The sequence below is a fragment of the Hyperolius riggenbachi genome, chromosome 1 (assembly GCF_040937935.1).
Source record: "Hyperolius riggenbachi isolate aHypRig1 chromosome 1, aHypRig1.pri, whole genome shotgun sequence".
Classification (NCBI taxonomy): domain Eukaryota; kingdom Metazoa; phylum Chordata; class Amphibia; order Anura; family Hyperoliidae; genus Hyperolius; species Hyperolius riggenbachi.
The window spans coordinates 274,946,421-275,090,599 of record NC_090646.1 but is presented as its reverse complement, the minus strand read 5'-3'; positions in this window follow the sequence as shown (position 1 = coordinate 275,090,599).

Genomic DNA, 144,179 nt, shown 5'->3' with positions numbered 1-144,179 from the left:
ATGGCTGAACACGTTCACTGGTGAGCGGTTTCCAGTAAATGTGTGCTCGCAAGTAGTGCAAATGATGCAGCCCATTCGTGCCGACACTATGCTTTCCTATAGTGACGTTTTTTGAATTTTGAATCTGAAGTCAGACGTCCAATCAAACATTACCAACCAGGTCACTCCTCACCCCCATAAAAGGCACAATCCCGGTGGCCATTTTTATTCTGAATTAGTTAGTGTAGGGAGAGGTGCTGCTGCTGCAGATAGACAGTGAGAGATAGGTTGGTTTGGGATATTGTACTGTGTAGCTGCTTCCTAGGTGCTCTGCTGCTACTTGCAGTTAAAAAAGCAAAGGTCCCCCCAAAATGTCCTTTTGAGGACTCTGCCTGGCCACAAAAGTCCTTTTGAGGACTGAAAGTGACATTGAGCCTGCTGTACTTATTATTATTTTTTGTTGTTGTTGCTTTTTTTATGGTGTGGTGTGTTTTGTGTTGTAGCAACACAGCATCCCCATGTACAGTGTAGTGTGTGGCTACATCATCGTTATAGCCCACAGTCACTGCGCAACAGTTATTTAGTGTCTTACATTTGTGACATGATGCGTGCTGTATTACCCACACACAGCATCACAGCAACACTCGTGTGACCGACCATGCTCCTCCTCTGACTCCTCTAAAGACTCCTCCCTCTGCCCATGTGCAGCTGATGACATTGCCCTTTCTCCAAATTGCATATACACTTCCTCCTCTTCACACTGCCCAAGGACATTGCATGACACAAGAACATTGCATCAAAGAAAGGATTACTGGATCTCCACCTGGATTTTGTGCAAATAGCTTGTGTTTTATTCACATCATAGCACAGAAACACAACGTTTCAGCCTTACGGCCTTTATCTTTGATGTTACTGTTGCTGACACCACGCTGGATCCTGGTGTATACTGGTAGACTCCCTGGTGATAAAGTCTGTGGTTGAGCTAGAGGCCTGCTGCTACTGTCCCTACAAGGACATTGCATGGCACACTCCCAAAAAATTATGGCATTATGTCACTGATGCAACTGACCAGATTAGTGGTCTCCCCAAAAGGATGCATCAGTCTGCAGGTGTCGCATATGAGCTCCCATTTCCTCGGGTAAAAGTAACCCATCACCCAGTCTTACTAGCAAGTGCACAGAGGTACTCTTCTTGCTATAATTGAATAATCAATGTGCTCTTATTCCCCAGACTTGGTAATTTCTGAGGTGCATAAATCCTCTGACTGGGTCATTAGGTGTAAAAAAGATGCTGAAAGTCCATGCTTGTGGCCAGTCAGAGCACTTCACCTCCACTTCACCTCCATGGGTTTTTCCCCTTAACCTTTTCCCCACCCCGCGAGTAACTAAGTCCCTGCAAATTGCCATAACTCAGGGTAGTAGCTGCTTCATCCCTCCCTGCCAGGCATGGTCGGAAGAGCCCATTTCCGTTTCCGGGACAATTCCGCATACCGTCATACCGAAATTCCGCATACCGGCACATTCCGGCGGTATTCCGAGGTATTCCGCGGTATTCCGTGGTATTCCGCGGTATTCCGCATGTACTTTCCGTAATTTTTATCCGGACTTCTGTAATTTTCGAATGATTGTGTCTATGTTGTCTATTGTCAATAAAGTTGTTGTATATTACGGAAACATGATTGAAAAGTGTACTTTCGTAAATTACAGCCTTTGTTTACGGAAATGCTATTTTTTTATGTGCACACTGTTTGGGGGGTGGCGCCCAGGCGGAATATCGCATCCATGAGCTTGTTGTCATGATTGGTCAACTCATTCCGCATCTCCTGATTAGTCAATTCATTCTGATTCCGATTTTGCCGTAATTCCGCATTATTCCGCATTCCGGTTTGACGTTTCCGGATTCCGCGGAGCCATGCGGAAACCCCAATTCCGGCGGAATTTCGGTATTTTAGCTTCCGCCGCCGATGCGACCTCCCCCCCCCCCCCCCCCCCCCCCCCGCACGGTCATTACCACCGCCGATCGTTAGCCGCTAGATCAATGAATGGGAACTCAGCCCCATTCGATGATCTAAGTCCCTGCGTGAATGAATGCAGCTGTCCATGAGACGGCACCGCAATAGACTTCAACAGGGAGGCGAACTAGACTAGAAAGAATTATGCTGGCCAGAAAAGTGATGGAAAAGATGTTTCAAGGGGTCTAACACCTGTGGGGGGGCATGGCGGAGTGGGATACATGGCAAAAGTCCCGGGGAAAAATCTGGATTTAATGCAAAGCAGCATTTTATGGGCAGAAATCACATTGAATGCTAAATAGCAGGCCTAAAGTACTTTAAAACATCTTGCATGTCGTGTTTGCAACTTTTCCAATAAACGCAAGTTTATAATCGCCAGTGGAGTGCCGACCTCGATTTCTTGTTACTGTGAACAGAATTGGTGGCGTGGTGAACCACGGAGTGTCTGAGCACCGGCGGACCAGGTGTGTGAAGCCTGGGTGGGTGAGGACCCCGGCATCCTGTCTGTTTATCTTGCATGTGTATACATCAATCAGGTAGTGTAATTAGTGTACTGCTTCACACTGACACACCAAACTCACTGTGTAACGCACTGCAAACAGCTGTTTGTGTAGTGACGGCCGTGCTGGACTACTGCGCACCACGGCAAGAGTGCAGTTGATGGCGGCTTTCCAGCCCATCTGGTCGCCGGGCTGAAGTAGCTGAATGACAGCGACAGTGACTGTCCAGCTGATCAAATTTGGTCTTACCACAATGAAGCAACAACCTTATTATCTTTGGTGTGCCAACCCCTCAGACACTCATATAGCCGGCGGTCATTGCTTCATTGTGATATGCAAGCCCCTTCACCGCGGCAAGGTAATGATCACGAAGGGGAATTTGGCACATGTACATGCCTTTTGTTTTGTTGTTGCAGCTGCAGTGCAGCCAGAAAAATTAGGCAGGCATGTACACGCACCAGAAAAATTAGTCTAGCGGCCGCTGCTAGCAGCGACCTTAAAAATTCAGGAATCCACCTGGAGTCATGGACCCTGTTGGTGGTGGCGGAGAAGGCAGTGATGTGGCCTGCAGGCAGAGATGCTGTGTGGGGATCGACTTAGTCTTGGGGCAGGCAGTCAGTCACACGGCGTGCAGGCAGAGATGCTGTGTGAGGGGACTGACTTAGTCTTGGGGTGGGCAGTAGCCATCTGGGATCCATGCCTCATTCATTTTGATAAAGGTGAGGTACTGAACACTTTTGTGACTTAGGTGACTTTTCTTCTCAGTGACAATGCCTCCAGCTGCGCTGAAATTCCTTTTTGACAGGACGCTTGTGGCAGGGCAAGACAGAAGTTGAATGGCAAATTGGGACAGCTCTGGTTACAGGTCAAGCCTGCGCACCCAGTAGTCCAAGGGTTCATCATCGGTGCTCACAGTGTCTACATCCACACTTAAGGCCAGGTAGTCGGCTACCTGCCGGTCCAGGCATTGGTGGAGGGTGGATCCGGAATGGCTAGGGCGAGGCGTTGTACTAAAGAATGTCCGCATGTCCGACATCACCATGAGATCGCTGGAGCTACTGGTAGTGGTACCTTTGCGTTGTGGTGTGACATCACCCTTAAACGCATTGTAAAGCATAGTTGCCAGCTTGTTTTGCATGTGCTGCATCCTTTCTGCCTTCTGGTGAGTTGGTAACATGTCCGCCACTTTGTGCCTATACCGAGGGTCTAGTAGCGTGGCCACCCAGTACAGCTCATTCCCCTTGAGTTTTTTTATACAGGCTGGACAGCATGAAAGACGCCATCTGCACAAAGTTGGATCCAGACGTATTATCCATCTCCTCTTGCTCTTCCTCAGTGACGTCATGTGAGTCCTCTTCCTCCCATCAGCCACGAACAATACCACAGGATTTAATAGCACAAGGCCCCTACGACGCCTGCTGCGGTTGGTCTTCTGCCGCCGCCTCTTCCTCCTCCACAGAAACACCTTCCTCATCATCCGAGTCTGACTCCTCTTCTTCCTCCTCCTCCTCCCTCTGTGCTGCCACAGGTGTTGAGGAAACATCTGGTTCTGTTGTGAATTGATCCCACAACACTTCCTGCCGTAACTGTTCCTCTTCACGCTCCTCCACAGCTTGATCCACTACTCTACGCACGGCGCGCTCCAGGAAGTAAGCATAGGGGATCAAGTCGCTGATGGTGCCTTCACTGCGACTCACCAGGTTGGTCACCTCCTCAAATGGCTGCATGAGCCTGCATGCATTTCACATCAGTGTGCAGTTCGGTGGCCAGAACATCCCCATCTCCCCAGATTGTGTCCTTCTACTGTAATTGTACAGGTACTGGGTGACGGCTTGCTCCTGTTCTAGCAGGCAAGAGAACATGAGCAGGATCAAATTCCAGCAAGTCGGGCTATAACATATCAAGCGCCTCACCGGCAAGTTGTTTCTCCACTGAATATCTGCAAACCGTGCCATGGTCGTGTATGACCGCCTGAAATGCCCACACAATGTCCGCTAAGCCAGGGTACTTTGACACAAATATTTGAACGACTAGATTCAGCACATGTTACCTCCTACGCTACCCGTTTTGTCTATTTTGTCCATATCGGGGGGGGGGGGGGGGGGGGGGGGATGAAGTGAAAGGTATGCACTGTTTTGACTAATACAAAGTGCAGTCACACAGGTGCAGCGGTTAACAGGTTTGCACGGAGTGGTATATCACACTGTGTGCACTCACATAGGTAGGTGGGTTCACTGAACACAGCAGCTAGGTATATGCAGTGATGAGGTGGGTTCACTCAGCACAACAGCTAGGTATATGCAGTGATGAGGTAGGTTCACTCAACACAACAGCTAGGTATATGCAGTGATGAGGTGGGTTCACTCAACACAAAAGGTAGGTAAGTATATGCAGTGATGAGGTGGGTTCACTCAACACAACAGCTAGTTAAAGTTAACCTTAAGCCAGAAAAAAAAATGAGTTTTACTCACCTGGTGCTTCTACCAGTCCCCTGCAGCAGTCCTGTGCCCTCGCAGCCACTCACTAATCTTCTGGTCTCCTGCTGCCAGCTAGTTTCGTTTTTGCCGACAGGCCCATCAGGACTGGTCACGCGTAGTTTTTTCCGCATTCCCGACTGTAATTAGCGCTATTGCGCGTACAAAAGTATGCGTTGCCGCATTACGCACGCATAGATATGTGGCAACGCGTACTTTTGTACGCGTTGCGGCCCGCAATAGCACTAATTACAGTCGCGAATGCGGAAAAAGCTACGCGTGGCCAGTCCAGACGGGCCTGTCGGCAAAAACAAAACTAGCTGGCATCGGGGGACCAGAGGATTAGTGAGTGGCTGCGAGGGCACAGGACTGCTGCAGGGGGCTGGTAGAAGCCCCAGGTGAGTAAAACTCCTTTTTTTTCTGGCTTAAGTGTCTCTTTAAGTATATGCAGTGATGAGGTGGGTTCACTGAACACAACAGCTAGGTATATGCAGTAATGAGGTGGGTTCACTGAACCAAACAGCTAGGTATATGCAGTGATGAGGTAGGTTTACTCAACACAAAAGGTAGGTAAGTATATGCAGTGATGAGGTGGGTTCACTGAACACAACAGCTAGTTAAGTATATGCAGTGATGAGGTGGGTTCACTGAACACAACAGCTAGGTATATGCAGTGATGAGGTGGGTTCACTCAACACAAAAGTTAGGTATATGCAGTGATGAGGTGGGTCCACTCAGCACAACAGCTAGGTATATGCAGTGATGAGGAGGGTTCACTCAACACAAAAGGTAGGTAAGTATATGCAGTGATGAGGTGGGTTCACTGAACACAACAGCCAGATATATGCAGTGATGAGGTGGGTTCACTCAACAAAACAGCTAGGTATATGCAGTGATGAGGTGGGTTCACTCAACACAACAGGTAGGTAAGTATATGCAGTGATGAGAAGGGTTCACTCGACACAACAGCTAGGTATATGCAGTGATGAGGTGGGTTCACTGAACAAAACAGCTAGGTATATGCAGTGATGAGGTGTGTACACTTAACACAAAAGGTAGGTAAGTATATGCAGTTATGAGGTGGGTTCACTGAACACAACAGCTAGGTATATGCAGTGATGAGGTGGGTTCACTAAACACAAAATGTAGGTATATGCAGTGATGAGGTGGGTTCACTCAGCACAACAGCTAGGTATATGCAGTGATGAGGTGGGTTCACTCAACACAAAAGGTAGGAAAGTATATGCAGTGATGAGGTGGGTTCACTCAACACAACAGCTAGATATATGCATTAATGAGGTGGGTTCACTGAACAAAACAGCTAGGTATATGCAGTGATGAGGTGGGTTCACTCAACACAAAAGATAGGTAAGTATATGCAGTGATGAGGTGGGTTCACTCGACACAACAGCTAGGTATATGCAGTGATGAGGTGGGTTCACTGAACAAAACAGCTAGGTATATGCAGTGATGAGGTGGGTTCACTCAACACAAAAGGTAGGTAAGTATATGCAGTGATGAGGTGGGTTCACTTGACACAACACCTAGGTATATGCAGTGATGAGGTTTGTTCACTCAACACAACAGGTAGATATATGCAGTGATGAGGTAGGTTCACTCAAAAAAACAGCTAGGTATATGCAGTGATGAGGTGGGTTCACTCAACACAAAAGGTAGGCATATGCAGTTATGAGGTGGGTTCACTGAACACAACAGTTAGGTATATGCTGTGATGAGGTGGGTTCACTTAACACAAAAGCTAGGTATATGTAGTGATGAGGTGGGTTCACTCAACAAAACAGCTAGGTATATGTAGTGATGAGGTGGGTTCACTTAACACAAAAGGTAGGTATATGCAGTTATGAGGTGGGTTCACTGAACACAACAGTTAGGTATATGCTGTGATGAGGTGGGTTCACTTAACACAAAAGCTAGGTATATGTAGTGATGAGGTGGGTTCACTCAACAAAACAGCTAGGTATATGCAGTGATAAGGTGGGTTCACTGAACACAAAAGGTAGGTAAGTATATGCAGTAATGAGGTGGGTTCAATGAACACAACAGCTAGGTAAGTATATGCAGTGATGAGGTGGGTTCACTGAACACAACAGCTAGGTATATGCAGTGATGAGGTGTGTTCACTCAACAAAACAGCTAGGTATATGCAGTGATGAGGTGGGTTCACTTAACACACCAGGTAGATATATGCAGTGATGAGGTTGGTTCACTCAGCACAACAGCTAGGTATATGCAGTGATGAGGTGGGTTCACTCAACACAGCAGCTAGGTATATGCAGTGATGAGGTGGGTTCACTCAACACAACAGCTAGGTATATGCAGTGATGAGGTGGGTTCACTCAACACAACAGCTAGGTATATGCAGTGATGAGGTGGGTTCACTCAACACAACAGGTAGATATATGCAGTGATGAGGTGGGTTCACTCAACACAAAAGGTAGGTAAGTATATGCAGTGATGAGGTGGGTTCACTGAACACAACAGCTAGGTATATGCAGTGATGAGGTGGGTTCACCCAACACAAAAGTTAGGTATGTGCAGTGATGAGGTGGGTTCACTCAGCACAACAGCTAGGTATATGCAGTGATGAGGTGGGTTTACTCAACACAAAAAGTAGGCATATGCAGTGATGAGGTGGGTTCACTCAACACAACAGCTTGGTATATGCAGTAATGGGTATTACAATGTGCAGCTGCCTATCACACACACAGGTAGTCACTGAATGTGCTGGGCCTGGCAGTGGCACTCACACGATATTATCACAAAAGCTGTCCATGCAACACAAGTGTCAGTTAGATCAGTAGGACACACAGAAAAAAAATTAGATCATAAGAACAAGATTAGCTCTCAAAAGAGCTGTTGTGGGGTGCTATTATAGCAATAAGAATCGGTCTGCAGCAGCTTGCCCTTCTCTCACTATAGCAGGCACCCGAGTGAGTGTAATGGCCGGTTCTCCCTGCCTTTTATAAGTGGGGGAGTGGCTCCAGGAGTGAGTGTAGCCTGATTGGCTACAATGTGCCTGCTGTCTGTAATATAGAAGGTCAAAGTTAACCCTAATGGAGCATTATGGGGGCGAACTGAACTTCCGAGAAAGTTTGCGATCGCATGCGAACGCGAACCACCCAATTCGCCTGGAACCGTTCGCCGGCGAATCGTTCGAGCCATCTCTACCATTTACAAAGTCCGCCCACGCATTGCTTCCAGTTTACGTAGTAATACTACACATAAGGAAGTCAGCCACGTGGACATGTTATGTCCAAATAGTAAAATTAGAAAAATTACATCTACATTTTTTTTTCAATAAAACCTTTACTTTGACCTTATTTTACATTTTATTTACAAATAAAAAAATACTTAAATAGTTGCCTTAGGGATTGAAGTTTTTTAATATGTATGTCAAGAGGGTATATTACTATTACTTTATAAACTATGGGCTTGTAATTAGGGATGGATGTAAAACTGTGAAATTACACCTTTATTTTCAAATAAAATAGTGGCGCCATACATTTTTCTAGGGAAAATTTTTAAATGTTGGAATAACCGGGACAAATGGGCAAATAAAATGTGAATTTTAATTACGGTAACATGTATTATTTTTAAACTATACTGGCGCGAAAACTGAGAAATAATACATTTTTTCAATTTTTTTTCCCTGTTAAAACCCGTTTAGAATAAAATAATTCTTAGCAAAGAGTACCCCCCCCCAAAAAAAAACAACAAGCTATTGATTGTTTTGCTGTGATAAGTAGTAATGAAGTTATAGGCGCATGATGGAAGGAAGAGCTGACAGGTGAAAATTGCTCTGGTTCTTTAAAGAGAGACTGTAACATAAAAAAATACCTCTTCTTCAGCAATAAGACCATAGCTGAAAGGCTGCATTCCCGCAGCAGAACGATATCTTTATACCCCCAAAATACCGGGACAAAATTCCACAACTTTCCAGGCCGTGGATTTTGCTGCCCGGGGGAGGCAGAACGCTCAATTAATACCCTCAAAATCCCCAGGGCAAAATTCGGGGCTCCTTCCGGGTAGAGGCAGAGCTTTGTGCAGTAGCTCTGCCTCTGCTCGCATCAATCTCCACCGATCTCTGCTTCCCCCTGCCCCTCTCAATGAAAGAAGACTGAGAGGGGCAGGAGGGGATGTAGATCGGCGGAGATTGTTGCAAACTGAAGCAGAGCTACTGCACATACCTCTGCCTCTACCCGGAAGGAGCCCCGAATTTTGCCCCGGGGATTTGGGGGTATTAATTGATCGTTCTGCCGAGGGAATACAGTGTTTCAGCTATGGTCTTATTGCTGAAGAGGACTGCCCAAAAAAGTGGTATTTTTTTAGGCTTCAGACTCTCTTTAAGGGGAAAAACCCTTCAAGGTAAAGTGGTTAGGTTAAACGCCAGAGCAATAGCGCTCCTTCCATTCATTCGCCTATAACTTTATTACTACTTATCACAACGAAACAATCTATATCTTTTTTTTTCGCACCCATTATGCTTTCTGTGGGTTGTATAATTATTTTATTCTAACTGCATTTTAATGGGAATAATAAGAAAAAAACTTGAAAAAATTAATTATTTCTCAGTTTTCAGCCGTAGTTTTAAAATAATACATGCTACCGTAATTAAAACCCACACATTTTATTTGCCCATTTGTCCCGTTTTTTTGCATCCATCACTATTCACGAGCCCATTATTTAAAAAATAACAGTAATATACCCTCTTGACATACATATTTAAAAAGTTTGGTCCCTAAGGTAACTATTTGTTTTTCTTTTGTGTTAATTTTTATTTTATAAAAAACCCTGGGTACTATGGGAGAGTGTGGAAGGGAAATAGTTAATTGTAAATGTAAATGTATGACATTTTATTTAAAAAAATAAAAAAATTGTACGTTTAATTTTACTATTTGACCACAAGATGTCCATTACTTTCTGTTGCGCACTATTAGTACATTAAACAGGAAGCAATGTGTGGATGTGTAAGTATCGGCTTTTGTGAATGATGCGGCATCTCATTAATCGCCAGCGCTCATTCACACTGGGACTTGGATTAATGAAAGGGAACTGCGTTCACATTCATTCATTGCCCCTCTACCGATCGGCTGCGTGGGAACGAGCGGGAGTGCACAGCAGCAAGGGAAGAATATCTATGTCCCTACAAGGTAAAGCAGGGATGTAGATATTTGTCCCAGGGAGGGTAAGTGGTTAAATCAAAATTCCAGGAATTGTAAAATTAACCCTCATCTATTCTGAAGGAGCTTAAATACTGTCTATATAATAACTGCCTTCTGTACTTCTGATCCTGACAGTCTAGTTAGGTGTGGTATACGGCTCTTTATATATACTGTATATATATATATATATATATATATATATATATATATATATATATATATGTATATATACATATATATATATATATATATATATATATATATATATATATGTATATATACATATATACTCACCTAAAGGATTATTAGGAACAGCCGTTTGCCTTCAGAACTGCCTTAATTCTATGTGGTGGCATTGATTCAACAAGGTGCTGAAAGCATTCTTTAGAAATGTTGGCCCATATTGATAGCATAGCATCTTGCAGTTGATGGAGATTTGTGGGATGCACATCCAGGGCACAAAGCTCCCGTTCCATCACATCCCAAAGATGCTCTATTGGGTTGAGATCTGGTCACTGTGGGGGCCATTTTAGTACAGTGAACTCATTGTCATGTTCAAGAAACCAATTTGAAATGATTCGAGCTTTGTGACATGGTGCATTATCCTGCTGGAAGTAGCCATCAGAGGATGGGTGAATGGTGGTCATGAATGGATGGACATGGTCATGCTCAGGTAGCCCGTGGCATTTAAACAATGCCCAATTGGCACTCAGGGGCCTAAAGTGTACCAAGAAAACATCCCCCACACCATTATACTACCACCACCAGCCTGCACAGTGGTAGCAAGGCATGATGGATCCATGTTCTCATTCTGTTTATGACAAATTCTGACTCTATCGAGACTCATCAAACCAGGCAACATTTTTCCAGTCTTTAACTGTCCAATATCGTTGAGCTTGTGCAAATTGTAGCCTCTTTTTCCTATTTGTAGTGGAGATGAGTGGTACCCGGTGGGGTCTTCTGCTGTTGTAGCCCACGCACCTCATGGTTGTGCGCGTTGTGGCTTCACAAATGCTTTGCTGCATACCTCGGTTGTAACGAGTAGTTATTTCAGTCAACGTTGCTCTTCTATCTGCTTGAATCAGTCGGCCCATTCTCCTCTGACCTCTAGCGTCAACAAAGCATTTCTGCCCACAGGACTGCCGCATACTGGATGTTTTTATCTTTTCACACCATTCTTTGCAAACCCTAGAAATAGTTGTGCATGAAATCCCAGTAACTGAGCAGACTGTGAAATACTCAGACCGGCCCATCTGGCTCCAACAACCATGCCACGCTCAATATTGCTTAAATCACCTTTCTTTCCCATTCTGACATTCAGTTTGGAGTTCAGGAGATTGTCTTCACCAGGACCACACCCCTAAATGCATTGAAGCAACTGCCATGTGATTGGTTGATTAGATAATTGCATTAATGAGAAATTGAACAAGTGTTCCTAATAATCCTTTTGGTGAGTGTATACACACACACACGCGCGCGCGCGGTTTATTTTGGTAACTATGGGAGAGTGGGGAAGGTGAGGGGTTAATTTAAATGGGAAATATATGTATTAGTGTGTAATGTAATGTGTTGGGGTCTAACCAGTTTTGTCAGAAAGACATACATGTTGGTCTGTAGTGCAAATGAGCACAGCACTAATTACATTTTCTATGAACTTTTTAATCCACGTTTTAAATGTTTGTGTTATTTCAGTACTATAAAAAAAGACAATACAAAAAATATACCTTTATTTTAAAAATGTAATATATAACATGCAACATATATTTTAGCAACAACAGTTTTATGATAAACAGGATCAATAGCCAAATATAAATTGTAGTATTTTTTATTTTCAATCTTTTTTTATTAACTTTTTCAAGGCAAAAAATAAACATATCAGTACAGACTGTATAGGCATTAACGTAGAAGCAGATTACAATATATTATACCATCTTGTACAGAACTTAATTCAAACGACAGTAGTAAAAGCTAGAGGATGTAATAGTGGACAAGGTCTAGATATGTCTTTAGATAAATCCACATAAGATAGGCAAAAGATAATGATCGTTTAACACGTTATAAGTGTTGCTGCCTAAAAGGGGGGGGGCTACTGAAATATTGATTATGGCGAAATATCTCCTGCTCACTCACGGAACCAAAATATGGCTGAGCAAGAGCTTATTTCACTCTAGTGTAGTTTATAGCTAGCGTTACTCGCCTCCCAGCGGAGGCAGAGGTGGATGTCAGATGAGTTTATCTGTCGACAGACTAGGAAAGGAGAAGAAAGAGGTGAATATTAGGTAGGAAGAGGTGGTGTTGGGACGAGGAGGTCAGGTGGTCTCAAACCAGCAAAGACAGTGGGGATTAAAGTTGCTCCGGGAGCTTAGAGATTTCTAATCATGGCGCTACTGTCAGAACCCAATAGGTACTCTATGTAGGAGGACCAGATTTTATTGAATCTAGTCATATTGTCTTCCAACCGGGCCCTTAGTTTTTCAAAGAAGAGGATACGGCTCAACCTGTTCTTTACTAGGTCGAAAGATAGGAGACTGGAGTGCCATGCTGCAGCTATCGTTAGTTTGGTTGCTGTAAAAATATAGTTTACTAGGGCATTTTGTGATTTGGAGAGGTTTGGATATGGAAGGCCCAATAGGACGTGGATAGGGTCTCTGGGAATTGGTTGGTTGATCAAAGAGGAGGCCCAGGTACACGCTCTTAGCCAGAGCCGACGGACTTTAGTGCATTTCCACCAGGTGTGGACTTGAGTGCCCACGGCGCCACAGCCCCTGAAGCAATTCGGGGATGTAGCGCTGTTAAATTTAGCTACTCGGGCGGGAACCATATACCATCGGAAGAGTAGCTTGTAGTTAACCTCCACTAAATCTGCATTAATTGAGGTTTTGGGAATATTGGTCCAGATCTCTGAGAGGTCTTCGGGATCTAATGAGATATCTAAGTCTTTCTCCCAGTCAACTACATATTTGGGTTTATGTTTAGATTGTGCATGAGACAGCGCCTGATATATAGAGGATATGGCACCTGAGGAGAGCGGGTCAGTAGCACACATATGTTCAAAGGGAGTTCTAGTTAATGGGGAGACTGTGTATCTGAGGTGAGATTTAACGAAATGAGAGATTTGTAAATAACGAAATCTTTCAGTGTGTGGGAGCTGTTTGTGCTCTCGTAGGGAAGCTAAGGTTTTCATACCTGCATCTGAGGAGAGGGCGTAAACTGTAGTGAGGCGGGAGTTAACCCACCAATGAAAGCTAGCTGGGGAGTTTAAGGCTGCCGGGAAAGAAGGGTTCCCTAAGAAGGAGGCTAAAGGCCTATGGGGGGACAATAAGTTCCCCGAATATTTGCAACTGTCCCAGACCGATAGAGAGTGCTTAATTATAGGATTAGTGATGGTGTGTCTATCAGCAGGCGTAATCCAGAGGAGATTAGAAGGTTTTATTGGGCTTACTAGGGTTTCTTCAATGTCTACCCATGATGGTCTATCGGTATCTAGTTGCCAGAGGATTAGTGGAGAGATTTGTGCTGATTTATAGTAATATTTTAAATTAGGGACTCCAAGTCCTCCATCGTTTCTCAGGCGGTACAAGTGTGCATTACGGAATCTTGGCTTTTTAGAGCCCCAGATAAAATTGTTAACCTTGCTCTGTATATTGTTTAGGAAGGGGGTTGGTAATGGGATTGGGAGCATACGAAAGGCATAGAGTAGTTTTGGAAGAAATGACATTTTTATTGCCGTGATGCGGCCCATCCAAGAGATGGAATATCGTTTCCAGCATTCTAAGAGTTGAAGTAACTCTTTGACCAACGTGGGGTAGTTGTGGCTGAAGAGGGTGTCATAAGTACTTGTAAGGAAAATGCCCAGGTAGGGAAGTTTGTGCTGGTCCCATTGAAATTCAAAGGCATCTTGTAGAGCCTGCATAAGTCTATGTGGTAACGAAATATTTAACGCCTTCGATTTGTCTGGGTTAACTTGTAAACCTGAGACGGTTCCAAAGGCTGCTAAGAGTTTATTAAGTGCGAGGAGGGTTTTTGTTGGGCGGGTAATGCAGAGGACTAGGTCATCTGCGAAGAGGTTGACCTTAAATTCTCTCTTCCCTAGTGGTATTCCGGAAATCTCTGAAGAATTCCTAATTTGGATTGCTAACGGCTCTATTGCGAGGGCGAAAAGAAGAGGGGATAGGGGGCAGCCTTGGCGGGTACCTCTAGTGATTTTAAAGGAGGGGGAACGAAATCCATTGTAGCGCACAAAAGCTAGAGGGGTGGAATATAGTGCTTGTATCCATGTGGTGAAATGGTCACCGAAGCCCCATTTTTTAAGTATTGTGAATAGATAGTTCCAAGACATTGTGTCGAAAGCTTTTGTAATATCTAGGGAAAGGAGCATAGAGGGTGTGTGGGTTGTGTGGGCATGATGGATGATGTGAATGAGGCGTCTCACGTTGTCTCCTGCCTGCCTGTGTGGCATAAAGCCTACTTGGTCATTATGTATAAATGACGAGATTCCAGTGTTGAGGCGGGTGGCGAGGATTTTAGCCAGTAGCTTGACGTCAATGTTCAGGAGTGAGATTGGTCTATAGTTGGACCAGAGAAGGCTATTTGTCTTAGGTTTTGGGATCATACTTATAGAGGCAGTGATTGATTCTGAGTGGGGTTTGGCGCCTTTTAAGATGCTGTTGAAAGCGCAAACTAGTTTTGGTGCTAGAATGGTATTTAGTTTTTTATAGTAGAGGGCTTTAAAGCCATCAGGTCCTGGCTGTTTATTCAGTTTGAGTTGTTTAATTGCTAATTGGACTTCAGCTAGAGAGATTTCCCGATCCATTAGTTCTTTAAAGCCAGCGGGCATTTCGGGGAAGGGTATTTCAGATAAAAAGTTTAGTAGCTGACTAGGAGTAGTGAGCTCTGGGGAGTTGTATAATTTTCCCAATTGTTGACGGAATATATCAACTATGATGTTTGGGTTGGAGGTGGTTTCGCTTTGATTTTTTTGCAGTGTAATGGGTTTGTGCGATGGGTCAGTTTGTCGGAGACGTCTGGCCAAGAGCGTATCGGGCTTGTTGCTTTTTAGGTAGAATCTAAATTTAGTATTAGAGAGTTGTTTCTCAGCGGAGTCAGTTAAACTTAAGTTGAGAGCCGATTCAGCTCTTAAAAGGTCGTTTTTGTTGTCGGGGGTAGGGTTGTTCTGGAAATTGGTATATTTTTCTTGATATGCTAATTCTAGTTTCCGAAGCGATTGTTGTTTTTCTTTTTTGTGCCTAGATGCCAACTGTATGAGGATTCCCCTAATTACCACTTTGTGGGCTTCCCAAATAGTGAGATCTGTGATCCCTTCTGTAGGGGTGTTTAGTTCGAAATAAAATTGTAGTATTTTTTCTCTTCTTTTTCCTTGTAAAATGCATCCTGGGAAAAATAAGGTGTTGATTGGTGGTGCTGATTAAATAGGGGCATAGCTAAAACATCAAAACTGCTCTAGTCCATAAGTAGAAAGCAAGGTCTAGGTGAAGTCGTTAAAGACAGTTGTCCCACAATGGCAGCTTTGAAAAACTTCCAGTACAATTACATATACAAAATGGGAAAGATATCTTCAAAAACCCACTGACTGCAGCCATTTTATATAACAATCATTATTAAAGAGAATCTGTATTGTTAAAATCGCACAAAAGTAAACATTCCAGTGCGTTAGGGGACATCTCCTATTACCCTCTGTCACAATTTCACCGCTCCCCACCGCATTAAAAGTAGTCAAAAACTGTTTTAAAAAGTTTGTTTATAAACAAACAAAATGGCCACCAAAACAGGAAGTAGGTTGATGTACAGCATGTCCACACATAGAAAATACATCCATACACAAGCAGGCTGTATACAGCCTTACTTCTGAATCTCAAGAGATCACTTGTGTGTTTACCTTCTGTCCCCAGCTTCTCTCATGCACTGAACATTACAGGCTTCCTGCAGACAGCTCTGCCTATGTCGTTAATTCCTTAGTATGTGACAGACCAGCTCCTTTCACAGCCTCCAGAGGAGGATTTTTATCCAGCTCTCTTCTATCACTGATAAGATAGCAGAGAAGCTGCTGGCTTATGTAAATAAAACACACACTGGAGTGTGCATAGAGGAACAGTTCAACACTGAAGAACTTGGCAGCCTTCCAGACACAGGCCGACAAGTCTGACAGGGAAAAGATACATTGATTTATTACAGAGATGGTTATAGTAGAAAGAGCTGCAGCAAGCCAGATCACATTAGAATAGGTTTAGGAACTTGTAGGATGGTAGAAAAAACGTTGTAATTTTTGTTACAGAGTCACTTTAAACATAAAATAGTATTGTAATCAGGCAGCTGTAAGGTTAAGAAATAGAATCCTATAAATACCATATAAAATCAATTAAAAAAAAATAATGGCTTGTTGATTTTATTTAGCATGTGTGTAGTTTTAAGGTGTGGCTGAAATGTTTTTACAGTTGAAGCGATGTTCTTGTGCACTTTCCATGACAGAGATCACTTTCTGGCAACTCCTTTCAAGGTTAAATATTATCAATTATGATATGATTTAGACTGACATAACCAGAAAACAAGTACTCCCTTCTAACTGCTTCCTTTTGCTTTATGTGTGGTGGGACATTAGTGACAGGATTAATTTAGTAAATCTGTTCTTAGGCATCCCTGTAAATCAACACTTTTTTTTCATGGCCAACATTTGTACTTAAAATCTAAATCTGTGATTTTACAGTTTTTAAAAAAAAGTATCTCTATTATTCTCAGCTAGGCTCAACGATAGCGTCAACGATTTGACTGTTATAATTCTGAAAGGTGTTTAGAATTGAGCAGGACTATAAAACCTTTGAAATGAGGATGGCAATTTTATTTAATATAATGCAAACAGGACTCAATATTTACCATAGCATGACTACCAGCAATGTTTATGATTTGGCCTCCATTGTGCATTTTCTCTCTTCTTCCTTCTTTAGAAGGGTCACATAAATCTGGGCAGTGGGCACCAGATCTGTTGTGTACATTTGGTCAATGCCATAGACACCCATATAAAAAGACGCTAATAGTGGTTGCAAAAGTAAATTTGGGGGCCTGCGGTGATTGATAAAAATTGCAGGAACCCGGGCCAGGACTGCCTGCTACACAAAATGTGGCTATAGATAGCAGGAACCACTGGCGCGCCCTATCTATAGGGGCAGTTTGTAAAGCAGGCATTCCAGCACCATCTATTTTTATTGCTACCACAGGTGCCCATATATACGTCTTTTCACATACCAGAGATATAGATCTATTTTAGATAGGGGAGGGGGGTTAGTGTTAGGAGCAGGTCGGGGCTTGTTAGTTTTAGGCATAGGTAGGCGAATAACCTTGCCATACAAACAGTTTGTATAGCAGGTGGTCACTCACCTATCTATGCCTAAATCTAACCAGCTCCTACCTACTCCTAACACTAACTCTCCCTTATCTACAGTAATAGTATACCTAACCTAAATCTAAATCTCTAGTATGTAAAAAGCCACTAATAGCAGCTACAGCGGTATAGTGTAGGTTGGGAGGGTTATGGTTTAGAGTAGGTAGGGGCTGATTAGTTGTAGGCATGGATAGGTGAGTGACCGCCCACTATACAAACTTTATGGTGGGCAATCCCAGCACCCTCTATTTTTGATTATATAAATTTGCTGTAGCCACTATTAGTGGAGTTTTAGATTTAGTTACATAAAGGTGAGGGTTATGGTGGGAGTGGTAAGGCATTGATAGTGGACAGTACTTGTTATAGATAGGGGAGGGCTCATGTTTAGGGCTGAGCTCTCAGAATTCGAGTTTGGCATCAAAATTTGGCAGTTCCGAGTACGAACTCGAAACTTGAAAATTTGGCAGTTCTGAGTACAGAATTCGGTTTTCCATTGAAGTCAATAGGGCCGACTTCCGCTGTTAATTGTAAAGTCCCCGTACATGCTATCATCACCAAATTTGCCACGGATGCTAAGCAGATGAGTAGAAACATGGTAAAAAACATGGTAAAAAAAATTTCATAGAAAAAAATGTTTTTTGAACTGTGTAAAATGAAACTTTGTTGCAGTACAGGATACTGCTTTTTGAGTTCTGAGTTCTGTATACATATTGTATACATTTCATGAAAACAGACAGTGTGGGGTCCCCCTCCCAAGCCTCCTTAACCCCTTGTCCCCCATGCAGGTTGGGATACTGTGGAAGTCACTTACTTACCAATACACCAAGATTTCAAAAATACGTCAGGAGATGAAAAGAAAAACAAGATATGGCTTTATTCAAAAATGTCACATGTATACATGCGGGAAACCAAGTAAGCCTAGTAAAAGGATCAAGGCAGTTTAAGGTTTCTGGCTTTACTTCCGCTGTGCAATAGTTCTTATACCCCCAAGTACGTATGCATGATGTAATTTTACTTGTCCAATAATAATGTATGTCTCTGAGAGTTTTTTCTTCTTCAAACAGAAGGGTGGAGATTTCCCACAGCATTGCACCTGGTATGATCTCCAGCACGTAGACTATTCTCACAAGGATACTTCCAAGGTCTTAGCTTGCGGGACTTGAAACATCCTACGATGGGAGGTTTGCAGTGCCAGGCGCAGCATATCTGTTAGACATTCCTGAAAGATAAGAAACTCACACAGTACCAGTTCTTGGCTAAAGCATGTCAGCAATAAAAGAATCTGAGTCTAACGTTAAAGGGTAACTCTATTCATCTGTGTTACATTGGACTTATTAAACATTAGTGTCACCTTATATCTATTAAGTGCATATATATGAAACTTGGATTAACATACAGCTCTGACATTAACATACCCCCCTGTTGCACATATATATGTATAAGGTGGCAAGGGGTTTAACTACATAGACGTGAAACACTTCTTAAATAATGGAAGCTAGCAGTTGCTTTCTTTGTAGCCTTGTAGCATTGCAATATATATATATGTATTTATTTGGCGCCTAATGCTTCTAGTGCACTATCTTATCTGATATCAAACCATCTACACAACTGAGAAGTCAATTTTTGGGAATTTGTACTTTCCCGTAAAGCTGTCCTCCTCCTCAGTGTCATTGTATTCCTCATGTTGGAATGAAAACATGGCTGCATCAGTTTTCTGCTTTATGAAACTGCTCAAGTATTTCCTGGCCAGGGGTATGACACAACAAGCAAAAAAAAACTGAACATGAGTATCACAATAAGTATCATGGTACCAACATTTTTTAGGAAACCCTTCCAGTCTCCAAACCAGTCATTGAACCATTTTGTAAAGGAATCTGATACACCAGTGTTTCTTTTTAACTCGTCTGATAGGTCAGTCAGTTTCCTCAAAGCTTCTGTCACCCATCTATCAGGGCCAGTTTCACTGGGAATGTAAGTACAGCAGGCCCCGCCCAGTCCCAGAAATTTGCAAACTCCTCCTTTTTCAGCAAGCATCATGTCCAGACTCATTCTGTTCTGAAATGTCATTTTGGAGTTTGGGCCTAACTCATTAACTATGCCCTGCAGAGCATCACGCGTGAAATTCACAAATCTTTGCTGATTGTAATATATGTAGTTTATCCACTCCACGTTTTTATTAATGGTGATCTGTGGAATCATAGACTCAAACCCTGCCCATACCAGGTTTCTGGCCTTAAATTCATCTGGAACCCCTCTGGGGACACCTATTGCATCCAAATAGACATGTGGGTCCAGGTTACCTTTAAGTTCCCTCATAAAGATCTTGTGGGCTTCTTTTTCAAAATCTTGGTCACTTTCTCTAAACATATGTATGGGCATAATGAGTTTGGCCAGTGCACAGTGACCTTTCCACACTGGTGGCAATCTAGGACGTAATTTAAGATCACCGCACAACCAGTAGATATCACCAAGGGAGTGTGTCTGATGAAATAGTAGGAAAGGGTCTGCTTGTTTCATTACAGCACAGTAACCAGGGGGAAATTCACCCACATCTACTCCACCTGAATTCGTACTGTTATAACAGGTATAGTTTCCCTTGTACACAGTTGCTGAGTGGTCAATTTGATCAGGGGTACCTTCCTTCAATGGGTATCGGTCAATCCACATTTTACAGAGTGGATCTGTTGTGGCCGGGGTTTGACCCTTACTCCTATAGAGTGACAGAAAACATTTCTCACCCCCTTCTGGAAGGGGAAGTGGCACAGTGCCAAGGTGTGGCCTTGCTCCTGCACATACATAACAATCTGACATATTGTGTTGTTTGGCTGTGTACCTCATCCATTCAAGCCACATGTTAGTATCTGAATATCCTGTCTCCATGGCAATGGTCTCCTCAAACGTAGGGTTAGCCAGGGCCTGTACCCAAGGTTCCTGATCCTCATGCTCCATGACTCTAAACTCAGGGTTTTTGTACATGTCCCTGAGTGAAAACTTCCCCAGAGGCCCCCCTGTATACCCTGGGACATGCATGCCTATCACATACGTTCCTGCATCTCCAGGGCTCAGGTTTTCTATATTCAGGGTCAGGCGCTGGGAACTATCTATTTGTTTTCCAGGCATACAGGCTCCCCCAGCTGTTGTTAAAGTCATCCTTGAGCGAAGGGGTACCCCATTTCTGTCCACCCGAGTCATGGCAGGGTCAGGTCTGTATCCCCAGTCAGTACCTGTGTTCCAGGCAGCTGCTTCCCACGAACTACATTTATACCCCCAATGGTCATCAGTCACGCAAATGAAAAATTGCCCTTTTTCATAAAGGCTGCAGTGCCAATTACAACGTTGCACAACCTGGCAGTAGTCAAAGGTGTAAGTCGCCACTTGTATTTGTGAAGAATTATACCAGAACACTAAGCTGTGGTGTTCTTTTGTTACAGCAACCTGTCCTCTTCGCATCAGTCCTATATTTATGGCATCCCGTTTAACCCTTGGTCGGTTGTGAGTTACATTATCAGTTTGTGGAAAGGCTGAAGGAGGTGTTTGGAAATGCTCTAGGGCTTCTAACACTATCCACAATGTTCCAATAAAAAGCATAGAAATAATGACTCCCTTTCCACTTGGAGTCTTAAAGTATCCTGTATTCAAGATTCCCATTTCTTTTTTTTTTTTTTTTTTTTTTTAAAGAAAAACAAGAACTCTGAGAATTAAACGGGCCCCCAACTCTCCCTAATCTAGCTCCTCAATCATCCTGTTCATGGCTTGTGCCCGCTTTGAATGGAGGAAAATCTCTAATATTCCCTCCATCCGCTGTGACGTTGTCTTGACTGGAGCTCAGGCAAATGTTCCTCACACTCCAGGGCCCAGGAGCCAACACCTCCCGTCACAGAATGCTGTCTATTCTGTCCCTGAACCGGGAATGGGTGCCCTTTTGCAGTGAGTTAAATGTATCCACGAACTTTTTTCGGCTATTCTGACCGCTGTGGGTGTGGCCAGCAATACTTGGTAAGGACCCTCCCACCGTGGGGTGTTCCAATGTTTTCTTTTAATTGTACCATTTGTTCTTTCCACATCTCCTGCTGACTGTGGGTGATAACTACAATGGTGTCTAACGTTTATGCACAAAGTAACTGTCCACTGTTTAATGATATCATTCACAAAATGGCTACCATTGTCACTGATGATTTTTTCTGGTATTCCCCATCTCGGAATAATATCTTTTGTCAGCGCTTTTGCAACTGTGAGTGCATCAGCTTTTGCAGTGGGAAAGACTTCCACCCACCCCGAGAATATATCTAGCACCACTAGAGCATATTTCTTTCCCTCTGCAGGGGTAAGTTCAATGTAATCCAGTGCAATGGTATGAAAGGGGTAATGTGGTGTAGGTGTTTTACCAATAGGTGGCTTTAATCCCTTTCCTGTGTTGTGCTGAGCACATACAGTGCATTGTGAGACAAACTTCTTAAAAAAGGTGCTTATGCCCGGACAGTAAAAATATTTGGTGGCTGTAGCCATCCTACCACCCGTTGAGACATGGGTGACCCCATGTAACACAAGAGCCAATAATCTGTACAAAAGTCTGGGAAGGCATAAGGCATCATTGATACAGAGGAGGCCGCTATCATTAACTGTTGCATTTGCTCTTCCCCACTGAGACTTTTCAGCTGCTGGTGCATTGCTCTGGAATTCCACTAAGAGATCAGTGGTGATCGCTGCAGAGGATGGAATGATGAGAGGGGAGGGGGCTGATGGCAGAGGGGAATCAGTGTCAGGGAGTGAAGGGGAGGCGGCAGCTGTGGTGGGCAGAAGGGATGGGATGTGATGGGATGGCTCAGAAGTTGGGAGAGGGCGCAGCGCCGCCAATTTCGCCTCAGCATCTGCAAGATTGTTGCCACGGGTAACGTCAGAGTCATCACGCATGTGTGCCATGTATTTTACCACAGCTACCTGCGAGGGCAGCAGTACACTATCAAGGAGCTGTTGCAATAAGTCTTTATGGCGGACTGGTTTCCCAGCCGCAGTTAACATGCCACGGTTCCTCCACTGTGCAGCGTAGGTATGACAAGCAGAGAACGCATACTGGCTGTCAGTGTAAACAGTGAGAACTTCACCCTCGTGCAACGCACAGGCTCGCGTGAGTGCATGAATCTCTGCAGCTTGTGCGGAGTAGGAGATTGGTAAGGGACCAGACTCCAAAACAGCATCCAGGGTAACAACAGCATATCCCACTCTATTCACTCCTATGGCATTTTGGAGGCAGAGCCATCGACAAAGACGAGTGTACTTCCGGGTATTGGTTCGGACTTCAGGTCTTCTCTGGGTAGAAAGACCTTTTGTGACTCTGTGACACAATCATGCTGAGGCTCAACACCCTCTGCAGCGGGGGTCAGGAGTAAAGTTGCTGGGTTGAGTGTGGTACAGCGTTTCACTGTAAGGTGAGGCTGACCCAGCAAAGTGGCAGTGCAATACAAGTGACGGGCAGGAGTTAGTAACGTCATTTTATCCTGCAACAACAGAGCATGCACTGCGTGGGGAACAAGAACCTCTAGTGGATGATAGAGGACCAGGGTGGCCGTTATGTCAACAGCCATCGCAGCAGAAATAACAGCTTTTACACAAGACGGCAAGGCACATGCAACCTGATCCAAAGGCTTAGAATAAAAACCTAGCGGCCTCTGTTTGTCTCCCCATGTTTGTGTCATCACAGCTGTCATGCATTTATCTTTGCAATCAACATACAGTTTAAAAACCTTCGTATAATCAGGGAAGGCTAAAACCAGGGGATCTTGCAGTGCAGACTTACACCTCTCAAATGCCATAGTCAAGTCATCTGTCCAGGTGACTTTGTCAGTCATTGCCATTGGGTCAGTGTGGATGGCATTGAACAAAGGCTTAACCAGTGCTGAGCAATGGATAATCCAGGCCCTGCAGTAGTTAAGGGTCCCAAGGAACGTCATCATGTCTTTCTTTGTCACAGGTTTTGGTATATCTTGGATAGCTCGTACCCGCGTATCCTCAATAGTACGTCCTGCACCTGAAATGAGTTGTCCTAAATATTTAACTGTGGGCTGACAAAACTGTAGTTTTTTACGTGAGGCCTTGTGGCCCTGTTCTGCTAAGAAACAGAGCAGTTGCACTGTGAGTTGCAGACACCTCTTCTCATCTGGAGCACCTATACACAAATCATCGACATAAATGAGGAGTCTGCAATCATCAGGGACAGGAAAAGATTCTAGAGACCTATTTATCTCTTGTGAAAAGATCGCCGGACTTTCACAGTATCCCTGCGGGAGTCTCGAGTACGTGTACCTTTTCCCTTTAAATGTAAAAGCGAACCAAAATCTGCTGTCAGGATGTAGTTTTATAGAATAAAAAGCATTTTTTAAATCGACTATGCTGAAAACTTGACAGCTTGGGGTGATCTCATTCAGAATGGTGTTGGGATCTGGAACCACTGGAGCTCGCGGCACAATTGCTTCATTTACCGCTTTAAGATCATGAACTAGGCGGTATTCTGTTGAGTTAGGCTTGGCCAGGGGAAAAATGGGCGTGTTACAGGGGGAGGAGTCACCCTTCTCTAGGAAACCAAGTATGATGGGCTCAATGACGGCAACCATGTCAGGTTTAAGTGGATACTGTTTTTTATAAGGCCGGTACGCACCTTTAGCAACTACAATGACCTCCTCTGAGTTTTTTATCAGACCCACGTCAGTGTCAGATTGTGCCCACAGCTTGTCTGGGACACCGGACAACTCATGTCAGGACGCATCTGCAAAGTCAACATTGTCAGCTTCTTCAGGTCGTTTAGTCAGGTGTATTAGCATTCCCGTGGTCTGAAGGTGGCGTGGGCAGTAAATGCCCTCACCACTTCCTTCTTTCCACTTGTTCAACAGAATCCCGGCCGTGTCCCAACGTCCCCACTTCGGTTTGTACAGTGAAGCATGAGGGGCGGAGTTCAGGACAGCAAACAGCTCATCCTGCAGGATGCCGTCTGTCTCAACACTGTCCCAGCCTGGGATTGAAACCTCATACAGAACATAACCTTCTGCATTCTCCCATAGTCCGGTAATCTCTACACAGACTTTTCTCCTCATCGGGTACTTTTGCTCATAGTCCAAATCCCTGCGTCCATTTGCTATGTAATGTGTGGTGACGTGTGCCACACATACTACCTCCTGAAATGTATCAGCCGGACCTGCATCCTGCTGCATCCATTTCAGGAGTGAATTTGGCAGAATAATACCGTACCAATGCACGTCAGGTGCTTCTGCCATAGGAGCACGATGGATCTGCAGTGACTCTGGACCGGGAGCAATAGTCAACTTTAAATCACCAATCAAGTCTCTGCCACACAGATTAATTGGGCACCTTGCAGAAATTATGAAACTGCAAAACACAGCTCTGCCTGACTTTTCATCTAAAACCTGCAAAGGTTTAGTGGTTGGGGACACTTCAAACCCACCACCGGCATTTCGTGTTACAACTGTACCCAACCTTTCCCACGGGATATTTAAACCAGTCCCAAGGACAGACCTACATGCACCAGTGTCAACCAAAAACTTGATTCTAACACTCGATACAGACAAGAGGATTTCAGGCTTTTTTGTGTCAGCATAATCAATCTCAATCACAACAGTGTCACGGCTCAACTCTTCCCTGCCTAGTCATGCAGACTGGGTTTGTTGCTTGGTTTGATTGGCCGTATTCTCTGGGCAGTCTCATGCAATGTGATCCCGCTTTCCACAAATGAAACATTCCCCTCTTTCTCGTTTTCCTGCATAGTCACGCACAAATCTACGTGGACGGGGACGCGAGACATCTCCGCTGTATGCACCCTCCTCTCCCATGCCCTGGTTATAGGTGGACAAGGAATAGGAGGCTGCCGTAGCAGGATGTCTCTTCTGTCCCTGCTTCTTTTTTTCTATCAGAATTTTCTCTGCATGCCTGGCATACTCCAAAAACTCTGTCACACTGCACGTATGCCATGTAATCAAATGTTTATGGATTGTCCACTGTAATTCTTCCTTTAAAGCCCTATCAATCTGTGCTTTGAGCTGTTGTTACCATGGTGTAGTGCCATCAAGCACTGCAGGTTTCTGCAACCCACTGTATTTTTCAAAAGCATCCATGACCCGTGCAACCAGATCATCCACACTTTCGTTTGCTTTCTGGGAAATCGTAGAAAGCTTGGTAAAATCTGGGGTGATCTTATAAAATGTTATCATTCGTTGGATCAATTCATCCCACCTGGTGGTTAAGGTTGTGCTCTCCCAATCCAACTCCACTGGCGGGTCAGTCACAAGTCGTCCAGGCCCCCATGCACTCCAATTACCCTCGATGTTAACCCATCCAGTACCACAGACTCTTCTCACAACTCTCTCACATTCAGTGGCAGTCAGCTTAAAACTCCGCCTCAACTCAGTCAGTTGTTTAACACATTCAACCACATCCTCTCTCGGGCTAGGTATAGTCTTAATTGCATTCAACATGTCGTCCTCTGTCCAGGGTCTGTAAACATGTATGGTTTGCCCTGCTCCGTTTGGGAGCTCTATCATAGGCATTTGCATTGCGGGTTCAGGGTTGCACTTTTCAGTAGGCACTGAAATGGTCACTGCTGGCTGTCGCAATGTGGTGGAAGATGGGTAAGGTAATAGGGCGGAACCCGGGAGCTGTGACATGGCTGCCATCGGGTGCATAAAGATGGCGCCTGGATTATAGGAAGGAAGTTGAGGGTGTGGAAGCGGTGGGTAAATGTTAGTATAATTCGGCGGGGTCTGAGATGGCTGTTCTTCACTATTTGCACTTACTCTCAGACCTCCCGTTGTCACAGCCAACTGATCAACCTCCTGTTTGATGCCCGAGGCTGAGGATGCTCTGCCTCGGGTTCCTGAGGTTCTTCGTTTCCGCAACTGTCTATCAGACGTTGTCACCTCAGTTTGTCTATTAACAGATTTGGACTTAGTGGGCTCACTGATGTTTCCTGTACTTGAGGAGCGAGCTGGATGTCCTGACTTATGATCTGAACCCTGCTGAGGGGATTGGGATCTCTGCTTCAGCCTTTGTGCTGCTCCAGCCTCAGCTCCAAGCACATCTCCACTTTCACTTTCACTCTCGCTCTCGCTCTCAACATTCTGCACAGTCACACTGTGACCATATTAACCACCCTGGCGTTCTGATTAAATCGCCAGGGTGGCTGCGGGAGGGTTTTTTTTAAATAAAAAAAAAACTATTTCATGCAGCCAACTGAAAGTTGGCTGCATGAAAGCCCACTAGAGGGCGCTCCGGAGGCGATCTTCCGATCGCCTCCGGCGGCAAGAGATAACACGGAAGGCCGCAATGAGCGGCCCTCCGTGTTTCGCTTCCCTCGTCGCCATGGCGACGAGCGGAGTGACATCATGGACGTCAGCCGACGTCCTGACGTCAGCCGCCTCCGATCCAGCCCTTAGCGCAGGCCGGAACTGTTTGTTCCGGCTACGCTGGGCTCGGGCGGCTGGGGGGACCCTCTTTCGCCGCTGCACGCGGCGGATCGCCGCGCTGCAGCGGCGATCAGGCAGCACACGCGGCTGGCAAAGTGCCGGCTGCGTGTGCTGCTTTTTATTTGGTTGAAATCGGCCCAGCAGGGCCTGAGCGGCAGCCTCTGGCGGTGTTGGACGAGCTGAGCTCGTCCAGACCGCTCAGCAGGTTAACCCTCCAAATCACTCGCTTTCTTTCCAAAATAAAAGGAACACAGTTCCCTCTTACGCTTGTCAGCTTCATCTCGCCATTCTCTCGCCAATTGCAAACCGTATTTATTCTGCAAAGTAAATTTCCCTTTACTTCTCTCCTCTATAGCCTTTATCAATGCCCTGCATTGTTTTGGGTGCAAATGGCCCGGGAATTTGAACATCTCATGCCAGACCTCGCATTTCTCTGTCAAGCGGGGGTCTTTACGGTGCATGAGAAGTTCATCATCTGTTGCACGGAGAAGTTGAGCTTTAGTTGCATTTTGCCCCATCCTGCCTGACAATTCTATTCCGGGGTACCTGTGATATGTTTCCTATGATATAACTGCTCAGCCGCCGCTGCCCCCCAGTGTACCGATACTGTGCTGGGGCCGACTTGCTGAATAGTACGCTTCACTGAATGCCGCTGTAACTTGGGCGCGCTTTGCGAGAATTACTACCCAGCCTAGCAAATCAGTGATGATAACCACGGCTATTATCCGGCTTGCACTTAAGCCCTGAATCCAACCCGGCTATGGTAGCCCTGGATTAAATTCGGCTTGCACTTAAGCCCTGAATCCAACCCGGCTATGGTAGCCCTGGATTAAATTCGGCTTGCACTATGAGCCCTGGATTACTTTTGCCCTGTGGCTATTGCGTGGTATCCGCTGTTTCTCCTCATCCGGTCACTGAGGATCTATTCCACCTCGCAGATACCACGACTAACAATTGGTAAAATTGTCAGCTTTTTTACAGATCACAGGTATCCCCAGCTAACCCAATTGTCATGCAGTACTTGAATAAAATCAAATATCTACTTACTTTTTTGATGCACCTTGATAGCTCTCAGCGTTGACAATCAATGTAATCCGCTCAATCCGTGGCCGGCCACACATTCACACACAAACACACCAAAAAAAAAAAGGTGAAGCCCTCTGTTCTTCAAAGCATCTCCTGAAATCCTGGTTCTTGGATTCGAGTTCCGTCCCGTCTGGGTATACCACTCTGAGAATTTGCCCCTTTTTACAGGGAATTTTTCACCCTGGAGGACTTATTTTGTTGGGATGACTGGGATCATCACCCCCAGTTTTCAGAGATGTACCCCAGGCAAAACAGAATCGATTCCGGCTTTTCGAAGGAACATATGTGGAAGTCACTTACTTACCAATACACCAAGATTTCAAAAATACGTCAGGAGATGAAAAGAAAAACAAGATATGGCTTTATTCAAAAATGTCACATGTATACATGCGGGAAACCAAGTAAGCCTAGTAAAAGGATCAAGGCAGTTTAAGGTTTCTGGCTTTACTTCCGTTGTGCAATAGTTCTTATACCCCCAAGTACGTATGCATGATGTAATTTTACTTGTCCAATAATAATGCATGTCTCTGAGAGTTTTTTCTTCTTCAAACAGAAGGGTGGAGATTTCCCACAGCATTGCACCTGGTATGATCTCCAGCAGGTAGACTATTCTCACAAGGATACTTCCAAGGTCTTAGCTTGCGGGACTTGAAACATCCTACGATGGGAGGTTTGCAGTGCCAGGCGCAGCATATCTGTTAGACATTCCTGAAAGATAAGAAACTCACACAGTACCAGTTCTTGGCTAAAGCATGTCAGCAATAAAAGAATCTGAGTCTAACGTTAAAGGGTAACTCTATTCATCTGTATTACATTGGACTTATTAAACATTAGTGTCACCTTATATCTATTAAGTGCATATCTATGAAACTTGGATTAACATACAGCTCTGACATTAACAATACCCAGAATGCGGAGTCCCGGCCACAGGGGGCTTTGCACCCTAGGCTATACCAGCCAGCGTTATGCATGGTATGAGGGGGCTCAGGCCAAGCATCCCCCTCTCCCACAGAGCCCTTGTCCAATCCATGGACAAGGGGCTCTTCCCCACCTCCGGTGCCCTAGGGGCTCATGGTGCCATCCGAGGGTCCACTTTAACAAGCGGATCCCCAGGAGAAATTAGGCCTGCCTCCTCCTCCATTTCCACAAAGAGTTAAAAAAAATAAAAACACAACAACGAAAAAAGTCCTTTATTGTTCTAAATTTAGCAGGGATTCTTACCTTGCAATAATCTCATGCCAGTATCTTCGTAAGTGGTCCCACGCCAGTATCCTCTAAGACATCCCACCACCCTCCCACACCAACGAACTCCCACCGCTGAATGGTCACAGTCAGCCTCTGCATCTGTATAACAGAGGCTGGGAACACGAAAATGTTGCCTTTGAAACAAGAAATTTCGGCAAACATTGATGCAAATAATATGGCCACTGGGAAATCCCCGATCACTGGAGGCCACACTAGAGTGGTGAAACAAACCATTTTTCACATAGATGGTGGGTCCAGGTGACCAGAGTAGGAGGTGCCCTGGTCCCCTGGACCCACCCATTCATGTAAAATAACACTCATTCTGACACTCTAAGGTAGCCTCCAGGTAATGGGGATTAGAGATGGCCCGAACCTCCAATTTTCGGTTAGCGAACTTCTGCAAAAGTTCGGTTCGTGCGAACTTTCGTGAGCCCCAATAGACTTCAATGGGGAGGCGAACTTTGAAAACTAGAAACACTTCTGCTGGCCACAAAAGTGATGGAAAAGATGTTTCAAGGGGTCTAACACCTGTAGGGGGGCATGGCGGAGTGGGATAGATACCAAAAGTCCCGGGGAAAAATCTGGATTTGACGCAAAGCAGCATTTTAAGGGCAGAAATCATATTGCATGCTAAATTGGAGGCCTAAAGTGCTTTAAAACATCTTGCATACATCAATCTGGGAGTGTAAGTAGAGTACTGCTTCACACTGACACACCAAACTCACTATGTAACGCACCGCAAAAAGCTGTTTGTGTAGTGACGGCCGTGCTGGACTGGTGCACACCATGGCGAGAGAGCAGGTGATGGCGGCTTTCCAGCCCATATGGTCGCCAGACTGAGGTAGCTGAATGACAGAACAGTGACTGTCCAGCTGATCAAATTTGTTCTGTCCACAATGAAGCAACAAAGCAACAGCCTTATTATCGTGGGTGTGCCCCCCTTCCCGAGACAGTCATATAGCCGGCGCTCATTGCTTCATTGTGATACGCAAGCCCCTTCACCACAGCAAGGTAATGATCATGAAGGGGAATTGGCACATGGACATGCCTTTTGTTTTGTTGTTGCAGCTAGCAGCAGCCTTAAAAATGCAGGAATCCACCCTGTTGGTGGGGGTGGAGAAGGCAGTCAACCGGCCTGCGGGCAGAGATGCTGTGTGGGGAGCAACTTAGTCTTGGGGCAGGCAGTCATACAGTGTGCAGGCAGAGATGCTGTGTGTGGGGACTGACTTAGTCTTCGGGCAGGCCTGAGCGTTCTTTGCAGACCAGGCATCCATGGTCAGATGGACCCTTGACCCAACGCTGTGTGCCAGAGATGTCACCACTTGCCTTCCAACATCACGGTACAGTTTAGGTATCGCCTTAATTGAGAAAAAATTGCGGCCTGGTATCTTCCACTGCAGTGTGTGGCTTTGCTTTTGTGTGCTGCTTTTCCTCAGGTGGCCATCTCGTTGCAGTTTGTGCTTTGTAATCATGTGCCTTCGTAAGGTAGTTGTCCCTACGCGGGTCTTGGTCTTTCCACGGCTCAATTTTCGGTGGCAGAGAGTACAGATGGCATTGCTGTCATCAGAGGCAGACACACAAAAAAATGTCCATGCCGCTGAGCTCTGGGGTGATGGCACTTTGGTGGTGGCGGCCGACCACCACCAAAGTGGTGTTAAGTGGGGTGCCAGAATCAGAGAAGGAGGAAGAAGATATGTCACGTTTCCGTGCGGAAAATGAGGAAGATGAGGTGTTCTGTGTTAAATAGTCAACTACGTCCTGACAATATTGGGGGTTGATGGCACGTGCCTTCTTCTGAACACTGTACTTTGATCGAGGGCCGCACTAAATCATGACAGCGCGACCTCGAACAGACCGGCCAGGTGGCCTGCCTCTGCCTTTTGTTTTGTCCATATTGGGGGGATGAAGTGAAAGGTATGCACCGACTTGACTAATACAATGTGCAGTGACAGTCACACAGGTGCATTTAATAGGTATGCACGGAGTGGTATATCACACTGCCTGTACTCACGTAGGTAGGTGGGTGCACTGTGAACAACAGGTAGGTATATGCAGCGATGGTTATAACAATGTGCATCTGTCACACACAGACAGGTACCGGACAGGCACAGTGACACTGCGTGCACTCACATAGGTAGGTGGGTGCCCTGTGAACAACAGGTAGGTATATGCAGTGATGGGTATTACAATGTGCACCTGTCCCACACAGACAGGTACCGGACAGGCACAGTGACACTGCTTGCGCTCACGTAGGTAGGTGGGTGCACTGTGAACAACAGGTAGGTATATGCAGTGATGGGTATGCTTTGTGCACCTGTCCCACACAGACAGGTACCGGACAGGCACAGTGACACTGTGTGCACTCACGTAGGTAGGTGGGTGCACTGAAGTGAACAACAGGTAGTAGGTATATACAGTGATGGGTATTACAATGTGCACCTGTCACACACAGACAGGTACCGGACAGGCACAGTGACACTGCGTGTGCTCACGTAGGTAGGTGGGTGCACTGAAGTGAACAACAGGTAGTAGGTATATGCAGTGATGGGTATTACAATGTGCACCTATCACACACAGACAGGTACCGGACAAGCACAGTGACACTGCGTGCGCTCACATAGGTAGGTGGGTGCACTGAAGTGAACAACAGGTAGTAGGTATATGCAGTGATAGGTATTACAATATGCACCTGGCACAGTAGTAATAATTATACCATGAAGGGGAAAAAGGCCAGCTGCAACTGACTTACAGGGCTGTATATAATGCAAGTGGGCCACACAAAAAAAAAGATAGATCCCAAGAACAAGATTAGCTCTCAAAAGAGCTGTTGATGGGTGCTTTTTTAGCAATAAGAATCAGCAAGGAGCAAGCTAAGAAGCCTACAAGAGCCTAACTACGCTTTCCCTGTAGGTCTCTGCACAGCAGCTATCCTTTCTCTAATTACTGCAGGCACACGAGTGAGTGAAAAGTCTGACGCTGCCTGCTGCCTTGTATGAGGGGGGGGGGGGGGCTTCAGGAGGGAGTGTAGCCTGATTGGCTACAATGTGCCTGCTGACTGTGATGTAGAGGGTCAAAGTTGACTCTAATGATGTAGTATAGGAGGCAAATCGAACCGCCATAAAGTTCACGTTCGCGGGCAAACGCGAACCACCGAAGTTCGCCGGCGAACCGTTCGGGCCATCTCTAATCGGGATTCCCCAGCAGCCATTTTGTTTGTGGCACTGTTTACCAAAAATTCTTGTTTCAGAAAACAATGTTTGTGTTCCAGCTTATGCAATACAAATTGCAGAGGCTGTCTACAGCCATTCAGCCCCGGGAGTTCAGCAGGATCAGTGGGTGCGTGGGGCCTCCCAAGAGGATACTGGCGTTGGACCACTTCTGAGGATACTGGCGTGGGATTATCGTAAGGTAAGTACAGGGTGTCCCTGGTTTACGAACGCCCAACTTATGAACGACCCGCCGATACAAACGCCCGCCGACCCGCTGCGATGACGTCACGCAACCGGGGACTACCTCGTCTGCTGCCATTTTTAAAGCAGAGTAGGCGCAGCGGAAGGCAGATAGGGGACATCTCACCTGTTCCACGGTGGTGTAAGGTCCCAGTGTGCTGCCATGAAGCTGTGCGGCCGTCCTCTCTCTCCGTTCACTGCCCCCCCCCCCCCGGCGACTTCACATGCGTTGCATAATGACGCAATCAGAAAAAGCCCCCTAGTGGCGGCTCCTCCTGATGCGTCATTATGCGACGCGTGAGAAGCCGCCGGGGGGGACGGTGAATGAAGAGAGAGTACGGGCCGCGCAGCTTCCGGGCAGCACGCCGGGACCTTACACCACCATGGAACAGGTGAGATGTCCCCTATCTGCCTTCCGCTGCGCCTACTCTGCTTAAAGAATGGGGGCAAAGGTGGCTGGCACAGCGTCCCGACTTAAGAACGGATTCAGGTTAAGAACGAACCTACAGTCCCTATCTCGTTCGTTAACCGAGGACTACCTGTATCCCTGGTTAATCTAGAACAATAAAGGACTTCTTCGTTGTTGTGTTTTTATTTCTCTTTTTAACTTTTTGCAGAAATGGGTAAGGAGTACTGTGTACCCCAATAGTCATTTCTCCTGCTGAGGGGGCAGGCCTCCAGGGATCTGCTTGTTAAATGGGACCCCTGGATGCCACCTTGAACCTCCCCAGGACATCAGCGACCCCCCACCTCCTCCTGGGGCACCACAGGTAGGGAAGAGCTCCTTGTCCATGGATTGGACAAGGGCTCTGGGGGAGAGGGGGAGGCTTGGCCACCCCTCTCCTTTAGAGCCTCCCCCCATACCATGGACTACGCGGGCTTGTATAGCTCAGGGTGTGAAGCCCCCTGTGGCCGGTGTCAGGAACCGGCCCGCGGCATGCCTGCGTATACGGTTCCCGACTGCAGGTTTGACCAGATCAAGCGGGGAGCAGCCTTATTCAAGCTACAAACAAGGCTGTGACCCCTCAAAACACTTCTCACTGCCACCACTAGCTGTCGCTAGACACTTCCACTCTACTGTTGAGTCCTCAGCATGCAATCCGCGTTTTCATATTCGGGTCAGCTTTGCGCTTTAGGCCGAATACGGGAATGCCCCGCACCCACACACACAGTACAGTTGTACAGTAACACAGCACAATCAGGCACTGACTTGTGATGCAAGTTACACTGTCGTGCACCAAAACCACTAACAGTCGTTCCGAACGATACTGTTAGCCACTCCCACTCTGCTGTCGAGCGCAGAAGTGCCCCATACACACAATGCAATTACAATTTCATATGGTAGTGTTGTTCAAGCATACAATTAGGCATGAACTTATACACAGTTACACTGCAGTCTCTTCTAGGCTATGAGTGTTAGTTTAGTACAGCAGAAGTCAAGCTTATTAAATAACAATTTAACATTCCAGGAAAAAAGTGGAACAATGCAGAAAGTAATATATACAACAGATGTACAAAAAACAAAGTAAAAAAGTTACAAAGTAAAAGTTACAAGATAAAAGTTACCAAAAATACACACAAGGATATTTGCGTAAAAATAAAATGGGGATTAAAACGTTACCAACTTGAAGGTCTAAACGTTGTTGGTGGGAGCACGCCGTTTTTTCGACCAGGAGTCGAGATCATCCCTAGCTATGCGCTATCTCCAGGAGAAGATGCCCTGTGACTGTCCTGGACCAACTTAAATAGTCCGAAGTGTCCCCTGGGGCATTTAATGTCTAGCCCCCAGGAACTAATGCAATCTCCTAGATTGTGACATAACCGAACGCTTATCATAGTCTTCCTGTGATATGCGAACTAGAGATGTCGCGAACCTCCGATTTTCGGTTCGCGAACCGGGTTCGCGAACTTCCGCAGAAGGTTTCGCAAACCGCAATAGACTTCAATGGGGAGGCGAACTTTGAAAAATAGAAAAAATTATGCTGGCCACAAAAGTGATGGAAAAGATGTTTCAAGGGGTCTAACACCTGGAGGGGGGCATGGCGGAGTGGGATACATGCCAAAAGTCCCGGTGAAAAATCTGGATGTGACGCAAAGCAGCGTTTTAAGGGCAGAAATCACATTGAATGCTAAATTGCAGGCCTAACGGGCTTTCAAACATCTTGCATGTGTATACATCAAACAGGGAGTGTAATTAGAGTACTGCTTCACACTGACACACCAAACTCACTGTGTAATGCACCGCAAACAGCTGTTTGTGTAGTGACGGCCATGCTGGACTACTGCGCAACATGGCGTGATTGCTCTTCCTCACTCAGTGATGTCAGGTAATGTGTGACTTCCTTCTCAACTTTCCATGGCATTGTTAAAAAGCTTACGTTTTGTTTTTAATTTACATTTTCTACTTGCTGTGTACTTGTTCAGTACCACTACAATGAGAATCCTGTGGAGGCGGGCAAGTCTGCCATTGTGACCCCGGGTAATGGCCGGGGAATGAGAGGTTTGAATCCGGTGTGGAGCCTGAGCAACGGCTACCACTACACATCCAAGGAGGGCAGCGGGCAGGCATGCACGCCCGCCCGCCCCGAGGTAGTGACCAAAATAACAATACAGGAGGAGGACTTTCGAGGCCCTGCTGTGTATTTGAAATGAATGTACTTTAAATCCTTTAACGAGAACCAGTTATGGCGGGCAAAGATGACACCACATTCCTTTCACGAGAATCATATGAAGGCGGGCAAGTCTGTCATTTGTGACCCCGGGTAATGGCCGGGGAATGAGGGATGGAATCCGGTGTGGAGCCTGAGAAACGGCTACCACTACACATCCAAGGAGGGCAGCAGGTAGGCATGCACGCCCGCCCGCCCCGAGGTAGTGACCAAAAATAACAATACAGGAGGCGGACTTTCGAGGCCCTGCTGTGTATTTGAAATGAATTAACTTTAAATCCTTTAACGGGAATCTGTTATGGAGGGCAAGTCTGCCATTGTCACCGCGGGGAATGAAGGTTGGATTGCGGCCCGAAGTGGGAGCCTGCTGAGACCCATGCTGTAGCTGCCCTGACCGTGCTTTGCAGACCAGGCATCTGTGGTCAGATGGACCCTTGAGCCAGCGGAAGACAAACCAAGTCGAAAGCATTTGCCAAGAATGTTTTACGGAGGGCAAGTTTTTTTGCCCTTTTTTTAAATTTTTTGAAAATGATAGATGGTTGTATTTTTAAATTGTTTGAAAGTTTAGATGGTTGTATTTTTAAATTGTTTGAAAGTTTAGATGGTTGTATTTTTAAATTGTTTGAAAGTTTAGATGGTTGTATTTTTAAATTGTTTAAAAGTATATCCATTCTTCCTCCCCCCAGCCACGAACAATACCATGGGAACGTGGAGCAGCAGAAGCCCCCTGTGACGGCTGCCACGGTTGTTCTCCGCTGCTTGTCTTTTGAGGGGTGCTTCTTTTCCTCAGGTGTTCTTGCCATAGCTGTTTGTGCCTTCTCTCCAGGTGCCTTCGTAAAGCGCTTGTCCCTACGTGACAGTTGGCCTTTCCACGGCTCAATTTTTGCTGGCAGAGACAACAGATGGCTTTGCTCCGATCTGAGACACACACGTGAAAAAATTTGAAAAAACCGCTGAGCCCCCCTGGGCTGATGGCGCTACGGTGGCATCAGCAGCTGACGTTGAAGGGCATGTTGGCTGTCTGGCCATAGCTGGCGATACATGGCGCCGGACACTGCCCCCAGCTGATTCTGAGGACGAGCTCCCTCTTGTATTGCGTTCCGGAGTTGGAGCCTGATCAACGTCTACCACCACACATCCAGGCAAGGAGGGAAGCAGGCAGGCATGCACGCCCGCCCCGAGGTAGTGACCAAAAATAACAATACAGGACTCAGGAGGACCTTTTGCGGCCCTAATTGAAATGAATTAACTTTAAATCCTTTAACGGGAATCCGTTATGGAGGGCAAGTCTGCCATTGTCACCGCTGGGAATGAAGGTTGGATTCCGGCCCGAAGTGGGAGCCTGCTGAGACCCATGCTGTAGCTGCCCTGACCGTGCTTTGCCGACCAGGCATCTGTGGTCAGATGGACCCTTGAGCCAGCGGAAGACAAACCAAGTCGAAAGCATTTGCCAAGAATGTTTTATGGAGGGCAAGTTTTTTTGCCCTTTTTTTACATTTTTTGAAAATGATAGATTGTTGTATTTTTAAATTGTTTGAAAGTTTAGATGGTTGTATTTTTAAATTGTTTGAAAGTTTAGATGGTTGTATTTTAAAATTGTTTGAAAGTGTATCCATTCAAGTGCAAGTTATGCACTGACTGCCAGGTATAATGTGCAGTCACAGATGCAGTGAAAGCTATGCAGTGACTGCAAACAGCCGTTTGTGTAGTGACGGCCGTGCTGGACTGGTGCGCACCGTGACGAGAGTGCAGGTGATGGTGGCTTTTCAGCCCATATGCTTGCCCGGCTGATGTAGCTGAATGACAGAACAGTGACTTTCCAGCTGATCAAATTTGGTCTGACCACAATGAAGCAACGACCTTAACCAGCTGAGCGGTCTGGACGAGCTCAGCTCGTCCAACACCGCCAGCGGCTGCCGCTCAGGCCCTGCTGGGCCGATTTTAATGAAATAAAAAGCAGCACACGCAGCCGGCACTTTGCCAGCCGCGTGTGCTGCCTGATCGCCGCCGCTCTGCGGCGATTCGCCGCGAGCAGCGGCGAAAGAGGGTCCCCCCAGCCGCCTGAGCCCAGCGTAGCCGGAACAAAAAGTTCCGGCCAGCGCTAAGGGCTGGATCGGAGGCGGCTGACGTCAGGACGTCGGCTGACGTCGATGACGTCACTCCGCTCGTCGCTATGGCGACGATATAAGCAAAACAAGGAAGGCCGCTCATTGCGGCCTTCCTTGTTTATTCTGGGCGCCGGAGGCGATCGGAAGATCGCCTCCGGAGCGCCCTCTAGTGGGCTTTCATGCAGCCAACTTTCAGTTGGCTGCATGAAATAGTTTTTTTTTTATTTAAAAAAAACCCTCCCGCAGCCACCCTGGCGATTTAATCAGAACGCCAGGGTGGTTAATATCTTTTGTGTGCCACCCCCACCCGAGACACTCAAATAGCCGGCGGTCATTGCTTCATTGTGATGCGCAAGCCCCTTCACCGCGGCAAGTTAATGATCACGAAGGGGGATGGGCACATGTACACGCACCAGCAAAATCAGTGTAGCGGCCGCTGCTAGCAGCGGCCTTAAAAATTCAGGAATCCGCCTAGAGTCCTGGACCCTGTTGGTAGTGGCGGAGAAGGCAGTCAAGCGGCCTGCAGGCAGAGATGCTGTGTGTGGGGAGTAGACTGACTTAGTCTTCGGTCGTGCAGTAGCCCTCCGTGATCCATTCCTCATTCATTTTGATAAAGGTCAGGTACTGAACACTGTCGTGACTTAGGCGACTTCTCTTCTCAGTAACTATGCCTCCAGCTGCACTGAAGGTCCTTTCTGACAGGACGCTTGCGGCAGGGCAAGAGAGAAGTTGTATGGCAAATTGGGACAGCTCTGGCCACAGGTCAAGCCTGCGCAACCAGTAGTCCAAGGGTTCATCGTCGCTTTTCGCAGAGTCTACATCCACACTCAAGGCCAGGTAGTCGGCTACCTGCCGGTCCAGGCGTTGGTGGAGGGTGGATCCGGAAGGACTATGGCGAGGAGTTGGACTAAAGAACGTCCGCATGTCCGACATCACCCTGAGATCGCTGGAGCGTCCTGTTCTTGCCTGCGTGGACTTGGGAGGAGGAGGGTTACTGCCAGTGGTACCTTGATTGCGTTGTGCAGCCACATCACCCTTAAACGCATTGTAAAGCATCATCGACAGCTTGTTCTGCAAGTGCTGCATCCTTTCCGCCTTTTGTTGAGTTGGTAAGAGGTCCGCCACTTTGTGCCTGTACCGAGGGTCTAGTAGCGTGGCCACCCAGTACAGGTCATTCGTCTTGAGTTTTTTGATACGGGGGTCCCTCAACAGGCTGGACAACATGAAAGAGGACATCTGCACAAAGCTGGATGCAGAAGTACTCTCCATCTCCTCTTGCTCTTCCTCAGTGACGGGACGCAACTCCTCTTCCTCCCCCCAGCCACGAACAATACCACGGGAACGTGGAGCAGCAGAAACCCCCTGTGATGGCTGCCGCGGTTGTTCTCCTTCCGCCGCCTCTTCCTCCTCCACAGAAACACCTTCCTCATCATCACCATCATCAGAGTCTGACTCCTCTCCTTCCCCACATGACTCCTCTTCTTCCTCCTCCTCCCCCCTCTGTGCTGCCGCCGGTGTTGTGGAAACATCGGGTTCGTGTGTAAATGGCTCCAATGAATCCTGCTGCCCTAACTCTTCTTGTTCACGCTCCTCCACAGCTGTATCCACCACTCTACGCACGGCACGCTCCAGGAAGTAGGCGTAGGGGATCAAGTCGCTGATGGTGCCCTCATCGCGACTCACCAGTTTGGTCACCTCCTCAAAGGGCTCCATGACCCTGCATGCATTTTGCATCAGTGTCCAGTTGTTGGGCCACAACATCCCCATCCTCCCAGATTGTGTCCTTGTACTGTAATGATACAGGTACTGGGTGACGGCTTTCTCCTGGTCTAGCAGGCGAGAGAACATCAGCAGGGTGGAATTCCAGCGAGTCGGGCTATCGCAAATCAGGCGTCTCACCGGCAAGTTGTTTCTTAATTTTTTAAATTTTTTGAAAATGATAGATGGTTGTATTTTTAAATTGTTTGAAAGTTTAGATGGTTGTATTTTTAAATTGTTTGAAAGTTTAGATGGTTGTATTTTTAAATTGTTTGAAAGTTTAGATGGTTGTATTTTTAAATTGTTTAAAAGTATATCCATTCTTCCTCCCCCCAGCCACGAACAATACCATGGGAACGTGGAGCAGCAGAAGCCCCCTGTGACGGCTGCCACGGTTGTTCTCCGCTGCTTGTCTTTTGAGGGGTGCTTCTTTTCCTCAGGTGTTCTTGCCATAGCTGTTTGTGCCTTCTCTCCAGGTGCCTTCGTAAAGCGCTTGTCCCTACGTGACAGTTGGCCTTTCCACGGCTCAATTTTTGCTGGCAGAGACAACAGATGGCTTTGCTCCGATCTGAGACACACACGTGAAAAAATTTGAAAAAACCGCTGAGCCCCCCTGGGCTGATGGCGCTACGGTGGCATCAGCAGCTGACGTTGAAGGGCATGTTGGCTGTCTGGCCATAGCTGGCGATACATGGCGCCGGACACTGCCCCCAGCTGATTCTGAGGACGAGCTCCCTCTTGTATTGCGTTCCGGAGTTGGAGCCTGATCAACGTCTACCACCACACATCCAGGCAAGGAGGGAAGCAGGCAGGCATGCACGCCCGCCCCGAGGTAGTGACCAAAAATAACAATACAGGACTCAGGAGGACCTTTTGCGGCCCTAATTGAAATGAATTAACTTTAAATCCTTTAACGGGAATCCGTTATGGAGGGCAAGTCTGCCATTGTCACCGCTGGGAATGAAGGTTGGATTCCGGCCCGAAGTGGGAGCCTGCTGAGACCCATGCTGTAGCTGCCCTGACCGTGCTTTGCCGACCAGGCATCTGTGGTCAGATGGACCCTTGAGCCAGCGGAAGACAAACCAAGTCGAAAGCATTTGCCAAGAATGTTTTATGGAGGGCAAGTTTTTTTGCCCTTTTTTTACATTTTTTGAAAATGATAGATGGTTGTATTTTTAAATTGTTTGAAAGTTTAGATGGTTGTATTTTTAAATTGTTTGAAAGTTTAGATGGTTGTATTTTAAAATTGTTTGAAAGTGTATCCATTCAAGTGCAAGTTATGCACTGACTGCCAGGTATAATGTGCAGTCACAGATGCAGTGAAAGCTATGCAGTGACTGCAAACAGCCGTTTGTGTAGTGACGGCCGTGCTGGACTGGTGCGCACCGTGACGAGAGTGCAGGTGATGGTGGCTTTTCAGCCCATATGCTTGCCCGGCTGATGTAGCTGAATGACAGAACAGTGACTTTCCAGCTGATCAAATTTGGTCTGACCACAATGAAGCAACGACCTTAATATCTTTTGTGTGCCACCCCCACCCGAGACACTCAAATAGCCGGCGGTCATTGCTTCATTGTGATGCGCAAGCCCCTTCACCGCGGCAAGTTAATGATCACGAAGGGGGATGGGCACATGTACACGCACCAGCAAAATCAGTGTAGCGGCCGCTGCTAGCAGCGGCCTTAAAAATTCAGGAATCCGCCTAGAGTCCTGGACCCTGTTGGTAGTGGCGGAGAAGGCAGTCAAGCGGCCTGCAGGCAGAGATGCTGTGTGTGGGGAGTAGACTGACTTAGTCTTCGGTCGTGCAGTAGCCCTCCGTGATCCATTCCTCATTCATTTTGATAAAGGTCAGGTACTGAACACTGTCGTGACTTAGGCGACTTCTCTTCTCAGTAACTATGCCTCCAGCTGCACTGAAGGTCCTTTCTGACAGGACGCTTGCGGCAGGGCAAGAGAGAAGTTGTATGGCAAATTGGGACAGCTCTGGCCACAGGTCAAGCCTGCGCAACCAGTAGTCCAAGGGTTCATCGTCGCTTTTCGCAGAGTCTACATCCACACTCAAGGCCAGGTAGTCGGCTACCTGCCGGTCCAGGCGTTGGTGGAGGGTGGATCCGGAAGGACTATGGCGAGGAGTTGGACTAAAGAACGTCCGCATGTCCGACATCACCCTGAGATCGCTGGAGCGTCCTGTTCTTGCCTGCGTGGACTTGGGAGGAGGAGGGTTACTGCCAGTGGTACCTTGATTGCGTTGTGCAGCCACATCACCCTTAAACGCATTGTAAAGCATCATCGACAGCTTGTTCTGCAAGTGCTGCATCCTTTCCGCCTTTTGTTGAGTTGGTAAGAGGTCCGCCACTTTGTGCCTGTACCGAGGGTCTAGTAGCGTGGCCACCCAGTACAGGTCATTCGTCTTGAGTTTTTTGATACGGGGGTCCCTCAACAGGCTGGACAACATGAAAGAGGACATCTGCACAAAGCTGGATGCAGAGGTACTCTCCATCTCCTCTTGCTCTTCCTCAGTGACGGGACACAACTCCTCTTCCTCCCCCCAGCCACGAACAATACCACGGGAACGTGGAGCAGCAGAAACCCCCTGTGATGGCTGCCGCGGTTGTTCTCCTTCCGCCGCCTCTTCCTCCTCCACAGAAACACCTTCCTCATCATCACCATCATCAGAGTCTGACTCCTCTCCTTCCCCACATGACTCCTCTTCTTCCTCCTCCTCCCCCCTCTGTGCTGCCGCCGGTGTTGTGGAAACATCGGGTTCGTGTGTAAATGGCTCCAATGAATCCTGCTGCCCTAACTCTTCTTGTTCACGCTCCTCCACAGCTGTATCCACCACTCTACGCACGGCACGCTCCAGGAAGTAGGCGTAGGGGATCAAGTTGCTGATGGTGCCCTCATCGCGACTCACCAGTTTGGTCACCTCCTCAAAGGGCTCCATGACCCTGCATGCATTTTGCATCAGTGTCCAGTTGTTGGGCCACAACATCCCCATCCTCCCAGATTGTGTCCTTGTACTGTAATGATACAGGTACTGGGTGACGGCTTTCTCCTGGTCTAGCAGGCGAGAGAACATCAGCAGGGTGGAATTCCAGCGAGTCGGGCTATCGCAAATCAGGCGTCTCACCGGCAAGTTGTTTCTACGCTGAATCTCTGCAAAGCGTGCCATGGCCTTGTAAGAGCGCCTGAAATGCCCACACAACTTCCTGGCCTGCTTCAGGACGTCCTCTAAGCCTGGGTACTTTGACACAAATCTTTGCACGACCAGATTAAGCACATGTGCCATGCAGGGTGTGTGTGTCAGCTTTCCCAAATTCAACGCAGCAATGAGATTGCTGCCGTTGTCACACACCACGTTGCCGATTTCAAGCTTGTGCGGGGTCAGCCATTGCTCCACCTGTTTGTTAAGAGCAGCCAGGAGAGCTGCTCCAGTGTGACTCTCCGCTTTCAGGCAAGACATGTCTAACACTGCATGACACCGTCGCACCTGGCATGCAGCATAGGCCCTGGGGTGCTGGGGCTGTGTAGCTGGGGAGGAGATGGCGGCACCAGCCAAGGAGGAGGAGGAGGAGGATGACGACAGCGAAGCGGTGATAGCAGGTGGAGAGGAGGTGGCTGGAGGCCTGCCTGCAAGCCGTGGAGGTGTGACAAGTCGGTCCTCTGCGCAGCCACGTACTCCCTGCTTGCTGCCATCGGTCACCAGGTTGACCCAATGGGCTGTGTATGTAATGTAGTGGCCCTGCCCGTGCTTGGCAGACCAGGCATCCGTGGTCAGGTGGACCCTTGACCCAACGCTGTGTGCCAGAGATGACACCACTTGCCTCTCAACTGCACGGTACAGTTTGGGTATGGCCTTTTGAGAAAAATATTTGCGGCCTGGTATCTTCCACTGCGGTGTACCAATGGCCACAAACTTACGGAAAGCCTCCGACTCCACCAGCTTGTATGGTAATAGCTGGCGAGCTAATAGTTCCGCCACGCCAGCTGTCAGACGCCGGGCAAGAGGGTGACTGGCAGACATTTGCTTCTTCCGCTCAAATACTTCCTTCACGAACAGCTGGGTACTGCTGTGGGCAGAGGAGAAGGAACCGCTCAAGGGAAGAGGCGGTGTGGAGGAGGGTGGCTGTGAAGGTGCAAGGGAGAAAGTGGATGAAGACGATGCACCTGAAGGAGGAAGAGGAGAAGGAGTTTGGCTTGTCTTTTGAGGAATGCTGCTTTTACTCAGGTGTTCTTGCCATAGCTGTTTGTGCCTTCTCTCCAGGTGCCTTCGTAAGGCACTTGTCCCTACGTGAGAGTTGGCCTTTCCACGGCTCAATTTTTGCTGGCAGAGACAACAGATGGCTTTGCTCCTATCTGAGACACACACGTGAAAAAATTTCCAAACCGCTGAGCCCCCCTGGGGTGATGGCGCTACGGTGGCATCAGCAGCAGCTGACGTTGAAGGGCATGTGTGCTCCCTGGCCATAGCTGGCGATACATGGCACCGGACACTGCCCCCAGCTGTTTCTGAGGACGAGCTCCCTCTGCTTCTATCATGGAGTCGTCTCCTCCTACTCCTCTCTGACTCCTCCTCTGAACTGTCCCCCTGGTCATCTCCTCTACCGGGAACATATGTGGTATCCGTATAATCGTTGTCATAATCCTCCTGGCCAGCTGCGCTTTCCTCAGACACCTCCTCAAGTGCACCAACTTCAGGTGGTCCACCATCATCCCCATCCACACACGTTACGTCCATACTATCGCCACCTAACTCAGACGTATGAGGTGGTGTACCTGCGCCTTCTTGTTGTTGTTGCAGTAGTGGCTGGGAATCAGTGATTTCACCACCACCACCAAATAACTCCTGCGAAGTGTCAAATGCAGCGGATGTGGTGCTTGTTGTAGCGCTGGTGGCTGCGGGAGATGAGGTGTTCTGTGTTAAATACTCAATCACCTCCTCACGATTTTGGGAAGTGATGGCACGTGCCTTCTTCTGAGCACTGTATTTTGGGGCAGGTCCGCATGAAATCACAGCAACACCACCTCGCACAGCCACAGACCTGCCGGTGCCTGGTGGCCTTCCTCTGGGTCTGCCTCTACCTCTTCCTCTACCTGGTTTGTCCATTTTGTCCATCTCGGGGGTATGCTAGCTATATGCAGTGAGGTGGGTTCTCACTCAACACAACAAGTAGTTAGATGCAGTGAGGTGGCCAGGTGGGTTCACACTCAACACAACAGGTAGTTAGATGCAGTGAGCTGGGTTCACTCAACAGTAAAGGTACTTAAGATGCAGTGAGGTGGGTTCTCACTCAACACAACAGGTAGTTAGATGCAGTGAGGTGGCCAGGTGGGTTCACACTCAACACAACAGGTAGTTAGATGCAGTGAGCTGGGTTCACTCAACAGTAAAGGTACTTAAGATGCAGTGAGGTGGGTTCTCACTCAACACAACAGGTAGTTAGATGCAGTGAGGTGGCCAGGTGGGTTCACACTCAACACAACAGGTAGTTAGATGCAGTGAGCTGGGTTCACTCAACAGTAAAGGTACTTAAGATGCAGTGAGGTGGGTTCTCACTTAACACAACAGGTAGTTAGATGCAGTGAGGTGGCCAGGTGGGTTCACACTCAACACAACAGGTAGTTAGATGCAGTGAGCTGGGTTCACTCAACAGTAAAGGTACTTAAGATGCAGTGAGGTGGGTTCTCACTCAACACAACAGGTAGTTAGATGCAGTGAGGTGGCCAGGTGGGTTTCCCACTCAACACAACAGGTAGTTAGATGCAGTGAGCTGGGTTCACTCAACACAACGCTAGGTATATGCAGTGATGATGTGGGTTAAGTAAACACAACAGGTACTGGGTAGTTAGATGCAGTGAGCTGGGTTCACTCAACACAAAGCTAGGTATATGCAGTGATGAGGTGGGTTAAGTAAACACAACAGGTACTGGGGTATATGCAGTACTGGGTAGTGCAATGTGCAGCTCCCTGTCACACACACAGGCAGTTAGTCACTGAATGTGCTGGGCTGCTGGCAGTGGCAAACACACTATCAATTAGCAAGGCTGTGCATGCAACAAAAGTGTCAGAAAAAAAAATGTACAGGTTGAGCTCTGAAAAGAGCTGTTGCTGGGTGCTTTAAAAGCAATATTAATCAATCAATCAATTAATCAATTAATAAAAGTCAGGAACAAGCAAAGCAGCCTAGAACCTAACTAATCTGTCCCTAAGAGAAAAAGTCTGCAGCAGCTGTCCCTTTCCTCTCTCTAGCAGGCACACGAGTGACTGTAATGGCCGCCGGAGGCTGCCTTATATAAGGGGGGGTGGGGCTCCAGGGCTTACTGTAGCCTGAATGGCTACAATGTGCCTGCTGACTGTGATGCAGAGGGTCAAAGTTGACCCTCATAGTGCATTATGGGGCGAATCGAACTTCCGGAAAAGTTCGCCTGGCGCAGGCGAACGCGAACCCCCAATGTTCGCCTGGAACCGTTCGCCGGCGAACCGTTCGGTACACCTCTAATGCGAACTTTAAAGGGTTCCTGTTTTAGCTTTTTGAAGGTTGCAGAATTCAACAGGTAGGATTGTATCCTAACAGACATCAAAAGGCTTCCTCAACATTATTTCCTAGCATCAAAGCTTTCCTGTCTCCGTTTTTAAAGTCTGCAGAGCTTTCCAACCTCTTCCAGTCGGCTGTCATGTAAATTTCAAACCTTCAGGTGTCAGCTTCCCCTGTCCCCAAGACTCAGGTAGGCTTGCTTTGTATAATGGGACAATGGCTGACTCCAGAGTTCAAAAGCCATGCCTACCAACCTATTCTTCCTCAATTGGCAGCTAATTAGCAGTAGACACAGTTTCCCTTGCTGGACAATGAGGGCAGAGGTAATGTACATTTACATGCAGACTCACATTACCCTTCAGTTTACTCTGGCCAGGTGACCAATTACTCCCAAACACAATACACATCTGAGGTTTTACCCAGTAGACAGAAACAGGACAGAAATATGTTCTGTTATAATCCTTAACATTATCAGCACCCCAATATATCACCACAGCCAGGACTCCGCATTCTAGGGGCCTGATTCACAAAGCGGTGATAACTCAGTTATCACGCCTAAAAGACTTTAGGCGTGATAACCTTTGCACCATGCTGGTGAAAAGCCAGTTTAGGCATGATAAGTTTAGGCGTGATAAGTTTAGGCATGATAAGTTTAGGCATGCTAAGTTTAGGCGTGATAAGTTTAGGCATGCTAAGTTTAGATAAGTTTAGATCGCACGCAAAGTCCCACACGCAAAGCAGCGCCATTAAACTCTATGCGAAGTGCACCAGACTTTGCTAGCGCAAAACTTTTGATCAGCTGTGCACTGCGGTGCTAACGCAGTTGGTGCTTAAACTTATCATGCCTAAACTTATCACACTTAAACTTATCATGCCTAAACTTATCACACCTAAACTTATCACACCTAAACTTATCATGCCTAAACTGAGTTTAGGCGTGATAAAGGGCTTTTCACCAGCGTGCTAACTGTTAGCACCGCTTTGTGAATCAGGCCCTAGGTATCCCAGCCTGCATGGGGACAAGGGGTTAAGGAGGTTCGGGAGTGGAAACCCCATGCTGTCTGTTTTCATGAAACGTATACAATATGTATACAGAACTAAGAACCCGAAATGCAGTACCCTGTACAAAGTGTCATTTTACACAGTTTAAAAAACATTTTTCCTATGAAAATTTGAAATTGATTTTCTCAAAAACTATAAGGTCTCTTCACAACATCTTTTTTACCATGTTCCTACTCACATCTGCTTAACATACATGGCACATTTGGTGATGATGGCATGTACGGGGGCTTTACAATTAACTACAGAAGTTGGTGCCATTTAATTTAATAGAAATGCATTCGGAACACGAAAATTCGAAACACAAAATTCCTTTTTCATCAGCGGTACAACGAATTCCAGCAAAATCAGAATTCAGCTGTTCCAATCAGCCCTACTCATGCAGTGCAGTTTCTAGGCTAAAATGCACCCAGGGCGAGTGTGTAAAAATTGCGCCCCCCCCCAAGCAAGGTATGGGTGCCCGCAGTATAGGTTAGCCAGGTCTAGTTGCACTTAGTATAGGTCCCCCCAGTATAGGTAGCCAAGAATAGGTATCCCAGTATAGGTAGCCAGGCATAGGTGAGCCAGTATAGTTGCCCCCGCTATAGGTTAGCCAGGTAGGTGCCTCCAGTATAGGTAGCTAGTATAGTTGCCCCCAGTATAGGTTAGATAGGCAGGCGCCCCCGGTATAAGTTAGTTAGGTAGGTGCCCCAGTACAGGTTAGCTAGGTGGGTGCCTCTAATATAGGTAGCCAGAATAGTTGCCCCCAGCATAGGTTAGATAGGTAGGTTCCCCCCAGTATAGGTTAGATGGGTAGCTGCCCCCCAGTATAGGTTAGATTAGGTAGGTGCCCCCCAGTATAGGTTAGATTAGGTAGCTGCTCCCGAGTATAGGTTAGATTAGGTAGCTGCCCCCCAGCGTAGGTTAGATTAAGTAGGTGCCCCCCAGTGTAGGTTAGATTAAGTAGGTGCCCCCCAGTGTAGGTTAGATTAGGTAGGTGCCCCCCAGTGTAGGTTAGATTAGGTAGGTTCCCCCCAGTATAGGTTAGATAGGTAGGTGCCCCCCAGCGTAGGTGAGATTAGGTAGCTGCCCCCAGTATAGGTTAGATTAGGTAGCTGCCCCCCAGCATACGTTAGATTAGGTAGCTGCCCCCCAGTATAGGTTAGATTAGGTAGCTGCCCCCAGCGTAGGTTAGATTAAGTAGGTGCCCCCCAGTGTAGGTTAGATTAGGTAGGTGCCCCCCAGTGTAGGTTAGATTAGGTAGCTGCCCCCCAGTATAGGTTAGATTAGGTACCTGCCCCCCAGCGTAGGTTAGATTAAGTAGGTGCCCCCCAGTGTAGGTTAGATTAGGTAGGTGCCCCCCAGTGTAGGTTAGATTAGGTAGGTGCCCCCCAGTGTAGGTTAGATAGGTAGGTGCCCCCCAGCGTAGGTTAGATTAGGTAGGTGCCCCCCAGTGTAGGTTAGATTAGGTTGGTGCCCCCCAGGGTAGGTTACATTAGGTAGGTGCCCCCCAGGGTAGGTTACATTAGGTAGGTGCCCCCCAGGGTAGGTTAGATTAGGTAGCTGCCCCCCAGTATAGGTTAGATAGGTAGCTGCCCCACAGTGTTGGTTAGATAGGTAGCTGCCCCCCAGCGTAGGTTAGATTAAGTAGGTACCCCCCAGTGTAGGTTAGATTAGGTAGGTGCCCCCAGTGTAGGTTAGATTAGGTAGGTGCCCCCCAGTGTAGGTTAGATAGGTAGGTGCCCCCCAGCGTAGGTTAGATTAGGTAGGTGCCCCCCAGTGTAGGTTAGATTAGGTTTGTGCCCCCCAGGGTAGGTTACATTAGGTAGGTGCCCCCCAGGGTAGGTTACATTAGGTAGGTGCCCCCCCAGGGTAGGTTAGATTAGGTAGGTGCCCCACAGTATAGGATAGATAGGTAGGTGCCCCCCAGCGTAGGTTAGATCAGGTAGGTGCCCCCCAGGGTAGGTTAGATAGGTAGCTGTCCCCCATAATGGAGGGGGGAGCCGGAGCCGCGGGGAGGGCAACCCGACCTCTCCCTCCCTCTCCCCGGGCCGCCCTCCGTGCTCCCCCCTCAGATGCAGAGCGCAGCAGCAGCAGCAGCAGCCAGGGAGGAAGCGCTGTAAACAACATACCTCCCTGCGTTCCAAGCGCTGCTCTCTCGCCGCCGGTCTCTTCCTCTCTGCCGCCTATACGATGATGCACACGCTGGTTCCTGTTAGCCGGAACTAGTGTGTGCATCATCGTATAGGCGGCAGAGAGGAAGAGACCGGCGGCGAGAGAGCAGCGCTTGGAACGCAGGGAGGTATGTTGTTTACAGCGCTTCCTCCCTGGCTGCTGCTGCTGCTGCTGCGCTCTGCATCTGAGGGGGGAGCACGGAGGGCGGCCCGGGGAGAGGGAGGGAGAGGTCGGGCTGTCCTCCCAGCGGCTCCGGCTCCCCCCTCCATTTCAGCGCCCACCTCCCAACAGCGCCCCGGGCGGCGGCACGGGCCGCACGGCGCTAAAAACGGGCCTGTACTCATGTTAGGCATTGATTGGGGGGGGGGGTGTTCTCGTTAGATGTAGATAGGGGAGGATGTGTGTGAGAGTTAGGGTACAAAGCGTGATAGTAAAATATTAAAATTAATGATATTCTATAACCGCTATTTTGTACCCATTTTTTACATGTGCCTTTTTAAAATGTACACATTTAGAATCTCTTACATAGCTGACTTTTCTCTTTGTGTTTTCCTCTTTTTCTTCCCCTACAGGCAATCCTTGTATTTATGATGTATTCTTGCATTGTGTAAAAGTTTGGAAGATGAATCTGCATGCTCAAGGTCTGACAAAGGAAATATTCCCAAAAGCTAATCCTTTAAGAAACTGGTGCTTGTGTAATTAAAAATAGTATCACATACAATAATCATCTTTTTTGTAGTAAATGCCTGTTATAATAACCTTCAATATGAACAGTTACCCCTAAAAGAATGCCAAAATAATGTTGTCCTGGTGATGGTTGTTTAAAGCATAAGGGCTTGAACCAGTAACCATGGATTATACAGGGTTAACAAATGATCTGTAAAAAACATAAATGTTCTTTTAGGATATGATACACTTATGATAGGTTTTGTGTCACTTGATGATGGCATTAGGTTAATTGCTCTGTAAGATTTTGGTTTTCTTAGCAACCTTTAGAAAAACAAATCAATTAATGCCATCAGCACAAGTTTTATTCTTGTATACAATGTAATAAATCTCTGCTTTCTAAAAGATCTCCAGTGAGTTCACTTCTGAAGATTGCTGGGGTGGTAATTACATTTATTACACACCATCTTTGCTTCATAAGGGAGTAAAAAAAAAAAGTAATAAAATAGGATCAGCAAAAAAGTAAAGGATTCATCATTTAACTTTGTCTCACAATGGCCTGCCCTTAGCCATTTTGTGAGATGATATAGTAGGAAATCCCCATGTTAACGTTAGAGTAAACACAAGCTTTCTCTTTTATAGGTGTTACTCCAGGGAGGTATGGTGCTATATTTCAGTTGTGTTTGTATGATAGCTTTTTGCTATTATATGGTGTCTACCCAAATCTTATTGTTGCATTTATTATTGTAGGTAGGATTGTGTGTATGTATGCTTGTTTAAACACCCAATAATCCATGATGGTGGAGGGAAGACATGTGTCCAAGGCTAATATTCCCATGAAGGTTTGGTTTTACCCCTTCCCCCACAAAACACACACACACACGCATACACTCATACACATACACACACACACATGCACATACACATAGGCTGCTTTCACAGTGGGGCATAACAGGCGCACAATAGAGCAGCCTGTAACACAGCCCAACTCACAGTAATGAAAAATCAATGGGCTGTCCACAGTGCCCACGTTGCGTTACAGTGTAACGCTGCACGTTCAATGAAAGTGCAGCATGCTGTGCGTTATATGCGGTTTTAGCTGCGTTAGACTGTTTGCACATGGTCAGTAATGTTTTTTTTGTTTGTTTTTTTCAGTGCAGGAGAGGAGGAGGGTAGAGTCCACTATTGTGCCTAGCCACATGGCTAATTAATATTCACTGCACTGTACTGAAATAATGTGTTTTCTTCCTGGAGCGGCCGCTTTGTGCGATGATTGGCTGGCGGGACCACGTGATGTGGAGTGTTCCGATCACGTGGTCTCCACAGTCTTTTGACGCATGCGCCATTTTCGTTCTATCAGTATCGAACGAAAACGGCGCACCAAGAGACGCATAACGCGTCTCTATGTAGAGTCCAACTTTAGCACCACCATGCGTTGCGTTAGCGGAACGTTATGCGACCTTAACCTCCCCTGCAACGCAACGTCCCTGTGTGAAAGAGCCCAAACACACACACACAACCATCACCACCATCACCACCACTATCAAAGTTGAAGTTCTTTGAATTAATTAGGAAAAATACAAAAAAATTTACAAATATTTAAAGTTAACATTTTTGAGACATTTATTTGAGATATTTAACCAACATTTTTTATCGTAACAACCAATGATTTATACAGGAAAATCATGACAATTAACAAGGTTGCTCAAACTTTCGCATCCCACTGCATATAGGTGGTCAGAGAAAAATGGCGCATAGTGCCGATGTTTGAAAATGGTGCCGCATTGAAAACATAGCCTTAATGTTATTTAGTAATATCAATGTTTAATTATGGCGCACAGACAAAAAATTTATTGAAAGGTTAAATTGTTAAGCAGCATATTGCTATTATCATTTTACTGTCTTTAACATTAATTAACCCACCATGAGGAGGGTTTCTTCGGCTGCTGGCTCATTCACTGACACAATTTCCTCGTATATGGTGGCTTCTCAAGTTTCAAAATAAGCAGCAGGAGGGAAGAGAGAAGAGTGAACAAGTGGAGAGCGGACATGTTAGCCCTGCCACCTCTTCCATCTAGGAAAAGCAGATCCTGGGATGAGGATGGTTGGCACAGCGCGGGGATGATGCTGGCAGGAGGAGAGTGCAGCAGCAGGAGTCGGAATACCACGCAGGCAGCAGTGTGCTGGGTCACCCACACGGGATCGGCTGTCTGACCACTTCCATCACCACTAGACAGCGGGCACTGCCAGCCAGCCGCCAGCCTGGAGAATCATGCACAGGGTAAAAAAGTATTTTCAGCGGCAATGGCAGAGCCCTGGCATTTATATTTGTAGCCTCTGTCATCTGGCTGATAACGTTTTATAGCTAAACATTAAATAATGTTTAATACCGTTATAGCTTATTGTTAAATAACGATAAGCGGCAAAAAAAAAAAAAAAACAGCGGCATCACTGTGCTCCATTTTTCTTATACGCTATTTTTGACTGGACCCGTATATTGTCCAGCGCACAGCAATACCCCACTGTGAGTGTAGCCAGCAAGTACAGATTGAGTTTTGTGATCCTACAGTATTTACTACAGTTCCTACATGAAAAGGAAGGTCTTTATCACATGCATACCTTTTCTACTGTTTATAAATAAACATTGATTAATCTGCTGTCGCTAATAATTCACATCTAGAGTTTAAATCCCTTTTGCTGTTAAATTTAAAAAAGCAATTAATACATTTAAAAGGAATTCTCAGAGAAATAGATTACAAAAAATAAATTCATCCTATAAATAAAGATATTCAGTAGCAAAGTTTGCATACAGAATCCCTGCCATTCTGATATTCAAATAATGGACATAATCAATTAGCGAGCAGATTGTCTGTAATAAAAGAAATTCATTTACTGTTGTGTCCAGATCCCTTAATTCATTACACTGATAGAAACCCTTAGTAAATAAATAGCACAATACCAGTGCTGGAAGCCTATTTGCCATTCTGCTGTGTTCATTACATGTCCAAAACAACTCAGCATGGACCTAAACCTGAGTTTGCAGTTAATCTTCCTCCTGGCACAGCAGCTTTAATGACAGGCTTAATAAAATTTTGCAGTACTGGACAGAATGTGGTAAAGGAGAGGCATGAAATGATGTATTAAATTCGTGTGATTGCCAGGGCAGCATGCCAAGGACTCTAGTCACACATTGCTGCAAGGGTGATATGACAATGAAGGTAAAGTGTCAGATTTTAGCAACAAAGATTTTTCTGTAGGTAGGCTTACTACCAAGCTAATTCTCTTAATAGCAGGAGTTGTGGAGTACTCTGTCTAAAGCAACCTTTGGTATATTGCTAAAACAAAATGTAAAATAGAGAATGTTTGTTTCTTGTTGTCAAGATTGTTGAAGTGGACCCAACTTAAAAATACAAGATTTCAGAAATAAAATCTATTTTCTAAATTATAATAATAAATAGCAGCCTTTTTTCAGCTGCATGATGACAAATATAAAATATTTTACATTTATTGTAGGAACCCCTCCCTTCCTTTCATATTGCCGGGACAGAATCCGGCAGACTGGTGGAGTAGGAAGTGTCCGGCAAAGGAGGAACTGCTAATGGCTGTCACCTGTATAACCCTAGTTATGAAAAAAAAAGGGTGAAAAGTAGAGATGGCTCGAACCTCCGATTTTAGGTTTGCAAACCTCGAACGCGAACTTCCGCAAAAGTTCGGGTTCGTGCGAACTTTCGAACCCGCCATAGACTTCAATGGGGAGGTGAACTTTGAAAACTACAAACATTTATGCTGGCCACAAAAGTGATGGAAAAGATGTTTCAAGGGGTCTAACACCTGGAGGGGGGCATGGCGGAGTGGGATACATGCCAAAAGTCCCGGGGAAAAAATCTGGATTTGACACACAGCAGCGTTTTAAGGGCAGAAATCACATTGCATGCTAAATTGGAGGCCTAAAGTGCTTTAAAACATCTTGCATGTGTATACATCAATCAAGTAGTGTAATTAGTGTACTGCTTCACACTGACAGACCAAACTCACTGTGTAACGCACCGCAAACAGCTGTTTGTGTAGTGACAGCTGTGCTGGACTGGTGCGCGTGATGGCGAGAGTGCAGGCCATGGCGGTTTTCAAGCCCATATTGTCGGGCTAAGGTAGCTGAATGACAGAACAACAGTGACTGAGCGTCCAGCTGATCGAATTTGGTCTGTCCACAAAGAAGCAACGACCTTATTATCTATCTTCTTGGGTCAGGTGTGCCCCCCAACCTCATTTAGCCGGTCATTGCTTCATTGTGATACGCAAGACCCTTCACCGCGGCAAGGTAACGATCACGAAGGGGATTGACACATGTACATGCCTTTTGTTTTGTTTTTGCAGCCGCAGTGCAGCCAGAAAAATTAGGCAGGCATGCACACGCACCAGAAAAATTATTATAGCGGCCGCTGCTAGCAGTGGCCTTAAAAATTCAGGAATCCACCTGCAGTCCTGGACCCTGTTGGTGGTGGTGGAGAAGGCAGTCAAGCGGCCTGCAGGCAGAAATGGTGTGTGGGGACCGACTTTGTCTTGGGGCAGGCAGTCACACGGCGTGCAGGCTGAGATGCTGTGTGTGGGGACTGTCTTCGGGCAGGCCTGACTGTGCTTTGCAGACCAGGCATCCGTGTTCAGGTGGACCCTTGGCCTAACGCTGTGTGCCAGAGATGACACCACTTGCCTTTCAACATCACGGTACAGTTTGGGTATCGCCTTTATTGAGAAATAATTGCGGCCTGGTATCTTACACTGTGGTGTGTGGCTATGCTTTTGTGTGCTGCTTTTCCTCAGGTGGTCATCCCATTGCAGTTTGTGCTTTGTGATCATGTGCCTAAGGTAGTTGTCCCTACGCAGGTCTTGGTCTTCCTACGGCTCAATTTTCGGTGGCAGAGAGTACAGATGGCATTGCTCTCATCTGAGGCAGACACACAAAAAAATTTCCACACGGCTGAGCCCTGGGATGGTGATGGCTGCCGACGGAGTGTTAAGTCGGGTGCCAGAATCAGAGCAGAAGGAGGAAGATATGTCACGCTTCGGAAGCTGAGGAAGATGAGGTGTTCTGTGTTAAATAGTCAACTACGTCCTGACAATATTGGTGGTTGATGGCACGTGCCTTCTTCTGAACACTGTACTTTGGTTGAGGGCCGCACAAAATCAAAACAGCATGACCTCGAACAGACCTGCCAGGTGGCCTGTCTCTGGCTGTTGTTTTGACCATATTTGGGGGAATGAAGTGAAAAGGTATGCACTGACTTGACTAATACGATGTGCGGTTACACAGGTGCAGTGAAAAGGTTGCAGTGACTGCTGGTACAACAATGTGCGGTCACACAGGTGCAGTGAAAAGGTGACTGCTGGTACAACAATGTGTGGTTACACAGGTGCAGTGAACAGGTTGCAGTGACTGCTGGTACAACAATGTGCGGTTACACAGGTGCAGTGAACAGGTATGCAGTGACTGGTATTACAAATGTACAGCTGTCACACACACAGGTACCATGAACAGGTATGCAGTGACTAGTATTACAAATGTCTGCACTGGGAAAATAAAGAAAGGGGACGGGAAGACACCGGGAGCCCGATCTGGTGTATTATCTCACGTGTGCTTTTAGTTAATTGTTGTAAGAAATTATCACATATACTCACAAAGCCGGGTTGCACGTGAGGCAACCAATCAATGTCGCATGTGGGGAAGTACCGTCCCCACTCGGCCTTGCGATGTTGTTTTGGTGGTCGCCCTAGAGGGTACTCATCGAGTGGCTTTTAGGTCAATACATAATGTATATATAGAAACTGATAAACCAGTAGGTGAGTGACAGTTGCTGTCAATATAAGCCCGAAAGTTGAGACCGACAGTTGCAGCAAATTTCTTTAAAAGTATGACAATATGGAATGATCCTACCTTAATAAGTAGTCACTCCCAATGTGTAAGAGAACAAATTGCTCTAATAGGGCACTTAAAATGACAACGCATTTCGCGGTTCAAACCGCCTCATCAGGCGCCCGACACCGTGGAACTCTCAACTCCGGCACGCTACACGCTACATCACAACATTATAGTTTTTGAGGTAGTTATCATTTTAGAAGTTTACAACGTTATAGTTTTTGTCATATTATTTCTTTAGTAAGTACAGATTTTACATTTTCAAAGGTATTGTCATTAATATATGTAAAAGGGTGTTTCTGCAGAGGGAGTGGTTAGGCACCACCTAGGCGGTGGTTAGTTTTAGGTAACACCAAGGGGGGTGGTTAGGGCTAGGCACCACCAGGGGAGTGGTAAAGGTTAGGCACCACTGGGGGGGTTAGGGTTAGGCACCACCAGGGGGGTGGTTAGGGTTAGCCACCACCGGGGGGTGGTTAGGGTTAGGCACCACTAGGGGAGCAGTTAGTTTTTGGCACCACTAGGGGAGGGTTCAGTGTGAGGGTAGGGTTGGGTTAAGCAGTATTGACGAAAAACGTAACGACATTTAACGTTAATATTTATTCGTTATTTCTTGTTTGCTTTTGCAACAGTAATTATCATTAATAAAGCTTGACAATGTTGGTTCGTTAATACCTGGCGCCAAATTTGTTAATAAGTCGGGTCCTTTTTTCACAGCGCCCTTTTTTTTAATGCACGCTTAAGCAATGTTAAAATGTTCAATACAACAACACCATTTCCACAAAAAGTTGGAAGGCTTTGAAATATGTCAATAAAAAAAAAATGCAAATTATGTAAACACTATGGGCTTGATTCACAAAGCGGTGCAAACTGTTTAGCACGGGTGTGCTAAACAGTTAGCACGTGAAGTGCTTTTCGCGGACTTTTGCGCGTGCAAAGTGTCGCGATTCGCGCGATTGCGGACTTTTGAGTGCGTAATTTGCCGCAAATTGCGCGCACAAAAGTCAGCGATCGCGCGAATTGCGGCACCCTGCGCGCGCAAAAGTCCGCGAAAAGCACTTCACGTGCTAACTGTTTAGCACACCCGTGCTAAACAGTTTGCACCGCTTTGTGAATCAAGCCCTATGTTTAGTTGAAATCATTCCAGACAACATAACAGATATTAAAACTCAGAAACACAGTTGTAAAATATATACAGGTAGTCCCCAGTTAACCAACGAGATAGGGAGTGTTGGTTTGCTCTTAACCTGAATCTGTTTGAAAGTCAGAATACTGTTCCACCTCTGTCCCCTGTGCCCTCCTTTGCCTCCAGTATCCCCCTCTGTGCCTCTTTGTCCCCCTCTGTACCTCTGTCTCCTTCTTTGACTCTGCTCCCCTCTGTGCCTCTTTGTTCCCCTCTGTTCCTCTGCATCCCTCTGTGCCTCTTTGTTCATCTCTATGCATCTTTCTCCCCCTCTGTGCCTCTGTCTCCCTCTGTGCCTCTGTGTCACCCTTAAATTCCTGTCTCCTTTGTCATAGCGTGCCCTTCTGTCCTCAGGCACTGAGAATATTCGGACCTTTTGGGTTGGTTGGTGAGTCCGCACACAATACTATTTCAATTGAATGTACAATCAATACAATTCAGAGATTGGGTATGCTGCTACCACTTCTCATTAGAAGTGGTAGCACTCATTAGTCAATCCTGCTAGAATAGAAAAGGTTATTTCAACAACCTAACTAGACAATAACAATCCCCGATAATAAAACCCCTGTGTCCCTGCATCACGCTGTCCCTGTGTAGCTGGGTCCATGCTTTTTGCTACTGTGCATGTGCGCAGCATGGCCCCAGCCTCACAGAGTCAGGAAGACAGGCGGGTACGTGCGCACGTGTGTGTGCGGCAGGCGTGCGCGTGTTGGGTGTGCGTGCGTGCGCCGTACATGCGGCGGGCGGTGACGAGAAACACAGACCCTAGAGCCCGTTTTTAAACATGCTTGGGTCTGCTAGTATATTAAAACTGTAATGGTAATGTTCTCTTCAAAAGGCAGGATTCTTGGCAGAGGATATTCAAAACAAGCGCATAGAGTGAAATAGATTAACAATTTATTTAATAATGAAATTGTGCAAAAACTGATTATAGAAAGTTGTCAAAAACAATGAACTGAGTATTGAATAGTAAAATATTGGGAATTAAGGTAGAAACGAAAACTGAATAAAGTCTAAACAATCTATGGAATTACTGTGTCCACTGGAATTATAAGTCCAAGTAGTTGTTAGAAAGCTTTTTGTTAAGCCCACAATGCTTTCACTGCAAGTCTGATAATGCTGACATGATACATTATTGGTCGAGCTGCCCAGTCATTTCTAAGACGAGTGTTTCCAACAGATTTCTGTGACCCTGGGATTCTCTGTACCTAAGCATATCGGCACTGCTCTGTTCGGCAAAAGCTGCTAGGACATTCCTAAACACCACACCAAACTTCTATACTTGCTTTTATGCTGCTCTGAGGAGCCTGGTTGCAAAGCACCCCCCCCCTGTTGTCCCAACATCTGCATGAAATATGCTGAGTCTACTACATGGAACAAATTTTCCATACCTTGAAATCTACCACACACATATAACCAAATATGGTCAAATTGGAATGGCTTGTTCCCCATTAGGCCAACTGGCCTTGGCTAAGATCCTCCAGACCCAAATGCTGCATCTATGTTTGTATGCTGCATTAAAGTAACACCAATATGTATTTCTTTTGTATGTAAGCCAACCTTTATTTCCTATTTATGTTAATTGACAAATTTTATATGTGACACTATGTAAGATTTTACATTTTGCAGTTCCATACTGTTGTCTGAAATGTGTCATGTTTCTAAAAACCAATAAAAATTATAGTAAAAAAATAAATATAAAAAAGTTCTTAAGTCCAAAGATGAGGATGTTGAGCCTGGGTCCAATTAGGATAGCAGATGAATCCATGATGGATGGGATCAGCTTGTACAGGCCCTGATAGTCTGTGTGTTCAGACCTTTAACCCCTGCACTCCTCCAGGTGGAGTTGTAATGAGAGAGGAGCAGACTCTGCTATTTGATCCAGTTCCGCCCCTCTCATTAGAGGAACAAATCAGTCTGCAAAATATGAGGAAATATCATAATTCCCTGACAGTACACCCGACACTAAATATATAAACAGTTTTGAATTCACCATATGCTCTTAAATTCATACATATCAAGCAGTGGTGGTTTATTATCTTTTATAACAGAGAAATTAATATCTCCATTGAGGAATGTGTTACAATTATGATTGACGGCTTGACACCTTCATATTGTGACCAGTGACAACCCCACTGAGTTCCATAAGCCTGGCATTAACTAAAGTATGGAACCATGATAGAAATAAATATCATTCATTTATAGATGGATTAAAGGTGACATTCAAATAAAAACCTGGTAGGTGAGGGACAGATGTGCCCCCTCTGGAATCATATCTCCTTTTTATCTGTCAGGGAAAAGAATGTAGGAGTTCAGGCTGTGTGCTGGCTCCTAAGTTCTTATCAGCTTCTGATTCATGTCCGGATCTCCAGGTTCTGGTAGTTTTTATGGTTATATTGCCCCCTCTTCTGCAGAAGTTATTTACAGCTCTTTGTGTTTCCTGTGGAAAACTTGGCAGTTTCAGGGCCCGTTTCCACTTGTACGTTGGAATTCCAGTGCGGAAAACGCATGTGTTTTGTGGCCAAGCGTTTTTAACCATGTCAATGCTGGAGTGCTTTTTACATTGTTTTTACACAAAAACGCATGCAAAAACGCATAGAAAAACACATGGCAAAAACACATGCGTTTTTCCTATTAATTACATTGTATCGGAAATTCTGATGGCTCTGCCGTGCAGATTTTTTCTGCACAGAAAAAGGCTACGAAATCCTGACAAGTGGAAACAGTACTATCCACTTGTATTGGTTATGTGAATCTGCATGCAGAAAACGCATGAAGATTCGCTGTAGTGGAAACGGGCCCTCAATGGGCTTATTGGAAACTGTCTTGGGACCTCTAAAACTTAGGCGCTGACCGCTCCACACTGAATAACCACTTCCTCATCTGTAACCCAGCCTGACCAAGGTTTTGTCATTACCTATGATTCATCAGGTGCTTTACAGATGCGGATAGTGAGGAAGATTTAGTACGCGCGTGTCCCCCTCTGAGTCACCTCCCCCTGCCTCACCCTCCAATCACAAGCGCTGTGACCAGGAAGCCGTGACAGTGGAAAGCTGCATGTAGCCTGCGGGCGCGCCGCGTCATATCTGCAACCAATCACCAACCTGCTACGGCGTGAGACTCCACCCACCCGCCCCGCAACATGCGGCGACCAAATAGTGTCTCAACACTCGCTTCCCAGCCAGTGACGTGAGCGCATCAGGTGTTGCCCGTTCAGCAGGAGTAAACACAACCATTATGCAATCATACATAATGCGATCTTACAGAACCATAATACACTATATACATACATTATGCATTAAACAGCCACTGACCATCCGTTTCACCCTGGGAGCCAAAGCGGATATAACAACCACCCACCCGGCGCCTGCCAGAAAAACCTATATATAAACCAATATGTGTAACTTCACTAACTGCACCCAAACTATAGGTGTCATACTGTGGGTTACAAAAAGTACAGAGGCATTGGAGGGGGGGAAATATGGTGAGGAAGGTCTCTAAAAGGGAGACGTCTTGGATACACCATATGGGGTCATTAAAACCAGGGAGACTGAATACGGATATGAATTTGGTCTGCTTCCTGAGTAATAAATAAACAACATGGCCCTTTAAGTGAAGGAGGGCAGGTGGGGTCCTTTAAATAAATGTATGTCACTGTGTGAAGAGAAAGGAAGAGGTTTAAATTTTATTTTAAAAAAATGAGATGCATCATATGACTTAATGTATGGATATGAAATAGTTACTTAATGAATATGAGGTAAATGTAAAGCCATGACCATCTGTGATACCTGGGAGCAGGTAATTCTGCCAGATGTAAGGTGTGGTGTGACATGTGTTGTTATTTTATATATTTTATATAATTTGGGTGCAGTTAGTGAAGTTACACATATTGGTTTATATATACTGTATTTTTTGGACTATAAGACTCACTTTTTCTCCCCCAAAAGTAGGGGAGAAAAGTCACTACATCTTATAGTCCAAATACAGGGAGTTTCATGACTTGTGAATGCCTACCAATACAAACCTCCAACCTGCCGCAATGTTGGGAACTCCCTGTACTGTGCCCATGCAGAGGAGGACACAGAAGGGCAAATGGAGGATACAGGAGACACAAAGGGGCATAGAGGAGGACACAAGGAGGATAGAGGGAGACACAAGAATAACAAGCGGGTATGAAGTACACAGGGGGCATAATCCACAAGATGCCCTTTCACCATGGATGCACCAGGTTTAGTACATTTTTTCCCCTGTTTTTTGTCCTCTAAACCTAGGTGCGTCTTATGGTGAGGATCGTCTTATAGTCCGAAAAATACGGTAGGTTTTGCTGGCAGGCCCGAGGGGGGGGGGGGGGGGGGGCTGGGGGTGGTTGTTATATCCCATTTGTCTCCAAGGGTGAAACGGATGGTCAGTGGCCGGTTAATGCATAATGTATGTATATAGTGTACAGAGTGGGCCATTTATATGGATACTTCTTAATATAATGGGAATGGTTGGTGATATTAATTTCCTGTTTGTGGCAAATTAGTATATGTGAGGGGTCATGTGACACATCAAACTTATTGGGAATTTCACAAGAAAAACAATGGTGTGCTTGGTTTTAACGTAACTTTATTCTTTCATGAGTTATTTACAAGTTTCTGACCACTTATAAAATGTGTTCAATGTGCTGCCCATTGTGTTGGATTGTCAATGCAACCCTTAGACTTTTAACTTTGGGGTCATCTGAAGGCAATTGTCTGTGCTGTGAAGATACGAGATGTGCAGCACCTGAAACTATGGATACTGGAAGCCTGTGCTAGCATTTCTCCTGCAGTGTTGCTATCTGTGTTTGAAGAGTGTGAGAAGAGGGTTGCATTGACAATCCAACACAATGGGCAGAACATTGAACACATTTTATAAGTGGTCAGAAACTTGTAAATAACTCATAAAAGAATAAAGTTACGTTAAAACCAAGCACACTATTGTTTTTCTTGTGAAATTCCCAATACATTTGATGTGTCACATGACCCTCTTCCTATTAAAAAAACAAAAGTTGGATTCAAAATAGCTGACTTCAAAATGGCCACCATGATCACCACCCATCTTAAAAAGTTTTCCCCCTCACAATACTAATGTGCCACAAACAGGAAGTTAATATCACCAACCATTTCCATTGTATTAAGGTGTATTCATATAAATGGCCCACCCTGTATTATGGTTGTGTAAGATCGCATTATGTATGGTTGCATAATGGTTGTATTTTCTCCTGCTGAACGGGCAAAACCTGATGCAGTCACGTCACTGGCTGGGAAGCGAGTGTTGAGACGCTATTGGGTCGCCGCTTGTTGCGGGCGGGTGGGTGGAGTCTCACGCGTAGCAGGCTGGCAATTGGTTGCAGGTATGACGCGGCGCGCCCGAAGGCTACGTGAGGCTTTCCCCTGTTATGGCTACCTGGTCACTTCGCTTGTGATTGGAGGGTGAGGCAGGGGGGGGGGTGACTCGGAGGGGGACACGCACGTACTAAATATTCCTCACTATCCGCATCTGTACAGCTCCTGATGAGTCATAGGTAATGACGAAACCTTGGTCGGGCGGGTTTACAGATGAGGAAGTGGTTATTCGGCGTGGAGCGGTCGGTGCCAAGGTTTTAGAGGTCCCGAGACGGTTTCCAATAAGCCCAGCCGGTGACCACCGCATGGGAGAGAGTCCAAAACTCTACGCCTGATGTTATGTTCGCAGCATGTGAGTGTGCAATTTTAATTTTTAATTACATTTTGGTACAGTTTTACACTATGGAGGGCTATGTATTTTATTTGAGATGAATACTTTATGAGGAACTTGCAGAACAAAGTGAGGAGTGAATCGTTATAGGCTGGGGATCACCTGAGAGTGTCCCACAAGCGCTTGTGACCCATCTAACTGAGGGTCATAGGGAAAGGGTGAGTGCCCAGTCTTTCGGGTGTGGTGGAGGTGTATACACACAGAAGCTAACACAGATATAGTTTTCATCTTTGAAGCTTGAAGACTGTGAAACGAACTGTATATGAACTGCATTTTATGTGTTGTTTACAGAGGACATTGATCATTGTTGCTGCAGGATCCAATTCAAAGGTGTAGCGCGGTCTGTGAGAATTTTCTATTTTCACATTTTTGAGTTTTAAGAAGGCGCACCACCACTGCATTGAGCCCTGAATTATTAAATTTTTGTGTGTGCCAGCGCGGTGTTTTTTGTACGTAGTTTCAATGTTTACTCTGTGAGTTTCAAGTCCCTCTGCTTTTTCAAACTCATTTTAACCACTTGAGGACCCACCCTTTACCCCCCCCTTAACGACCAGCGCTGTTGTTGCTGATCTGTGCTGGGTGGGCTCTCCAGCCCCCAGCACAGATCAGCGTGCAGGCAGAGCGACCAGATCGCCCCCCTTTTTTCCTCACTAGGGGGATGATGTGCTGGGGGGGTCTGATCGCTCCTGCCTGCGGGTGTTGCGGGGGGGGGGCACCTCAAAGCCCCCCTCCGCGGCGAAATCCTCCCCCTCCCTCTCCTACCTGGCCCCCCCTGGAGATCCGGGCTGCACAGGACGCTATCCGTCCTGTGCAGCCAGTGACGGGACGTCCCCTGTCACATGGCGGCGATCCCCAGCCGCTGATTGGCCGGGGATCGCCGATCTGCCTTACGGCGCTGCTGCGGAGCAGCGCCGTACAAATGTAAACAAAGCGGATTATTTCCGCTTGTGTTTACATTTAGCCTGCGAGCCGCCATCGGCGGCCCGCAGGCTATTCACGGAGCCCCCCGCCGTGAATTGACAGGAAGCAGCCGCTCGCACGAGCGGCTGCTTCCTGATTAATCAGCCTGCAGCTGGCGACGCAATACTGCGTCACTGGTCCTGCAGCTGCCACTTTGCCGACGCGCGTTATGAGTGCGCGGTCGGCAAGTGGTTAAGGGGTACTCTGTGAGGCCTCATTCACACCTAAAATGAGGTGCTCCACTGCACACCACTGCGCGCTGTGTTTATGCTAAAAGCACTTTTCTAAACGCTTTTCCAGAGAGGTTTTGTAATTCACTCCATGATACAAGTCCGGAAGTGAACTCTTTGACCCGGAAAAGAATAAATACAATGTATTTATTCTAAAAACCGCGAACGCAATTTCTGCATAAAGCAGTATTGTGAGCGTTTAGCGCTCTTCTTATACCTTCCATCATAGCAAAAACGCTCCAAAAATGGTACAGGCACTGCTTTGTCGAACGCACAGCGCACGAACCGCGCTGATATGACCTTTCTCATAGAGATTCATTAAACAAGCGTTTTGAGGGCGATTTTAAAAATCGACTGCGCTTGAAAAAGAAGGCTGAAAACACCCCTAGTGTGAACGAGCCCTAAAATTCTATGGGTGATAACTTTTGGGTGAATGGCGATTATTCATCACTCCCAGGCCTTCATAACTTAGCACTACCTGAGGTAATTTTTAACTTGACACCAGCAACATGTTTCAAAAACAATAGAGACAGGGACACCAAAAGGCTAAACATCTTGTGCAATGTTGAAAACCCCCACCTAATGGAATATTGCACATCTACATATGTTAAATGTCAGTTGGCTGGCTACAAAACTAGAAAAAGAGCATCTTAGAGAGACAGCGTCTCTGGAAAGTAAAGATAGGGAGGGGTACACCACTCTAAACAATGTGCAGGGATAGCATAAGGAGAGCTTTCCTCAGTCTAAAATTGCCAAGAATATGGAGATTTCATCATCTTCAGGACATAAAATCATTAAAGGGATACTATTGATTAGCATGTGTTTTTTAACCTGAGTTTGAGAGAGTCCCTGAAGTGCTGGTAAATAATGATGTATACATTTCATTTGCTTATCTCTTTTGTTTACTGTAACAAATTCCTTTCACTCTGAACTGATGGCAGTCCGCTTATTTTGTGATGGGAGAGTGAACAATGAGGGGAGGGGGGATTTCCCTCACTGTTATCTCTGTGTGTAACTGTGTGTGAGAGAGCTCTCAGAAGCTGCCTGTGTTTCTGAGCTGTCTGCAGAGAGCAGAGAAAATGTAACTTGTTTTAAACATTAATTGTCAGTGACTCAACAGCTTTTCATACCTTTTTTGCTTTCAGGGAAAAATACTCTGTAGTCTGATATGCAAAACACAACACTGGCTGTGCATTGAAGCAGACGCCCCCTTGCAAATGATTTGTCCCAATAGAGTTAAATTCTATACACAATGGGCTTGATTCACAAAGCGGTGCTAACTGTTTAGCACGGGACTTTTGCGCGCGCAATTTGTCATGATTCCCTACAAGGCAGAAAGTCAGTATTGGCTCAGTATAACTTTTGAAACCCCTAAGTTGTAAGCACAACTTGTCATTACTTCACAAATGCAAGTTAATACTGTACTATTTCATTTGAAAAGGCACCATAACAACATATAGAAGAGTGTAATATATTATTTAGGGTACCCAATTTTACATTAATTATCCCGGTTTTAGCATCTGAAACCCTTTATATTGTTGTATATTGGTATGTAACACTGACCTCCCAGTGATGCCTAGCTTAGGCTATGATGTCACATCACTGTCTGCCCCACAGCATTATTGGAGGTCAGGTGTTGTTTCTGCCCACTTCGGAACATCATGTTTCAATAGATTAAACAAAAACAAGATCTACTTTTAATGGACTTTCCAGAGGTTGGGTGATTTTAAATAGTGATGATCATAATCTGCTAATTACGGTTACTCAAAATTTCACGTTATTCTTCAATTCAATTACGACCATACGTAATACGATTTGGAAATTCAATTGATTTCACGTAATCCATTTGTAATTGTGTTTAATTACACAAAATGTTGCATAATGTCTACTTTAGTGATTAATAGTAAATCCCCCATACATGCTATTGTCACCAATTGCTATGTATTTTAAAGGGAGTAGTGGGAACAAGTAAAAAAAAATTTGAAAATGCAAAGGAAATATGTTTTTTTTAAACTATATTTTTTCTCAATTTAAAAATCATTTTTCCTTTGCATTTTTGAATTTGATTTTCTCAAGATCTACAAGGTCTTTTCAAAAACCTCTAGCATACATGGGGGGTTTGCTATTAACCGCTCATGTTGAAAATAACATGAAATTGCAGTTCCTGTGTATGCTTTCATACACAAAGAATTATGATTTTTTTACGAAATTTTGTGTTATGATTTCACATTAGAATTATGATGCAAAATTACAATTATGCTATCATTAAGACTAGTGCTCATCACTGGAATTAAAGATTTTGTGCATCAAGGGAGAACGTACTAGGGAATGTTGATAATATTTCTCCTAATATTTTTTTGTAATGCAGGATTTTGCTATGTTTTTTGCTTAAGATGCTAATAATGACCTTTTTTTTCTGAAGGACATGTGGATGAAATGATCAAGAAGCAGACTCACAAAGTGAAGTTTCACAAAGCTGGTGAGTATAACATGTGTAGTTTATAGGCCCTTACCCAATTCCCTTGTTCTCCTAAGTTTTCTCCTAGGAGATAATGTTTCATCTTCTGTTTAAAATAGCTTTTTAGCACTCTGAAGCACTATGAAATTAAAAAGTGTCAAGCAGTAGTTGAAAAAGTACGGTCATATTTTTTTTCTCTTATTATTTTGCTTGCCTGTGGCTTAAAAGGCATTTTCATTGGATGTGAAAATATCACCTAGGAGAAAACTAAGGCCCGGTTCACACTTGCGGTGGCCCTCCGGAATCGCCGTGCCGGAGCCGCACCGCCTGCAGAACGGACGGAACGGACGCACGGCATAGCAATTAAAGCCTATGCGTCCGTTCACATGGGTCCGTTCTGCAGAACCGGAGCCGGACCGGATCCGGGCCGGATCCGGACTCCGGCCTCCGTTCCAACATGCGCTATTTTTTCATCCGGCCCCTCCGGCAGCCGTATCCGGGGCGGAGCCGGACTGCACCATCCGGCCAATACAAACAAATGGGAACCGGAGGCCGCACAACACACTGGCTGAGAAATCCGGATCTTCTACCCAACTTCCTATGCGGATTTTTGCGGCGATATTGGCTGGGGACACATGGGCAAGCATTTTGGAGTGGAGCAGCACGAGCTGGAGGTGTTGGCAGGATGTTGGCAGCATGTCGGAGGTGGAGGTGAGTGCTAAACAGCAGAGGGCCTGATTCCACAGGTCCCCCTTCTGCTGACCTCCCAGACCCCAACATTTTTTTTTTTTTTTACGTATATTTTGCCAAACGGATCCGGATCGTATCCTGATTGCCACCTGATGCAACCTGACCGGATCCGGATCGGATCCGGATCAGAACCGTACGGTTCCGATCCGGATCCGGTCCGGATCCGGTCAGGTCATCCGGTCCGTTTGGCAAACAACCGCTAATGTGAACCGGGCCTAAGGAGAAAAAGTGAATTGGATCAGGAACATAGTGTGGGTGCAATATGAGTCAGTTCACAATGCACCCTGGCACCCACACTTTTCCCACCACACACTAGCAATATCTCTTGTAAAATGGATTTTTGATCCTCATGATTGTGACCTTGTATTTGAAATTAAAACACCGTTAATAGCCCGACCTGCTCCGTTTATACCAGTACTACCTGGATTGGTCTGCTGCTGTGAACGTGTCCTTGTATGTCCAAATCCCTACCCTGCTATGGTGAGTTACTTTGTTCTTTATCCAAGCTGCATTTTTACACTGTATTACATGGAGTACCAAGTTTTTCCTATCTTTGATTACTAATCATATATGATACCACAAACCTTTTAATATAATTTCTGTTCCATAAATGTACAGCAGCCATTCATATACAAACATATAAAAATAGATATAAAAATATAGATACACAATGCTTTGGATGTAAGTGTAAAATTTAAATACCCGGTATAACTTTTTAAAAATTATGTATTACTATTTTTTTCAGAATATTAATATTTAATAATAAACAGGTAAGTTTTAATTGGTACACCTAGGTCAGGGGTCTGCAACCTTTAAGACATAAAGAGCCACTTGGACCCGTTTTCGAAAAGAGAAAAAAACTGGGAGCCGCAAAACCGCAAAACCATTATAAAACAAATCTAACACTGCATATATTGTTTCTTACCTTAATGCTATATATAATGCTATAATATATATATATATATGCCCATATGCACAGTCCTTCAGCAGATATGACCCCCATATGCACAAATCGTTAGCAGATATGACCCCCATATGCACAAATCGTTAGCAGATATGACCCCCATAAGCACAATCCTTCAGCAGATATAACCCCCATATGCACAATCCTTCAGCAGATATGACCCCCATATGCACTGATCGTTAGCAGATATGACCCCCATAAGCACAGATAGTTAGCAGATATGACCCCCATATGCACTGATAGTTAGCAGATATGACCCCCATATGCACTGATCGTTAGCAGATATGACTCCCATATGCACAGATAGTTAGCAGATATGACCCCCATATGCACAGATAGTTAGCAGATATGACCCCCATATGCACAGATATTTAGCAGATATGACCCCCATATGCACAGATAGTTAGCAGATATGACCCCCATATGCACTGATCGTTAGCAGATATGACCCCCATATGCACTGATTGTTAGCAGATATGACCCCCATATGCACTGATCGTTAGCAGATATGACCCCCATATGCACTGATCGTTAGCAGATATGACCCCCATATGCACTGATCGTTAGCAGATATGACCCCCATATGCACTGATCGTTAGCAGATATGACCCCCATATGCACAGATTGTTCGCAGATATGACCCCCATATGCACAGATAGTTAGCAGATATGACCCCCATATGCACTGATCGTTAGCAGATATGACCCCCATATGCACAGATAGTTCACAGATATGACCCCCATATGCACAGATAGTTAGCAGATATGACCCCCATATGCACTGATCGTTAGCAGATATGACCCCCATATGCACAGATAGTTAGCAGATATGACCCCCATATGCACTGATCGTTAGCAGATGTGACCCCCATATGCACAGATAGTTAGCAGATATGACCCCCATATGCACAGATAGTTCGCAGATATGACCCCCATATGCACTGATCGTTAGCAGATATGACCCCCATATGCACAGATAGTTCACAGATATGACCCCCCTATGCACAGATAGTTAGCAGATATGACCCCCATATGCACTGATCATTAGCAGATATGACCCCCATATGCACTGATCGTTAGCAGATATGACCCCCATATGCACTGATAGTTCGCAGATATGACCCCCATATGCACAGATAGTTCGCAGATATGACCCCCATATGCACAATCCAAGCAGATCTGAAAAAAAAACCCCATTTACTCACCTCGTCAGAAGACCTCCTGTCACGATGTCCTCCTGTCCCGACCTCCGGTCCCGACCTAGTGGCGCGCAACTCCCACGATGCTCTACCTACGTCACGTCCTGCCTGCAGGGCTACGGGAAAATGGCCGCCCGAAGCCCTGCACGGCACTGGTCCGGCGGCCTCTCTGATAGGCTGCCGGCCAGCAACAACAGCACACGTCACATGCGCCCCGCAGCCAGTCAGCCACTGACACTGGAGCTGCCTAGGAGCCGCGGCGAAGGAGAAAAAGAGCCGCATGCGGCTCCGGAGCCGCGGGTTGCCGACCCCTGACCTAGGTAAAAGCACCTAGGCTAATGCTATGTATTTCTATGAAGTGTAATAAATCAAAATGATCAGACATCATAATACATTTTTTCCCACAATAACTTGCATCTGTATAATGTATGATTACATTATGTTTATGGTTCTTCAGTGTCTTAAGCAAAGAAATAAATGAAGGTGCAATTGTTTTACTACACCTCTCTGGTGAGATCATTCTCACCCTTTGACCTCTGTAGGTCTAGGCTGCAAGTTACTGAATTGCTGCTATGTCGTTTTACACATGACAGCAAGAAAGACAGCAATAGTGTGTCTCTCTGAATGATAACAAATGATTAGCAGCATTCAAGACCGGATTTGTACTCTTTACCCCCCCCCCTTTCGGTATAGGTAGCGAGATGACCCCTCCCCCCTTCCCTCCAGTATAGGTAGCCAGATGACTCCCTTAATCCCTCCTTTTCCCACCCCCTTCAGTATAGGTAGCCAGCTTGCCTTCACACCTCAGCAGCCATCAGTGTCACTCATTTCTCCACTTGTCTCCAGTGCAGAAGCTTCATCTTCCTTTCCATCACCAATGCTGCCTAAGTCCATAGCCATCAGCCACAATGCAAACGTGCACAGAGAGCAAGGTGGCTGCTGCACAGGCCGCTGGCAGCAAAGTACCACAGTCAGGAGCTCGCCTGATCTCCCTGCATTGCAGCATTTGCACGCTTGCACCAGTTTAGCCTGCTACTTTGGTGCCCATGCTCCTGTGGTGCCCTAGGCCATGGCCTAGGCGGCGTTGCCCTAAATCCGACCCTGGCAGCATTACACTTTCTGTCTTTGTATTCAATGGTTTAGAGTTATTTATGCATATCAGAGGTTAACTGATTATTGACAGGCGTTCACTTGCTATATACTGGGAGTGAGACTTCGTTTTTCTTATCCTTTTCCAATTATTATTATCAGAAATCGAGCGGCAAAAGGATCGAAAGGGAGATCGGACATGTCGGAAATTATCTATCAAACCATCTAATCAGCTAAAAAACGAACCGTGTATTCCTAGCATAAGGCTGAGTACCGGCTTGTGCCAGAGAACAGACATTTTTTTGTATGTTCTCTGCTCATTGCTAAACGGAAAGTGAACGGCGCCTGCTTTATAAATAGGAGCCATTCACACTTGTGCAATGGATCCGTTGCAGTAAGTGGGATGCACTTCTTTGCAGTCTGCGACAATCCTGGGCAGGCAGATGCGTTCCCCCATATAGACTATGGGGTAACGCATCTGCCCCGGGCTAAAGCCGGACCATCGGAGCAGATATTGCACTGTCCACGCCCGTTGATCCAGGGCAAGTGGGAACCAAGCCTAGGAGGCAGTATCCACAGTGTGACATTGATGCATATTACATAAACACTGCCTATGTGAGTTCTGAGCACCATAAATAAAATAGACACTATGTACAGCTGTGAAAAAAAAGCTATTTGTGCAATCCGCAATACTCAATTATTATCTCTTCTTTCAACTTTGTTTTCCATTTTTAACTGAGGGTAAGAATCTATTCGCAGTATATAATTCTACTCTGTTTATTGGAGGCAAACAATAAAAATAATATCTCAGAGATGAGCTATGGGTGCCACCATTTCTTGATTTTTTAAGTTTATGTCAGAGTATCACTATGGCGTCTTTGCACAATGCAAGGACTTGTTAGAAGCAGGGACACTAAGCTTAGAAATCTCATAGGGGTTTTAAAACACAGTTCCCCTGTGGCAATGTCTCACCATAAGAATACCACTCTATAAGGGTTGTGAAATATAGTGGATTTTTATTATGTATGTATACCAATTATGGTTATTTGACCTTCACGGTTCTCTAATATGACATGCGGCAAGTGCAACAATGCTCTCGGGTAATGAGAACACCCAAGGTTTTCACTGATGGGAGTAAGATACTCTGAATCTAAAGTATGGTTGTGGCTGACTGATTGTGATTTTATTTCATCCAAAATTTTGTATTCTTCACCTTGGACTGCATGACAATGACAAAGTGCTGGCATCTTAAGAAATACCCTAAGCTACAAGGTTAGACTGCAATGTCTGGTGTATACAGTGTCCTACAGAGGTGACACTAATGACTGTAATATATCAATGGAAAATGATACTGCAGCAACACAGGGCAACTCTGGATCCCAGGAACAAAGGTTATTCAGTTCTGCACTTTCAATAATGGATGCTAGGAGTGTTTTTCTAATACTCCTAATGAGTCTCTCAAGACAGTGGGGCACTGATTTTATAGCTTAACTTTTGATTTGCTTTTAACATAGGTAGGCAAAGTTACATTCAATATCACATATATTTAAGAGCTTTTTTAGTTGGCAGATTTAAAGCATCCACATTGTCAGTGAAGAAGACTAACTACCAAGGCTCTAAATTATCTGTACTTGAAAAATAAGCCTTCAGAATATGCCCTAAAACGAAACTTTCAAGGATTCACATTCAAATGATGCAATACGTATGGATGAATCGTACCCTGATCTGTCAGCAGTTTTATCAAAGAAAGTACTGGTGGAGCTATAATTGATGATGGGGAAACATATTTCCCAGGGCGTGAGATTGTATTGCATAGGCTTCAGCATGCTTCTATGGAATTTGTGGTTTCTGTATGTTATTCTGATATTTTGAGCAGAATTTTGCTTTCCACCACAGTGACATGGAGAGTAAGAATCACTATTGTGGCAAACTGAATATTAAAAAAAAAAATCTCCAGCAGTGATTCCTGTGCTTCCACCTCCACATTAATCATACTGATGAGAAGATTTTCATACTGGTTTAAATAGACATATCTTACAGTATAAGTTCATCAAGTGATGGAAGGTAAGCATATTTATCACCGGAGTTAAAAATCACTTACAGAGGAACTTTACTGAATTTAACAAAATGATTAAACCTTATATTTCACAATATTAATTTATGAATTGTTAAGTGAATTATTTGCCCATTGTACAATATTTCCTCTTCCTGATTACAGATGGCCCGAACGTTTCGCTGGGGTTCGCGATCGCGGAGAACCGCAAACTTTTCCGGAAGTTCGGTTCACCACCATAATGCACCATTAGGGTCAACTTTGACCCTCTACATCACAGTCAGCAGGCACATTGTAGCCAATCAGGCTACACTCCCTCCTGGGGCTACTCCCCCCTTATAAAAGGCAGGCAGCGCCGGCCATTTTACTCACTCGTGTGCCTGCAGTAAATAGAGAAGGGACAGCTGCTGCAGACAGAGCAGACTCTCCTCGGGAAAGATTAGTTAGGCTCTTGTAGGCTTCTTAGCTTGCTCCTTGCTGATTCTTATTGCTAAAATAGCACCCCACAACAGCTCTTTTGAGAGCTAATCTTGTTCTTGTGATCTATTTTTTTTTCTGTGTGTGTCCCAGTGACACTTGTGTTGCATAGACAGCCTTGCTAATTCATACTGTGTGCGCCACTGCCAGCAAGGCCCAACACATTCAGTGACTACCTGTGTGTGTGACAGGCAGCTGCACATTGTAATACCCAGTACCTCATATACCTACCTACCTGTTGTTCACAGTGCACCCACCTACCTACGTGAGCTGAGCGCACACAGTGTCACTGTGCCTGTCTGCTACCTGTCTGTGTGTGACAGGTGCACATTGTAATACCCAGTACTGTATATACCTACTTACCTACCTGTTGTTCACAGTGACCCACCTACCTACGTAAGCGCTTGCAGTGTCACTGTGCCTGTCCGCTACCTGTCTGTGTGTGTGTGACATGTGCACATTGTAATACCCAGTACTGCATATACCTACCTACCTGTTGTTCACAGTGCACCCACCTACCTACTTGAGCGCACCCAGTGTCACTGTGCCTGTCCGCTACATGTCTGTGTGTGACAGGTTCACATTGTAATACCCATTACTGCATTTACCTACCGACCTGTTGTTCACAGTGCACCCACCTACCTACATGAGTTGAGCGCACGCAGTGTCATTGTGCATGTCCGCTACCTGTCTGTGTGTGTGTGACAGGTGCACATTGTAATACCCAGTACGGCATATACCTACCTACCTGTTGTTCACAGTGCACCCACCAACCAACGTGAGCGCACGCAGTGTCATTGTGCCTGTCCGCTACCTGTCGGTGTGTGACATGTGCACATTGTAATACCCAGTACTGCATATACCTACCTACCTGTTGTTCACAGTGCACCCACCTACCTACGTGAGCGCACGCAGTGTCACTGTGCCTGTTCGCTACCTGTCTGTGTGTGTTTGACAGGTGCACATTGTAATACCCAGTACTTTTGTTCACAGTGCACCCACCAACCAACGTGAGCGCACGCAGTCTCATTGTGCCTGTCCGCTACCTGTCTGTGTGTGACAGGTGCACATTGTAATACCCAGTACTGCATATACCTACCTACCTATTGTTCACAGTGCACCCACCTACCTACATGAGTGCACGCAGTGTCACTGTGCCTGTCCGCTACCTGTCTGTGTGTGTGTGACAGGTGCACATTGTAATACCCAGTACTGCATATACCTACTTACCTGTTGTTCACAGTGCACCCACCAAGCAACGTGAGCGCACGCAGTGTCATTGTGCCTGTCCGCTACCTGTCTGTGTGTGACAGGTGCACATTGTAATACCCAGTACTGCATATACCTACCTACCTGTTGTTCACAGTGCACCCACCTACCTATGTGAGGGCACGCAGTGTCACTGTGCCTGTCCGCTACCTGTCTGTGTGTGTGTGGCAGGTGCGCATTGTAATACCCATTACTGCATATACCATCCTACCCGTTGTTCACAGTGCACCCAGCTACCTACGTGAGTTGAGCGCACGCAGTGTCGTGCCTGTCCGCTACCTGTCTGCAGGGCCGGATTTGTACTCTTTACCACCCTAGGCCACTGTCACCAGCCGCCCCCCCCTTCGGTATAGGTAGCAAGATGACCCTTCCCCCTCCCTCTAGTGTAGGTAGCCAGATGACTCCCATAATCCTTCCTTGTCTCACTCCCCTTCAGTATAGGTAGCCAGCTCGCCTTCACACCGCAGCAGCCATCAGTGTCACTCATTTCTCCGCTCGTCTCCAGTGCAGAAGCTTCCTCTTCCTTTCCCTCTCCAATGCTGCTCAAGTCCATAGCCACCGGCCACAATGCAAATGTGCACAGAGAGCAAGGTGGCTGCTGCACAGGCAGCTAGCAGCAGAGTACCACAGTCAGGCACTTGCCTGATCTCCCTGCAGTGCAGCATTTACAAGCTTGCACCAGTTTAGCCTGCTGTTTTGGTGCCCTTGCTCCTGTAGTGCCCTAGGCCATGGGCTAGGCGGCCTTGCCATAAATCCGGCCCTGCCTGTCTGTGTGTGACAGGTGCACATTGTAATACCCATCACTGCATATACCTACCTGTTGTGTTCAGTGCACCCACCTCATCACTGCATATACCTACCTGTTGTGTTCAGTGCACCCACCTACCTATGTGAGTGCACGCAGTGTGATATACCACTCCGTGCATACCTGTTAACTGCACATTGTAAGTCAAGTCAGTGCATACCTTTCACTTCATCCCCCCCCCCCCCCCCCCGATATAGACACAATGGACAAAACAGGCAGAGGCAGACCCAGTGGAAGGCCACCTGGCAAATCTGTGCGAGGTCGTGTTGATGTGATTTTGTGCGGCCCTCGACCAAAGTACAGTGCTCAGAAGAAGGCACTTCCCATCAACTCCCAAGATTGTCAGGATGTGGTTGACTATTTAACACAGAACACCTCATCTTCCACAGCCACCAGTGCTACTACAAGCGCCACATCCATTGCATTTGACACTTCGCAGGAGTTAATTGGTTCACAGCCATTATTGTTACAACCAGATGAAGGCGCTAATCAAGTTACCCCACCTCATATGTCTGAGTTAGGCGGTGACACTATGGACGTAATGTGTGAAGATGATGAAGTACCTGCTGTTAGCGCAGTTTTGGAGGTGTCTGAGGCAAGCGAAGCTGGGCAGGATGATTATGATGGTGACGATGATACGGATCCCACGTATGTTCCCAATAGAGTAGATGAACAGGGTTACAGTTCAGAGGGGGAGTCAGAGAGGAGTAGGAGGAGACGAGTTGCTGAAAGAAGCAGGGGGAGCTCATCATCAGAAACAGCTGGTGGACGTGTCCAGAGCCATGTTTCTCCACCTATGTACAGCCAGCCAACATGCCCTTCAACGTCAGCTGCTGATGCCACCACAGTGCCATCACCACAGGGGGGCTCAGCAGTTTGGAAATTTTTTAATGTGTCTGCCTCAGATCAAAGCAATACCATCTGTTCTCTCTGCCTCCAAAAATTAAGCCATGGAAAGGCCAACACTCACGTATGGACAAGTGCCTTATGAAGGCACATGGACAAAAGGCATAAGCTGCAATGGGAAGAGCACCTGAGCAAAAGCAGCACACAAAAGAAAAGCCACCCTCCTTCTCCTCTTCCTCCTTCAGGTGCAGCATCTTCAGCCGCTTTCTGCCTTGCACCTTCACAGCCACCCTCCTCCACCCCCCCTCTGCCCTTGAACGGTTCCTGCTCCTCTGCCCACAGCAGCCAGGTGTCCGTGAAGGAAATCTTTGAGTGGAAGAAGCCAATTTCTGCCAGTCACCCCCTTGCCCGGCGTCTGTCAGCTGGCGTGGCGGAGCTGTTAGCTCACCAGCTGTTACCATACCAGCTGGTGGACTCTGAGGCCTTCCGTAAATGTGTGGCCATTGGGACACCGCAGTGGAAGATGCTGGGCCGCAATTATTTCTCTAAAAAGGCGACACCCAAACTGTACCGTGAATTAGAGAGGCAAGAGGTGTCATCTCTGGCACACAGCATTGGGTCAAGGGTCCACCTGACCACGGATGCCTGGTCTGCCAAGCATGGTCAGGGCAGGTACATAACTTACACAGCCCATTGGGTCAACCTGGTGACCGATGACAAGCAGGGAGTACGTGGCTGTGCAGCCACCTCCATGGCTTGCAGGCAGGCCTCCTGCCACCTCCTCTCCTCCTGCTACATCCTCTTCGCTGTCGTCGTCCTCCTCCTCCTTGGCTGAGTGGCAGTTCAACTCTACTGGTGCTGCGCTCTCCTCTCCAGCTACACAGCCCCATCTCCCCAGGGCCTGTGCTGCATACCAGGTATGATGGTGTCACACCATCTTAGACATGTCTTGCCTCAAAGTGGAGAGTCACACTGGAGCAGCTCTCCTGGCTGCTCTTAACAAACAGGTGGATCAGTGGCTGACCCCGCACCAGCTAGAGATTGGCAACATGGTGTGTGCCAACAGCAGCAATCTCCTTTCCGCTTTGAATTTGGGAAAGTTGACACATGTACCCTGCATGGCACATGTGCTGAATCTAGTCATTCAAAGATTTGTGTCATAGTACCCAGGCTTAGAGGACGTCCTGAAGCAGGCCAGAAAGTTGTGTGGGCATTTCAGGCGGTCTTACAAGGCCATGGCACGCTTTTCGGACATTCAGCGGAGAAACAAGTTGCCGGTGAGACGCTTGATATGTGATAGCCCGACTCACTGGAATTCGACCCTGGTCATGTTCTCTCGCCTACTAGAACAGGAGAAAGCCGTCACCCAGTAGCTGTACAATTACAGTAGAAGGACACAAGCTGGGGAGATGGGATGTTGTGGCCCAACAACTGGACACTGATGCGAAATGCATGCAGGCTCATGCGGCCGTTTGAGGAGGTGACCAACTTGGTGAGTAGCAGTGAAGGCACCATTAGCGACTTGATCCCGTACGCTTACTTCCTGGAGCGTGCCGTACGTAGAGTGGTGGATCAAGCTGTGGAGGAGCGTGAAGTGGAACAGTTACGGCAGGAACAGTTGTGGGAGCAATTTTCATCAGAATCAGACGTTTCCTCAACACCTGCGGCAGCACAGAGGGGGGAGGAGGAGGAAAAGTCGTGTGGGGAAGAGGAATCAGACTCGGATGATGAGGAAAGTGTTTCTTTGGAGGAGGAGGAGGCGGCGGCAGAAGAACAACCGCAGCAGGCATCGCAGGGGGCTTGTGCTGCTCGATGTTCCCGTGGTATTGTTCGTGGCTGGGGGGAGGAGGAGGACTTACCTGACGTCACTGAGGAAGAGCAAGTGGAGATGGAGAGTACGTCTGGATCCAACTTTGTGCAGATTGCGTTTTTCATGCTGTCCAGTTGAGGGAACCCGTATAAAAAAACTCAAGCGGAATGACCTGTACCACGTTACTAGACCCTTGGTATAGGCACAAAGTGGCGGACATGTTACCAACTCACCAGAAGGCAGAAAGGAGGCAGCACATGCAGAACAAGCTGGTAACTATGCTTTACAATGCGTTTAAGGGTGATGTCACAGCACAACGCAATAAAGGTACCACTGCCAGTAATCCTCCTCCCATGTCCACGCAGGCAAGGACAGGACGCTCCAGCGATCTCATGGTGATGTCGGACATGCGGACATAATTTAGTCCAACTCCTCGACTTAGTGCTTCTGGATCCACCCTCCACCAACGCCTGGACCGGCAGGTAGCCGACTACCTGGCCTTAAGTGTGGATGTAGACACCGTGAGCAGCGATGAACCCTTGGACTACTGGGTGCGCAGGCTGGACCTGAGCCAGAGCTGTCCCAATTTGCCATCCAACTTCTGTCTTGCCCTGCCTCAAGCGTCCTGTCAGAAAGGACCTTCAGTGCAGCTGGAAGCATTGTCATTGAGAAGAGAAGTCGCCTAAGTCACAAAAGTGTTGGTACCTCACCTTTATCAAAATGAACGAGGCATGGATCCCGGAGGGCTACTGCCCGCCCGAAGACTAAGTCACTCCCCACACGCAGCATCTCTGACTGCACGCCGTGTGACTGGCTACCTGCCCCAAGACTAAGTCGCTCCCCACACAGCACCTCTGCCCGCAGGCTGCTTGACTGCTTTCTCCGCCACCACCAACAGGGTCCAGGACTCCAACCGGATTCCTGAATTTCCGCTATAATAATTTTTCTGGTGCGTGTACATGCTTGCCTAATTTTTCTGGCTGCACTGAGACTGCAACAACAAAACAAAAGGCATGTACATGTGCCCATTCCACTTCGTGATCATTACCTTGCCGCGGTGAAGGGGCTTGTGTATCACAATGAAGCAATGACCGCCGGCTATATGAAAACCGCCACGGCCTGCACTCTGGTCATGGTGCGCACCAGTCCAGCATGGCCGTCACTATGCAAACAGCTGTTTGCGGTGCTTTAAACAGTGAGTTTGGTGTGTCAGTGTGAAGCAGTACTCTAACTACACTCACTGATTGATGTATACACATGCAAGATGTTTTAAAGCACTTTAGGCCTGCAATTTAGCATTCAATGTGATTTCTGCCCTTAAAACGCTGCTTTGCGTCCAATACAGATTTTTCCCCAGAACTTTTGGCGTATATCCCACTCGGCCATGCCCCCTTCCAGGTGTTAGACCCCTTGAAACATCTTTTCCATCACTTTTGTGGCCAGCATAAATTTTTCTAGTTTTCCAAGTTCGCCTCCCCATTGAAGTCTATTGCTGTTCGAGGAAGTTCGCGCGAACCAAACCTTTTGCGGAAGTTCGCAAACTCAGTTCGCAAACCGAAAATCGGCGGTTCGGGCCATCTCTATTCCTTATTTACTCACTTAAAGGTATCACTGGTGGTAACATTTATTGCTTGCAAGGTGCATGACTGTGTAAGCGAGCAGAAAAAACACCTGGGGCCATTAGCAAATCACTTTTTCACGTACGAGAAAATATTTCATCTTCAATTTAAAATAACATTTTAGCACTTTGCAATGGAAAAAGTACCAAAAAGTATGTGAAAAGTACTATCAAAGTCATTTTATTGTCAACTTTCAAATTATCACCTAGGAGAAAACACCTCGATGAAAAATGGAATTTCATATGGGCCGTGATCTCCCAGTGTGCTCTGGGGCAAAAGGCTGCATAACTAAATAGCCTGGACTAAACATCACTGGGAGGGTGGGGTTACATACCAATACATAGCAATATATACATATAGAAAGTGTTTCTGATGCTGAAACTAGGATAATTCATGAAAAAATGGGTATCCTGAAAAGGTATGTTGTTGCGGTGCCTCTTTAATCCAACTAACAAAAATGTACACTTAAAGTGGGATAATACAACTCTGACATAACATTCAATAAAATGTGTTGCCCTACATTTTATTGCCCATACAGTTATCATATTTGCTTTTGTGCACAAATAATATTATCTGTCTACAAATTAAACATTCCCAAAGTACAGTTTATCTGCTCTGAAAGCTGCCATTGCATTTTATTGCATAGCTGCTGGACTTATATGTTAAAATCTATCTAGTGATCACTTCTCAGCTTGTTCTGCTTCTCAGCTCAGTACAAGCCCAGTTCCCACATTTTGCTAGTGTTTACTAAATGTATCTGACAAAGGAATGTAAACAAAATATAATGTTATCACCTCTTTGGATGCAGCCAGAAGCTGTCCACTGAAGAAAGGAGCTTCACGCTGAAGACCAATGTGCTGTGTTTTACTGTTTTGGTGCTGTTCTGCTAGAATTGTAAATAATCTTTTCGAGCAAAGAGGAAATGCTGAGTTTCATACCACTTTAATCTTATCCTCTCCCAACTCTTGCCCCCAGTCACCTCTCCTCTTCCATTTCTCCTACCCTAACCTCTCTCTTCAACTTTTTCATCTCTGTAGGCATTTCCCCAGCCATATTTAAGCCAAATCCTGAGAACACAAATTTTCTAGAAATCTTTTCTGTACCCTAATCCCCTCCCAAACTACTGGTCTGTATCCCTTCTTCCCTTCTAATATGAACTAATGGAATGACGTGTTCATTCTGACTCGGTGTGCCATCTCACTGATAGTTCTCTGCTTTAAAGTCTCCAATGACAGATTGACTGCTAATTCACAAGGTTTCTCCTATGTTCTCATTCTTCTTGACCGACTAACTAATTACATTTTTTCACCACACAATTTTTCTTCCCTGCCTGAGTTAACCATGGTTGTTTATATCACCATTTACTCCACCCCTCAGGCTTCTTGCCTTGGTGTAATATTTATCTCAACACCTGTTTAACCTCTTGAGGACCAGTGACGACCAGGCGATTTTTTACTGTTCAGCACTTTAATGATTTATTTAAACCAAAAAAGAACAAAGAGTGAGTGCACACCTATGTCTTAATGCCCATTACATATGCTAAACAGCGGTGCAACATCCAGACAGAAAAAAGTGCAATCCATATATTCAAGACTAGAAAAAGAGTCCAGGAGCAACTTCGCCACATTACAGCTTTAAAACTTTAAAAACCTTTGATTCACATCTTCTTTAAAAAGTTTTCAGCAGCATAAAGACAAAAAAAAAGTCTATATTTATCAAACAAGAAGGTTAACAAGGGAGGTGAGGAGGATGGTCGACGATCATTTCGTCCTGCAACAAGGACTTTCTCAAGACCGATCATTTGGTCTTGAGAAAGTCCTTATTGTAGGACGAAACGATTGTTGACCATCCTCCGCACCTCCCTTGTTACCCGTCTTGTTTGATAAATATAGACTTTTTTTTGTCTTTATGCTGCTGAAAACTTTTTAAAGAAAATGTGAATCAAAGGTTTTTAAAGTTTTAAAGCTGTAATGTGGCGAAGTCTTTCTGCAGCATACAACGCACATCCTGGTTGGTGTAGCTTTTTTGGAGTGGAAGGTATGTGCTCAGTAAAGTATCGGCCAGTGGGGCACTCAGGATTTACAATGTACAAAGCACGGCGCCCAACTCTCGCATCTGCTGATGTCTGGTACTTCATGCAGATGCATTCGCACATTTTCCAAATAAAATCTGCATGTGTTCCTGGCCTCTCACTGCATTGTTCGTACAAGATGAACGCGTTCCAAGGGGTCTGTTCCAGCAGATGTTTAAATATTTTTTTATAATAATTTTTCTGCTGTTTGCGGACTGCGGGGTAGAATGTCATTGCCTGTTCAGTTCTGTCCACCCACCACCATCTCCCAACCTCCCAAATTTTTCAGCTTTGGCGCAGGGTGGGTGGACTTGTTGAAGGTGGTGTTGTCTACAAAGTGCAAATACTTCATTTTAAGTCCAAAAAGGTACTCCGACATTACCGTGCCAAAGAATACAATTTATGCAGGGGCTTCCCCACCACCCCCTGCAGAATAATTAGTCCAAGGAACAGCACACAAGTCCTCCTTAGTGACCGGGCTCCAAGGTCCTGCTCCTTTAAAAGGACCCTCGTGGAGCAGCCAGTTCTGGAGTGGCGTTGCGGTTCGTGTCCACTACACTTTTCTCAAAGACAGCATCATTGAAAAAGAGCTGCAAGTAGGCCAGGGGGCTGTGATCACACTCAATCTTCAGGCTGGGCTCCCCAGTAAAAGGGAAACATGGGGGCGGTGGCGGAGCCGGAGTAGTGTCGATTGGGCACCAAACCCGTAAATCACTAATGTCTGTGTTGTGGAGTCACTGTCGCTCTCCGAGTCAGACGACAGGTTACCAGATGCTTCACTGTCACTGGAGTCTGCCAGCGACTGCAAATCAGGATCGCTGTCCTCTAACTCAATCAGCGCTTCCGGTGTGAGACGCCTTGAGGCTGACGTCATAGCAGGAGACGGGCAGGTGACAGGCAGAGAGAAATCAAATCCAGGCTGAGGCAGCAGGCAAAGAGAGTAGTTGTAATCCAGGCAGAGGTCGGTACAGGCAGCAGTCAAAAAGCATAGTCGTAATCCAGGCAAAGGTCGGTACAGGAAGCAGGCAAAAAGAGTAGTCAAAATCAAGGCAAAAACCGGTAAACAGGTAATCCAAAAATCAGGCAGAACAGCAGATCACAAAGATTACAGCACTTGCTCACAAGCAGCAGGGAACCAAATGGCTACAATGCATTGGATACACATGTATTTCATACATGTGTATCCAATACATGCAGAATAGGGCTAATCAGCATTTACATTTTTAAATTTCCCACACCTCCCCCATCATGTCCCGACACCACGCCGCACCACTGACATCGACACTCCGCTCATCTGATTGGCCACTGGGTCCCCGGCAGAAGAGCGGGGCTATGGGGATCTCGGCGGCCTAAAAATGCCTGCAGCACCTGGGGGAGAGAGGCTAGAGTCCCACTGGGCATCGCTGATCGTGCGCGGGACTCCACAACACAAGGTACACCATTTTTTTCCTACCCCGAGCTCAGGTCGGGGTTACTGCCAGGGAGGTTAAGAGAGTTTAGCCTGTTTAATTCCCCTTCATTTGTGTCTAATCACAAATTGTAATTTGATCTCTCCCATGTCAAATGACTGCCATGGCAGAGATGGCAGATAAGCTAATTTGAAAGCATAGGCTGTTAACAATATGTCTGCTTCCGAATCAGGAAGTAGAAACTGTGCAGATTTATTTTAGTATTCGTATCAGATGTAACAAAGAAATGTTTTTTGTTTAAAGGTTATTATGCTGTTGTGTATCTTTTAGAACAGAGAGAACATTCTAAGTGCAGGTCTGCGTTAAACCACAACAAAAGTAATGATGCTGTTAGTTTCACTAGGTGCTCAATTTACTGTATTTTTGTACTTAACTGTACATTCAGATTTCTACACTCATCAATCATTTAACAAGTCACTCCTAAGAGACAGCAAACACAGTGTAAACCAGCAGGAGATTACTCCTTCCAAATCATAATCAGTTATCCGGAATGTTAGCTACATCCATACCAGTGAAGTGTCATTTTTATTTCTCCCTTATTTTGGCAGCTCAGTATCCAGATAAAACACATCATCTGGACAGGCAGAACTCTGAAGGCTGCCTTATTTTGAAAATAAAATGTGAAAGGAATAAATAACCCAATGTTAAAAGCTGCATTTTAATATTAGGTGCAATCATTTGTATAATCATTTTGGACTCGGACCTTCACTACTGCTAATTAAGTCAAAAAGCTACTGCTCTACTCCCCATTCCAACAGGCATTGCAAGTACAGAAGTTTCTTGTAATGGTTATCTGCACATAAAGCTGTGTTCAAAGCAACTACTGGTACGATCAATCACAGTAGGTGAGTTTCTAAGAAATGGGATAGTCAGGCAAAGTCGGGATTTGAGGTAGGAGTTGGGGGTTTAGGTTAGGTGCACAAGTCAGGTTAGGTAAGATGCAAATGACAGAACCTTTATACTATGTACACGATTCAATTTCCTGTCCAATTGACGGGTAATCTGATGGGAAGTTGTATCGTGTTTACATGTACAAACTGCTACCGATCAAATTCCCATGATAATATCGCAAAATCGATCTTCGTCTGATCCCTATACGTTGGATAAGAAATTGCACTGTGTGGTTTTAGCATGAGGGAGTTAATATTAGGGGTTGAATCAGATGAAATGCCAAGACAAGTGTCACGCATTTCAAAACCAAAGATTTAAAGTTAGGAACAAAATAAAGGGAACCAGGGTGAAAGGATTAACAGAAAATAACAGGTTAAAGTACACTGGAAATGGCACACAAACTATTAAACCATTTTTTCCTCTGTATTAGAATAGTGCAGTCATTCCCTCAGAATATGAATAAGATGCAGAACTTGACTCTCCAACCACAGTGAATACTCCTTCCCTTTGCAAGCCCCAGTTAGAGGAAAGTGAAGTTTTATGCCACACTGTGGTGGAGAGGAGGGAGCAGGGAGGCTGGCGCTGCATTCAGGTCAGACCCTGAGTGACTTTTCTGACAGTCGGGTTTGCCCTGATCATGACAGATGAGGTGAAAGAAAAAGATCTTGTGAATTGTGAACATAGTCAGGCACCTAATAAATGGTCACTGAACAAATTGTAAGGGTAGATGAAGGAGAGAGTACACCCCAAATAAACACAATAATTCAATATACTAAAAAAGTACAAATTTTATTAGTATCCTTAAAAATTTTTCCATAAAAGGTGTACACCCACTAAGTGGTCGGCCGACCCTATGCTCGATGTTACCCCTCTCACTCATCCATGCACACACATGCACAACCGACAGGATTTAACTGCAGTGATCACTGAATGGGTTAATGCCCAGATGTCCATGAAGGATTGCCTCAGGCCTGACTGTTCATGTCCAATATCTTCCCATTTGAGCAAAAGTATAGTCACCAGACTGTTAGTAACAGCAAAGCACATAGAACAGGATAGCGAAGCCTTATTGCGCTATGCAGGAGCCAGCTTAAGAGTCATGAGCTATACAAGCAACACAAGCAGTATGCAGTGTATCCACACATTCGTTTGCAACTCAGTCTGTATACTCTACCAGCTCCATGAAGTTGCAGGGTGACATAGAAGTAAAGGTGCAGTTCATTTGGTAAACCGTATGGTTATCGGTATTTGTAATCCACAAACAGCATCCTGGTCTCCCAAAGGATGAACATGGAGGACGTCAGATTCCGTCCTAGCAGAGTAGCGGAACATCGGCAGGGCATACCCAGCAGGTGGCAATAGTATCCATGCACGAGAGTGTATAGAGGCAAAGGGTCGGCACACTCCACGTGGGTCACACTCGCACGCCGTGTGTACCCGACATGTTTCGCCGGCTCACGTCCGGCTTTTTCGAGGGGGCGTGTCAGCAAGCTTACGTCAGCATACACACACTTCCTATAAGTACTGAATACCGGCCAGTCGGCGCCAACGCGCCCGCCCCCTCCCTCCACATTACTGGAACGCAAAGTGTAACCAGGGACAGGAAGGAGAGGGAGGGCGGAAGAGCCGAGCAGCCGTGTCACACTCAAGAACCCACCTAATAAATGGTGACATTTTCCATTAAAGGCATTACGATTTCTGTTTTGGTTTTTTTAGCCTCCATCGTATGATGGTATTATAGGTAAGGACTAGGAGCATGTATAAATTGGCTGATACACTGAATATAGGAACTTCCTGTCATTACTACTATCTTGAAACAATGAACTGGAACTTGTGTGTCACTGGTGATATCTGCATATCATTGGAATTTGCATGTGTTGGAATTTGCTTATATCTGGTATTATCTTTTTGGAATTAATTGTCTTCATTGTCTTCTTGTTATTGGTTAAACTGTTTCTGCATGTTAGTGATAACTACTTATTGTAACTTGTGGTAAAGGGAATTAAGTATACAAGATACAGTGGGATGCGAAAGTTTGGGCAACCTTGTTAATCGTCATGATTTTCCTGCATAAATCGTTGGTTGTTACGATAAAAAATGTCAGTTATATCATATAGGAGACACACACAGTGATATTTGAGAAGTGAAATGAAGTTGTAATGATCCGCTCAGCTGGCTGCACAGGCAGACAGCTGTTTGACCATTCTTCTAGTTTGTGGGCTGCAGGTCTCTGGAAGAGAGACCTGTCTTTCCTTTGCAAGTTTCTGATCTGCTCTGCTGCTGAGGAATTTGCATACATTGATTATGCAAATCACCTAGCTGCCTCCTTTGTAGGCTGGCAGTATAAAAAGCTATGTTTTCCCAGAGTCCTTTGCTGGTCATCCTTTCAGGGTTTGTTGAAACACTCCTAGAGTGTCAGCCATGCTATTTCTTGTCAAAGTTATCTTAGAGTAATTCTTGGGACTGCACTAGGCAGTTTCCCTAGTGCAGTTAGATTGTTATCTGTTTTGTCTGTATTTCCTCTCTGTTGCGATTGTCCTATCGCCTACGGTGGTTGTCAGGAAATCATTCTGTCTGTCTGGGGGTACTAACCAGAGCAGCGGTTGCTACTGGTAGCCCCTTCTGTACATCTTGCTTGGATCGCACTAGCCTCTAGCGGTAGCGGCTGTGGATCCTTATGATCTATGTTCTTGGAGTATAGCTGGAGCAGTGGTTGCTACCAGCTATCTCATCTGTCTGTCTTGCTTGGATTGCACTAGCCTCTAGCGGTAGCGGCTGTAGATCCTTCTGATCTGCAATCCTGTTTCTGTACCTGGATCCCACTCGCTCTGGCGGAAAGAGCAGTGGATCTTCCCTTTCCTGTTCCTGAACCCGGATCGCACTCGCTCTGGCGGTAAGAGCAGTGGATCTTTCCCAGCCTGTTCCTGTACCCGGATCGCACTCGCTCTGACGGAAAGAGCAGTGGATCTTTCCTCTCTTATTCCTGTTTTCCGTTTGTCTGTCTGATACTTACGCTTGCTGTAGGCTCGGTGAGGTAACCGTTAAGCAAGTCCTCTGTTTCGTGTTTGTCTGTCGGTGGTTAGTTAGGCGTGCTTGTCTCTGTTGCGCTTAACGTGCGGAGATCGCGCTGTAAACGCGTTCGCTGTTGCGAATGAGTGCGGTGTTCGCAGTTAGCGTTTGTTATTTTCGTTATTTTCTCATTGTCATTTGCTGTGCCTTTGCTACTCTTGTGTTCTGTTCTGATCTGTCTTGTGTCACTTCTGGCGATCGCCTTTCTCGCGATCGCGTTCTTGCTTTTGTTTCTGCTGATGTGTGTTCACCGTCGCAGGGTCGCGACTAGACTGGTGAACACACATTCATCCTGTATCTGTGCTCCTTCTCTTTAAAGGGAAGGTCCAAGCAAAATAAAAAAATGAGTTTCACTTACCTGGGGCTTCTACCAGCCCCATGCAGCCATCCTGTGCCCTCGTAGTCACTCACTGCTGCTCCAGTCCCCCGCTGGCAGCTTGCCGACCTGGGAGGTCGGCGGGCCGCATTGCGTACATTTTTACGCATTCTCGCTAGTGCAGGAACATTAACACATACATTTTTACGCATTACTGGTTCAATGCGTAAAAATGTACGCATTGAACCAGCAATGCGTAAAAATGTATGTGTTAATGTTCCTACATTAGCGGGAATGCGTAAAAATGTACGCAATGTGGCCCGCCGACCTCCCAGGTCGGCAAGCTGCCAGCGGGGGACTGGAGCAGCAGTGAGTGACTACGAGGGCACAGGATGGCTGCATGGGGCTGGTAGAAGCCCCAGGTAAGTGAAACTCATTTTTTTATTTTGCTTGAACCTTCCCTTTAAGGGCTGTTCAGCCCCGCATTGTCTTAGTTCTGTACAATTCTCATCTGGCATTTGTGGCTGTGCAGAGGCTGTGCTCGTCTGCACTCCACAGCGCCATCTGCCGGTGGGAATTGCCTTCTGCTGGTGCATTGCACCTAGCCTGGGTTCACTTAATTATATGCTTGTGGAAGGTTTTCGTTGTGTCAGTACGCATCTTGTGCGCTGACCGCGAAAACGATTCTGCAAACGTTACAGAAGTTTATTGGAAACAAATTATGTTTAGTAGATCCTTCTTTTGCAGAAATTACAGCCTCTAAACGCTTCCTGTAGGTTCAATGAGAGTCTGGATTCTGCTTGAAGGTATTTTGGACCATTCCTCTTTACAAAACATCTCTAGTTCATTCAGGTTTGATAGCTTCCGAGCATGGACAGCTCTCTTAACTCACACCACAGATTTTCAATTATATTCAGGTCCGGGGACTGAGATAGCCATTCCAGAACGTTGTACTTGTTTCTCTAGATGAATGCCTTAGTGGATTTTTAGCAGTGTTTAGGGTCGTTGTCTTGTTGAAAGGTTCAGCCCTGGTGCAGCTTCAGCTTTGTCACTAATTCCTGGACATTGGTCTCCAGAATCTGCTGATACTGAGTGGAATCCATGCGTCCCTCAACTTTGACAAGATTCCTAGACCCTGCACTTTTACTGTAGGTAGTAGGTGTTTTTCTTGGAAAACTGTGTTGTTTTCCCTCCATGCATAACGTCCCTGTTATGCCAAAATAACTCAATTTTCGCTTCATTAGTCCACAGCACCTTATTCCAAAATGAAGCTGGCTTGTCCAAATGTGCTTTAGCATACCTCAAGTGGCTCTGTTTGTGCTGTGGGTGGAGAAAAGGCTTTCTAAGCATCACAGCATCTCCATGGATGCAGCTAGCCATAAGTAAGTGTACAAAACTCATGTAAGTATACTTAAGGCTAGCTGCATCCATGTGCTTCAATTTGCATTCAAATTATAGATTAGGACTAGTACACGATTTGCATCTGATTTGCATTCAAGGCATGTATTTAGCCCCTGTGGGGCTCTGCATGCCTCTGTTGGTCTACAATTCAGTTGCAGCCTATGAGAGCTGTCATATGTTTGATGTCAGCATGCATTCATTATAACACCTGCTTTACCAGAAAATGCTCATTTTTAATTTTGTTGTGAAGAGAAACATGCACATCGTAATGGATTCAGTATGGACTTATTTTAAGTGTTTTTTTTTTTTTTTTAAATCACTATGTTATAAGTGCTCTATATGTATCAATTTTGGTATGCAGAGGGTTAATATAGGTAGAACTTTTTTTAAACCATCAGCTTTAAGCATATGCACCTAACATGTACATTGACAATACATAACCTAGTTCTAGCTTGTCAGGGAGATTAAATGGCACAAGGCAGAAAAAAAGAAATATAAGGTGAAGGTGAATGAGGACAAAATGTAAGAAAAAGCAGGGCCAGAAACGCACTCAATCATAGGTCTTTCTTATCTGACCCTGTCTACCGCTCAATGTTCTGGAAAGTACTGCATTCCCCTGGCTTCTGCCATATGACCCTCTCTTGTTTTTCATCTCCCTAGCCTGATCAATCGAAAAACTCAACAGCATTACAGCAGAAATCTATCTACCTCTGATCTCCTTGGAACTTGTACTAATGTATGTTGTATTCAGATGTTTCTCTCCCCCGAATCCTTTAAAGGCATTTAAATGTATTCAGAAGATAAGTAAAATGATTATAGGCAGTCATAATATACTTATAATGTGGCTCTGATACTTTACCAATGCACTTTAACAATACTATACTTTGAAATCCATTTTCTGCTATCTTTCCTTATGAAAAATAATCATGAACTTATGGGAAAAGGCCAGTTATTGAAAACATCAAAGTGAATGGGAACCGACGTTTAAAAAAAAAAGCCAGATACTTACCTAAGGAGAGGGAAGGCTCTGGGTCCTATAGAGCAGGGGTCCCCAACCTTTTTAAGCCCGGGGCCCACTATCCCAACCAAACTTTTCTCTGGGGCCCCCCCGGGGGGGGGGGGGGGGGTGGTTAGTGGCCACCTCTTTTCCCTGATTTTGAGTGTAGTATATAGGTAAGTAGGTAACTATTTATAGTTGCCCTGAGTATAGGTAGCTAACACAGTTGCCCCTCTATAAGGACTATAGTTGCCTCAGTATAGTTAGGTAGGTAGTATAGTTACCCCAATATAGTTAGTATAGTTACCCCAGTGTAGCTAGTACAGTTAGCCCAGTGTAGCAAGTACAGTTAGCCCAGTGTAGCAAGTACAGTTAGCCCAGTGTAGCAAGTACAGTTAGCCCAGTGTAGCAAGTACAGTTACCACAGTATAGCAAGGACAGTTATCCCAGTATACCAAGTACAGTTAGCCCAGTATGGCAAGTATAGTTACCCCAGTATAGTTACCCCAGTGTAGCAAGTACAGTTAGCCCAGTGTAGCAAGTACAGTTAGCCCAGTGTAGCAAGTACAGTAAGCCCAGTATAGCAAGTACAGTTAGCCCAGTGTAGCCAGTACAGTTAGCCCAGTGTAGCCAGTACAGTTAGCCCAGTGTAGCCAGTACAGTTAGCCCAGTACAGTTAGCCCAGTGTAGCCAGTAGTTACCCCAGTATAGCTGCCCCAGTGTAGCTAGCAGAGGTGCCCTCTCCACCCCATGGCCACCGCTACTGTTACCTTATGAGCGGGCGGCCGCTTCCTTCCTTATGTTCCGCCAGCCGCGGCTCTCCTCTTCACAGCATGTCGTATTACAGCAGCATTTCCTGCGCGGCTGCTCTAAGGAGGGAAGGAGGCAGAGCAGCGGCTTCCTGTAGCAGCGATACGCATCACCGTTACCATGGGAACCGCTGTCCTGGCTCCCTTGGCTCCTTACAGCAGCCACGCAGGAAGCGCTGCTGTAATACGAAATGCTGTGAAGAGGAGAGCCGCGGCTGGAGGAATATAAGGAAGGAAGCAGCCGCCCGCTCATAAGGTAACAGGAACGGCGGCCGCGGGGGGAGAGGGAGAAGCCGGGGCCCCCCAGAAATCTGCCCAAGGACCCCCAGGGGGCCGCGGCCCCCAGGTTGGGGACCCATGCTATAGAGCTTTCCCTCTCCTCTCCCGGTCCTTGTTGTAGTGCTGGCTCCCCCGTAGCCGCATTCAACCAATTTGGTAAAATGCTGCTGTCTCTGCCGCCGAAGGGGGTCTTTGGAAGTCTTCGGGAGCCCGAGTGCTACTGAAGACAGGCCATTCCATACTGCGCACACGCGAGCACTCTCTCTCGCGCACTTGTGCATGCACAGTGTGGATCCGTCTGTCTTCGGAAGTCTTTGGGAGCCGAGTCCTCCCGAAGTCCCCCGAGGTGGGGGATTTGAACAGGGGAGCTTCCACCAGAACAAAAGCACCTGGAGAGGAGAGGGGAGGCTCTATAGGACCCAGAGCATTCCCTCTCCTTAGGTAAGTATCTGGTTTCTTTTTTTAACCACTTCACCACTGAGGGGTTTTACCCCCTGAGCACCAGAGCAATTTTCACCTTTCAGCGCTCCTTCCATTCATTCGTCTATAACTTTATTATTACTTATCGCAATGAAATGAACTATATCTTGTTTTTTTCACCACCAATTAGGCTTTCTTTAGGTGGGACATTATGCCAAGAATTATTTTTTTCTAAATGTGTTTTAATGGGAAAATAGGAAAAATGTGGGGAAAAAAATAATTATTTTTCAGTTTTCTGCCATTATAGTTTTTAAATAATGCATGCTACTGTAATTAAAACCCATGAAACGTATTTGCCCTTTTGTCCCGGTTATAAAACCATTTAAATTATGTCCCTATCACAATGTTTGGCGCCAATATTTTATTTGGAAATAAAGGTGCATTTTTATCAGTTTTGCGTCCATCCCTAATTACAAGCCCATAGTTTACAAAGTAACAGTGTTATACCCTCTTGACATAAATATTTAAAAAGTTCAGTCCCTAAGGTAACTATTTATGTATTTTTTTTTTATTGTAAATTTTTTAATTTTTTTTTAATTCCACAAAAAAAAAAATGGGGAGTGTGGGAGGTAATGAGTTAATTTTATGTGTAAAAGTCATTTATTTGTATGTGAAAAATGTGTAGGGTGTAGTTTACTATTTGGCCACAAGATGGCCACAGTAACTTTTTGTTTTAATGCGACCTCCAAGCAGGAAGAATAAGGAGGCTGGACACGTGAGTTTTTTCTCACAATGATCGCGCTGCCCATAGGAGAGCAGCTGATCATTGCGGCGCTTAGATCAACGAACGGGAATGGATTTTCCCGTTCATTGATCTCTGGGCGAGCGGGCGGCGGCGTGTTTACGAGCGGGAGCGCGGGCAGCATCGGGAACACGGAAAGTACGTGTTTCTCCGTCCCTGGTTTTTAAAGGATGGAAAAAGGGGCGGAGAAATACGTACGCGCGGGGGTAAAGTGGTTAAACTAAGATCCCATTAGCTTTAACTATAAATAATGACTAAAGAAGTATTATTGTAGAATCCACATTTTTGTACTTAAAATTGTATTTATTTTAAGGGTACTCCTCAGTTCACCTCTTCTGAGCACTTTCTATCCTTTTGACAGTTTATAAAAGAATAGCTTTTTAAGATGTCAGTGCTAATTTGTCATATGTACATTGACGTGTGAACCGCCATGCACCTGTGTGGTGCGGCCGCACTCCTTCTACAAGCTCCACACAACAAACCTGTGTGTGTGTGTGTGTGTGTGTACACGTACGTGTGTGTGTGTGATAGGGGGTGTATTACCACCTCACTTTCACTGCCCGCTTTCTTGTGAGTGAGAGTACAGGATTTGCCTATTATCTGATATATGAGCAGCTAGGAGCTTCACTGGAGGCGGAGCATTTTCTCACCTCTTTTAGTAAAATTTACCTTGCGTGTTGCCTACCCAATGTAAGGACCACGGGCTTAAACCCCCCTAGTGACCTGGCTATTTTTTACAAAATAGGCCATTGCAGCTTTAAGGTCTCACTGCAGGGCCGCACAACTCAGCACTCAAGTGACCCCCCCCCCCCCCCTTTTCTGCCCACCAGCAATAAATAACACTATTTTGGTGTTTATTTTTTATTTCACCACCCTCCCTCCCCCTCCAGCCAATCACAGTGATCGGCTCTCATAGACATCAGCCTATAAGAGCCGATCACTCTCTCGCAGTGCTGTACGGTGTAAATAGATGGCGGTTTCACTGTCTAACGCTCTCCTAGCAGCGATCCCCGCTGATACTGATGACAGAGTGGAGCTCCGTCATTCATGCAGAGATGCATGCGCATCGGCGCACTCAATCTCCTGCAAAACCCTGCCCCAGGACTTCAAACCAATTGGTGTGGAGTGGTCCTGGGGCTGCCGCCCCATTCACGTCGGCGTGGAGTGTTCAGCAAACGGTTGTGCAACACCAAGTGAATAGGTTTGTGGGTGTATCTTTTTCCCTGACCTAATTTTGAGAACCTCCTCTTCTGTATTGCTCTCACCTGGATACTAAATGGCAATCCCGTATTTACCAGTATTTGACCACTCACATTGTTTTTGTCTCTCTAGCAGTTGACACACATTTTGTACAGCACTGTCTATATGTGTGTATATTATTGCTGCTCTTCTATTTTTAATTGAACACATAAAAGTTACACTTTAGTGTGTTTAGGGGCCTGTCCCGTGTGGGAACACATGAGATTATTAGTATTTCCCCGAGTACCTTCTCTCGCCGTTGGAATGTCTCAGGTTCTAAATCTTCTCCATGTTATTTAAAACTGAAATAAAATGAATCTTGTGAAGATACAATTTCTCTAAATAGGCAGACAGGAAAAACAAACGTAATTCTGCACTATTGTACAATGAGTTAAATCTAGCCAATTATTAAGTAAGCAGTGCTGCTGGGACTTTCTCTTTGACAAACATTTAAGGAATTAGCTAACGATAAAGTTAGTGCCTGCTATTAATTAAACCACATAAAATTTAATAGTGCAACATAAAGTTTAGCATCTTTGCAGTGCTTGTTCATAATCTCAACCGCAAGAGAGTCTCTAATTACTATGTGATGTATATAACACATTTATTGTTCAAGTATATCATGTTCAAATCAGTATTACAATCACAATAATATTGTAACTCTACATGCTTCAGTGCATCTCCTAAGATTACTTAAGATTACTTAAGTCAACTAGTGTTGGGTGTAAAGTCTCATAATTTATCTCATATTTACGACTCGTAATTTACGACTCGTAATTTACACACTAAAACATCGTAGTTGTAGTCCATGATCGGCCACAATTACAAATTGCGACTACAGCCTACAGGTGCATATGTTATTACACCCGTAATTACAGGAGTAAGTGGTAATTACGATTACAGGTACATTACGAAAGTGCAAATTTTTCATTTTTGGACAATTCAGGATGTCTCTAGCAACCAATAGGAATGAGCTGAGCTCCAGGCCCACCCCTATCTATATGAGATGGGCGCCATTTTGGATTAACTCCTTTCTGTTACTCAGTACTGTGTGAGAGAGGTTATGTTGGAGAGAGCAGTGCTGTGTATTTGCAATTTGCGATTGATTTGTGCTAATTTGAGACTAATTGTACTTGCAATTGTTAGCTTTGTGATTCAGTTAGAGAGTTAGCTTACTAATTGTTAGCTTTGTGATTCAGTTAGAGAGTTAGCGTACTGCACTAGTGTAGTGAAGTGATAGTGTGTACTGTAGTCATTGACAGTTTAGAGACAGGGATTTCAAACATTTATCAGTAGTACTAGTAGATAGGGTCCACAGATAGGAAAGACCAGCAAAAATACTGAATTGAGATTGGAGGCTGAGAGAGAGCCACCTACCTACAATGTCCAGTCTCCCGCAGAGAGGGCCACAAGCTTGGATGCTAGCTCACCCGTATGGGTCTACCAGCAAACATATCAGGTGAAACCATGGCCAGCTGGCCCGTGCTAAACACCTGAGCTACAGAGTGTGCTCTCTGTGTCTTTGTTCACCTGTCAGGAGCACTAAGATCTGCTGCAGCCTTAGAATACGCAGCACTTGCATCCACCGGCGTACCTACCGGGGATGCGACCCCATCAGCCGCAGGGGGGCCCGGGGCTGCTCTGGGGCCCGCTCACTGTGCGTGGGGGGAGCGCTGCTCTGGACCCCCCAGCAAGGTGCTCAACTGGCCGCAGCGTCTAATAGACGCTGCGCCAGTTAATTCCCCGCAGCCCCGCTCCAGTAGCCTGCATAGTCTCCGGCAGGCAGAGCAGGGCTACGGCAAGATGGCCGCCGAAGAAGCCCTGCACTGGAGACTATTTGTGTCTCTAGTACAGGGCTTCGGCAGCCATCTTGCCGTAGCCCTGCACTCTGCCTGTCAGCGCGGGAGATGTGCTGCAGGAGGACTCGGGGAGCTGCGAGCCAGATGCCGGGAGAGGAGACTTCTGTCAGGTAAGTGAATTGTTTTTTTTAACAGGTGCATTTTTTTTCTAGTGTCTGCTGCCCACATTGCGATTTTCTGGTGACTGCTGCCCACATTGCGATTTTCTGGTGACTGCTGCCCACATTGCGATTTTCTGGTGACTGCTGCCCACATTGCGATTTTCTGGTGTCTGCTGCCTACATTGTGATTTTCTGGTCACTGCTGCCCACATTGCGATTTTCAGGTGTCTGCTGCCCACATTACGATTTTCTGGTCACTGCTGCCCACATTGCGATTTTCTGGTGAATGCTGCCCACATTGTGATTTTCTGGTCACTGCTGCCCACATTGCGATTTTCTGGTCACTGCTGCCCACATTGCGATTTTCTGGTGTCTGCTGCCCACATTACGATTTTCAGGTGCCTGCTGCCCACATTACGATTTTCTGGTCACTGCTGCCCTCATTGCGATTTTCTGGTCACTGCTGCCCACATTGCGATTTTCTGGTCACTGCTGCCTACATTGCGATTTTCTGGTCACTGCTGCCCACATTGCGATTTTCTGGTGTCTGCTGCCCACATTACGATTTTCAGGTGCCTGCTGCCCACATTACGATTTTCTGGTCACTGCTGCCCTCACTGCGATTTTCTGGTCACTGCTGCCCACATTGCGATTTTCTGGTCACTGCTGCCCACATTGTGATTTTCTGGTCACTGCTGCCCACATTGCGATTTTCTGGTTTCTGCTGCCCACATTACGATTTTCAGGTGTCTGCTGCCCACATTACGATTTTCAGGTGTCTGCTGCCCACATTACGATTTTCAGGTGTCTGCTGCCCACATTGCGATTTTCTGGTGTCTGCTGCCCACATTGCGATTTTCTGGTGTCTGCTGCCCACATTACGATTTTCAGGTGTCTGCTGCCCACATTACGATTTTCTGGTCACTGCTGCCCTCATTGCGATTTTCTGGTCACTGCTGCCCATATTGCGATTTTCTGGTGTCTGCTGCCCACATTACGATTTTCAGGTGTCTGCTGCCCACATTGCGATTTTCAGGTGTCTGCTGCCCACATTGCGATTTTCAGGTGTCTGCTGCCCACATTGCGATTTTCTGGTGTCTGCTGCCCACATTACGATTTTCTGGTGTATGCTGCCCACATTAGGATTTTCTGGTGACTGCTGCCCACATTGCGATTTTCTGGTGACTGCTGCCCACATTGAGATTTTCTGGTGACTGCTGCCCACATAAGGATTTTCTGGTGACTGCTGCCCACATAAGGATTTTCTGGTGACTGCTGCCCACATTACGATTTTCTGGCCCACAGTACGATTTTCTGTTGAACACTGACCACGTTACGATTGTCTGGTGAATGCTGTCCATGTTACAATTTTCTGGTGAACGCTGCCCACATTACGATTTTCTGGTGAACTCTGCCCACATTACGATTTTCTGTCCCACATTACGATATTCTGGTGAACGCTGCCCACATTACGATTGTCTGGTGTATGCTGTCCACGTTACAATTTTCTGGTGACTGCTGCTCACGTTACGATTTTCTGGTGACTGGTGCCCACATTACGATTTTCTGGTGAACTCTGCCCACATTACGATTTTCTGGTGAACTCTGCCCACATTATGATTTTCTAAAGGCCCACATTACGATTTTCTGGTGAACTCTGCCCACATTACGATTTTCTGGCCCACATTACGATTGTCTGGTAAAATGCTGCCCACTTTACAATTAATTTACAGTGAAACGCTGCCCCATTACGATTATTTGGCACCTATGGGGGGGGGCCCCATCCAAATATTCGCAGGGGGGCCCAGTGATTTCTAGTTACGCCCCTGCTTGCATCCATCTTACTCAGTGTCCAGCCAAAGGATACTTATTGTCTCAGTCATGTTTGTTGGTACCTGCAGACTTTGAATAATACAGATCCTTTATTTTAAGCATTCCTTATAGCTATATGCCCAGTACTATCTCTTGAGCTTTCAAATTTATATTTTTCAAACACAAGCAGTCCACATAATGATATACACCACTGGACATGATAATTTTCAGTCCATTAAATTAATGAAAGCAAGTTGGGAAAGATCAGTTGAGAAAGCAGCTGTTGACATTGTGCTGTCAGAAAGCTCTCTCCACAACAAGAAGTGACAGTGCTGAGATTACACTCTAATTTCTCTTTGCAGGAGGACAGCCAAAATCTCTCTGTAATTAGTATGCATATTCCAAGCGACTAGACATCTGTAACACCATCACACATTATAATAAAATTACATTAAAGTAATATTTATGAAAAACAACAGAGGTATTTAATTGATGAAATTTCTACTCTGTAAACAGATGCAGCCCTGAAATATGCAAGATCCATAATGAACAGTTATGGTAAGAATGCCATGTTTACCACAAGTAGAGTTTAAATAACAATGCAATATTCTGAGTATTGCCTACTCTATTTTCAGTTCACATCAAATGTGGATGCTTTGATGTTTTCAATAACGTTATCATCAGGGTCGGACTGGGACACAAAGGGCCCACCAAGGAAGTTTCAGCCTGGGGCCCGCCCCCTCCCTCCCCCTGATCGTATTACTATTGGTTGTAAGAGAGCTGTATTGATCTTACCTTCCACCGGCGGGTCCCGTGGCATCTCCGGCGGCGAGACTTCCGCAACGTTGTCTTCTGGCATCCCTGGCATCCCTCCGGTGGCAGCACGTGTGCGCAGACCCTCCAGTCAGATGCACGTGGAACAGAGCAGCCTTTATAGGCTGAGGAGGCGTGTTTGACGGAGGGGCTGTCATCCTGGGGGCGGGACCTGTATCTATCCTGTGGGTATATTAGGCCAAGTGAGTCAGTTGCTCACTGGCCTTGATACTAATCAGTTCGCTGGTTCTTGGCCTTAGCTAGTGAGAGTCGTGAGAGCTACATACATATATTGTGCATCAGCGTGATATATATGTACTCTAGTCAGTTAGTAGAATTATACTGTAATTTATATTTGTAATATTATATATTTGTAAATATATATATTATACTGTATTTTGATCTGTGTACCGACCTTTGCCTGCCTCTTTGACCTCGAATCTGCCTAACCCTTCTGTACGTCTGACATCTGATATCTGTGTTGACTCGGCCTGTTTCTGACTTTGCTCCTGTGTAATCTCTCCTGTCTGACTGACATCTGACTTACGTGTATGACCCAGCTTGTTAATTGACTACGATTTGCCCGATACCTTTGTACCTCACCCATCTGCTCTTGATAACGACTTCGGCCTGTTTTTGACTACGCTTGCTCACTAGCATTGTATTTTTCTATTACTACGCTAGCACCTTTCACGCACCAGCGTGATAAGAGTAGCGAGTTGCTGCTATCTGAGGGTGTACTAAAAGGATCGGTTTTTGGACCCCACCCCTTTTCCATCTATACTTACAGCCTCGGCTAATTAATATGCGATCTTAGTTTCATCACTTCAACAGTGATGACATTAAAATCTATTTCTCAGCTCCTGACTTCTCTACATTATAATCTTGAGTCCATGACTGTCTATCTGCTCTTTCTTCTTTCATCTCATCCTGATCTTGGGGGTTGAGCAGATTAGGTAGCCGCCAAAACCGCCACTCTCTGCCGCTCCTGTGGGCCGCACTGGTGCACTTTCACTTTCGTGACCTCTGGGTCACGACGCTGCATGGAGAGAGATCTCCCTCTCCTAGCGTGCAGGGAGGTGGGAGAGTGACAGGGGGCGAGGCCAGGGAGAGAGAGCTGCCCAATGGCAGCGCTGAAAACCCTGCAAGAACGCGTTTTGAACAGGGAATCTCTCTCCTCTGTTTAATCTCTGAGATAGCGACAAATATTGTTGCTAATTTCGGGGGCTATAGCGCGGCAGTGTGTGGGGGGGGCATAGAGTAGCAGTGGGGGGACACAGAGTCATGTCATGAGGCAGAGAACATGCCTCTGTGTCCCATCTGCCCCCCCAAGGAACCACCTCAGGTTCCCTGAGTAAAACACGACTGGTGTTCTCAATCGCTATAAATGTATAAGGAATGAGAGCTGTAGGATCCACAAGAATTAAAGCAGTTATATGGGAATATCTAAACTATTACCCTCAGGCCCCGTTAACACTAGAGGCGAACACCTCACCCTGTACTACTTCCAGGTCGCTATGACCTGCAGTAGTACAGCTGCGCTGGGCCGGCGGTGTGCGTCTTTGATCGCGCGCCTGTTGCCGGGCACTTTATGTGCATGTGCGTGACGTCATGAGTGATGTCACGCTCATGCGCAGAGAGTGGCCGGCAACAGGACTGGCGCGCGATCAAAGACGTACACCGCCGGCCCAGCGCAGCCGTACTAATCCGGGTCATAGCCGACCCGGAAGTAGTAGTGGCCCATAGGGGTTCGCCGGCGAATGGTACGCCTACATCCCTAGTTAACACTGGGGATCACAAAACGCTATTGATTATCTTTTTTTTTCCTTTTTTCATGATTATTGCACATTTTTATTGTACATTTTTGCAATTTTTAAGCAATTGTGATTCGTGTTTTAAATACATTGCAATCGTGATCACTTTAAAATCGGAAAAAAAATAAAATTGCTGCATGTGGCGTGTTTGCGATTACTGCGAATCGCCGGCAATCGTGGCAGTGAGATCAATGCCATACAGTTTACATTACACTAGCACTTTAAAAAGCACTAGTGATCGCCGGCGATTAGCGGTAAACGGACGCTAATTGCCCCAGTGTGCATGGACCGTCAAGCACATAGTGGCTGTGTTTTGTTGCTGATAAGTGGGGAGCATAGTGGAGGGAATTGCTGGACTTACATTCTCAGTTCTACAATACGTTGTACTGCAACGTCCTACTTTTGCATGCCACAAAACACACTGGCACCACTCTAGTGCCTACAGAACTCTGTAGTTCATTTTGTCGTCCTCTTCTCTCATTCATCTGATGCTTATCCTCTTTGCCAATGCCAGTCTCTCCATTGGCTGCCAGTTACAAAGAGATCTAGTTCACGCAGCAGGAGGACATATTGGGGACACATGGGGGATACAGGAAGACACATAAGGTACAAGGGGGAGAACATTTACAAGACACTCCTGGACCATGGATGCATCAGGTTTAGTAAACATATTTTCTAAACCTAGGTGCATCTTATAGTCCAGAGCGTCTTATATGCCAAAAAATACAATATATTTGTTTTTGTTTTTTTCTTGTTAATGGTGAATCTGTGATGGTTCATATGCTCAAGTAGAGTTTGTCTTATGTCTCCCATATAAATTCCTTTGGAACATTTTGCACACATGGTCATATATACCAGATTAGAAGAATAGCAGGAAAAAGTGCCTTGTACTTTGGATTATATGAGAAACGTATTTGCTGTGTGTATAACAGAAGATAAGCAAACTACGTAACATGCATGACATAGTTTGTGCAATACCTTAAAAAAATGTATGTGTGTTGTCAAGGCATGTAAATTATTATACTGAGTTAATGGTTGCCACCAAAAAACAGAAGTTGGGCATTAATTTGTAATAATAACATGAAACCTCAAGCGACTGTCAGAATGTGTATTTAGCAGCAACAGTCTATGTGTATATCTATGCATTACCAGCTATAACTACAAGGTGGCAATGTGTTTTAGTAACAAAGGTCTTGCTTTATCCTGTGTCTGTAAAGGAAGTTGTGAATAAACTTGCTTTTCTTCTTACCATGAGATGTTATCAATATCTGTTTCTCCTCCATACATTGCTGTGCACTAAGAAGCTAGATTATATTAGCCTTTCTAACACTAAGATTATCATTTAGTATCAATATACAGGTAACAACTTTTAAACTCTAGGCCAAAGTCACAAGGACATGTGGGCACTTATGATGGCTAATCCCAGAGAGGCGATTTTCTGCTAGACTGCAGCCGCATCATAACAAGTTAGCTACTCCAGGACATGTAAAATTATTATCCTTGAGGCTAGGACATTGAGCAAGATTTATTTATTTAGTTTTCTCTAGGGCTCTATACTTAAATGTAGCATAAACTGCTACAACTAAAAAAAATAATAATCCACTAGTAGTTTCACAGCAAAAGTATTGGGCCGCAAAACAATCATGATTATTGATGGGTCTTGAGCAAAACTTGGACAGGAATTTGGAGCCTAATCATCTCTTCCTGAATAAAGCAGTCTGTTAATTACTAGCAAGCCCTCTGCTAATAGACTTCCAGCAAATGAGGTCACAGCAATGGCAGTCCTGTTTGAATAATAGAGATTTAATCTAGAGACTAATAATGTTTTGAAGAATCACGTTTTAAAGATCAGACGTGATGATAATTAATTCTTAATTTCGTCCCTTCAAGGATTTGACCTGAGTGAAACATGGGAATCTCGGAAACATGAAAAGATAGATAATGACTTCTCAAAAGACTCATAGAAAATAGAAGTCCTGAGAGATGTGCCACCCTATGTGACCTCCCTATTGTGACTTGTGACCAAAAAGCTTTCTTCATTGCCATGATGAATTATTACTTGCTTAGATTCTGACACTGTGAATCGGCAGGGTTTGTTCAATTAAGATGCTAATTCTCTTATTTTGCACAACCAGTACACTTAATTATCAACAATATGCTGTCAAATAAAATTTCATTTAAATAAATGACGTTCGTACTACACTCTATAGACAGAACAAGGAAATGGAGACTGAGACTACTGCTAGTAGAACCATTAAAAAGTGAGGTTCATTTTTACTAATCTACCATCTATTAATAAAACTGACTTTTTTTTTTTTTTTGCATCAGACGGTGCTTATAATAAATTATGCAGTATACTCATAGTTTGGGGTTGTATGGTAGTTATGCATTTAGAACATCTGCAAGAGACATGTAATCTTTAGCAAACTAAGCAATCTTCTCTTGTTTCCATGGTGATATTGAAAGTGTCGGGGAAAAAAAAGTATTTTTTGGAAAGGCAAGCCAGAAATGCAAAAATGCTATGTAGGCCACACTGGATATCTGTTTGTTGCCAGTGAAAAAACATGGGGGCATCAGGGTCTTGCAGTAGTTTCAATAATGTTCAACAAATTAAGAATAAATTCATTTAATACACAAGTTAAAACCTGCTAGTGCAAAGGTTTTACTTTTGTAAGGTTACAAAGAGTTGGTAAAAGCAAGGATCAGAGAGGCTCTAATGGTTTTTTTTATGCTCAATATTTAGAGATGCAAATTCATTGCTGATATTACTAAATTACTAATGGAATTGTTTAAAGACAAAATGAAATTATGGACATTAGCGAGTGGGGTTAAAGAACGAGTAGTGAGCTAAATGAGACATTAAGAAGGACTACCGTATATACTTGAGTATAAACCAAGTTTTTGGGCCTAAAAAAAGTGCCTCAAAAGTGGGGTTCTCTGTTTACATTCGAGTCATATACTCGAATAACTAAAATACAATCCCCCGCGAGCACCCCCCCCCCCCCGCCACGGGAAGAGTGGAGCTGGATTGTAAGCCGCCGTCTCAACCAAGCAGAGTAGCATGCATTGTGAGCAGCTTGCAGCATGTAATGTGTTGAGATGAGGTGAGGCTGCATTGCTCTCACCTGCTGGCTGTTGCCCGGCCATCGGTCGGCATGTACTGTCATTCTTCAGACGCTTCTCCACTGCCTTCTCACGCCAGTTTTCCCCTCGGCAAGGAATCCCTCCTACGCGGCAAGGAATCCTCTGCTGTTCTCCCTAGTCGCATTGCTATGGCTCCTGCAGTGCCGCATAGGCGCAACTAAAGGGCGCCATAGCGATAAGGTTAGGAAGGACTCCTTGCCATGTAGCAAGTTTCTGGAGCTCTGATCCACTGACAGCAGCGGAAATTGGCGTGGGAGGGCAGCGGAGAAGCGGTGGGAGAAGCACAGTACATACTGACCAATGCCGAGCAGCAGCCAGCAGGTGAGAGCAATGCAGCCCAGTGGCGTATGAACCGGCGAGCACAGAGTGCGGTGCGCCCCTGTTGACAGGCAAAGGGGCTGACAAGTTGATAAGCCAGCTGCTGTGCCTGTGAAATGAACACACCTCTGTAAAGTGCATTGGGAAGCCGGAGTGCGAGTGTTCTGCCTGTCCCACTGCAGTGCTGATTGGCTGAGTGTGCCCTCTGACACACTGCTCCGCCAACCCTCTCTGCTCACTTGTGTTTCCAGCAAGCTCTCTCCTTCCATGGCGGAGGCGGCAGATTTGAGCTGCGGTATCTCTCCCAGGCTCATGTGAAACACCCCCCTCCTCTCAAGCAGCACAGAGGTGCTTTCAGACTGTACAGGAGCTTATCTCCTGAATTCCATCTTCCTGGTAAGTGGGGAGGGGGTACTTAACCACGTCAGCATCTTAGCTGCTTCCAAGCCTCTGCTAATACTTTTCTCAGCAAATGTACATTGCTGATAAAATGGTGGTTTATGCTTTTTTTTGTATAAAGAGGTTCTCCTGGAGTATGTGTGTGCTTGTGTGTGTGTGTGTGTGTGTACTGTATGTATGTATGCGTGCCTGTGTGTGTGTGTGTATGTATGTGTGCCTGTGTGTGTGTATGTATGTATGTGTGCCTGTGTGTGTATGTATGTGTGCCGGCGTGACAGTACTGAGCTTGCGCGGTTCAGAGTTAGAAAAACGCGCATGCGGAATACTGTCATGCCGGCCGTGATGACGCAAAGCGGGCACCAATGATTCAAAACCAGGAAGTACCGGGCCCGGGTGTTGCCGGCAACAGAGCCGCCAGTGGGACCCGCAGAAGAGGCAGGAGGATGGCGGGGGACCTCGCAGCCTACGGGTGGGCTGGATGAAGCACCAGGTAAGTGAAAGCTTTGATTTTAATTACTGCTCGGGGTCCCTTTAAGAGTTAGGTATTTATAGTATATGTAAACACGCAACATATGATTCATCATTTAGTAATGTAATCATAGCTGGTGAACTTTCAGAAACAGTATTCTCTCAAAAATGAAGATTTCTAACCAGCTCCTTTTGTTATTATAGTAGCTAATCAAAATAACCTCTGAAGGTCAGTCTACTAAAGTTTAACTAAGTTAAAAGGTGGCACTGAGGCAAGGAGAGGCTGCACTCACAGGAGTATGCACATCATCCTAGTGGGTCACTATTATTCACAAAATAACCACATATGAATCTGTTTTTACAAAATGTTGGTGCTATCACATGTCTTTTCTGTAATCTAACCTTCTAACCACTGATAATAGTAATAGTGATAATAGTAATACTTGCTGCCTGGATGGACAGCCTAAATAGGTGCTTTGGATAAAAGCCCGTACCCACTATGTGATTTTTCTGACCGGCAATTTGTTTTTGAGTGGCGGATGATCGTTTCCGCAATCTGCAACATGAGTACAGACGCGTGATTACACATACGATGCTAAGCGACGGACACCGATAACAGCCGTCATTGTGGATCGGATCTCTAAGATCCCCGCTGACTACCGCACAAAGTACTGCGATTGCTTGAACTCTCGTTTGTGCTTGTTGCGCATACCTGCCGGCAGGAAGATGGATGTGCGCGTCATTGTGTGACGTCACTGTGATCCATCTTTCTGGGTTGCGAGGTGAGTATTCCGCTTAAGGATAAATAAAACAGGTAAAAAGAAGCTGGGGTATTTTATGCACACTTTATCAGTATTGTAAGCAGCCGTTTTGGTCTTTTCAGGGCCTGTACCTGCACAAGCATTGCAAATTGCTAGCAGATGCCAAATTACCTGATGATTTCTGCAAGGATTTCCCAAAAAATGTATAATTATCTAATTCATAACTTTGGTGCAAAAATGAGCTCAGGCGGTCTGCAACCTAAACACAAACGTGATTAAATCTCACTATTTTTATATAAAAAGCATGTGCCACATACACCATAGTAATCATTTCCAGTTAGCATTGCACTTAAAATATCTAACTAAAGATCTATCAGTACTGATCAGCACCTACAGTATACAAGCTATGCCGTAGAAATGCACAGTTGTCACTTGCATCTTCGCCTTAAAAGAAAGGAATTTAAGTATCCGATATGTGCAACAATAGTTTATACCTTTTGAAGAAGAAAAGTTATAATTTTGTGACATCTTAGTAGTAAATGGAGTTAATTCAATAAAAAATACATTTTCATGATGCAATCCATGCCCACAAACAACCACAGGCTTACACCTGATTTAACTATTCCCTTTCTCCCATCTTAGCTTCAGCCCATCAAGAAGAGAAAATCTAACAATCCAAAGCCCACATGGAACGTGACTATGCCTTGGTTTCCCAATTGATTCAAAAAGACAGGAGGATTAGAGGGGGAATTGTATTTTGAATGTATTGGCGGTATGTGCAAGCTTTGTGTTCTTTGAGTTATTCTTAGCAGTCTCACTGTGCAATGAAGAATCATAAGAGTTGTGATGAATATGTATTCTGACACTTCCCTACCTGGCATCACAACCAACCAGTGAGATCACAGCATGCAAATCTTGATTTATGACTGCTGCCACCAAAGTATCAAGCACAGTCTCCAATGAAAACGTACTGTAACCTTTGCTCATTCTGCCGATTTAATTTTTTTTTTCTCTTTATTAGTGAAATGAGATCAGTGTCAAAAACATTTATCTGCCCTCTGCACACTCTAAACACTGTCCAAACAGCTTAGATCTCTGTACAAGAGATCTTCTGCCCCATGGCAGTGTGAGAGCCACCGACCTCTGTTCATTGCTATTTCATCTATGTTACAGGTGTGCAAGCATCTGCTGCTTGGACCACTATAAGCAGGCATAAAATGGCCAGTCAGAAATGAGACCAGACAGTTGTGGGTGGCTAATATGTTGTTGATGCATTTATTAGTTTCTCTTGGCTGCGTATTGTGAACTGTGAAATTTACATTGATTTGGCTCTTCTAATATGGATACAGGGATATAAGTTTTAGTATAAGGATGCTTTTAATTAAGTTAAGGAGTACTAATACACAGCAAAAAGAAAGAAAAAAAAACCTACACTTTCTATGCTCCGGACCATAAGACACACCAAGGTTTGGAGGTCAAAAAACAGGGAAAACATACACTAACCCTGGTACATCTATAGTGCAGGGGAATCATGGGGAGCTTCTCTTCCCCCTCCTTCCATCCTGTCTACATATTCTCCCAGTTACAGTAATCCTCTAATTGAGGCAAAAACTGGAGATGTGTGTTGCAATAGAACTGCAACATTCCAGTTGCCTGCAACTAGGATTACAACCTATGAAAATACTGTACATTGCGAAACTAAAAATCTGTCAGCGCAAGAACAACAGGACAGCACATCAAAATGAGCGAACCAGTCAGTGCATAGCTAGCACAAACCAACAGTCACAGCATTCTTGATGTTACTCACAACTGTTGTCCCTTTTGAGTCATCGCAGTCCTTATTGTGATCTTCGGTTTTCACCTGGCCATCTGATGCCTTTATGCCACCAAGCAGGGCAATTAAGAGGGGGTCCCCCAGCTGGTGTCCCTTCGAAGCTACCTCTAGGAGGAGTGGGGCAGAAGGAAGAGGCATTTGGCAAGAGTGGCAGAGGACCAAGTGCGAGCCACTCACATCACTGTTTCCCACAGTAAAAATGCTGTGTGAGACAGTGGACCAGGCCAAATTTGTAGCATTGCAGATAGCATGAATACTACATTTAGAAACAGCAGCATATTACCATTGATGGTAACCAGGGGTCTAGTCCTGGGAAAAGAGGTGAGTGGACTCACCTGGAAAACCCCTGTGCCGCGCGTAGCGCCAAAAATGGGCGTGCCCAAGCATAATATGGGCGTGGTCATGGGTGGGGCCAAATATACATGACCTTAGCAGTGATGTAAAAGGTCTGCCGGGGAAGTTTGAGCTCTGCCGTAGTGTATCCCCCCAAAATAGATGTAATCTGACAGCATTTCACCAAAAAGACACATAATCTGGTAGAAGTTGCTCCAAAATACAGATAATATGGCAGTGGTTCCCCCAAAATAGATAATGTGGCAGCAGCAGTTCCTCCAACATACACATAATTTGGGAGCAGTTTCCCAAAATACGCGAAACCTGGCAGCGGATCACCCAAAATACACGTAACACCCAAAATGCATATAATCTGGCAGCAGTAGTCCCCCAAATTTACACAATCTGGCAGCAGTTCCGCAAAATACGCATAATCTGGCAGCAGCCGCTCCCCTAACATACACATAATTTGGCAGCCGTTCCCCAAAATACACGTAATCTGGCAGCAGCCGTTCCTCTAACATACACATAATCTGGCAGCTGTTCCCCAAAATACATAACAGCGGTTCCACAAAAATGCAGATAATCTGACAGCAGTTCCCCCAAAATAGGTACCCCCAGCATAGGTAGCCAGGTCTATAGATGTCCCCAGTATAAGTAGCCATGAGTATAGTAGTCCCAGTATATGTAGCCAGAGGTATATGTGCCTAGTATATGTAGCCAGGGGTATATGTCCCCAGTATATGTAGCCAGGGGTATACGTGCCCAGTATATGTAGCCAGGGGTATACGTGCCCAGTACATGTAGCCAGGGGTATATGTGCCCAGTATATGTAGCCAGGGGTATATGTGCCCAGTATATGTAGCCAGAGGTATATGTGCCCAGTATATGTAGTCAGGGGTATATGTGCCCAGTATATGTAGTCAGGGGTATATGTGCCCAGTATATTTAGGCAGGGGTATATGTCCCAGTATATGAAGGCAGGGGTATATGTGCCCAGTATATGTAGGCAGGTGTATATATGCCCAGTATATGTAGTCAGGGGGTATATGTGCCCAGTATATATGTAGTCAGAGGTATATGTGCCCAGTATATGTAGTCAGGGGTATTTGTGCCCAGTATATGTAGTCAGGGGGTATATGTACCCAGTATATGTAGCCAGGGGTATATGTGCCCAGTATATGTAGCCAGAGGTATATGTGCCCAGTATATGTAGTCAGGGGTATATGGGCCCAGCATATGTAGTCAGGGGTATATGTGTCCAGTATATGTAGTCAGGGGGTATATGTGCCCAGTATATATGTAGCCAGGGGCATATGTGCCCAGTATATGAAGCCAGAGGCATATGTAGCCAGGGGTATATGTCCCAGTATATGTAGTCAGGGGGTATATGTCCCAAGAATAGGTAGTCAGGTGTCCCCCAGCAGGAGGGGAGCAGTGCAGTGGAAGGAGAGCTGTGAGCAGCGGTGGAGAAGGGGGGCCATCTCCCCCCCCCTTCCCTCACCTTAGGGCTCTCCATCCCTCGCCCTCCCCTCCAGAAGTAACGTGCGTGCAGCCGGCAGCGGGCAGGAATTACCTCTCCTCGTTCTGGTGCGAGCACTCCACTGCCGCAAGTCTGGTCTGGTCCAGACCAGAGCAGCAGCACGCAGATCCAGTGCCGGAACAAGGAGAGGTAAGTCCCGCCCGCTGCCGGCTGCCCACACATTACTTCTGGAGGGGAGAGCGAGGGAGGGAGAGCACCCTAAGGTGAGGGAAGGGGGGAGATGGCCCCCCTTCTCCACCGCTGCTCACAGCTTTCCTTCCACTGCGCTGCTCCCCTCCGAACATGGCAGGGTGGACGACGTCCACGCTGGGGAAATAGTAAGTGGGCGCCGTCCACCTGTGTCCACGCACCACTCTGCCCCTGATGGTAACTATCTATTCGTGCAGTTTTAAGTATCATGGTCATGTGGACATGCCTCACAGATGCATGCTGGGAGATTCCCTTAATAGACACTACAGGCAAGCCCTATCCTTGATTACTCACTGAATGTTTGAAAGAATAGAAGCGTGCTTTGTTTTATTTACTCTTAATTAATTGTTACTAAAATAGAACAATCAACAAACCTGTCTCTAATGATAAAAATAATGCATGGATCAGATGGTTTAGGTCTTGTTCTGGGCCCCATTCATCTATTTAGCTTGTTGACATGGAGCATGTAAAGTAAATTTCTTCTATATTTGTTACAATAATCTTCTCTATATGTATTAAGTTTGCATGTATCACTATACTGCAAATTTAATTGTTTTTGGTCCCTATCATGCACCGATCACCATATATAGCAATTACATATGATTTAATTTGAGGCCTGAGCCTGATGATTCGATGTATGAGGACAGTGTGTGGAGACTGGTTGATTTTGGAGCAGGACTACAGTCTGGGGTGCTATGTTGCGTTGGGAGGAAATCGTCAAACAGGTTGGCAGGGAGTGTGAGGAGAACAGGGAATCTAGGAGTACTGAACAAAACATTAAGGTAGGGTTTAAGAAATTAACTAAACTGTATGAACAAAAAACAAGGGCCTGGTGGAACATTAAATATTACAAGAACTATTTACAATCACATAGAGTGGTTGCGGGTGCAGATTTTCCCCTATAGGCGTACCCTATCAGATGATTTCAAAAAACGCTGGGAGGACATTTTGGAGTTATGTTCTAAGGTATGTTTGAATTTGATGCAAGAATTAGAGGAGAGTGACCTTAGGGATATTGACAAAAAATTTCTGACATTTTTGAATCATTGAAATCTTACAGTGAACATACTTTGTTCACATCTAAAAACAATCAGTTGAAGATTCACATAGAAAAATATAATAGAGAATTAGTGACTAGAAAAGTCAATACATTTGAACAAGATAAATTAGCTTACAAATTGGGTTACGCCTATAGGTGGGGACGACCCCCGCCTAATCACAAGGGAAGAAAACCTAAAAATCCCCCCCCCCCCCCAGATCCACCCTCGGACGCCTCGGTGGGTTCAGGTTTGGTTGAGGATTCTGATACCTCTATAGGGACAGACAGTGTGGCGTCCTCTACTTCCACTGGACAAGGCTCCACTGACCCTAAACGCCCCCATACCCGTTCACAAGACCCCGATCATAATAAAAAAAAAACGTAAACAGGGGTAAAAAAATAAACTTATTAGAGGAATACATAAAGATAATAAGAAAGATAAAGGCCCTATCAACAAATATCTGGTTGATTGTAGCTCACAGGAGGAGGAAGAGGGTGGTCTCGGGACCGGGGGAGCATGTGGCTACTCGGGTGCACCACAGTCCTCATCCTGTTCACCTTTTTTAGGGGACGGATAGATGAAAGTGGGGGATTTGATGCGTCCAAAGCAGTGGACATCTATCCAATATATGATGGACACTGTGAATCACCAAGGGTGAGTCACAGCAAAAATAATAACAAAAAAGATGATATGCAGATTGTGAACATCTCCAGGGAACATTTGTCTCCCGGGCTCACGTCTGTGTTGTCCAAGGGTCTGGGCTTTTGTCCTAATGGAAAATTGTATAAATTTAAATTTATTAAAGATGTTCACTTATTTGGACGCAACTTAACCCTCAAAATGCTGCACAAAAAGAAAGAAACTGCCCCCCTTGGTGGGGCCATTTCAGACTGGAAGGACTGGACTAATCAGGACTACAGGACATTAATGGACCTAATAAAATTGAGTGATGAAAATGACAGCATGGACAATGAGTCAATGGAAGGTCTGAGTGTCAGCTCCAGAATTAATAAGGCTTTTAAAAAACGTTCCACATCTTTTCCCCCGTTTTCGCTCTGTCCAAGTATACATACTTTTGTATCTTTAGTGGAGGATGATATCCGTAAATTATGGATTGAACCGGAATCCACTTCTAATCTTTCTGCTGATGAATTGGAAGCTTTGGACGGCATACGATCCAATGATCATTTAGTTATTAAACCGTCCGACAAGGGAGGAAATGTGGTGGTAATGAATGTGGAACAATACACCCATATGTGTCAAAAGATTTTAAACAATCACGATTGGTATCAGAGGGTCTCTCCGTCCAGGGTACTCAGAAACCAGAGGGCACTTTTTGATATCATAGAAGATGCTACTCGTACAGGTATCATCACACCTCAAATTGCTGAATCTTTGAAGGTGAAAAACCCTATTACACCCACCTTTTATGCACTGCCTAAAGTGCATAAGTGTGTGGTAAGACCACCCGGCTGACCCATTGTATCTGGCTGAGGGGCCCTTACAGAGAAAATTAGTGTATACGTGGATAGACATCTCCAACCCCACGTACACCGATTGCCGTCGTATGTGCGTGATACCATGCATCTCCTGGAGATTATTGATGGACTACAGGTGCCGTCTGGTACTCTTCTTGTGACCCTGGATGTAGAGGCCCTTTACTCCAGCATCCCTCAGACTAAAGGAATTGAGGCGGTAGGGAGATTCCTGTCTGAGTTGGATGCTGGAGAGTATATGCACAATGACTTTATACTGAGTTTGCTCATGTTTATATTACAAAATAATGTATTCCTTGTTGGCTGTGCGTATTGCCAATATTTATCGATCGGCTCACAAATAACTTTGCCTAACGGCAAAGCATGGTCTTTAAGACATTTTGTAAATTGCAACACCGAGTGTGTTGTTTATCTGCTTACTTGTAAATGTGGCTGTTTTTATGTTGGCAAGATGCATAGACCCTTTAAGGGAAACTGTAGGGGGGGTCGGGGGAAAATGAGTTGAACTTACCCGGGGCTTCTAATGGTCCCCCGCAGACATCCTGTGTTGGCGCAGCCACTCACCGATGCTCCGGCCCCGCTTCCAGTTCACTTCTGGAATTTCTGACTTTAAAGTCAGAAAACCACTGCGCCTGCGTTGCCATGTCCTCACTCCCGCTGATGTCACCTGGAGTGTACTGTGCAGACACAGACCATACTGGGCCTGCGCTGTGCGCTCTTGGTGACATCAGCGGGATCTAGGACACGGCAACACAGGCGCAGTGGTTTTCAGACTTTAAAGTCTGAAATTCCAGAAGTGAACCGGAGGCGGGGCCGGAGCATCGGTGAGTGGCTGCGCCAACACAGGATGTCTGCGGGGGACCATTAGAAGCCCCGGGTAAGTTCAACTCATTTTCCCCTGACCCCCCTACAGTATCCCTTTAAGGAGAGAATCAAAGATCATATTAGTGACATCTCGTGCTGTAACTTTAAGTCGCCCATCTCTAGACATGTTAATTTATCACACAGAGGTAATCCACATTTTTTCCGATTCATCGGGTTAGATAGGGTACATAAACACCCAAGGGGTGGTAATTATGACAAAAAACTTTTGCAAATAGAGTCACACTGGATTTTCAATCTAGAGGCGACTAGCAATAAGGGACTGAATGATAGCATCAACTATCGGGTGTTTCTACCAGAATAGTTGATTCATAGGGACTCTGTGGATCCCCTGGATACACTCCGATTGCTCCCAAATTTCTTCCTGTGTGCGTTTTTGCTCCCACCACTTGTATCCCCAGATTGTTGCTATTAGGTATACGAGGAGACCCAGTAGGTTGGGTTCTCATTTTCGTTTCTTTTCATAAGATCCTGCTTCACACCAGTGTCTCCTCTTTTTATGCTATCAGCATTCTATGTATATATTGATGTATTCATATTATTTAATTCTCTTTATGTCCACACACAGGGCACCCAGTGACAGCAGTCGTTCATCTGTGGGTGGATTGATTAAACCGCATAAATTTCTGTGCAGTTTGGGATTGTATATCCCCATCTTTCACCACAGGTGAATTCACGGGTTTCCCTGAGATGTGGTTTATATTTATGTTTATGTTGGTTGGTAATCATTTTTACCTTTACTTATACAAACATCTAAGCTCATTGTAGCTCAATATGTGGGAACGGGCGGGCTGTCTCTCCACCTCCCTGTCCCTGCGCGCGTGCGCCTGGCTCTCCCTCTCCTGGCGAGGCACCCACGGTGCGCTTTGGAGGTGACGCATTTCCGCCCGATGGAACGCGGATTTCCGGTCCGCGGGCTGAGGTCTGGCACGCTAGGCGTACCTCCGCATGACGGCATTGGACTGCGTGCGGGGAGGTGGCCGGGGGCGGAGATTCTGGGCGTGGGCGGGTGGGACGGAGGAGGCGGCCAGCGGCCTTAAAGTGAACCTTAAGTGAGAAAAAAAAATTGAGTTTTACTCACCTGGGGCTTACCTCAGCCCCCTGCAGCTGATTGGTGCCCACGACGAGTCGCTCTGATGCTCCGGGTCCCGCTGGCGGCCACTTCCGGTTTCGCCGTCAGGACCCGTCAGGCTGGGGAACGCGGCTGATACTACGCGTTCCCAGCCAAAATAGCACCCCTATGCGGCCATATGTCCGCATACGGGTGCCTATGCGGACATATGGCCGCATAGGGGTGCTATTTTGGCTGGGAACGCGTAGTATCAGCCGCGTTCCCCAGCCTGACGGGTCCTGACGGCGAAACCGGAAGTGGCCGCCAGCGGGACCCGGAGCATCAGAGCGACTCGTCGTGGGCACCGATCAGCTGCAGGGGGCTGAGGTAAGCCCCAGGTGAGTAAAACTCAATTTTTTTTTCTCACTTAAGGTTCACTTTAACGTGTATTTGAATGGCATCCTTTGGACGCTATGATCGAGATGCACTACAAGTAACAGGATGCCAGTTCCTGATGAGGCTAAAGTAATTTAGCGAAACATGTCGAGCAAATAGGCATCCTCATACCACTGACTACCAGAGACTCCTCTTGACCTGCCTGGATCCAACCATGATTGGCAAGGACGCTGCTTGAAGGGGTAATATTGACACCTGTTTCCTTTGTATGAACTGTTGCCTGCTGCTTCTGCTTGTGCTATACGCTGCTTTCAAGTGTGCTATCAGCAGTATCCACAATACTACTTTGCCTTTGGGACTCAGTGGACTGCATGTTCAGCATTGCGGCCATGGGCTGTTGACTCATTTACAGGTGTCTGGGAACCCTGCAGCTACCTGCAATACTAATTGAACCCTACAGCATTTTTAACCTAGAGGCTTGTTCCATACACATGCTTGGCTTATGCTTGCATCATTACCATCTTCGCATTATACTACAATCTTGCTTGCTTGCACAGCTCATGTGTGTTGCTGCTTCTCTGTGGAACTTCACCATATACATATATACATCAAGCTGGGACTACATGGCCTCCTTGAAGGGCATATGACAATTTGAACTGTCACCATAACTACTGACATCTGCGATTGGGATTACCGGTGGACTTTATATGTGCTTGATCTTGGCCCATTTACAACAGCTTCACAATTGATCACAGCTTTACAATTTTGAGTGAAGTGTCACATGGTCACAAGTCTTGGACTCTTTGCTGTAGCTAACCATATCAGCCATCTTTAGGCCCAGGAGGGAGTGGTGTATCTGGACATAGGGGACTGCAGCCCCTTTTGTCTGGATTTGTCTCTGGAGTCAGTTGGTCTATATACATCCTATCATGCATTTTTGTATTGGGTTTTAGAATTCATATATTTATGTCAGTAGATTTTTTATATCATTTAGATTAATAAAGGTTTTTCATTTTTTCACATGCACCCAATAGTCAATTCTTCATTTGTAAATTTATCTATTTAGCTTGTTGACATGGAGCATGTGAAGTAAATTTCTTCTATATTTGTTACAATAGTCTTCTCTATATGTATTAAGTTTGCATGTATCACTATACTGCAAATTTAATTGTTTTTGGTCCCTATCATGCACCGATCACCATATATAGCAATTACATATGATTCATATAAATACTTGTAACAGGCACAAAGTCCCTGATTTGTGGACTTCCTTAAATTGCACCACAGGATTGTAAAAATAAAAATTAGAGCGTTTTGTACAATACCTATTTTGGTGATGACCATAATGTTCTCTGCCTGTGTTCTGTCACAAAAGGCACACAATGAGGTGATATCTCAACAAAAGGAACACAGCAGCACAAATCTTGCCCATATATAAACACTGCCTTACTACAAAAGTAAATAACAAATAAGAGTTAAGGCTAGTTTCACATATTATGTGGTGATCAAACTGCACCATTTCCTCGTGCATATTACCCTGCAGCAAAGTGCACCGACAGGGTAACATGCGTAGCCCCCCCCCCCCCCCCCCCCCACTAAGTGATGTACTCCCTACTGGAGTACCTCACTGAAGTATTGTCGCTCCGCACCGGTGCGCCACCCGGCTACTGGGATCATCCATTCACACCGCACCGCAATGAGTCACCATAGACCTACATTGCTGCATAATCTGTGTGGTAGGCACGGATCATGCAGCAATGCACTGCAGAGTTTGCACTGGCTTTGCATTAATTTTGCTACTTCTGTTGCACTGCATCACGTTGCCATAGTGTGTAAGTCTCCATAGACTTACATTGCGAAGAGCTGCGACTGGGTAGAGTACCGTGACGGGACACAGATAGGGCTCGATTCACTAAAGTGTGATAACTGCTATCACAGCAGTTATCACGCAATCTGCCGCATGCGGTGCTTTGCACGTGTAAAAGATTACTCCACGTGATAAACGAACGTGCAAACTTTCTTTTATCATGCAGAGTAATATTTTACGCTCGCAAAGCGCCGTGCGTGGCAGATCGTGTGATAACTGCTGTGATAGCAGTTATGACGCTTTAGTGAATCAACCCCATAGTGTGAATGAAGCATAAAGGGGCACTATAGCAAAATTTAGGCTACATTTTTAAATAAACACGACCTAATATGCTATTTGCAACGTGGTACCAGGGTTATCCCAGTAGCCTAAATTTCGCTACAATGTCCCTTTAATAATAAAGTTACACTATAATATGGTGCCCTCCCTACAAAAATGTCCTTAGAGTGTGGTAGAGATGTTAAATTGTGACATAAGAAGTATAATAGTAATATAATAATAATAACTGACATAGAATATTAAGAAAGTAACGGTCACTACTACTTGATAACAGAGCACAAAGGTAAAAAGCGCTTTGCTTTCTTCATTGATATGTAAAATACTGAAGTTTTTGCATATGCATGCACGAGACTGTGCTGTTGCATCTTTCCTGCAATTATAGTGCAAAGCACAGTGTTTAAGATATTACCGGGTACTACAGCTAAATAGCTGGCCTTGGATCTAAAATCTAAAATGAAAACTTCAGTAAATGGAAAATTAGTTCTCTGTTACTTACCAGTACCAGAGATTAACTACTTCCCGACCGCCGTATAGACAAATGGCGGCAGGGAAGCAGACGCCGCAAGGACCGCCGTATTGACAAAATGCGGCGGTCCTTGTTTGGGCATGGGCGGAGCGATCGCGTCATCCGTGACGCGATCCTCCACCTCCGCCTGTCGCCGCTCACTCGCCGCAACATCCCGCCGGCCATACGGAAGCGCCGGCGGGATGTTAACCCGACGATCGCCGCATACAAAGTGTATAATACACTTTGTAATGTTTACAAAGTGTATTATACAGGCTGCCTCCTGCCCTGGTGGTCCCAGTGTCCGAGGGACCACCAGGGCAGGGTGCAGCCACCCTAGTCTGCACCAAGCACACTGATTTTCTCCCCCCCCCGCCCCAGATCGCCCACAGCACCCATCAGACCCCCCCTACCCACCCCCCAGACCCCTGTTTGCACCCAAGCACCCCCCTAATCACCCATCAATCACTCCCTGTCACTATCTGTCAACGCTATTTTTTTTTATACCCCCCCCCCCTGCCCCCTGCTCCCTCCTGATCACCCCCCCACCCCCCAGATTCTCCCCAGACCCCCCCCAGACCCCCCCCCATGTACTGTATGCATCTATCCCCCCTGATCACCTGTCAATCACCTGTCAATCACCCGTCAATCACCCATCAATCACCCCCTGTCACTGCCACCCATCAATCAGTCCCTAACCTGCCCCTTGCGGGCAATCTGATCACCCCCCCACACCAATAGATCGCCCGCAGATCCGACATCAGATCACCGCCCAAATCCATTGTTTACATCTATTCTCTCCTCTAAACACACAATAATTACCCATCAATCACCCCCTATCACCACCTGTCACTTTTACCTATCAGATCAGACCCTAATCTGCCCCTTGCGGGCACCCAATCACCCGCCCACACGCTCAGATTGCCCTCAGACCCCCCCTTATCAATTCACCAGTGCATTCATTACATCTGTTCTTCCCTGTAATAACCCACTGATCACCTGTCAATCACCTGCCAATCACCTATAACCCATTAATCACCCCCTGTCACCCCCTGTCACTGCCACCCATCAATCAGCCCCTAACCTGCCCCTTGCGGGCAATCTGATCACCCACCCACACCATTAGATCGCCCGCAAACCCGCCGTCAGATTACCTCCCAAATGTATTGTTTACATCTGTTATCTTCTCTAAACACCCACTAATTACCCATCAATCACCCATCAATCACCCCCTATCACTGTTACCTATCAGATCAGACCCTAATCTGCCCCTTGCGGGCACCCAATCACCCGCCTACACGCTCAGATTACCCTCAGACCCCCCCTTATCAATTCGCCAGGGCATTATTTACATCTATCCTTCCCTGTAATAACCTACTGATCACCTGTCAATCACCTGCCAATCACCTATCACCCATCAATCACCCCCTGTCACCCACTGTCACTGCCACCCAACAATCTGCCCCTAACCTGCCCCTTGCGGGCAATCTGATTACCCACCCACACCAATAGATCGCCCGCAGATCCGACATCAGATCACCACCCAAGCGCAGCGTTTACTCTCCTCTAAACACCCACTAATTACCCATCAATCACCCATCAATCACCCCCTATCACCACCTGTCACTGTTACCCATCAGATCAGACCCTAATCTGCCCCTTGCGGGCACCCAATCACCCGCCTACACGCTCAGATTACCCTCAGACCCCCCCCTTATCAATTCGCCAGTGCAATATTTACATCTGTTCTCCCCTGTAATAACCCACTGATTACCTGTCAATCACCTGTCAATCACCTATCAATCACCCATCAATCACCCCCTGTCACTGCCACCCATCAATCACCCCCTGTCACTGCCACCCATCAATCACCCGCTGTCACTGCCACCCATCAATCAGCCCCTAACCTGCCCCTTGCGGGCAATCTGATCACCCACCCACACCAATAGATCGCTCGCAGATCCGACGTCCGATCACCTCCCAAGTGCAGTGTTTACATCTGTTCTCTACCCTAAACACCCACTAATTACCCATCAATCACCCCCTGTCACTGCTACCTATCAGATTAGACCCCTATCTGCCCCTAGGGCACTCAATCACCCGCCCACACCCTCAGAATGCCCTCAGACCCCAGCCCTGATCACCTCGCCAGTGCATTGCTTGCATCTATTCCCCCCTCTAATCACACCTTGAGACACCCATCAATCACCTCATGTCACCCCCTAGCACACCTACCCATCAGATCAGGCCCTAATTTGCCCCGTGTGGGCTCCTGATCACTCGGCCAAACCCTCAGATCCCCCTCAGACCCCCTTCCGATCACCTCCCCAGTGCATTGATTGCATCTATTTTCCCCTCTAACCACCCCCTGAGACACCCATCAATCACCTCCTGTCACCCCCCTAGCACTCCTATCCATCAGATCAGGCCCAATACAACCTGTCATCTAAAAGGCCACCCTGCTTATGACCGGTTCCACAAAATTCGCCCCCTCATAGACCACCTGTCATCAAAATTTGCAGATGCTTATACCCCTGAACAGTCATTTTGAGACATTTGGTTTCCAGACTACTCACGGTTTTGGGCCCGTAAAATGCCAGGGCGGTATAGGAACCCCACAAGTGTCCCCATTTTAGAAAAAAAGACACCCCAAGGTATTCTGTTAGGTGTATGACGAGTTCATAGAAGATTTTATTTTTTGTCAAAAGTTAGCGGAAATTGATTTTTATTGGTTTTTTTCCACAAAGTGTCACTTTCCGCTAACTTTTGACAAAAAATAAAATCTTCTATGAACTCGTCATACACCTAACAGAATACCTTGGGGTGTCTTCTTTCTAAAATGGGGTCACTTGTGGGGTTCCTATACTGCCCTGGCATTTTAGGGGCCCTAAACCGCGAGGAGTAGTCTAAAAAACAAATGCCTCAAAATGACCAGTGAATAGGACGTTGGGCCCCTTAGCGCACCTAGGCTGCAAAAAAGTGTCACACATGTGGTACCGCCGTACTCAGGAAAAGTAGTATAATGTGTTTTGGGGTGTATTTTTACACATACCCATGCTGGGTGGGAGAAATTTCTATGTAAATGGACAATTGTGTGTAAAAAAATCAAACAATTGTCATTTACAGAGATATTTCTCCCACTTAGCATGGGTATGTGTAAAAATACACCCCAAAACGCATTATACTACTTCTCCTGAGTACGGCGGTACCACATGTGTGGCACTTTTTTACACCCTAAGTACGCTAAGGGGCCCAAAGTCCAATGAGTACCTTTAGGATTTCACAGGTCATTTTGCGACATTTGGTTTCAAGACTACTCCTCACGGTTTAGGGCCCCTAAAATGCCAGGGCAGTATAGGAACCCCACAAATGACCCCATTCTAGAAAGAAGACACCCAAAGGTATTCCGTACGGAGTATGGTGAGTTCATAGAAGATTTTATTTTTTGTCACAAGTTAGTGGAAAATGACACTTTGTGAAAAAAAAACTATTAAAATCAATTTCCGCTAACTTGTGACAAAAAAATAAAAACGATGGGGGCGTGGCCAGCAGCCGAGGAAGATGGACGCGTGCTAGCCTCGTCCTGCACCTCCCAGCCGCATTAGACCTCAGCACACCCGCAGCAGACCTGTTCCAGCCAGCCCATCAAAACGGCAGAGCCCTCCAGCCCTCCTAGAACACGAATGGGCGGCCGGCGGACCGGCAAACAGAACGGAGGAGCCGCATCTCAGCCTCCCCCCGCAAGCAGCACCCCGCCCAAGATGGCGTCTGGGCAACAACAGCGCGCTGAGTCCCCGGCCCATGCCTCCGACGACAACAGCAGTGTCGCCTCGAGTCAATCGGTGGACCGCAGGAGGAAGCTAACATCCACAGCTAAAGGTACCGGGGGCACAACTGCACGGGACAGGGCTTTATTGGAGCAGTTTGAGGCAATACTACAGCGCAGACTAGATGAGGCCTCCACACACATCACATCTCAGTTAAAGAAGGAGATCAGAGAACTGGGCAAACGTACAAATGAACTTGAGCAAAAGATGGATAAAGCTACAGTAGTACTGGATGCACATGAAAAAGATATAGAAACAGTACAAGCAGATGTGCAGCTCTCACACCTCAAAATGGAGGACTTTGAGAACAGAGCCCGGCGCTGCAACCTCAGGATCCGTGGGATCCCGGAGACAGTAACAGACCTCCAGTCCACAGTTACCGCTCTTTTCCAGGAGCTGAACCCATCCATTCCAATCGATAGACTGGAGTTCGACCGCATCCACAGGGCCCTCACTCCACTTAAAGAGAAAGGTCCCCCTCGGGATGTGATAGTGAAGCCCACCTTTTATAATACAAAAGAGGCCCTCCTGAAGGCAGCCCGCGATAAGGCGGAACTCACATTTCAAAACTACAGCTACCAGCTTTTTGCAGACCTGGCCCCAGCCACAATTCAGCGCAGACGAGCAATGAAGCCTATCTTACAAATATTGCTGGCACATAAAGTGAAATACAAATGGGGATTCCCCTTTAAGCTGATGTTCACTTATCAAAATAAGCATATCACTGCTTCTTCACCCGAGGAAGCCCAACGAAAGCTTGAACTGCTACAGCTCAGCCTACCTGCTGGATCCCCAGCACACAGCCAACATTCCAGCCGCTCAGAACCCCTCTGGGAAACGGTTAAATCCCGCCGTGCTGCATCTAGACGAGAAGCGACCTCACCCTCTCCATCTAGGATGTCTGACCCAGGATGACTGTCCCACTTTAACCTACGAGATCGCCAATCTGTGATGAGACACCGTCTGTCTACTTTTTTTTTTTTTTTTTTTTTTCCACAGCTGACCCCCTTGGTTAAAAAAGGGGGAAAATACCATCCTACCATGTCTTTTAACTTCTGATTAACCTTTTTCCTCCTCCAGGTGATGCTGGACTCAGAACTATATACAGTATATTTTGTTCATTATCTCTTGTGTTTTAAGCTGGAGCCTGTTTGGTCTTCTGTAGGTGTTTAAACTATGACATTCTTTTTGTTCTAACAAACTATGCGGCTGGGAGGGGTCACTGACCCCCTGCCATGTTTTTGGCTTTACTCTCAGCATTGCTGAGCGTGCTCTTGACTTTCCCTGCGCTCTTAAAGCGCAGGGCTTGTCATTTACAGGTATTCTCAGGCCTCCCCCTGTTCGGCCTCCGACTAGAGGGACGCCTACATCTCACCTTTCTTCACTACTCCTACCTAGTTTCTCACCCCTTACCTCCTCAACTTTTCCTATCCCTTTACTGTTTTCTGGGGCCCCTTCTCTCCCTCTGGCACGATATCAACGTGGTTATACAATCATCCATCTGGCACAATGGCATTACATAATGATCTAGGAGGTTTAACAATAATCTCACATAATGTGCAAGGTTTTAATGTCCCACAGAAAAGAGCCAAAGCATTCCGTTATTACAAGTCCTGTAAGGCGGACATTGTCTGCCTGCAGGAGACCAGATTCTCAGTGTCTTCCCACCCCTCCTTCCTTAGCTACCACTACCCACTGACCTATAGCTCCAAGGCGCGTGAGAAGGTGAGGGGGGTCACAATAGCGTTTCGCAGAGGACTACCCTTTAAATGTATAACCCAGGCTATCGACCCTACCGGGAGATATGTGCTGCTGGTAGGGACTCTGGGAGATGTTTCTTTGACACTCGTATCATATTATGCACCTAATAGATTTCAGGAGCGGTTCCTCTCTCATCTGGTTCAGGTCATCAACAGCCACAAAGTGGGCACTCTCATCTTGTGTGGGGACACTAACTCAGTACTAGATGAAAAGCTAGACAGGTCTAAACCAACACCCCAGACCACCACATCCCAGGTCCCTGGGGCCCCATGCCCATCGGCCTTATACTCCTTATTTCGATCTCAAAATCTACATGATGCCTGGAGAGAGGTAAACCCCACCATGCGAGACTATACATTCTACTCCAACCCCCATGGTACCTTTTGCAGAATAGATCATCTGTTCATACCTCAACAACTACTCCCAAATATAATTAAATCCAAAATCCTAGCAGTTCCTTGGTCAGATCACAGCCCCCTGCTCACACAACTTTCCTCTTTAGTTCCCAGGAAATCCAGCTTCAAATGGCGAATGAACGACTCACTGCTTTCTGATCCAACAACCCTAGATAAAATCCATTCCTATCTGGAGGAATATTTGGATGAGAACGGTGGATCTGTCTCTTCTCCTGTGACCCTTTGGGAAGCATTAAAAGTGACAGTACGCGGCCGCATAATAGGCCTGGCCTCATATATTAAAAAACAACGCCAGAAAGAGGTCGCAGAGCTGACCACCAAGTTTGAAGCTGCGGAAGCAGCCTGGAAAAAGTCCCCATCCACCCAATTGAAACAAGAAAGGGACACACTTCGGGCACAGCTAGACTCTAAATTAACCGACACAGCCGAAAAATGTCTTAGGTGGCAACGAAATAGATACTACAGATGGGCTAACAAACCACACACACTGCTAGCTAATAAACTTAAAAACAGGATCTATAGACCCCCTACAACAACAGTTCGTTTACCTACAGGTTCAGCTACCTCAGACCCACTTAAAATCACTGACAGCTTCCATAATTTCTTAAGCAAACTGTATGCCCAGACACATCCCCCCTCACCTCCAGACATTAAATCCTTTCTAGACTCAGTCTCGCTCCCACAAATCCCTACAGACTCTATAGAATCCCTTAACGGGGACATAACATTAGAAGAAATACTGGAAGCCATTAAAACAATCAAAATTTCCAAAACTCCGGGGCCTGACGGCTTTTCTGGCCTATTCTATAAAAAATTTGCTACGGCATTGGGACCTCTCCTGGTCTCACTTTTTAACGCCTACAAGAGAGGCCAGACCCCTCATGCTAGCTCCCTACAAGCTGATATAGCAATGCTTCCCAAGGCAGAGCAGGAGCCTCTAGACCTCCAGCAATTCAGACCTATATCTTTGCTAAATATAGACAATAAATTACTGGGGAAGGTTCTGGCTACCCGAATAAATAAGTTTCTAGCTAACGTAATCCATAAAGATCAAACCGGCTTTGTACCAGGGCGCCAGGCCTCCGATGCTACATTACGGGCACTCCAAGTATTTGAATTATTACACTCCAGGAAAATAGAGGGCATGTGCCTCTCCCTCGATATTTACAAGGCCTTTGACACAGTCTCATGGGAATACCTATTTGCAGTGCTGAACAAATGGGGGCTAGATGGTTCTTTCTCTTCTTGGGTAAGAATTTTATACTCCAAACCTTCAGCCAGCATCCATTATGCAGGCCAAACCTCCCCCCTTTTTCAGATAAATAGGGGTACTAGACAAGGGTGCCCGCTGTCACCTATCCTTTTCATCATGGCCATGGAGCCCCTAGCAATTGCCATCCGACAAAATAATGGAATTACAGGGGTAGAATTGACAGATATCCACCATAAACTCAATCTATTTGCGGATGACCTATTAATATTCATTACTAGACCAGAATCCTCTCTCCCAGAGCTTATGTCCTTACTAACTAGATTCTCCAAGGTCTCAGGGCTCCAGGTTAACACAGCCAAATCTAAAATCCTCAATATCACCTTACCTCCCAATATAAGTGAAATCTTAAAAACCCAGTTCCCCTTTTCATGGTCGGACACTTTTATCGATTACCTGGGAATAAAATTGACGGCCTCCTATCAAGCATTATTTAGGCACAATTACTATCCTTTAGCAAAATCAATCACCCATTCCTTGACACAATGGTCCTCACATAACCTCTCCTGGTTGGGTCGAATAAATTCCATAAAAATGACACTTCTTCCTAAGATCCTCTACCTTTTCAGGCTATTACCAACCCACGTCCCCCCTCATTTTCTCAGGATGCTGCAGAGCAAATTGAATAGTTTTATTTGGAACAAATCCCGTCCTAGAATCCCAAGAGCGACATTGTATACACACAAGAGAGACGGAGGCCTGGGGGTCCCTAATCTTACCAATTACTACCGGGCAGCACAGCTGAACCACCTTATCTCCCTTTATAAAGGGCCCAGGATGCCCACGTGGACTCTATTTGATATCCCGGCAGCTGCTCCCCAATCAATCCAAACCCCCATCTGGCTCCCCAAGAAGCTTCGCCCCAAGAATCTAAGCGTAATCATGCAACACTGTCTAACAGTTTGGGATGCGATACGCTATTCCTCAGGATTAATGTCACCCACCTTACCACTGATATCCTTCATAGATAACCCACTATTTACCCCAGCATACGATAATCCCAAGAGTTTTAAATGGTGGAGGGACCGGGGATTGGAACAAGTTAAAGCCCTGACCAATAGCTCAGGCATACTGACCTGGGATAATCTCTGTGAAAAATATCAAATCCCAACAACAGAAAGATTCCGATACACGCAACTACACCACTGGCTGAAATCATTAATTTCACACCAGACACAATTCCCCCTCATAATGACCAGATTTGAGAGGTATTGTGCCTCAGACCCTTTTGCCAAAGGGACAATATCAGAAATATATGCTTTACTTAATGATCCACCCCAATCCTTCCGCCATGGATATGTACAAAGATGGGAATCCGATTTGGGTAGCACCAAAACTAAAGAAGAATGGGGAAAGATATGGGATACGACCCCTAAACTATCTCTAAACCTAGCATTGGTTGAATCAGCCTATAAAGTGATGCTACGATGGTACTGGGTACCCTCCAGACTCCGTCACCTCTCCCAATCTAACACTGGCAATTGTTTTCGAGGTTGTAACACTAAAGGCGATATGCTACATACTTTTTGGCACTGCCCTATGCTCTCAAGGTTCTGGTCTCGGGTGTATAGACTGCTCAGATCATTATTTAACAAACCAATAGCTAAAGATCCATGGTCTGCTCTCCTACACTCCAGACTAGAAACACTTAATAAATCTCAAAACATCCTGGCTAATTCTATTTTTGTAGCAGCCTCTCAAGTAATAGCACGAGCATGGAGGACTCAGTTTGTCTCATTCGAAGAACTGAAAAGTAGAGTAACAAACTTTATGACCCAAGAACAGATGGCTGGAGTACTGGAAGACAAGGTGGAGAGACATTATAAAATATGGAATCCCTGGCGCTTACATATAGGCTTGCCCCAAATAAGTTAGGCAATTACTGCTTATCTTAATGCTCATTGCTGTCTTGCAACAAGATAAGAGGTTAAAAGAGGGCCCCAGACACCCTCATCTCTTCTTTCCTTTTCCTGCTTTCTTTTTTCCTACTTTTCTGTCCTCTTCCCCTCTACCCAGAAGGGACCTCTTCCCTTCAATCTATATCTGCGGGCTTATGCGCCCGATTAAGCCATGTTAATTTTAAAAATTGATGGAAGCAGCACTTTGTCAGTTGATGTAACTTCAGTGTAGCTGTGAGCCTCAGGCTAACCTATTGTGCTGGTTTACCGACGTATAATTTGTATGTTTTTATGTTCAATTCACTCTGTGCTAAGTCTGCAACAGAAGATATATTGTTGTGTAAAATTTCAATAAAAATTTTGAAAGAGAAAAAAATAAAAACTTCTATGAACTCACCATACTCCTAACGGAATACCTTGGGGTGTCTTCTTTCTAAAATGGGGTCATTAGTGGGGTTCCTATACTGCCCTGGCATTTTAGGGGCCCTAAACCGCGAGGAGTAGTCTTGAAACAAAAATGACCTGTGAAATCCTAAAGGTACTCATTGGACTTTGGGCCTCTTAGTGCAGTTAGGGTGCAAAAAAGTGCCACACATGTGGTATCGCCGTACTCAGGAGAAGTAGTATAATGTGTTTTGTGGTGTATTTTTACACATACCCATGCTGAGTGGGAGAAAGATCTCTGTAAATGGACAATTGTGTGTAAAAAAAATTAACAAATTGTCATTTACAGAGATATTTCTCCCACCCAGCATGGGTATGTGTAAAAGTACACCCCAAAACACATTATACTACTTCTCCTGAGTACGGCAATACCACATGTGTGGCACTTTTTTGCAGCCTAACTGCGCTAAGGGGTCCAAAGTCCAATGAGCACCTTTAGGCTTTACAGGGGTGCTTACAGTTTAGCACCCCCCAAAATGTCAGGACAGTAAACACACCCCACAAATGACCCCATTTTGGAAAGTAGACCCTTCAAGGTATTCAGAGAGGGGCATGGTGAGTCCGTGGTAGATTTCATTTTTTTTTTGTCGCAAGTTAGAAGAAATGGAAACTTTTTTTTTTTTTTCTCACAAAGTGTCATTTTCCGCTTACTTGTGACAAAAAATAATATCTTCTATGAACTCACTATGCCTCTCAGTGAATACTTTGGGATGTCTTCTTTCCAAAATGGGGTCATTTGGGGGGTATTTATACTATCCTGGAATTCTAGCCCCTCATGAAACATGACAGGGGGTCAGAAAAGTCAGAGATGCTTGAAAATGGGAAAATTCACTTTTTGCACCATAGTTTGTAAACGCTATAACTTTTACCCAAACCAATAAATATACACTGAATGGGTTTTTTTTAATCAAAAACATGTTTGTCCACATTTTTCGCGCTGCATGTATACAGAAATTTTACTTTATTTGAAAAATGTCAGCACAGAAAGTTAAAAAAATCATTTTTTTGCCAAAATTCATGTCTTTTTTGATGAATATAATAAAAAGTAAAAATCGCAGGAGCAATCAAATAGCACCAAAAGAAAGCTTTATTAGTGACAAGAAAAGGAGCCAAAATTCATTTACGTGGTAGGTTGTATGAGCGAGCAATAAACCGTGAAAGCTGCAGTGGTCTGAATGGAAAAAAAGTGGCCGGTCCTTAAGGGGTAGAAAGCCCTAGGTCCTCAAGTGGTTAATAATTTATAATTTAGAGGATATTTTACTATTTGAGAATTGCATTCAGTATTTTCTTAACGTGTAGATTTCCTATGCACTCTCTGCATGAAACAATAAACTACATTATGATTATTACAAAGAAAAATAGATATACAGTATATGCTTTGTGATGGTACTTTGCCATGCAAGCTTACCACTGAAATTACAGTGATCCTTGAAGTTTTTGGTTTTAGTCATTTTCATTAGACCACATTTTTATTACACATCTATGCTTTGTGATGTTACCATACAAACTTATCACGGTGATCCCTGTTGTTCTTGGTTTAGAATGTTATTTTCATTAGACCACATTGTTATTACACATGGACAGTATAGTGATTTATGCAGTACATTCAGTGTTATTGAGTTGCTTTTACTTGTTTCCAACCCTCCTAAAAAGAAAATCAATTGCTAAGCTTTCGTATCTTGGTTAGTAGGATCGTACTGTGAATCAAGTTTCGCACAGGGAAAATTGAATGTATGGGTTCATTAACTAAGCCATAAAGCAATCAGCTCATAGGCTAGACACCAGAGAAAACAGTGTAGACAGCCAACTCAGTGCTTTTAGACTTTTACTTTCAAGATTTCACATGAACAAAAGGTTTTCATAGTTTTTTGCTAGAGAGAATGAATTTTATGTCACCCTATGACAACAACTTTGCTTTCTTTTTTTGTAGACCTCTGAGAGGAAATGTTTATTGCACAAGACAGTATAAAAGCACATAAAGATGTTATGGACTTTATTTTAGTGACTTAAGTGAGGATAATCCTTAATGTTAAAGGAATACTATCGATGTATGCATTTATTTTTAAATGCTGTATGTTGTAGCACACATTAGGACAAGTACTAGGAGCAATTTGATTCCTCACACAGCTGTTCCTCTCAGCTGTAAAATCCTCCGTCAGTTTTGGCGTCAGTGTTGGATACAAAATGTATCTAATACTGAGCTCCCAGAGGGCTAGACCATGTCTCTGCACAGGGGAGTTGCTATCAACTCCTCAGTTTATAGTTTAATTATCACTTTGCTGAAAGAATCCTATTGATATGGTGGTAAGGGGTTAAAGATTCTAGCAATGTGTGTTTATTATCTTTGCTTCTCTTGACTGATAAAGATACTAATAATGCTAATTGTAAACAGTGGTCTGCCCCTCTCAGCAGCTTGTAAAGTGGATGCAGCCTGGAGTGAATCACCACAAGCAGGCAGCCAGGCAACCAGTCTGAGTGTAAACACAGACTAGTGTTATAGCTAGTTATATTCCAGCAATACTACAGCTTATTTAGTTACCTGTTACCACCTCAGATCAGCCTATTTCTCCTCATGTCTGCTGCATGCTGTGATTGACACAGTGAAATATATTTGTGAGCTGTGTGAGAAATGAATTTTTAAGCAGAAATAGAGGGGGAGAGACCTGGGTGAATAAATAAAGTGCCCCTAGCACTAGTGGTAATGTGTACACTAATATAGAGTATTACAAAAAAAAGTTGTTTCAATCGATAGTATTCCTTTAAGTAACTATGTGGCAACCAATAACTGAGTTGAATGAGTCAGTCTGACCACACCTATTTTTAAAAGATTTTTCAACGTCTTTTCATCATCTTATAAACTCTGCCACTATTTTTTTCTAGACCCAATGCAATATATATTGCATTAGTTCTAGAAATAAAAACCTTCCATGGATCCAGACGCAATGCGCAGTTGCAGACGTGTCTCCAGCCTCCCCTTTATAGGAAAAGTTATTGAAAAGGCTGTCTATCTGCAACTTGAAGCCAGGTATCAGCAAACAACATCCTGCACCCTCTACAATCTGGCTTCAAGACACACCATGGCTGTGAAACAGCCCTTATCCAAGTCTGCAACGATCTGCTCATGTGAAGGGGCAGAGGGGAACGCTCCATCCTAATCCTGGTGGATCTCTCAGCAGCTTTTGATAGAGTGGACCATAAAATCTTGCTCAACAGATTGCAGGAATACTGTGGCATCAATGGCTCAGTCCTCCAGTGGTTCAGATCTTTTTTGACTGACAGAATACAGAGAGTGCTTGGGTCTATAAATCAACAAAATTGACAATCTATCCTACACTATTCTACCCTCTGAAAAATTATACAAAAATTCCTGACACTCTCGGTCAAGTTTAATTGGAAACAACTTAATTTGAGATTACTTGCTAGAATGAAAAAAAAAGCTTTAGATTTTCCGGTACTATTAATAGTTTTTATCGAATTACCGTGAATTGGATCCTTTTATTGTATCATGTCTGGCCACCTTATGAGAGTTTTGACCATGGAAATAGATTTCGCCACTCTGGTCCTGGAAGAGAGTTTAGACAGGAGAGTAAACCTCACACCCCACCATTTATGAAAAACAGCAGCAGGGGGTTGGTGGTAAGGCCTCTTGCACACTGCACGCGATTCCGATTCAGATTCCGCTTTTTAATCAGTTTTTACATCTGATTCAGATTCCGATTTGCAGTGTGCAGGGAGCAAACTGCAAATCGGAATCTGAATTGGATGTAAAAACTGATTAAAAAGCGGAATCTGAATCGGAATCACTTGCAGTGTGCAAGAGGCCTTAGACATGCAAGGTAGCCAACTCTAGCCCTGCTGTTAGTTTTTTAAATCTTTTTCTGAGTTTAGTAAAGCATAATCATTGTTCCCCTTACTCATTTCTTTATTTCATTTACAATTGGGTGCCCATTATGCTATTGATGTAGACCTAGAAGAAATCATACTCTAACCCCAAACAGTAAAGTACTGCATGAATGATGTCAATGCAAAAAGGCTTAATCAAAGTTAGTATAGTAGGTTTTCTATGTGCAATTACTAGCAATTACTATGGTGAAATAAAGACGGTCTAAAAAAAACAAATTTTGAGCACAAAAGTTGTGTATTCCATTTGAAATTGACAGTCTATTAATAAATTCTGCTCCCCTGCTAAAATAAACTATCACTGTAACAACTTTGTGGTAACACATTGCAAAATGCTGTCCATTAATGCATGCATGTTACAAGGCGTACATGTAATAAAGGTGTGTAGAAAAAAGGGCACTGGATACTGCCACTAGTAGAATATAAGTAATATTACCAATATTGTTCTACTTAATTCAGATAGTAAAATACTGGTAATCTTTTTTTGAACGGATAAGTTTTATTGGGTTTTACAAAACCAATACAAATACAACACATGGCAAGCATATCTAACTACATATCATATTAGATACGACTACATTTTATTAAACATTACCCACCAATACCCCCATCAACCCCTCCCCTCCCTTCCTTCTCTTGTGGTCTCGTCCCCCCCTCCCCCCACCATCATTATTTCAGGTTAAGATCCCAGTCATAACAATTTAAGTTCAGTTTTCATAGTCTATTCCTTGGTCCTTAATGTATTCCAGCCAAGGTATCCAAATACCTTCAAATTTAAGGGGACAGTTCCATTGGATATATGTAAGTTTATATAAAGGCAAGGATGCAACTTAACTATATTAACCCAATCTGCACTAGTCGGGGGTTTTGGTTGAATCCAATCAATAATTATTGTTTTTCTTGCAAAGTAGCTCAGTAATCTTTACTGATATCTTACAGGGATGGTCGTAGTCAGACAACTTTGCTACGCTGAAACTACGTGTAGTTTTACGGAATTACGCTTCACCATACTACGGCTTCAAAATCAAATATTCGTTGCGAACGCATTTCAAAGACTACGCATTAAAATACACAACTACTCGTAGTGCGAAGCGTAGTGTATGCGGATGCTTATGCCCGTATGCAGAAAATTTTACGCATTAATTCCTCTTTAACCACTTCGCCATATCTGGACGCATATATCCGTCCAGATAGGCAGTGGTGCTGCGGCCGTGTGGTGCGCGCGATCGGGCGCGCGCCCGCGCGCGCTCCCGCTGCCCCCCCGATCAGTGAATGGGAATATAATTCCCATTCACCGATCTAAGTCCCCGGCAGAAATACCGACGCTTTCTCATCAGAGAGCGTGGTATTTCTGCCCCCAGGAAACTTCTTCTCTTCATTTTAGTTCCTAGATGCGACATCGTTCGCATCTAGGAATTTTTTGAATGTGGCCATCTTGTGGCCAAATAGTAAACTGCACCCACATACCTGTATTGAATAAAAAAAATACATTATATTACATCTAAACACCCACTAATTACCCATCAATCACCCATCAATCACCCCCTATCACCACCTGTCACTTTTACCTATCAGATCAGACCCTAATCTGCCCCTTGCGGGCACCCAATCACCCGCCCACACGCTCAGATTGCCCTCTGACCCCCCCCCCTTATCAATTCACCAGTGCATTAATTACATCTGTTCTTCCCTGTAATAACCCACTGATCACCTGTCAATCACCTGCCAATCACCTATCACCCATCAATCACCCCCTGTCACTGCCACCCAACAATCAGCCCCTAACCTGCCCCTTGCGGGCAATCTGATCACCCACCCACACCAATAGATCACCCGCAGATCCGACATCAGATCACCACCCAAGCGCAGCGTTTACATCTATTCTCTCCTCTAAACACCCACTAATTACCCATCAATCACCCATCAATCACTCCCTATCACCACCTGTCACTGTTACCTATCAGATCAGACCCTAATCTGCCCCTTGCGGGCACCCAATCACCCGCCTACACGCTCAGATTGCCCTCAGACCCCCCTTTATCAATTCGCCAGTGCAATATTTACATCTGTCCTTCCCTGTAATAACCCACTGATCACCTGTCAATCACCTGCCAATCACCTATCACCCATCAATCACCCCCTGTCACTGCCACCCAACAATCAGCCCCTAACCTGCCCCTTGCGGGCAAACTGATCACCCACCCACACCAATAGATCGCCCGCAGTTCCGACATCAGATCACCACCCAAGCGCAGTGTTTCCATCTATTCTCTCCTCTAAACACCCACTAATTACCCATCAATCACCCATCAATCACCCCCTATCACCACCTGTCACTGTTACCCATCAGATCAGACCCTAATCTGCCCCTTGCGGGCACCCAATCGCCCGCCTACACGCTCAGATTGCCCTCAGACCCCCCCTTATCAATTCGCCAGTGCAATATTTACATCTGTTCTCCCCTGTAATAACCCACTGATTACCTGTCAATCACCTATCAATCACCCATCAATCACCCCCTGTCACTGCCACCCATCAATCACCCCCTGTCACTGCCACCCATCAATCACCCGCTGTCACTGCCACCCATCAATCAGCCCCTAACCTGCCCCTTGCGGGCAAACTGATCACCCACCCACACCAATAGATCGCCCGCAGATCCGACATCAGATCACCACCCAAGCGCAGTGTTTCCATCTATTCTCTACCCTAAACACCCACTAATTACCCATCAATCACCCCCTGTCACTGCTACCTATCAGATTAGACCCCTATCTGCCCCTAGGGCACTCAATCACCCGCCCACACCCTCAGAATGCCCTCAGACCCCAGCCCTGATCACCTCGCCAGTGCATTGCTTGCATCTATTCCCCCTCTCTAATCACACCTTGAGACACCCATCAATCACCTCCTGTCACCCCCTAGCACACCTACCCATCAGATCAGGCCCCAATTTGCCCCGTGTGGGCTCCTGATCACTCGGCCAAACCCTCAGACCCCCTTCCGATCACCTCCCCAGTGCATTGATTGCATCTATTTTCCCCTCTAACCACCCCCTGAGACACCCATCAATCACCTCCTGTCACCCCCCTAGCACTCCTATCCATCAGATCAGGCCCAATACAACCTGTCATCTAAAAGGCCACCCTGCTTATGACCGGTTCCACAAAATTCGCCCCCTCATAGACCACCTGTCATCAAAATTTGCAGATGCTTATACCCCTGAACAGTCATTTTGAGACATTTGGTTTCCAGACTACTCACGGTTTTGGGCCTGTAAAATGCCAGGGCGGTATAGGAACCCCACAAGTGACCCCATTTTAGAAAAAAAGACACCCCAAGGTATTCTGTTAGGTGTATGACGAGTTCATAGAAGATTTTATTTTTTGTCAAAAGTTAGCGGAAATTAATTTTTATTGGTTTTTTTTCACAAAGTGTCATTTTTCACTAACTTGTGACAAAAAATAAAATCTTCTATGAACTCGCCATACACCTAACGGAATACCTTGGGGTGTCTTCTTTCTAAAATGGGGTCACTTGTGGGGTTCCTATACTGCCCTGGCATTTTAGGGGCCCTAAACCGCGAGGAGTAGTCTAGAAAACAAATGCTTCAAAATGACCTGTGAATAGGACGTTGGGCCCCTTAGCGCACCTAGGCTGCAAAAAAGTGTCACACATGTGGTACCGCCGTACTCAGGAAAAGTAGTATAATGTGTTTTGGGGTGTATTTTTACACATACCCATGCTGGGTGGGAGAAATTTCTATGTAAATGGACAATTGTGTGTAAAAAAATCAAACAATTGTCATTTACAGAGATATTTCTCCCACTTAGCATGGGTATGTGTAAAAATACACCCCAAAACGCATTATACTACTTCTCCTGAGTACAGCGGTACCACATGTGTGGCACTTTTTTACACCCTAAGTACGCTAAGGGGCCCAAAGTCCAATGAGTACCTTTAGGATTTCACAGGTCATTTTGCGACATTTGGTTTCAAGACTACTCCTCACGGTTTAGGGCCCCTAAAATGCCAGGGCAGTATAGGAACCCCACAAATGACCCCATTCTAGAAAGAAGACACCCAAAGGTATTCCGTACGGAGTATGGTGAGTTCATAGAAGATTTTATTTTTTGTCACAAGTTAGCGGAAAATGACACTTTGTGAAAAAAAACTATTAAAATCAATTTCCGCTAACTTGTGACAAAAAAATAAAAACTTCTATGAACTCACCATACTCCTAACGGAATACCTTGGGGTGTCTTCTTTCTAAAATGGGGTCATTAGTGGGGTTCCTATACTGCCCTGGCATTTTAGGGGCCCTAAACCGTGAGGAGTAGTCTTGAAACAAAAATGACCTGTGAAATCCTAAAGGTACTCATTGGACTTTGGGCCCCTTAGTGCAGTTAGGGTGCAAAAAAGTGCCACACATGTGGTATCGCCGTACTCGGGAGAAGTAGTACAATGTGTTTTGGGGTGTATTTTTACACATACCCATGCTGGATGGGAGAAATACCTCTGTAAATGACAATCTTTTGATTTTTTTACACACAATTGTCCATTTACAGAGGTATTTCTCCCACCCAGCATGGGTATGTGTAAAAATACACCCCAAAACACATTGTACTACTTCTCCCGAGTATGGCGATACCACATTTGTGGCACTTTTTTGCACCCTAACTGCGCTAAAGGGCCCAAAGTCCAATGAGTACCTTTAGGATTTCACAGGTCATTTTGAGAAATTTCGTTTCAAGACTACTCCTCACGGTTTAGGGCCCCTAAAATGCCAGGGCAGTATAGGAACCCCACAAATGACCCCATTTTAGAAAGAAGACACCCCAAGGTATTCCGTTAGGAGTATGGTGAGTTCATAGAAGATTTTATTTTTTGTCAAAAGTTAGCGGAAATTGATTTTAATTGTGTTTTTTCACAAAGTGTCATTTTCCGCTAACTTTTGACAAAAAATAAAATCTTCTATGAACTCACCATACTCCGTACGGAATACCTTGGGGTGTCTTCTTTCTAAAATGGGGTCATTTGTGGGGTTCCTATACTGCCCTGGCATTTTAGGGGCCCTAAACCGTGAGGAGTAGTCTTGAAACGAAATTTCTCAAAATGACCTGTGAAATCCTAAAGGTACTCATTGGACTTTGGGCCCTTTAGCGCAGTTAGGGTGCGAAAAAGTGCCACACATGTGGTATCGCCGTACTCAGGAGAAGTAGTATAATGTGTTTTGTGGTGTATTTTTACACATACCCATGCTGAGTGGGAGAAATATCTCTGTAAATGGACAATTGTGTGTAAAAAAAATTAACAAATTGTCATTTACAGAGATATTTCTCCCACCCAGCATGGGTATGTGTAAAAATACACCCCAAAACACATTATACTACTTCTCCTGAGTACGGCAATACCACATGTGTGGCACTTTTTTGCAGCCTAACTGCGCTAAGGGGTCCAAAGTCCAATGAGCACCTTTAGGCTTTACAGGGGTGCTTACAATTTAGCACCCCCCAAAATGTCAGGACAGTAAACACACCCCACAAATGATCCCATTTTGGAAAGTAGACCCTTCAAGGTATTCAGAGAGGGGCATGGTGAGTCCGTGGCAGATTTCATTTTTTTTTTTGTCGCAAGTTAGAAGAAATGGAAACTTTTTTTTTTTTTTTTTTTCTCACAAAGTGTCATTTTCCGCTTACTTGTGACAAAAAATAATATCTTCTATGAACTCACTATGCCTCTCACTGAATACTTTGGGATGTCTTCTTTCCAAAATGGGGTCATTTGGGGGGTATTTATACTATCCTGGAATTCTAGCCCCTCATGAAACATGACAGGGGGCCAGAAAAGTCACAGATGCTTGAAAATGGGAAAATTCACTTTTTGCACCATAGTTTGTAAACGCTATAACTTTTACCCAAACCAATAAATATACACTGAATGGGGTTTTTTTTAATCAAAAACATGTTTGTCCACATTTTTCGCGCTGCATGTATACAGAAATTTTACTTTATTTGAAAAATGTCAGCACAGAAAGTTAAAAAAATCATTTTTTTGCCAAAATTCATGTCTTTTTTGATGAATATAATAAAAAGTAAAAATCGCAGGAGCAATCAAATAGCACCTAAAGAAAGCTTTATTAGTGACAAGAAAAGGAGCCAAAATTCATTTAGGTGGTAGGTTGTATGAGCGAGCAATAAACCGTGAAAGCTGCAGTGGTCTGAATGGAAAAAAAGTGGCCGGTCCTTAAGGGGTAGAAAGCCCTAGGTCCTCAAGTGGTTAAAAAAAAAATTACAATAAAAAAAAAACTACATAAATAGTTACCTAAGGGTCTGAACTTTTTAAATATACATGTCAAGAGAGTATCTTATTAATTTTTTTAAAATTATAAGCTTGTAAATAGTGATGGACGCAAATTGAAAAAATGCACCTTTATTTCTAAATAAAATATCGGCGCCATAAATTGTGATAGGGACGTAATTTAAATGGTGTAATAAGTGGGACAAATGGGCACATAAAATGCATGGGTTTTAATTACTGTAGCATGTATTAATTTTAAACTATAATGGTCAAAAACTGAGAAATAATGATTTTTTTCCATTTCTATCTTAATCTTCCTGTTAAAATGTATTTACAGTAAAGTGGCTATTAGCAAAATGTACTACCTAAAGAAAGCCTAATTAGTGGCGGAACAAACGAGATATAGATCAATTAATTTTGAAAAGTAGCGATAAAGTTATTAGCGAATGAATGGGAGGTGAACATTGCTCGGATGCATAAGATTTTCGAAGCTGTAGGCTGAAGTGGTTAAATGCTTATACCGGTAACTCTTCTATGCGTACATTCATCTCTTCTATGCGTACATGCGATTGTAAGCATACAATCGCACGCGGAAAATTAGCCGCGAGTAACGCATTTGTAGTTCACTATGCAATACACTTGTTAACTATGCATAGTGGGTGTAAGCTAGGCGTAGCAGTACTTTGCTACGTGTTAATTCATAAGCGTAGTTTTGAAACTTCACCTACGAACTACGATGCGTAGATGCGAACTACTATAAATTTGCACTGGCGTAGTTTCTGCTCATCCCTGATATCTTACTATGACCTAATCCTACTCTCACACATAACCCTCCCTCTACTGATGCCTTACCCTTAGCACTCCCTCTATGCCTAAAACTTAATCCCTCCCTCGGTGGTGCCTAAACCGTATAACACCCCCACCCTATGGTGTTGACTAACTCTTACACCTATTGTTGCTTAACCCTTAACCCACCTGCTGCAAAGCCACAACTGGAGGCAATAGGTGTAAATTTGGGTGCCCAGAGGCGCCAGATAAAATAGAAGGCACTGGGGCTACCTGCTATGCAAATTGCTTTGCATCCACTATTTATTGCTGCAGTTTGCATAGCAGGTAGCCCCAGCACCTTGGTTTAGTTATAGGAGGGTTCATGTTAGACAATAGAGTTAGATGTTAATGTTAGGCACAGTTGTATAGAGAGTTAGTGTTAGGTGATAGGGTTTGAGGTTAGTATTAGGCATAGCTATAGCGATATAGCAATGGTTGGTGTTAGATACTTAGATTGCAAGGCAAGCCAATGACATCACAGTGATTCAAGTTCATGCTCCAACCACTGAAGCTGATGAGAAGTAGAACCGTTATATGATTAATTTGGAAGAGGTACTGGACACAACGCCTAACAAAGACATCACACACATCATAGGTGTCTGGAATGCTAAAGTTGGCAGTGAAAAAAACAAGTGCAATAACAGGCAAGTTTGGTCTTGGAAAACATAATGAATCAGTACAGAGGCTAATAGAATGTTGCTAAGACAATACATTGGCTATAGGAAATACCTTATTTCAATAGCACAAGAGAAGACTTCACACATGAACAGCAATGGTCAATATCACAACCAAATTGACTACATACTTTAGAGGAGGAAATGGATGCATTCTACACAAATAGCTGAAACAAGACTGGAAGCGGACTGTGGCTCAGATCATCAGCTTCTTGTTGCAAATTGTAAAATTAAACTAAAGACAACAGTAGGCCAACAACAGATGATCTTAACAATATTCCATATGATTTCACAACAGAGGTGAAGAATAGATTCAGATAATTAGATCTGGTAGATAGGATACCTGATGAACTATGAACATATGTATATAATATTATCCAAGAGGTTGCAACAAATAAGATCCCGAAACAAAGAAAGATTAAAAAGGCAAAATGGTTTTCTACTGTAGCTTTAAAAGTTACTGAGGCAAGGAGGACAGTTAAAGCCAATGGAGACAAAGATGGAAGCTTTTCTGAACCAACAATGCAAGGAAATAGGAAGAGACAATGTAATGGGAAAGACCGAGATCTTTTAAGAAGATTGGCAACATCAAGAGAACCTTTCATGCAAAAATGGGAATGATGAAAGACAAAAATGGTAAGGATCTGACAGAAGCAAAAGATGTTAAGAAGAGATGGAAAGAATATACCAAACAGCTATACAAGAAGGACGTAGACAGTACTTGTACTTGGAATACGTATCCTGAACAAGAACCAAATATCCTGATGAGTGAAGTCATAGGCACTATAAGGGCCAATTTGCAATTCACTTTTTCTCCTAGGAGATAATTTGTCATCTTCAGTTTAAAATAACTTTTTCGCACTTTGCAATGGAAAAAGTACTGAACAAGTATGTCAAAATTATCTTGAGTATTTGTTTGCTTGCTGGTGGTGTAAAAGACATTTTCTTTACACATTGTGAAAATATCACCTAAGTGAAAACTTAGGAGAAAAAGTGAATTGCATATGGGCTAATGTCTTGCTAATAACAAGGCCTCCAGGACATGATGAAATCCCAGTGGAACTTCTGAAAAACGTGCATGGATGCTGCTGGCAATTTATAATCTGACCTGTTTCTTGCCCAGTAGTTGACAGGGTGGATTAAAAGCTTTTCTAGCCCAATTGACCTCTTCAGAATATTCAGCTAACAGAATTTTTTGAGCCTGAACCTCCAACAATTTTTGGCTGTGGTAAGCCCGTATTATAGCATTCTTCTCGGAGTAGTCCAAGTACTTGACAATGGCCAAAGTTTAGATAGTTAGTTTTGATAGAGATTCCTATCCAAAATAATAATTGGTTTATTGCCTACTTTGAGCTCTCTTGCCAGTGTATGTAATCTTTCATGTACATCATTAACAACGCAGAGCTACTTTACAAATATAGTCATTTTTGTTACTGCTATGGCTTTAATTGAAAAGTGTAATTATGAAATAATCTTCCTGCAATTTTAAAGAAGAAAATGTTTAAAATTGGGGTCAACTATTCCAATGAGCTATTAAAAAAGGCATGTACATCCAAATCACATTATTTGAAATCCTTCTTTTTCTTTTATATTCATTTGCTAAATACCAGAAAAACATTCTTTTCAATAGAAAATTTCAGTTGTTGAAATTAGGAAAATGTGACTAATGAGCTATGATTGATACATTCAGCAAATTGGCCAATTCAGGATTTCAGTTACAGATCCCGCTTTTATAAATACAAGAACAAATGTGCTTCAAAAGTCAATTGAAATACCTGTTAGTATGGCAGATTTCTGGTGTTGCTTGTGAAGGACATGACATGTGACTCCAATAGTCTAAAAAGCAATATTCTGTAGCTTTTTTAAAAGTATAACAAAAAAAATTACACCTGTCAAGAAAGACAAATACAATGAATATGCAAGTGTAAGTCAGGAAATGTAAGAAATACGAAATTAAGCTCCCCTTCTTCCTGCCCCAATGCTATTTCTTTCTTTCCCACAGCCTTCCATTGGCTGCCAAGTAAACATTTATCTGTTTAACCTCCTGAGCGGTATGGACGAGCTCAGCTAGTCCATCACCACCGGAGGCTGCCGCTCAGGCCCTGCTGGGCCGATTTTTATCAAATAAAAAGCAGCACACGCAGCCGGCACTTTGCCAGCCGCGTGTGCTGCCTGATCGCCGCCGCTCTGCGGCGATCCGCCGCGTGCAGCGGCGAAAGAGGATCCCCCCAGCCGCCCGAGCCCTGCGCAGCCGGACCAATCAGTTCCGGCCAGCGCTAAGGGCTGGATCGGAGGCGGCTGACGTCAGGACGTCGGCTGACGTTCATGACGTCACTCGCTCATCGCGGCCCTTCTTGGTACTTCTGATCGCCGGAGGCGATCAGAAATTATGCAACAGGAGCGCCCTCTAGTGGGCTTTCATGCAGCCAACTTTCGGTTGGCTGCATGAAATAGATTTTTTTTTATAAAAAAAAAAACCTCCCGCAGCCGCCCTGGCGATCTCAATAGAACGTCGGGGAGGTTAAGTGTCACATACATGCTTTATTGCATTAATTCACACCTGGGCAGGTCTTTGTTGTATCAGGAGCTGCATTTGTTTATTATAGATGTAGATATTGATTCAGGCTACTTTTGAGCATTATTAACTACAGTAAGTGATGCAAATATTGTTAGAGTAATGTGCACTACACAAGTAGAGTAGCGCGCATTACTCTAGCAATGCTCGAATTACCTAAGTAACATGGGTAAGCACATCAAAAAGACAAAACAATATAGTAACAAACATGTAAGGGTATGCATCCTCATGAGACGCCGTCCCGCCACCCAATCTGCACGGCCACCACACTGTCACCAGGACCCGTCCACTGCCATCTGCATCTACAGCCTGCCTGGCTCCTACATCAAGATTGTTGAGCGACCCACTTGCCCAGACTTTGCATAGTCTGCTGTTCGGTTAGCACCCTCAGTGACTTGCTTCTCCTGAGTGGTCCACTGCTACACCTTGAACGTTGGCTCTGTATTAGTGGATGGATATCTATTGGTGGGATCTGTTTTCCTTATCCTGCAAGTCATTCTATACACACATGACTTTACCTTTGGCTGTTGCTGCTAGCTGTCTTGTGGATGTCAAAGTGTTGGCTTGCTTATGCTAGTGGGAGAAATGCTACCCACACTACGCTATATAGACTAATCACAGACCCGGGCGACTACAGCCTCACATCTGACTCAAGTATATAGAGCAGTGAGACCAACATACACTGATGCATGAACTGCTTGCTTGCTGCTGTTTGCTTCTTCAGCTTGTCACTTGCTGCTTGTCCTCTCCTCCACCACTGTGGTTTTTGTGACTGTCTGTGCTCTGTCAAGGCGGACTTTGACCCAGAATATTGATACAGTCTAGCATTTATATAGGAACTTTTTTCCCCTTTAGTGGTGTGTGACCATCTGGCCAGTACAGTGTATTGTGTGCTTGTGCATGTGGTTGTGGTGGGATGGCCATCTCATAATGTTTTTATTGAGATTCTTATAATTATGTGTAATTAATAAAGGTATTTGATATTTTTTGAAATTCGCTATAGTTGCATTCATTTGGATTGCCCACAGTCTTATATCCTCTCCTGATTTTTGTGCTAGTATATTGTATTGTCTTTTTGATGTGTGTATGCAAAAAGCATTGACTCTTAAACAGAGACGCTTAAACAGAGAAGCATTGACGCTTAAACAGAAATGTGCTATGATAGTGTGCCAATTTTGGTCTATGTTTGCATCACAATTGATGGATGTTGTATGACTGATTTAGCAATGCAACCTGTCCATTAAAATAATAAGGTGGTCTGCTGCTGTCCAACATCTCCTCCTTCATGAATATCATAGTGCTGCCTCTGCCACCTTCCATTAAAAGAAAAAAAGTGATGCAGTCTGCCTCCACATACAAGAATAAAGTGGCTTGGTCCTGGCCAACCTCCTCATCTAGAATAAAGTGGCCTGATTCTACCCAAAATCGGGAATAGTTTAGTAGAAGAACACGTCTCAGAGGAAAAGTACAGGTCACTTAGAGTAGTCTGCCTAGAAACTTAGGCAGGCCTCAGGCTAGAGGCAGAGGGGTTCTTTCTGGGAAAAAAGTGCTTTAGCTATCATACTTTTTGAAGGGAAAAGTGGGGATCAGGGAAGGAGAGGGTGGTGGATTAGAGGAGAAGAAAGATAATAACAGATGTTGAAGCCAGGGTTGCCAACCCAATTTCTCATTTTTCCTGGACAAAATGGTCAAAAAATCTGGACGCCACAAGTTTTGGACGGACAGGGGGCGGAGTTAGGGGCGGAGTCAGTAGCGGGCTTTTTAGGGAACTTCTTGTGAATTTCGGGAGGAAAGAAACATAGCTGAAGCAAGGGATTATTGCATATGGCTCATGCAAAACAGCCCTCCTGAACTGGGAAGAATTGTTTCCCCATAAAAGAAAGGCTATGACTATGGTAGGATTAGAGTGTGAGCACCTCTGAGGACAGTCAGTGACATGACTATGTACTCTGTAAAGTGCTGCAGGAGATGTCAGTGCTATATAAATACATAATAATAATATGATAGGACATATGACTATGGTAGGATTAGATTGTGAGCTCCTCTGAGGACAGTCAGTGACATTACTATGTACTCTAAAGTGCTGCAGAAGACAACAGTGCAAAAGCCCCAGGTAGGTAAAAGACAGGTAAGGTTTTTAACCCCCTCCTGGGGCTTCGTTTAAAGTGTACCTGAGACAAGAAAAAAAATATATACACATCTGGGGCTTCCTCCAGGCTGATCGCCCCCTCGCTGTCCTCTGCCACCTGGAACATCCACAATTGTCCCCCGGAAAGTCCTCTTGTCAAAACAGGTGCAGTTCGGCTGTGCATGTGCAGAATGCCCTGGACTGGAGGCTCTCCAGGGGCAATTGCAAACAATCCAAGGTGGCGGAGACAGCAAGGGAGCAATCAGCCTGGAGGGGACTAGAGGAAGCTCAAAGTATATACATATATATTTTTTTTTTTTTAAATCCCATCTTAGGTTTACTATAAGCCACCAGCAAACAAGAAAGTGCTTACTCAATTGCCAAGTGCTGAGAAACCAGCAATTCAGAGTAGCAAACACAGGGTTAATGACTGCATTCACGTAAAATCCACAAGCAGGCTGTGCTGTGAGTCAAAATGTTAAAAGCAGTTGCAAGATTATCTGTTCTTCACAAGAACAAGATAAGGCTCAAAGCTAGAAGGGAATGGGATGATAACAAATCACTCTGCTACAGCTCAATAGGTTTTCCCCTCTCACCATTCTCCGTAATCCTGAAGCCTGCAGTACATCTGTGGCGTGGTTTGTCCTCACCACAGGCAGCAGGGTCTGGCTGAGGCTCTGAGGCTAAGCCTGAGGGTCGTGAGCACTTGAGCAGGAAGGTGCTGGTATTCCCAAAGGTGGTAGCTAGAAGCAGCAGCAGAATTCATCCTCACCAGGCAGTAGGTACATCCTTTGAAAACCACGGGCTGCGTAGCCGGTTCCACCCCCCACAGTGACCTGTTGACTCTCCCACACCCACTCAATGGTGATTGGCTCAATCTCCTCCCAGGAAGTCTTGTGTGTTCCTTGCCAGGCAACTGCAGTCCTGTAGCGAATCTTCACATGTGACTGCAGTGCCCGGAGAGAAAAAGAGTCCCTGGCGGCTGGCGGAGGAACACCCCTGCAAAACATAATGCCTGCAAAACTAAATACCCGATGCGGCCGAGCTGCTCCTGCTGCCTAACCTGACAGTAGCGCCGCCACGATTGCTCTTTGGACGGACGCTTCACAGAAAGTACGGACAGGAACGGACACATGTTTTTGGAGGGCATTTGTACGGACTGTCCGTATTTATACGGACGCTTGGCAACCCTGGTTGAAGCTGTTAAACATCTTGTTTCTCCCCTGCACATTGTTGTGCTGATCCATGCCTTCCCCGTGTCAGGTCACACCTCTTACACCTGCCTGTTGTCTGGGTCAAATTACACTGTAAGCAGCAGCATATGGCACTCGTTAAAGGGCATACTAAGCCTTGTATTTCAGAAGAGGGAAACCGAGAGCCCAATATAGTGTAGTAAGTACTGCAAAAATTGATATATTTAAAGAGTACAATATATATACTCAGAAGACAGGGTTACCTCCAGGCAACCACTGTATAGGCAGGTGAGGAGATTATCCTGTCCCCACTCAGGAATAAGAAGTCGCTCTCTGTAGACAGGAAAAAAAGGGGTATCCCCCTCCACCAAGGGTGGATAATTAATATTATGTAGGAAGAACAGAGGCGCCAGCAGGATAAAATCAGGTAATAAAACGTTTAAAAGTGCTTTGGAGGCAGCGGTGGACTTACCTCCTGTAAGCAGACACTATAAACTGTCAGTTCAAATCTAAATACATTTTATTGGCATACTCCAAGGGGGTCGCAACACGTTTCACAGGTGTAAACCTGCTTTCTCAGGTAATATAACATAGGAGCATACAACAGTAAAAGGTCCGGGTAACACTGAGGCGCCAGGTGTCACCCGGACCTTTTACTGTTGTATGCTCCTATGTTATATTGCCTGAGGAAGCAGGTTTACACCTGTGAAACGCGTTGCGACCCCCTTGGAGTATGCCAATAAAATGTATTTAGATTTTAACTGACAGTTTATAGTGTCTGCTTACAGGAGGTAAGTCCACCGCTGCCTCCAAAGCACTTTTAAACGTTTTATTACCTGATTTTATCCTGCTGGCGCCTCTGTTCTTTCTACATAATAAGTAGAGTTGGGCCGAACGGTTCGCCGGCGAACGGGGTTCGCGCGAACTTAGGTGGTTCGCGTGCGGGTACCGCACGCGAACCTTTTGCGGAAGAAGTTCGGTTCGCCCCATAATGCACCTGAGGGTCAACTTTGACCCTCTACATCACAGTCAGCAGGCCCAGTGTAGCCAATTAGGCTACACTAGCCCCTGGAGCCCCACCCCCCCCCTTATATAAGGCAGGCAGCGGCGGCCATTACGGCCACTCGTGTGCCTGCATTAGTCAGAGTAGGGCGAGCTGCTGCAGACTGTCTCTCAGGGAAA